The sequence below is a fragment of the Balaenoptera physalus genome (assembly GCF_965194825.1).
Source record: "Balaenoptera physalus genome assembly, chromosome: 1".
In the NCBI taxonomy this organism is placed as follows: domain Eukaryota; kingdom Metazoa; phylum Chordata; class Mammalia; order Artiodactyla; family Balaenopteridae; genus Balaenoptera; species Balaenoptera physalus.
Genome location: NC_138882.1, coordinates 171,287,511 through 171,431,245, shown reverse-complemented (window position 1 = coordinate 171,431,245; position 143,735 = coordinate 171,287,511). Strand labels below are relative to the sequence as shown.

General features: G+C 46.1%; 2 protein-coding genes, 2 long non-coding RNA genes and 2 pseudogenes across 8 annotated transcripts in view; 5 read left to right on the top strand and 1 right to left on the bottom strand.

Moving 5' to 3' along the window:
• SERINC2 (serine incorporator 2) overlaps window positions 1-21 on the top strand; it is a 15,976-nt gene extending 15,955 nt beyond the window's left edge. Inside the window, exon 10 of the mRNA XM_082411598.1 lies at window positions 1-21. This exon is cut by the window's left edge and continues 560 nt beyond it. The gene's annotated coding sequence lies outside the window, so the exon portion shown is untranslated.
• A 9,734-nt stretch (window positions 22-9,755) lies between these two features.
• LOC309658288 (voltage-dependent calcium channel gamma-like subunit pseudogene) lies at window positions 9,756-12,909 on the top strand (annotated as a pseudogene). Its single transcript has 2 exons — window positions 9,756-9,760; window positions 10,454-12,909. The product of its transcript is annotated as a voltage-dependent calcium channel gamma-like subunit pseudogene (transcript).
• A 17,831-nt stretch (window positions 12,910-30,740) lies between these two features.
• LOC309658208 (ornithine decarboxylase-like) lies at window positions 30,741-74,715 on the top strand (annotated as a pseudogene). The gene is made up of 15 exons: window positions 30,741-30,749; window positions 34,816-34,974; window positions 35,627-35,730; window positions 36,381-36,514; window positions 36,819-36,865; window positions 38,707-38,791; window positions 64,777-64,832; window positions 65,909-65,944; window positions 66,450-66,622; window positions 67,112-67,284; window positions 67,898-68,032; window positions 69,089-69,254; window positions 69,762-69,909; window positions 73,111-73,320; window positions 74,062-74,715. The product of its transcript is annotated as an ornithine decarboxylase-like (transcript).
• A 14,507-nt stretch (window positions 74,716-89,222) lies between these two features.
• LOC309637464 lies at window positions 89,223-92,308 on the top strand. Its single transcript, XR_014250559.1, has 2 exons — window positions 89,223-90,986; window positions 91,301-92,308. It is a non-coding gene; the product is annotated as an uncharacterized lncRNA (long non-coding RNA).
• A 1,820-nt stretch (window positions 92,309-94,128) lies between these two features.
• Window positions 94,129-100,400, bottom strand: LOC309637450. Its single transcript, XR_014250549.1, has 3 exons — window positions 100,267-100,400; window positions 99,523-99,622; window positions 94,129-94,961 (listed from the first exon to the last, which is right to left on the bottom strand). It is a non-coding gene; the product is annotated as an uncharacterized lncRNA (long non-coding RNA).
• Window positions 100,401-100,483: 83 nt separating this feature from the next.
• TINAGL1 (tubulointerstitial nephritis antigen like 1) lies at window positions 100,484-110,471 on the top strand. Of its 3 annotated transcripts, none has more exons than XM_082411436.1 (12): window positions 100,484-100,590; window positions 101,117-101,434; window positions 102,368-102,431; window positions 106,124-106,216; window positions 106,435-106,549; window positions 107,742-107,979; window positions 108,068-108,218; window positions 108,347-108,536; window positions 108,647-108,692; window positions 108,965-109,088; window positions 109,844-109,889; window positions 109,997-110,471. In XM_082411436.1, exons 2-12 carry the CDS (start codon window positions 101,125-101,127, stop codon window positions 110,135-110,137), a joined length of 1,518 nt encoding a protein of 505 aa, XP_082267562.1. In that variant the 5' UTR covers window positions 100,484-100,590; window positions 101,117-101,124; the 3' UTR covers window positions 110,138-110,471. The 3 variants fall into 3 exon arrangements, with proteins under 3 accessions (XP_082267562.1, XP_082267563.1, XP_082267564.1); XM_082411437.1 differs by having other exon boundaries at window positions 100,487-100,590; window positions 107,856-107,979; XM_082411438.1 differs by lacking the exon at window positions 101,117-101,434 and having other exon boundaries at window positions 100,505-100,590.
• The last annotated feature ends 33,264 nt before the right edge of the window (window positions 110,472-143,735 follow it).

Below are 143,735 nucleotides of genomic sequence, written 5' to 3'. Positions count from 1 at the left end.
TAAAGAAGCCGGTGTGTGTGCCTCCCGTGTCTGTGCCCCTCCCCCTCGGCACGGGCCCCATCCCATCTGGGCCCAGTGCAGGGGCTGGGAACAGAATGTCAGGGCAGAGGGGGCTGAAGGGCCAGACCATGAGGGGCCTTGAAGGTCAGACAGAGGGGTCCTGGCTCTGTCCTCTGGGTCGTGGAAAGCCTGCAGGCTGGGGCTATAGAGGAAGGAGGGGCTTTGGAAAAAGGGAGCCTGGGGGTCAGAAAAGGGGGCCCTGGAGCAGTGTCCATATGAGGGGTGATGAGGCCAGAGTCAGGGTGGAGAGGGGGCTCACGTGGGGTGGCTGAGAGGCTGGTCTTTGGGCCATCTTACCAGTGCCCATCCTGAGGTCCTGCCCACCTCTGACCTGCCTCTAGGGTCCTCCTGAGGAACTAGTCACCACCTTCCACTTCTCCCTGCTGTAGACATTGGCTGCTGCTCTGGGCCCCGGGGTGTGGTGGGGAAGAGCCTGTGCTCTAATGTCGGCCAAGCTGCCTGGATCCGCTGAACTGCAAGAGCCGTGGGGCTCCGGGCAAGGCCTCCCCTCTGGGCCCTGGCTCCTCATTCAGCAGATGGAAAAACGCCACCTGTACCCAGGCTGCTGTGGGGCTCAGGTGAAACAGGTTACCCATTTCTGAAGGTGCACAGCAATGTGCGGGGGACGGACAGGCTCCTGGCTGGGGCCTCCTGAGCCTGGTCTTGACGTTGTGATGTCCATCCCCAGGTCATAACAGAAATTGAGGTGACTGGGGTTTGTTGGGGGCCGGGATGCAGTGGCCAGGGACGCAGCCCACTTCTAAGGAGCTTTAGGGTCATGGGGGCAGCACAGGTGCACGGGTGCACCAAGGAGATGCCTGCCGCAGCCCCTGTCAGGACAGTGGGAGTCGGCCAGATCAGGGGGAGTGAAAACGCCCAAGGGACAGGACGCGGCATGTGAGCAAGAGAAGGAGAGCAGGGTGTTTGAGGACCAATGAGAAACGTTGGGTGGTTGCAGGGCAGAGAGCATGTGGGGGTCAGGAGGTGGTGAGCTTGGGAGAGATGGGCTGGGCCTGAGTCACACAGGCCCTTGAGGGCCATGGTGAGGAGACCAGATACTATCCTCAGGGTAGAGGGGAGCCATGGGGGGTTTCTGAGCAGGGGAGAGGCCGTGAAGTTGTGAGCTGACCATGGGGTGGTCCTGGAGGGTTTAGAGCAGAGTAGTGACGTGGTCAGATGGTTATTTTGGAAAAATCTTCCTGGATGAAGTGGAGGGTGCAGCAGCTAGAGGCGGGTATCAGGGCCCAGGGCGGAGTGGGTGGGGGCCTGGAGTCGGGCAGGGGCCGAGGAAGCCTTCTCTCACCCTGAGACAGATCTTGTGGATGCTTTTGTCCCCTGGTAGCTTTCAGCTGAAGGAGACCTCTCCACGGAGCAGCCTGAGCTTCCTCCCCGCAACACATGAGATTTCATTTCTTTCCTTATTTCACTTTAGGGAGAAAAAGCCCACTTTGTGCTCCCGATAACCTTTTTCAAAGGTTTGTAGAAGTGGGCACTTTTATCTTGCTTTTGTATCCTTGTTGCTCTGCAGTTTTTCAATTATTCATTCAACAAACATGTACTGAGCATGATTTGTGCCAGGGTCTGGGCTGGGGCAGGCCTGGCAGGGAAGGAGGCTGGAACCAGACTGAAGAGCCTGAATGCTGGCTAAGGAGTTTCAGGTCCCAGTTTGGCTCTGAGAAGCCACCTCTTATCCCCCAGGCAGGGAGCTCTCCCTCCGTGTTTCCTCAGCCCCTGTTCTCTCTGGCGAGACAGTGGTCACACTCCTGTACCTAGTGGCGATGGGGGTGTCAGGTGTGAGGCCTGACCCACTGCCCACCCAGGGGCTAGGAAGCCCACTCGGCCTGTTTGCTGTAACCCCCTCATCCCCTGCTGCCCAGCATCATGGCTTACACGCATCCTCCCTCCCCCATCTTTCCTCCATCACCTCCTTTCTCATTTGCTTCCTCTTTTCCTTCATATCCTCTTCTCTATCCCCTCTCTTCTCTCTCACTCTCCTTTGTCACCTCCCTTCCTTTGCCAGTCTGTGGGACAGGCTGTAGGACCCCAGCTTTTTTTGTCTGCCAGCGCTGACAGGCTGGGCTTCCCTGCTGGACTGCTAATGGGGAAGCGGCTGCCCTCATCCCCAAAGACCTGTGCTCTGTCCCTGGACACCTGCTGCCCGACACCTGCTTCCCAGCACCTGGGCTGTGGTCCCTGCATAGATACCACCAGCAGCCTCAGCCCAGCCTGCTCTGGAGCAACTTTGGACAAAGTTGTAGAACAAATATCTGGGCAGAGTGGGTGCAAGACCTGCAGATCATGTGTGGAAACAGGCAGTGTGGTGCGCTGGAAAGGGCTCTGGGCTCAGCTCCAGTTCTATTTCCATGGCTATCTCACCACTATCTCGTCACCTGAAGTTAAGGCAACTCAGTTGCTCTCTCTGGGCCTCAATTGCAGCTTCCGTAAAATGGCAATAGTAGCTGTTTTGTAAACCATAAAACATGGTGCTTTCATGAGACAAACACTGTGGTTAACCAGTAGACATTCCCAAGCCCCTTCTCCCTTTCCTGCCTCTGTCACAAAGGTGGGAAAAGTCAACTGTCACTTTGCAGCTTCCCTGAGAGTTAGAAGTGGGTACCTGAAAACATTCTAGCTAAGTAGACCCAAGTGGGGATGCTAAGGAGCAATTCTAGAAAAGTTTCTGATTTTCTTTTACAAGGCACTACTCATTCCCCCTTTTCCTATTTTAACACACATACGATGCCTGGAGCCACAGCAGCTATCTTGGGACAATGAGGCAACGAGCCTGAGGATGAGAAACCAACATGGTGAGGATTGTGGTACAAAAAAATGGAAGGAGTCTAAGTCCTTGATGCACTTTTGAGCTGCTGCATCAACCCTACTGTACCTGACTCCAGACTTCTGTTATGTGAGGAAAACAAACACCAATAGATTTAAGCCCCTATTAGTTGGGCATTAAGTTCCTTGCAGCTGAATGCATTTCTAAATGATATAACATGTGAGATGTTTAGTGATAATAAAAATAATAAACAGGAGAAACTTACCTCCATTCCTCAGGACTATGGGCTAGCAATAGTATAGCACCACCCATATATATGTGTATATTTATAAACAACTATTGTATATGTTTATACATACATACATATATGTTTAGTAGCAGGAGAAGTTGTGACCAGACAGTTTTGTGTTTTTTTTTCCTGCCCCTGCCCTGGACTTCAGCCCTGCTCCCATGATCTGACTAACTTGGCACCTCTGCTTTACTCCCCCTCTTTCCCATGGACACTATTATACTTTGTGATATTGTGATCAAATATATATCTGGTCTTTGCCCGTTTCTGGCACAGAGCTCCTAAAACCCTTGGAATTTCCTTAGTGATAAGAGTGAAAAAGTGGACAAGACAGTTTTTTGAGATATTAAATTTTCTATCCTCTGCCAAACACATGGGAGAAGAAGATTCTGGACCTCCTTGTCTTGGGGGAGGTCTGAGGAAGAGTGGGAAGCAGGAGAGAGAGGTTACCTGCAAAATATACTTGCCCTCCTGCCTTTGGTATCCAAAAGTCCAAGTTTGTTGAGCAGCTTCTGGGCAGTGGGGGAGTGGGTGGTGATGGGGGCAGCAGAGGCGCCTCCTGGATGGAGAGGAGAGAGCCCCAAAGGAACTTGATTAGGGATGGGGGGGTACTTCCCAGACCCCAAAGAAGTTCTCTGGACTGGAAGAGGAGGCTGAGGGCTGTGAGTTCTATGAGCAAAGATGGGGGCACCAGTTCCTGCTGAGCTGGGGGAGCCAGGCAGAGCCCGGGGAGCAGGTGAGACCTCAAAGGGTGGAAGCACAGTTCCCTGCCCTGCCCGAGCTGCCCACCACCTCCCCCCCCCATACCAGATCTTTCTTGCTCTGCCCACTGCCTTGCTGCTACATGCAACCCCAGGACTTTTGCACTATCCAGGAGGGGTCGTGTGTGTTGGGGAGGAAAATGAAAAATGGCTGAGGTTGAATTTCCCACCAGCCTGGCTGGATGGGGCTTTGCACAGAAAGAAAGTTGATACAGGGGGCTTCCCTGGTGGCGCAGTGGTTGCGAGTCTGCCTGCCAATGCAGGGGACATGGGTTCGAGCCCTGGTCTGGGAAGATCCCACATGCCGCGGAGCAACTGGGCCCATGAGCCACAACTACTGAGCCTGCGCATCTGGAGGCTGTGCTCCACAACAAGAGAGGCCGCGATAGTGAGAGACCTGCGCACCACAGTGAAGAGTGGCCCCTGCTCGCCGCAACTAGAGAAAGCCCTTGCACAGAAACGAAGACGCAACACAGCCAAAAATAAAGAAAAAAAAAAGTTGATATAAAACAAATGAACAGGGCTTCCCTGGTGGTGTGGTGGTTAAGAATCCGCCTGCCAGTGCAGGGGACCTGGGTTCGATCCCTGGTCCGGGAGGATCCCACATGCCACGGAGCAACTCAGCCCGTGCGCCCCAACGATTGAGCCTACGCTCTAGAGCCCGTGAGCCACAACTACTGAGCCTGCGAGCCACAACTACTGAGCCTGTGTGCCACAACTACTGAAGCCCACGCACCTAGAGCCTGTGCTCCGTAACAAGAGAAGCCACCGCAATGAGAAGCCTGTGCACCGCAACGAAGAGTAGCTCCCGCTCGCTGCAACTAGAGAAAGCCCACGTGCAGCAAAGAAGACCCAATGCAGCCAAAAAATAAAAAATATAAAAATAAAAATAAAAATAAAACAGATATTCTGTTTCTTGCACACCTGTGAATTGAACTTGTTACCCCCTTTAAAATAACTGTAGATATAGGCTGATTTATGACAACCCCCTCCCCCCAAAAAACAGTACAGGAGTGTGAAAAGCATTCATCTTTTTCATTTTTTCAAGCAGCAGCACAGGATTCTACTGAGTGAATATTCTATCATTAATTTAACTAATCCTCAGTTAACGGGCATCCACATTGTTTTTAGTGGTTTTTTGTTTGTTTGCTTTTGTCCTTCCTACTACCAGCCGCTGTGTTTATTCTGGCAGCTTGCTGAGCTGCAGGAAGAACGTGGACTCCAGAGCCAAGATCCTCTAGGTTCTTATCTCAGCTTTGCCCATGAGCTGCCCTTGCCTCTCTGGGTCTCGGTTTCCCCATCTGCAGAATGGGGATTGTACTAGCACCCACCCCATGGGATGTTGCCATGGTCAGTGAAAGCACATCTGTAAAGGGCCTGGCACCATGCTCGGCTCACCGTAGGAGACAAAGAAAGGGTGCCTCCTTCCTTTTTCTGGCTATCAGTCCTCGGGGACTGAGACAAAAGTCTAGGCCATTGAAAGAAATTAAAGATGATACCAACAGATGGAGAGATATACCATGTTCTTGGATTGGAAGAATTAATATTGTGAAAATGACTATACTACCCAAAGCAATCTACAGATTCAATGCAATCCCTATCAAATTACCAATGGCATTTTTTACGGAACTAGAACAAATCATCTTAAAATTTGTATGGAGACACAAAAGACCCCGAATAGCCAAAGCAGTCTTGAGGGAAAAAAACGGAGCTGGAGGAATCAGACTCCCTGACTTCAGACTATACTACAAAGCTACAGTAATCAAGACAATATGGTACTGGCACAAAAACAGAAACATAGATCAATGGAACAAGATAGAAAGCCCAGAGATAAACCCACGCACCTATGGTCAACTAATCTATGACAAAGGAGGCAAAGATATACAATGGAGAAAAGACAGCCTCTTCAATAAGTGGTGCTGGGAAAACTGGACAGCTACATGTAAAAGAATGAAATTAGAACACTCCCTAACACCATACACAAAAATAAACTCAAAATGGATTCGAGACCTAAATGTAAGACCAGACACTATAAAACTCTTAGAGGAAAACATAGGAAGAACACTCTTTGACATAAATCACAGCAAGATCTTTTTTGATCCACCTCCTAGAGTAATGGAAATAAAAACAAAAATAAACAAATGGGACCTAATGAATCTTCAAAGCTTTTGCACAGCAAAGGAAACCATAAACAAGATGAAAAGACAACTCTCAGAATGGGAGAAAATATTTGCAAATGAATCAACGGACAAAGGATTAATCTCCAAAATATATAAACAGCTCATGCAGCTCAATATTAAAGAAACAAACAACCCAATCCAAAAATGGGCAGAAGACCTAAATAGACATTTCTCCAAAGAAGACATACAGATGGCCAAGAAGCACATGAAAAGATGCTCAACATCACTAATTATTAGAGAAATGCAAATCAAAACTACAATGAGGTATCACCTCACACCAGTTAGAATGGGCATCATCAGAAAATCTACAAACAACAAATGCTGGAGAGGGTGTGAAGAAAAGGGAACCCTCTTGCACTGTTGGTGGGAATGTAAATTGATACAGCCACTATGAGAACAGTATGGAGGTTCCTTTAAAAACTAAAAATAGATTTACCATATGATCCAGCAATCCCACTACTGGGCGTATACCCAGAGAAAACCATAATTCAAAAAGACACATGCACCCCAATGTTCATTGCAGCACTATTTATAATAGCCAGGTCATGGAAGCAACCTAAATGCCCATCGACAGACGAATGGATAAAGAAGGTGTGGTACATATATACAATGGAATATTACTCAGCCATAAAAAAGAACGAAATTGAGTCATTTGTTGAGACGTGGATGGATCTAGAGACTGTCATACAGAGTGAAGTAAGTCAGAAAGAGAAAAACAAATATCGTATATTAACACATGTATGTGGAACCTAGAAAAATGGTACAGATGAGCCGGTTTGCAGGGCAAAAGTTGAGACACAGATGTAGAGAACAGACATATGGACACCAGGGGGGGAAACTGCGGTGGGGTGGGGATGGTGGTGTGCTGAATTGGGCGATTGGGATTGATATGTATACACTGATGTGTATAAAATTGATGACTAATAAGAACCTGCAATATAAAAAAACAAACAAACAAAACAACTAATACTAAACTTTCATTGGGTTATTTGTATGGAAATACGTTAATATAAATGTTTCAGACATTACATGAAATTTCTAAAGATCTTATATGTTCTGGTATAATGTTATAAGTCATAATTCTAGTTATTACTTTAAAATGTATATCTCAGAAATAACTAAATTTCCTTGTCAATTGCATTATTATGAACTTTCATCAAATCTTTAACTGTGGTCATTTTTAAGTCTTTTGTCATTTACAGACAGTTCTGGGTGTACTCTGATGCTTTTGCAAATATGTTCCTATAAAAGGGTTTCATCTTCAAGGAATTCATGGAAAAGACTCTGACAAGTACAGGTTTCTGGTAACTGATTGTACTGCTGAACTGAATGAATAAGCATTTTCAGAACTCTAATGAAAAACTGATGAACTCATAAAAGTGCTAACAAAAGATCAAGATGAAAAAAAAATTAATTACATGGGACTGAGTGAACTGATGTGGATGATTATAATTTTTGTGACTTTCTGTTTGAATTAAAAAAAAATCCCACAAGGACTCAGAGGCAAAGAATATACAAATCAATTTTCACTGCAAAGTAAAGGAGCTGTTACAGTGGAGGATTACTGGACTGAATGTCAATATTATGACATAGTATGAGTGTGTTTCATGTTTGGTAATTGCAATCATTGTTGCTTTTGTTGTGGTCATCCATTTACAATGCTTGGTGTCAGTCTATTTATCTCTTGTAAAAATAAAATACAGTGTGTGTGTGTGAAAAAAAAAAAAAAGAAAAAAGTCTAGGCCAAAAGATGCGGTCACCTTAGCCTTCCCTCTACCTCCAGGGACACCTGTCCTTTGCCTCTCTGGAGGAGGATGTGAGTGACAGGTGGCAGGAGGTAGGGAGAAAAATTATAACCGGAGCCAACATTTATTGGACAGTTCCTGTGTACCGAGCCTGGAGCAAGGAACTTCAACGCCAATAGCAAGTCTATTAGTGTACAGAGAAAGAAATTCATAAGAGAAAAAGAAGATGGAGACCTTGACTCCCCAATCTGCTGTGATCCCCAGTCTAAATTAGCCTTCCCATTTCTCTTAGTTTTCTTAAAAACTCTACACTTCTCTGCATACATAGCCTTTATTACGGTGTGTGATTATGTATCTATTTGTGTGATGATCACTGTATTGTCTGACTTCCCCTAAGGTCAATGAGGGTGAGAACCTACTCTCGTTGTTTATCATTTCCCTGGTGCTTAGAACAGAGCCTGATAAACAGAAAACGCTCAATAAGAGAAAGGTTAGTTGATTGACTGATCATCTGAATGAGTATTAGTTGATTCTGGAGTAGCCATGAGAAAGCCTAGGGGACAGAGAGTTTATAGCAGAGTAGGAAGGGCCAGAGCCCTGGGCTGGGGTCAAGAGGCCTGGGTTCTGGCACTGAATGTGCAGGGTCAGAGGAAAATTCCGAGGAATGGCTTTGAAGCTGAGACCAGCAAAATAGGTGGGAATTGGGTGGTTCAAAGAGCATAGGAAGACTGACCAGGGCAGAGGACTGCATGGCAGAGGCTCTGCAGTAAGAGGACAGGACCATCCAGGAGCTGAGGAGCTCGAGCATCATGGTGAGGGGTCAAGTGGTGGAGGTGGGGAGGTTCAGGCTATGGAGTTCAGAGGTCGCAGACTGCTGACCGGAATGCATGTCTGGTTTGGCCCTTGTTATATGTTTAAAACAACAAGAACCTCAACGAAGATTATGGTGCCTCGCTCTGGAGCACACCTTCCGTCTACCTCAGCTTCCCCTGCTCCTGCTCAGCATCCCCCTGCTGCTTCATCTTTTAAGTGACCTGCCTGACCATGAAGACATCTGAGTTGCAGCCTGATGCAGGGCCAGGTAGGCTGTGGACAGGGCACTGGGAAGGCCTGAGACCTGCCCACCCTCTTCTGAAATGCCTCTGGGGCTGCAGGCTTGGTCTGTCTTAGCCCTTCTCTGTTCTGTTTCCCAAAGGGTCCTGGGCTGGTGAGGTCCTGGCTTGTGAGGGTGGAAGGGCCCTTGTCGGGGGGTGGGTACCCTATGGTGGTCAGATCCTGAGCTGGAGTCCAGAAGGTTTGGATCCCATCCTGGCCCCTCCACTTGCTTCACCTCTCTGAGCCTCAGCTTCCTTGCCTGTGACAGTGGTGACAAGAGTCCCTACCCCAGAGGCTTAGGGTAGTTGTTTGACTTTGACTATGAGCAATTCAGGACAACCCACTCGCTTATTCATTTGTTCAGCACGCCAGGGTGTGAGAGTTTAGTCAACCGTACAGTTTAAAGACAACACAGGCCACAAGACCACCGTCACTTCTGACACCAATTGCAGGTTCAGGGGTTTCCAAAACTGCCCTTAAGTTTGATCGTTCACTAGAAGAACTCACAGAACTCAGTGAAAGCTATTCTACTCACAGTTACAGTTTATTACAGGGAAATGACAGAGTAAAACCAGCCAAGAGAAGACAGGAATAGAGTGGAGTCTGGGGACACATCAGCTGCTGAGCTTCCACTGTCCTGTCCACGTGAAGTCAGGGTGTGTTCATTTCCCTGCATCCATGAGCGACAATATGCACAGAGCACTGCCAACAAGGGCAGCTCACCTGAGCCTCTGGCATTCAGAGTTTTGATTGGGCCTCCACTGGGTAGGCATGATTGATTGATTTATTGATTGATGACTGATTGGTCAATGGATACTGTGTGACCCAAAACCCGCATCCTAAGTCATGCGGTTGGTCTTTCTGGTATGGCCAGCTCCCATCCTAAATCACATTGTTACTGAGCGGAGCTGTGTGAGGGAGCCGGGCAGGAGCACACGGCCAAGCCCCCGCACAGGATGACAGCCCTTGGTAGCGTGCAGAGTGATGCAAGGTGTTTGTTTGAAGAGCTGACCCCGGGACTTCCCTGGTGGCGCAGTGGTTAAGAGTCCGCCTGCCAATGCAGGGGACACGGGTTCGAGCCCTGGTCTGGGAAGATCCCACATGCCACGGAGCAACTAAGCCCGTGTGCCACTACTGAGCCTGCGCTCTAGAGCCCACGAGCCACAACTACTGAGCCCACGTGCCACAACTACTGAAGCCCGTGCACCTGGAGCCTGTGCTCCGCAACAAGAGAAGACACCGCAATGAGAATTCCGCACACCACCATGAAGAATAGCCCCGGCTCGCAGCAACTGGAGAAAGCCCGCATGCAGCAATGAAGACCCAACACAGCCAAAAATAAATAAACAAATAAAAATTAAAAAAAAAAAAAGAAAAAAAAAAAAAAAAAAAAAGAGCTTACCCCTTCCCACCCCTCTCCTCAGGCATGAGGCTCTGCAAAGGGAAGTCAGCACCCTGGCAGGACCACTGCCCTGTGGGTGAGCTTCCTTTAGTGGACGTATCGCACCAGCTCGCCTCATCTCCCGACTGGACGGTCCTTGAAGGCTTTGCCTGCAAGCCCAGAGGCTGCTGGCCCAAAGGAGGCCCCACCGGTCCTTCTCTGAATCCTTCATCCGGGCCCTCATCATCTTGTGTGCCCCTCTGTCTGTGGTCCTCTCCTCCATCTCCATCTGGGATGACCACTGGCTCCTGGCCGACAACTGCCTCTTCCGGCTGTGGTGCTTCTGCACCGCCTCCAACCAGACTGGGCTGCACTATCTCCAAGACCTGAGTCAGGCCCACATGCCCAGGCTGGCCTCAGGCATGGCCGTGGCCCACAGCGTGGCCACCTTGGCCGTGGGGGTTGCCATCTTGGCCCTGGAGCTCCTCATGGTGTCCCAGGTGTATGAGGACCCCCATTCATGCCGCGAGTGGGCCATGGGCCCCGCCCTCTTCCTTGTCCCGTTCATCCTCTCCTTCGGGGGCCTCCTGAGCTTCCTGATCCTTCTCAGGAACCAGGTCACGCTCATCGGCCTCACCCTGATGTTCTGGGGCAAGTTCATGGCCTCCTTCCTCTTTTTCCTGAACGCCATCAACAGCATCACCCACTTCAACAGCGTCACCCATCCGTGGGGCTTGCCTACAAAATTTTAGGCCCCCCTCTGAGAATATCGAATGCTGCCAGAAAGTGTGGTCAAGATGGCACTTTTCCAACGTGTGACATTAAAACTGCCACCTCTTAGCCTTTGGCTGGTTGGGCCAGTGGCCCTGGGGCCTTTGCAGCTGGTCCCACAACCCTGGGGTGCAGCTGGCTCGGTGCCACCAGCTGCACCGGCTTAGCCAAGTTATTAGGATGTTGATTTTACAAGAAGAAACATATTTTTAAGAAAAATCACATTGTTACTATCTGGCTAGTCCCAGACCCCCCCCAGGCAAACAAAGATTACCATCCAGAAGGTGAGAGCAAAGCTCAGACCTCTTTTTGGCAAGGTTAAGTTTCATTTTACTTTTCCAACTTCACTGAGATATAATTGACACATAACATTGTGTCGGTTCAAGGTGTATGTGTCGATCTGACACATTTATAAATTGTAAAATGATTACCACCATAGTATTAGCTACCACCTGCATCCCATCACATAGTTATCATTTCTTTTTTATGGTGAGAACACTTAAGATCTACTCTCTTAGTAACATTCAAGGATATGATAGAGTATTATTGGCTACAATTACCAAGCTGTGTATTAGATCCCCAAACTTGCTAATCTTATAACTGGGAGTTTGTACCCTTTGACCAATACCTCCCCACCCCCAGCCCCTGGTAACTGTTAAATTCTTTATTACATACAAGGTCAGCCTGGAAAAGAGGTGACTTCTGCATCTTAGAAGATCCAAGAAGAGCCACCTTGCCTATACGCACACTTATAGTCTGAGCAGCCTGGAGCCGGTAGGTTGACTTAGAATAAACAGAGCTACCACTTATTGAAGATTTCCTACGTGCACAGGCTCAACCGTTTCCGTGCATTATCTCACCTAACCTTCCCACCTTTTCCACAAGGAAGAAATATGCATGGCCTCATTTTATCTATAAGAAAACCAAGGCAAGGAGAGGTTTATCACTCACCCACCACACACAGCTGGTAAGGGGCTGAGTCTAGGATTTGGACACAGGTCTAGGTGACATCTAAGTCCACACTCTCTGCTACCTGCCTCTTATATTCTAAAATCACGGGGTTCGATTCAATTGTGAAAATTAATGAAAGAAGGGAAACCTCACTAAAATGGAGTTGGAAGCCAAAACGGGGAGCTCTCATAAGGGTACCTCTCCATCAATACCGATTCCCAATGGGAAGAGACATACCTTGCATCTCCAGCAGGAAATGAACTACTTTACTACCTGCAGCAGGAGGAAGAAAGATTTTCTCCTCCACTGAAAACAGCTGGGCCAATGAGAGACTGACACAACTCAGCCAATGAAAAGCCACTATTCTTTGAACTCCCAGTTTCCTCCAATGGACTTTTTGTTTATAACAGCCCCTCCCAACTTCCCCTTCTCTATAAAAGTTTCCTCTCCTTCCCTTTACCTGACTTGCCCGTGGTTTACCATAGTTGCAATTCTTTGCTGCTTCCCAATAAACCCATTTTGCTGGTAAAATAACTGACTGTTTTGTTGTTTCAGATTAACCAAATATATTGAGTTCAAATTCTGGGCTCAGCCACTTACGGGCTGTGTGACCTTGGTCAGGTCAGGGATCCTCTCTGAGTCTCAGTTTCCTTATTGACAGCAGTTAGAATGCCCCCTCAGTGCCCCCTCCCTCCCTTTGGCCTCCTGACTCTGTCGAGATTATTCACCTGACTCGCCCACAAGGCTAGGGACTGCTGGAGGGAAGAATCGCGACCTATGTGTTCATCCAGCTCCCACCGCCACCTGCCACGCTGCCTGGCTCAGAGGAGGCGTCTGTAAATGCTTGCTGTTATTGAAGTACATTGGAGCGTGCCCCGGAAAGACCAGACACGAATCCTGCTGGGAACCTGGTCGCACCTCAAGTGGAAAACACAGACCGTAACCCTCAGGGACCTGGCTGGCTTTAGGCCAATGTCTCGACTTGCAGTGTGGCCTTAGGCAAGGACATAACTCCTTTGGCTCTGCTTTTCCCATTAGTAAAATAAGGAAGTAGGACTAAACCATTGGACAGTTAAAGCCTGTTCTCCTATCTCGGCTGAAAGGCCCTCAGGACCTCTGGTCCGGGTCCTCACAGAGGAAATGTCTGTGACGGTCTTTTTGAGAATGCCTTCTTCTCTCTGGTCTTGATGGCCTGTTCCTCCTCCTACTGTGTCCCGTCACACACATGCACGCATGCATACATGCATACAAGGCACACACATGCAGACACACGGTGATGCATACAATGGACTGTCACTCAATATCCATCCACCCCTCCTCTCTGGACCTGCCTTAGTGCAGGAACTAGAAAGCTGAAAACACTTCTCAGACGCCCTTTCACTTAGAGCTAGAGTTCTGCATGCGACTTAGCTTCAGACAATTGGAGACACTTACATGACCTTTGGAAGGTGGAAGTGAGTTTCCGCAGACAAGCATTGTCTGCAGATGTTTGGTTTTTTTTCCTGTGGCCATTTCCAGCTTGTGGGCACCAGGTTCAGGTGGGGTGAGAGGTGGGGCTGGGCTGTGCAGATGCTGGTGGTGAGTCTGCTGGGAGTGCCCATCCACTGTGACAGGCAGTGGTGGCAGCCGGGGCTCCCTGATCCTGGTGGCTTCAGCACGGGTGGTGAGGGTCTGGAGTCAGGGGCAGCTCTCTTGAAATACTCAGGTCTCCTGATTGTTTATAATACATAACACTCTGTAATGGATTCCTTTCTGTTTAGCTAGAATACTTACTTTCTGTTCTCTGCACCTAAATCCTTCAAGTCTTAGCTCAGCTGTCCTGACCCCCAAGCTAGACCGAGTCCTCTGTTAGGTGCTTCCCATTCTCCAGTTACACCTGATATTCGACCAATGTCTATTCTCTCAGAGCCTGGACGAATTCACATCCTCTCATCAGATATTTAATGGGCATGTGTAGGCTCTGTTCTTGGTGCTGGAGATAACAGCCTTTCATAGTGTGAAAATTAATAAAGGAAACCTCACTGCAATGAAGTCCGGAGGCCAGAAGAGGAAGCTCTCAAAGTACCACTCCAGGTCAATTACAGACCCCAACAGAATGATATTCAACAGGGAAGAATCATCAGTTACAAGCCCCAACAGGAAAAGATGTACCTTGCATCTCCTACAAGAAATCAACTACCCTAGCAACTCAGTCAATGAGAAACCATCATCACCCTGAACTCTCACTTTTATCCAATGGACTTTGGTTCAAAACAACCCCTTCCAACTTCCTCCTTTATCTCTATAAGATAAAGTTCCTTTCCTTTGTTTGTTGGACTTGCCTGTGGTTTTTGCTGTGGCTTGCTTGTCTGGACTTGCAATGCTCTGCTCTTCCCAAATAAACCCACTTTTGCTGGTAAAATAGCTGACTGTTTTATTTTTAAAGTCAACAATGTGACAGCACAAAGTAGGGGCTCAGTAAATATTAAAGAAACACAAACAGTTCAGCAAGTTAATAAATCAGGTAATTTCAGATAATGAAAAGCATTATGAAAATAGAAAAGAGTAAAGGAATGGATGGATAGTTCGAAAGCTATCTTTCCAACTGTCTATACATTTCCTGAGCCAGGGTTAGGAAGGAGCTAGGGGAAGCCTCTTTGAGGGGGTGACATTTGAGCTGAGACCTGAAGGAGAAGAAGCCAGGCGTAGGAGGGTCTGGGGAAGAGAATTCCAAGCAAGTGTAGAGGCCCTGAGGTTAGAGGGAGCTTGGAGTGTTTGAGGAACAGCCGTCAGGACAGTGTGGCTGGAGCAGAGTGATTTGGGGCGGTGGTGGGGTGGGGAGGGAAAACATAGGCTGAGTCACATCAGTTAGGGCCTTGGAGGCCATGCTAAGGAGTTGAATTTTATTCTGAGTACAGTGAGAGGCTGTTAGAGGCCCTGAAGCAGGGACATGATGTGACTGGTTTATGTTTTATTATTTTTTTTAGATTTTGGTTTTTTTAAAGGAACTAATTTTTTTTTAATTTTAAATTTATTTATTTTTGGCTGTGTTGGGTCTCCGTTGCTGTGCGTGGGCTTTCTCTCTAGTTGCAGTGAGCGAGGGCTACTCTTCGTTGTGGTGTGTGGGCTTCTCATTGCGGTGGCTTCTCTTGTTGCAGAGCACGGGCTCTAAGAGGCGCGTGGGCTTCAGTAGTTGTGGCACGTGGCCTCAGTAGTTGTGGCTCGCGTGCTCTAGAGCGCAGGTTCAGTAGTTGTGGCGCACAGGCTCAGTTGCTCCGTGGCATGTGGGATCTTCCGGACCAGGGCTCAAACCCGTGTCTCCTGCATTGGCAGGTGGATTCTTATTTATTTATTTATTTATTTATTTATTTATTTGCTTCTACCTCTTAATTTTACACTTTATTTATTTATTTATTTATTTTTGGCTGTGTTGGGTCTTCGTTTCTGTGCGTGGGCTTTCTCTAGTTGCGGCGAGTGGGGGCCACTCTTCATCGCGGTACGCGGGCCTCTCACCGTCGCGGCCTCTCTTGTTGCGGAGCACAGGCTCCAGACGCACAGGCTCAATATTTGTGGCTCACGGGCCTAGTTGCTCTGCGGCATGTGGGATCTTCCCAGACCAGGGCTCGAACCCGTGTCCCCTGCATCGGCCGGCAGATTCTCAACCACTGCGCCACCAGGGAAGCCCTGGCAGGTGGATTCTTAACCACTGTGCCACCAGGGAAGTCCCTGGTTTATGTTTTAAAAGACAGTATGATGTCAGGGGGTAGGAGAAGGTCAGAGTGGGATCAGGGTGACCATTTGGGAGGTGACCATAGTAGACAGGGAAGGAGGTGACTGACTAGTGTGACAGCCCAGGAGATGGTGCAATGTGAGCTGAGCTGGGACATTTTTTGGAGGTAAAACCAGTAAAATTTGCTGATGGGTTAGACATGGGGGTGTGAATAAAAGAGAAGAATCAGGGATGAGCCCTGGCTTTTGGCCTGAGCAACTGGGTGAATGTTATCTATCGCAATGCGGACAACTGGAGTTGGATTCGGAGAGGAGAGGTCATCAGATTTCTGTTTGGGATGTTAGAACATCCAAGGGGAGCTACTGAGAGCCTGCATAGTTCAGGGGTTGAGAGCAAGGGCTCTGGAGCCAGACTGGCTGGGCTGGATTTCTGGCCTTTTAGTAACTGTATGGCCAAGTTACTTTAATCTACTTTAAACCAATGCCTTAATTTTATCATCTGTAAAATGAGAATAATTATGGTACTCATTTCATAGGATTAATGAGGATGAAATGAGTGAATTTATGTACAGCGCTTGGGACAAGTGTGCATTATATGTGTTGTTGTTATGATTATGATGAGGCCAAGCCAGCAGTTAGATATAAGAGTCTCGAGCTTAGGAGAGACGCCAGGGCTGAAGCCATTGACTTATAAAGGATACATGTACAATTACTTGACTGGATGATTCTTCCTGGGGGAGAATACAAAAAACTACATGGACATGCATGTTGTTGTATTCACCACTGTATCCCCAGTACCTCACACAGTCTGCATATAATAGGTGCTCAATGAACGTGTGTTGAGTGGGTACGTTTCCCTTGGCAGAAGGCTCCTCTAATGGCCAGACTGACCATGTCTGACCATGTCTGTCTCCCAGATGGAGTCCCCACCACCCTTGTGCCCTTTCACTGCTATATTCCCAGGGCTCAGCACGGGGCCTGGCACAATAAGCCCTCAATAAGTACTAGTAGTAGTTGGAAGAGTAAAAGGATACCTACAGGTGTGCCTAGCTCAGGGGTGAACACAGAGTAGGTCTGACCTTGGAACCTGTGCATGAACGTGACTGTTGGCACTTGGCAGCCGTGCCGGCCCATTCTGTGTTCTCACTGGGTTCCTGGGCTCTGAGCTCGGGAAGTAGATGTTCCAGACTCTTTTACGGGCAAGATTATGGGTACAGTTCAGAGTGTCCTGAAGAAACGTGCTCACATGACATTTAGAAGGTAGAAGAGGGTAGAATCCATCTTTCCTTCTTTGGCAGCCATGATAGATGTGTGGGCTTCTGCAGATGTAAGTTTTTACAGCAGCTGGATGATTCCATCCCCCATCCCCCTGCCCGTCTCCGGCCTCGGGACTGCAGGACAGCACTGACTGCAATGTGGGCCAGGATTTCCTATAGTTTCTCGACTCCAGGTGGCAGCAACAACATTCTAACTCTTCATATCTAGCTACACTGTGACTCTTGACCCTAGAAGCTGGTGGCATCTCCTGACTTTACCCCTGATACCTTCTTTGCAAACACCTAATTCCCTGTGTTAAATTCCTTCCTGCTTGAAATTCCTAGAGTGGCTTTTGTTTTCTTGATGGAACTCTGGTTGATACAGCAACCTTCAGGGAGGGACAGGGTTGTGTTGCAGAAAGAGCTGGGACTCTGGAGCCAGGCAAGACTGGATTTTCATCCAGGCTTGTCCACTTTTTTAGCCGTGTAAGCTTGGGCAAGTCACTTTGTCATCCTTTGCCTCAGTTTCTCCTTCTCTAAAATGGATATAAAATTAAGTAGTTAATAATCATCATTTATTAAGTATATAACATGAAACAAGCACTTTTCTAAAGGCTTTGAATATATTAACTCATTGCATGTTCCTTAATAATCCCATGGTCAGATTTTAGATATTTAAGACAAAATTTTAAAATTGAGGTAAATTAACAGGAAATTAACAATTTTAAGGTATACCCTCCAGTGTCATTTCATACATTCACAACGTTGTTCAAGCATCACCTTTACCTAGTTCCAGAATACTTTCATTTCCCCAAAAGGAAACCCCGTACCCATTAAGCAGTCACTCTTCATTCCCTCCTCCCCTCAGCCCTTGGCCACCACTAATCTGCTCTTTGTCTCTATGAATTTACCTATTCTGGACATTGCATATAAATGGAATATGCGACCTTTTGTGTCTGGCTTCTTTCACTTAGCGTAATGTTGTTGAGGTTCATCCATGTTGTAGCAGGTGTCAGTACTTCATTCCTTTTTACAGCTGAATGATATTCCAGGGTATGGATACACCACATTTTGTTTACGAATATTTGGGTCGTTTCCACTTTTTAACTATTATGAGTAATGTTGCTATGAGCATTCATGTACAAGTGTTTGTTTGAATACCTGTTTTCATATCTCTTGGGTATATACACACATAGAAGCAGGTGCTAAAATTGTGTGTTTGTGAATGTGTGGATGTCCCACCCTGATATGAGGCTACACCATGCCACTGGCTGCCCAGAGAGAGAGGGCAGAACACCATGGCCTCCTGTACCAACTCTCCTCTGGGCAGTAAGCCAGAATGTGCACTGGGTAAGTCTCTTCTCTGAGTTCAATCCCAAGATCTTAACTAGTGCCTGGAGACAGGCCAGCCTGAGCCATGACCTCATCTGATTGTACTGTTTATGCTTCTCTGAGAACTCTTAAGATCACTCACCACAGTCTGAGTAAGATGCCTCCACCCAGCTAAGAGTCTTTAGAACATTCAGTAACCAAGGCAGGACAACTGATCCACTCCCTAGTCGGTGCATAATGACTACAGGTGAATAAGGTGACTTTGGACACATTTCTTGAAGAAATGGAGACTCAGTTTCCTCTCCTGTACAATGGCAATAATAATGCCTTCTTCCTCCATTCACTCACTCACGCTGTTCATTCATTCATTCACCAACTATGTATTGTGCACCTATGCTGTGCCTGGCCTTGTTCCAGGCGCTGAGGACACAATGGTCAGCAGCAGGCATCGTGCCCACCATCCCGGGGCTGATAGTCCAGTGGAGGAGATGGACATAAACCCAATAGCCACACAAACACACGTGAAGTTGTAAATGTGTCAAGAGCTATGATGGAAAGGTAGCCAGAGCTAGGAGCTTCCATAGCAAGAAGATTCAACCTGCCTGGAAAGGGATGGATGGCTTCACTGAGGAAGTGCTACTTGAGCTGATGTCTGAAGCAGGAGTGTAGTGGTATCACGCGATCTTTTTTATTTTGGCCGCACCACGCGGCATGCGGGATCTTGGTTCCTCGACCAGGGATCGAACCTGGGCCCCCTGCAGTGGAAGCACAGAGTCCTAACCACTGGATGGCCAGGGAAGTCCCAGTATCACATGTTCTTAATTTACATTTCCCTGATGACCAGTGATGTTGGGCACTGTTTTATATGTTTACTGGACAGTTGAATATCCTTTTGTGTGTGTGCGTGTGCGTGTGTGTGTGAAGTGCTTATTTAACTTATTTCCCCCAGCTTTATTGAGGTATGATTGGCAAATGAAATTGTAATGTATTTAAAGTATACATCTGATAAAGTGATGGTTGATATACATATGGTACATTTGGTAATATATATCAGTACATTTGGTGAAGTGGTGATCTGATATACATATACACTGTAAAACTATTCCCACAATTAAGTTTTTGAACCCATTCATCACCTCATAGAGTTCCTTTTGGGGGGGGAGGGGGGGATGAGAATGCTTAAGAGCTGCTCTCTTAGCAAATTTCAAGTGTATAAGACAGTATTATTAACCATAGTCACCATGCCATACATGCCATACATTAGTGTACATTAGATCCTCAGAACTTATTCATCTTATAACTGAAAGTTTGTTCTTTTTGACCAGTCATTCCTAATTTCTCCTGTCCCCCAACCCCTAACAATCACCATTGTACTCTGTTTTTATGAGTTTGACTTTTTTATTTTTAGATTTTATATGTCAGTAATACCGTACCACACAATATTTGTCTTTTTCTGTCTGGCTTATTATACTTAACACAGTGACATCCAATTTTTTTCACATTGTTACAGATGGCAAGATATCCTTCTTTTTAAAGGCTGAATAATATTCCACTGTATATCTGTTGAACTCTATTGTCCATTTTTAAATTGGGTCATCTTGTAGACGCTTCTTGAGAAGTGCGTCCTTTTATTGACATACGTTTTGCAAATATATTTTGCAAATATCTTCACCAATCTCTGTCTTATCTTTTCACTCCCTTACTGTTGTCTTCTGATGAACAGTAGTTCTTAATTTTAATGGAATCTGATTTATTATTTTTTTCTTTTACGATGCTTATTTTGCCCTGCTTATGAAACTTTTGCCTCCCCCAAGGTCAGAAATATATTCTTTAATTTTTTCTTCTGGAAACTTTGTTGTGCTACTTTTCATAGTTAGGTCTATGCTCAAACTCATATGATCACTGCTATTATTTGTCTTATCAACCTTTACTCTTCCTTCAGAATCTAGTTCCATCACTGGCTTTTCTTTGGAACACTGTGACCGCTCTAGACTTATTTAAAATGCAGTTATATCACTGAACACATTGTGTTTCAATCAGGATTCAGTTGCATGCTGGCTAGTCTAAGCAGGAAGGAATTTTTCAAGGTGTTAAGTGGCTCACAGAATGATTGGGTGAGCTGAAGAAACAGGTTCCAGTTCGAATTTTCAAGAACAACTCCCAGAACTCGACAATCAAGAGCACGGCTCTAATTAGAAAGATTAGGTTCCAGAATCACATCACTGCCACAGCTAAGAAGCTGCTACTAATGTACCAAGCCATGCCTGCTACAATCCTTGGTAGCAGAATGAATGAGTGTCCAGTCTTATTCTTAATGTCTACTAAGCAAGGGAAACCACATCGTTACTAACTGTGCTTCAGAAAAACCAAATGTCTCCACAATTGTGTTGCTAGCAGAAATGGCAAAAGCAACGGGAAGATGGCCTCCATCTCGCTTCCATTTTCCTAAATCTGGTGTGAGTGAATCTGATTGCCCTTTACATAAATCCCCTGAGTCCTGGCTGCCAGGGGCCCTGGGAGAGCACACTGGAAGGAGGGTGCTGACCCAGTGTATCCATCACACACAGTATTGTGATACGCGTGCTCTTTTCTGTCTTTCTTACTGGAAGGGATGTGTTCCAGGAGGGCAGGGTTCTATTAACCTGCGTGTATGCCCAGTGACTAGGTATAGTGTAGGGGCTGGTTAAATGTTTGTTGTATGAATTAATTAAATGTGTTTCTGCTTATTGTCTGTATGTCATTTAGGATACTTTTAGTTATAGCCAACTGAACAGCCAATTCAAATTTGTTTAAAAAAAATAAAGAGAGTCTATTTGTTCATGTAATTAAGAAAGTCAGAAGTAGACTGGCAGCAGGTGAGGCTTGATCAAGCTGCCCAACAATGTCACCAAGGGCCTAATTTCTTGTCATCTCACTGATCTGATTTCTTTCTCCAATGTTGGTTTCATTTTTTTCTGTTCTCGTGGGTTTTATTTTCTAGTGAAGATGAACAGATGATTTTATTTTATTTTTATTTTTTTAAAGATGTATTTATTTATTTTTGGCAGTGTTGGATCTTAGTTGCGGTGCACGGGCTTCTCTCTAGTTGTGGCGTGTGGGTTTTCTCTCTCTAGTTGTGGAGTGCAGGCTCCAGGGCACGTGGGCTCTGTAGTTTGCAGCATGTGGGCTCTCTAGTTGAGGAGCTCGAGCTCAGTAGTTGTGGTGCGCGGGCTTAGTTGCCCCACAGCATGTGGAATCTTAGTTCCCTGACCAGGGATCGAGCCGGCACCCCCTGCATTGCAAGGTGGATTCTTTACTGCTGGACCACCAGGGAAGTCCCAGATGATTTTAAAATATGGACTATATAGTGTATTAAAAGCTGAGACATGCTCTGAATAATAAATAAAAGAGGAATAAAATAATAAATAATGAATCAAACTTAAAAAAAACAGGATTGGAGGGCGGGCCAGCCAGTGGTTCTTAACCTCTTCTGTGCCATGGGCCTCTGACAGTCTGGTGAAGCTTAAGGACTCCTTCTCAGAATGTTTTAAATGCACAAAATAAAATATATAAGACTACAAAGGTAACCAATTATATTAAAATAATGAATAAGCAAACTTATGATGGGGTAATATATGTATTTTTATAGATACTTAATATAATAAGATATTTTAAATACCAACAAGTCAAAGCTTTAATTTTATTTTAAAATGACACATCAACATGAGACAGTTGTTACCCAGTTTTAATAAGAACATTAAACAGTGAGGTGAACTTTGACTTACCTCCTTCCACTTGTTGATCAACAAACTATGTAGGGAAAGGAGCTTGGAAAGCAATTAACATACCTGGGTCACTGGTATGAGACCATGAGACATAACTGTTTGGTGGTTGAACATATGCTAGGCACAGAGTTGCCTAATATTGGCTGGCAATGTTGCAGAAGCATCGGATGAGAACATTTTGATCACATGTATTCAGCAGCAAATTTAATAATTACTCTAATTTAGAAGTAATAATGAACATAAATGATATTTTGAGAGGTTTGCAACACTGCAATGTGATATGAATATCTGTGATTTCCACTGGTGACAAAGACACAGGTACTGATCATGTGGCTGTGGTTTGCTACCTATATTTATAATGAAAGAAAATGATAAATTTCAGTGGGAGGCTGGTGAAAATAAAGATATAAGTACTTTCTTATATGGGTTCACGGACCTCCTGAATTCTATCTGTGGCCCCCAGGTCAAGCAGGTAAGTCATTCATTGCCACCCCACCCAGAGGTGAGATTAGTATTACCCAACTTCTAATGGTTGGAAAATTCTGATATGATAAGGAAGGTGGGGAATGGGTGCTGGGGAGGTCACAAAAGAGTGTCCACTGCATCTCTGTGGATCTTTCATGAATGTGTTATATTCAGTCCTGGTTTCCACATCCTGGGAATCCCTCCTCAGTCTTAGACAAACCAGTAAGGCTAATTTCTCTACTCATCCAGCTTTCTCTGTAATCTCTGTGCTTCCATGAGTTCATGAATTTGGCTTCATTTACCTGAACTTCGACTTAACCCAGGAGCCGTTTTGCATGGGAGAGTGGGTTAGTATCCAGAAAACTGTCTTCACGCTCTGTTTCAGTCCATTTGGGTTTTATTCTCTGGGTTTTATTCTCAGGGACTTGTAAGATCATTTCATCTGACCACACGCAACTCTCAGGTAGGTCATGAAGGAGTGAGAAGGTCCTCTCTTCCTTATAGAATATAAAACCAGGACAGCCCTGAGCTGTCAGAGAGCAGATGCAGACGCTTCCTTGCACACTTCAATGTTAGCAGAGGACCTGTCCATGCTGGGACCAAATCTCCGAGGCAAAGACCTCAGTTTCCTGATCTGAGAAATGGAATGATTGGGGGAGATCAGATATTCTTAGCCTGCAAAAGATCTTGATAAGAGAAGAAACGGATAATAACTTTCACTTGATTCTCAAAATGGTCTATGATCAAGAAAAGTTTAGATCCCTTGGATCAGATGGTTTCTAAAAGGCCTCCTGGACATTCCATCATCACCATTGCCATCACTAAGGTGACCAGCTGTCCTGATTTGCCTGGGTCTGAGAGATTTCCTGGGATTCAGGACTTTTGGTGCTGAAATCAGAACAGTCCTGGGCAAACTAGGGGATGGTTGGTTAACCTAAGCATCATCACCGTCACCGCCACCACCATCGATAGCATCCCCATTAGTACCCCACCGCCACCATCATCATTACCATCCTCATCACAATCACCCCCACTGTTACCATCTCCACCATTACCACCGCCATCATCCCCATCACCACCGTCACTATCATCACCATCACAGTCATTCTCATCTGTAATTTACTGGACTCTTACTGTGTGTGCGAAATGCTTTACATGCATGGTCTCATAAGTGCATTACAAAGCAGTAAGGTAAGGACTAAGTCTTAAGAATTCAGGCTTAGGAATGTGATAGTAATGAGCTCAAATCCCAGTTCTGTCACTTACCAGCTGCAAAATTTTGCAAGTCATTTACCCTCTTTGAGCATCATTTTTTTTTTCCATTCCTATTACTTTCCCCTCTCTCCTTGTTGTATATCTCTGTCTCTAGCACTGGATTTCAGGATGCTTGAGGGAAAGCAGTTTGTTTTATTCATTTTCTCTGTCATTCCACCTCACCCAAGAGACTGATATAGAATAAACATCTGTAAATAACAATAATTGTTATAATGGTAGCTAATACATATATTTTTTTGAGCACTTACTTTGTGCCGGGCTCTTTTCTAAGCACTTTACATGTATTAACTCATTTCCGATTTGGTTTATTACATTATATATAAACAAAAAAAAAATCAAAGAAAAATGGTGGGAAATGGAAATGCAAAATAATATGGTATGTTTTATTGTATAGAAATTAAATCTCCATAAAGCCAAATGAGAAACAAAAATATAAGATAGTAGAAATAAATACATGTTTGTCATTAATCACAATAAATGCAAATGAATTTAATTAACCAGAGTTCTCTGATAAGATTTTTTTATAAAGATACATCTATATGCTATTTGCAAGGGTCACACCTAAAACACAGTGACACAAAAGAAGAAAGTACAGGCAAATCTCAGAGATATTGCAGGTTTGGTTCCAACTACTGCAATAAAGTGAATATGCAGTAAAAAAGAGTTACACAAATTTTTGGTTTCCCAGTGCATTTGAAAGTTATGTTTATATTATACTGTAGTCTACTGTGTACAATAGCATTATGTCTAAAAAACAGTGTTCATACCTTAATTTAAAATACTTTATTGCTAAAAAGTGCTAACCATCAGTGACCAAATGCTGTTGGAAAATGGTGCCAATAGACTTGCTTGACTCGGGGTTGCCACAGACCTTCAATTTGTAAAAAAAATGCAAAATCTGTGAAGCACAATAAAGTAAAGCAAAATAAAATGAGGTATGCCTGTAAATTGGTGGAAAAGACATAATAGGCAGACACTAACCTAAAGAAAGCTGGTGTGTCAATATCAATACAAACAAGATAGATTTTAAGGCAAAAGTCTTTGTTAGGTATATAAGAGAATCATCATTTAATGATAAACAACTCACCAGGAAGTTATAATGAACCTAAAGCTCTATGGACCCGATAATGTAGCCTCAAATTATGCTAAAGTAAAAATTAACAGACTAGGAGAAATCTACAAATCTACAATTAAAATGGGATTTTTAGACATGCTTTTCCAATAAATGATGTATGAGACAGTAAAAAAGTAAAAATAGAGAAATTGGAATAATAAGTTCAACAACTAGTGGGGATAGAGGTTGGGAAATAGATTCCTTAAAAATTAGTCTTTAAGGCTAATGACATTTGTGTTGGTAAGATGGGGAGAAACAGGAACTCACATATTTCCAGCAAGAGTGTATATTGGAGCCATTATTTTGAAGGGAAATGTGGCAATATTGGGCAAGCTTGAAGATGAGAACAATGATTGAGCAATTCCATCAATAGATGTTTGCCCTAGAGAAACCTCACCCACATGCACAGGGAGACATGTACAAGGATGTTCATTGCAGCTCTGTCCATAATAGTAAAAAGTGCAAAAAATCTAATCAGCACTCTGTTAAGGATGGGTAAATAACCTGAGGTTTGTTCAGATAGTGGACTACCCTACAGTATTTGAAATAACTTAAGTAGAGCTACATAAACCAATAAGGATAACATAAAAACACACTGAAGACTGAAAAAAATCAAGTTGCAAAATGATATGATATGACATGATTTATGTTAGGTTTTTTGAAATGCACAAAATAATACCCTATATTGTTTGTGGATATATGCATATGCAGTAGAAGTACAAAAACATGCATGGTATTTTTTTAAAAAATTTATTACTTATTTATTTATTTTTGGCTGCGTTGGGTCTTCGTTGCTGTGTGTGGGCTTTCTCTAGTTGTGGTGAGCAGGGGCTACTCTTCGTTGTGGTGCATGGGCTTCTCATTGCAGTGGCTTCTCGTTGCAGAGCACGGGCTCTAGGCGTGTGGGTTTCAGTAGTTGTGGCACGCAGGCTCAGTAGTTGTGGTGCAGCGGTTTAGTTGTTCCGAGGCATGTGGGATCTTCCCGGACTAAGGATTGAACCCGTGTCCCCTGCATTGGCAGGTGGATTCTTAACCACTGCGCCATCAATTTGAAGATTTCCCTGTAAGGGATAAGGAAGAGGAATGGGGTTCTGGCCACGAGACCACTAACCCTAGCTCTAACTCTAACCAGGACTGGGTCTCGAGCCTGGTGGGGGTTGGGGGAATCCCTCCTCATCCTTGTTGTGTATTAGTTAGACTCCAAGATGACCCTTGCTCTGCTGTCCATCACGTGGGAATTTGGGCTTGTGATCTTGAGCAATTCCCAGGATCTCTCTGGACCTCGATTTTCTCATCTGTGAAATGAACTAAAGGTATTTTCCCTACAGGTGGACTCAATCTTGACCTTCACATTGTCAGAGGCTTGTCATGGGGAAGAGAATTTAGACTGATTTGTACTGTGTGATTTCAAAGAGCAGAGCTAAAGCAAGAAGTGGGAGGTCGAAATAAACTGCTATCAGTCAGAGTTGCTGTTCAAGAACTGAAAGGGAGTGAGCTCTATGTCTTCAGGAGTGTGCAAATAAAGTCAGCTAGATGAACATGTGGAAAGGAAGTTGCAGAGGGAATTCCTGGTCTGGGAGGAGAGGCTGATGTCCCAGGGACTGCCCCCACCCCTCCAAGGTCCTTGCTGGCTGAAAGCTTCCGTGATTCTAAGTTTCGATGATTATAAGAACCTGCCTACTTGACAGGTAACTTTTATTTACCCCTCTTTTGCAGATGGGGAAACCGAAGCTGAGAGAACACAAGTAACTTTTATAGGAAAGCCCCTACATGTGGCTTAAGATCCCCTGTCACTGTCACTGTCAAGTGACAATTTTCCCTCTGCAGGGGAAGCACATGGAATTAAAAGATTGTGAGTGGCTATTGCTGTTATGCATCTTTTGAAAGGTCTGCTGCACCTCTTCTGTGAAGTCAGTTGACGATCTATGATGGGGAGAATTATGTGGTCTCAAGGCCCTTTGCTGGAGATGTCTTTCTGCTGGATAAGGATGTGGTGGTGAAACATTCGCCCTCAACTCCCTCTGGTTTAGTCATCATGCTGGCTAAGTGCTCTGTTAGTGTCCCCGCTGCCTTCCAAGAGCTTGCACATCAGTGTCCCAGTTCAGGGACACAGGAGATCTGCGATGTCACCACAGGCCTGAACTTCTACTCTGAGTGAAACTCTGAGTGAAAGGGAGGTGGCCCTGTTCCCCCTCCCCCACCCAGTCACCTGGTTGCTGCAGCAGGGGTTTGGCTGTGGGTGGTGGGTAAGAACCTTTGTTGGCTTCTATGGCCACGTGGACTACACCAGCTCTGGGGGTTGGATGCTATCAGGTGACTGAAGACCCCCACCTTCAGACAAGAATAAGAAAATGTGGGTAGCAGTTTGCATTGTAATTAACCGGGACTAAAGTGTTCCTTGTAGCTCATGATTTTTGTTTCACTGGAACCAAAAAGAAAGTATAGTCTGTTACCGAGGGGGAGTTAGTCCTTATTTGTCTGATCCTAAAACATTTGGAATTGCATTTGCTGAATCTGGGATCCCAACAGATCTTGAACCATTGGGTGGGAAATCACCAAGCTCAGATTCTTGTTGGACGGACTTGATCAGTGGGGAATGGGGCTCCCCTGCCCCTTCCTGCTGCCACCAATAGCTGAAGCTGGTGGTGAGGAGTAAGAGCCCAGGAGTCAGTCTGAGACAGGAGGAGAGAGGTAGCATGAGAAGCTGCCCTCAGTAAGATCTTCTCTCTGCCCAGTGGCCCCAAATGGACCAGAGTTCTAGGTTTTTTTTTAATTGTGGTAAAATATGTATAACATAAAATTTACCACTTTAACCCTTGAGTGTACAATTCAATGTTATTAAGTACACTCACATTGTTGTGCAACCATCAACCCATCCACCTCCAGAACTTTTCTGTCATCCCAAACTGAAACTCTGTGCTGGTTAAACCATCACTCCCCATTCTCCAGTCCCTTTCATGCTGTCCCCGTCTAGCCCTTGGTAACCACTATTTTACTTGCTGTCTCTATGAACTTGACTAATCTAGGTACTTCCTATAAATTGAATCGTACAATATTTGTCCTTTTGTGTCTGGCTTATTTCACTGAGCAGAATGTCTTCAAGGTTCATCCATGTGTCAGTGCTTTATTCCTTTTTACAGGTGAATAATATTCCACTGCACGGATTATACCACATTTTGTCTATCCATTCATTTGTTGATGGACATATGCATTGATGGACTTTTGGCTATTGTGAATAATGCTGCTATGAGCATAGGTATACAAATATCTGAGTCCTGCTTTCAATTTTGTTTTGGATGTATACTTAGGAATTGCCAAATCATATGGTAATTCTGTGTTTAATTTTTTTTAGGAACTGCCATAATTTTTTACACAGTGGCTGCCCCATTTTACATCCCTGCCAGCAGTTGACAAGGGTTTCAGTTTCTCCACGTCCTCACCAACACTTGTTATTTTTTGTTTTTTTGGTAATAGCCATCCTAATGCGTGTGAAGTGGTATCTCTTTGAATGGACAGGGTATTTAAACTGTGAACAGGTACTTATCTTCCGTGAAAGTGCAGTAAACTTGGCTGCGGCCAGAGAACAATTGCCATGGGCACCTGGATGGGGAGTAAGGAGACTGGCGTAGTGAAACCCCTATCCTGGTTTTGGCCACCTGTCCAGTGAGTGGTTGATCATGGAGGGATGGAAAACCAACTCTGCACCTTGAAATCCCCTGATTGGTCAAACTATTTGTTATTGAACACAAGTTCATGTGCCTGATGCACAGCAAGGCCAAACAATACGGGAACAATGACGTTTGGAGCAGAGAAAGGTTTATTGCAGGGCCATGCAAAGAGAACAGGTGGCTCATGCCCCCCAAAAACCCAAACTCGTTAAAGGGTTTCAGCAAAGCATTTTTAAAGGCCAGGTGAGGGAGGGGCATCCCAGGGTATGTGATCAGCTCATGCTCTGATTGGTTGATGGTGACCAATCCTTAGGTGCCAGAAGGTCTGGGAACTATGTGCTCATGATCATCAAGTAGTTAATTTCTTCCATTTGGTGGTGGTTTTAGCATCTGAAAAACTCAGGAAATATGCATGAAATACTCTCTGGGTACTTCAGAGAGGAGCTACAGCAGAGGATATGGGGGAGGGGTCCATCCCAGAAAGGCCCCATAGGGTCCTGCTCAGTTACGTATTTACAGAGAGTCCTCCACAGGCCAGTGCAAAAAGATGTTGGGTCTAAAATGAAGTGGGGTTTTTTGTTTGTTTTTGTTTATTTGTTTTTTAGGTCTTGATTTGTCAAGAGAATTTTGAAAAATGCTGAAGATCTGGTCCATATCGTCCCTCATGTTACTATTCCCTGTGTATCTAGTGCATGGAGACTATTTGTGACACTAGGTGCCCTTGTCCTCCACCTTCTCTGGGGTTCCCCATAGCTCTCCCTCTCCTGTTCTGAACAGTTCAGCTCCCCCCCACACTTGCATCTACAGAGCAAAAGCCCTGCCATTACCCATGTTCAAGCATGCTTACCACTCCCACAAGTGACTTATCAATGCATCTTTTCCAACTACTCCAATGTGAGTTCCATGAAGGAGGAGACGTTGGTTTGTTCACTGCTGTATCCTCAATGCCTACACTGTCCCAGGCCCATAGTAAGTGCTTGATAAATATTTATTGAATGAATTGATTAATATATGAATGAATGAACAACGCATTGTACGTTCCTGAATAGTAATTGTGTAAATACCATGTTCTTAACCTTGTCACATTTCCGGTGGTATTTTAGTCCCCCTTAAAAATCAGCAGCTTCCTGACTGGTCAATCCCTGTGCAGTTCTGAGCACCTCCCACTGTCCTCTGTCAGCAAAGTGAAGTCTTCCAAAAGAGGTGTATATTGAGCTGGACAGTCTAGCTTAGGCTGCAGTAACAAACAACCTTCAAACCTCAGTACTTAAACAATAAGGTTGTTATTTCCTCAAACTATATATCCAGGAAGGGTTGGCTGGGGGCTCTGCTCTACACTGTCCTCACTCTGGGACCCAGGCTGGTGGAGTAGCCACCATCTACTGATTGCTCATATGGAAGAAAAGACGGCGATTCACACTGGCTCTTAAAGCTCCCTACTGGAAGTAAGGTATTGCTTTAGCTCACACTTCATTAGCTGAAGCAAGTCACATGGCCATACCTAACTTCAAGGGATGGGAGGCTGTGATAGACTGTATTATTGCCAAAATGTTTGCTGTCTCTCCCTGTAATCCTCTCCCCGCTGACATCAGGCTTAGCCATGGGACTTGTTTTAGCTACTGATTTTTAGTAGAAATGTGCCATGAGGGTCTGCTCCTTCAGCCTGAATCCTGGAATGATGGAACAGAGCCAGAGCTGACCCACAATGGGAGCATAAGATGAGTGAGGAACAAATCTTTATAGTTATGAACTTGTATGATTTGGGCATGTTTTGTTATTGTGGCATGACCTAGCTTAAATGGATTGATTCAGTGGGGAAGTGTAATTTTACCAATTACAAGAGAATTGTGAATAGCCGATGGATGGCTCTAATGACTACCACCCAGAGCCATTTGAGTTGGACGTTGGAGATGAACAGTAGCTTAGCAGGCTGCAGGGAAAGGGTTTCAGGCAGAAGGAAACTTCTGCAAAGGTTTGGAACAGAGAGGGATGTGATAAATGGGCTGGGTGGGACTGGGGAGTCTTCTGAGGTTGGTTGTGTGGTGGGAAGGGGGAGACTGGCAAGGACAGAAGGCCATTTTATTCCCCCAAGACTGGCTGTTTGCCCTGGTCTCCATCAGACCCAGATCTGAGGTCATCCTTCGAGATGACTTCTGTGAGTTCTGGAAGCCGTTTTGTTGGATGAGGTCCTGCTTCTCTCTGACCTTCAGGTTTCCATCTGTAAAACCAACATAATAATATTCACTTTGCAATGTTGTTGTGACTATTCAGTGACTATTTTAACTAGTAGTGGAAAAAGCCTGGGATCTGGAATCATACAAGACCCGTGGTTGAATCCGGCTCTGCCACTTACTGAGAACCTCAGGAATTTGTTGTTGTTGTTTTTTAAAAAAATTTTTAGGAATTTTTTTTAAACATCTGTGAGCCTCTGATTTCTCATCTGTAAAACAGAGATACACAACAGTGTAAATCAACTATACTCCAATAAAAATTAACTTTAAAAAATAGAGATGGTAATTATGCTTCATGGGGCTGTCATGAAGACTATAAGAAATAGTGAAACTATGCAATGCATAGTAGGAGTTCCATAAATATTCATTAACCCAACTGCAGGGCTCATAGAAATGTTGGGTCTGACTTACCTGTCTTTGATTCTAGACTTGCTACAAACCAGATGGTTTTTGATGTATTTAAGGCAAGAGAATGTGGGCTTCATGAAGCTTCATGACCTTTAACAGCACAGTTAAAGAAAATCTGAGGTATCTTGGCATTTAACCACATGGCCATCCCAGGGTCTAACAGGACCTAACCCCAGTTATTCACCAAGGTCACACCCTGCATTTCAATCCCATTCCGAGTCCATAGGATCAAACTATGAATGTTCCAGAAGAAATGTGCATATGATCAGGCAGGCTGTGCTGAGAGTCATGTACTCACCTGACCTCTGCACAAGCAAGTCCCAGCTCTCAGAGAAAGGTAGGGCTGTCAGAGCCATCTGTGGAGCACCTGCTTATACTAAACTGTGTACCAGCCTTTAGAGGCCAGGTTATGGCACAGAAACAGTCCTCAAATCCCAGTAACTTAAACCAACAGGGTTTAAGCTAAGATCTTGATTTGGTTGTCTCATACAATCCTCAAAATAGCCCTAGTGTCCTATCCTAATATTGTTTCCATTTTTTAGATGAGGACATAGAGGATCAAAAAGGTAAAATAATTTGAGCAGAGATGGAATTCAGATGAAGACCTTAAATTGTCTCATTATACTGCTTCTTGGGTTTTACGGTTGAGAGACTCAAGACCTGAGAGGGCAGACTTACTCAAGTCACACAGCCCTGTTAGCTGATCTCCATGTCAGCACCACATCACATGTCTCCTGATTCCTAGAAAGAATGAGTTCTGAGTTTATGAATGTACATAATTTATAAATCAGGTGCCATCAAATCTGAATGTTTACACTATGATCTCTTTGGTCACATCCAAGCTTAAAACATCATCCCCCCTCCCAAAGATATGATACATAATTGACTATATTTTAATGTATTTTATGGATTGTTTAAAAGCATATATTTGATGCTTTAAATCATTTCATGTTTATATCGGTTAGAAGTGAGATTCTAAATACATTTTATTTTCCAAATTGCTCACCTACTGTCCGAACACCATTTGTTGTACACAATTTTTTTTTTGTTTTTTTCGATGATTGGTGATTTTTTTTTTTAAGAATTTAAAAAAAATTTTTATTTATTTTTGGCTGCTTTGGGTCTTCGTTGCTGCACGTGGGCTTTCTCTAGTTGCAGTGAGTGGGTGCTACTCTTCGTTGCAGTGCGTGGGCTTCTCATTGCGGTGGCTCCTCTTGTTGTGGAGCATGGGCTCCAGTAGTTGCAGCACACGGGCTCAGTAGTTTTGGCACGAGGGCCCTAGAGCGGGCAGGCTTCAGTAGTTGTGGCACGCGGGCTCTGTAGTTGTGGTGCACAGGCTTAGTTGCTCCGTGGCATGTGGGACCTTCCTGGACCAGGGCTCAAACCCATGTCCCCTGCATTGGCAGGCGGATTCTTAACCACTGCACCACCAGGGAAGTCCCTGGTGATGTGTTAAATTCTTTTGTTCTGAGCTTTGTTTCTGGCCTGTCAGTTCTGTCCCATTGATTTTTATCTTCTTGATCCTGAACAGGTTGTAGAAGCAGACAGACTTTGATCTATATCCTAGATCTTAAGTGTCTTAGCTGTGACATCCTATATTTACTTATTCTACAAATATTCACTGAAGCAAATTCTGTGCCAAATCTTATACTAGGGTGCATCACTGGAGACCCAGAAATGCAGAAGATATGGTCCCTGTCTTCAAGCCATCATAATCTGGTGGGGGCAATTCATAGGGACAGAAACGCAAGCACAAATACCAACAGTAATAGTGAAGCACTTCATGTACATTATCTCACTTAATCCTCATCACTGCCACTTGAGGTCACTGCCCCTCATTTTTCAGAGGAGGGAACTGAGGCTCAGAGCTGTCAGATAATTTGCCCACAGCCCCACAGTTAGTGAGTAGTAAACCAGGGTGATTTCAAGCCCAGGAGATTAACACCTGTGCTATACCAGGTCACTTGGCAAACAGGAGGAAAGGAAGAATACTGTCCAAGTCACACAGCAGGTTATTTTCTGGGTAGAGACCCACTTCTTTGCCACCCAGACATAAGAGACTTGCCATCTCTGCCATCCTTGGGTCCTCCCCACCCTCCTGCCCAGGCAGGGCTGGCAGAAGAGAAGAGTCAGGGCAGGAGCCGGCTCCTTGATGAACTGCCTTCCTGGAACAGGCAAGGAGGCCCTGGTCACAGCACAGAGGTGGGGAGTAAGCCTGCAGCAAGTGTCAGCTGACAGTCCAGGGGCAAGGCAGCCCCAAAGTGGTGGCTTCATCCTGAAAAGGCCAGCAGGTCACAGAGATCTCAGCAGCTCACATGGAGAGGGAGGGTGCGGCCAGGGAGGAGGGACGTGACTGGACACTGAGTGACACAGATGGGCTCATTTTTCCATCTATCAGGGTGACTAAGACACTCTTTTTGCAACTCAACAACCTCTTCCATCAAGGGCTAAGCTCCCCCAAGAAAGTCAGAAGGACTTGCAGCCTCTTTCTGCCTTGGCCACATACCTCCCCCGAGGGCATAAATTACAGAAATAGCCACTGGCACCAATGAGGAGGAGAGAAGAAGGGAAAAAAATAGGCCATATCTCAAAACAGACTGACGTACAGGTCTCAGCTGAAGCCATTCATTCTTGGGATTGAGTCTCAACTGTGCTGCTTCCCAACGGTGAGAACTTGGGTGAGGTACACCTGCCCTCGGAGCCTCAGTGGCCACATCTGCGAAATGGGAATAATGTATACAGTACTTCTGCCCACACCACCCCCCGCCCCTGGCACAGTGCCTGGCACATGGTAGTTGCTTAATGAGCACATGTTGCATGAGTTCATACTTGTCTCCCTCTGGTTCAGTTGAGTAGGAGCTTCACAGGGTAGGGATTTTGGTTTGGACTGTTCACTGCTGTTTCCCCAGCACCCAAGCTAGAGCCTGGCACAGAGTAGGTGCTGGAGAAATCTTTGTTGAATGATTATAGAATAAGTAACCTAGAGCCTTCCCTGGCCCAACAGACTTCTCCTTCCTACTGAGGAGAGGGGCGTAAGTCGAAGGGAGTAGAGATAAGTGGTTAAAAGCAAAGCTCCCTGGACTTGGGAGACCTGGGCTCAGATTCTGTCTTTGTCATGTACTTGCTGTGTGACCTTGAGCCAGTGACTTCCTCTTTCTTTTTTTTATTTTTATTTTTAAAATTTTATTTATTTTTAGCTGCGGTGGGTCTTCGTTGCTGCGCGCGGCTTTTCTCTAGTTGCGGCAAGGGGGGCGGCTACTCTTTGTTGAGGTGCGCGGGCTTCTCATTGCTGTGGCTTCTCTTGTTGCGGAGCACAGGCTCTAGGCACACGGGCTCGGTAGTTGTGGCGCACGGGCTTAGTCGCTCCGTGGCAGGTGGGATCTTCCTGGACCAGAGATGGGAACCCGTGTCCCCTGCACTGGTAGGTGAATTCTTAACCATTGAGCCACCAGGGAAGTCCCTGACTTCCTCTTTCTGAGCCTTCATTTCTCCATCTTTAAGATGGGACTTAAGAGTTATTGTGAGGATTAGCTGAGATAACCCACTTCCCAGGCTTCCCTCCCTCTTTCCCTGTCCTGGCAGGACTGCCAAGACCCCTTCACGGTGGCCGACCTGGGCGTACTGGCCAGCTGCCAGGCCCTGCCGCGGGTCTCACCCTTCTTTGAGGTGAAGTGCAACAGTAGCCCCTGGGTGCTACGTGTCCTGGCCACCCTGGGCGCCAGCTTTGACTGTGCCAGCCAGGTGGGTCTGGGCCTGCTAAGGGTCAGACTGGATCAGCCAGGTAGGGGTTGAATCCCGCTGAGCTGCGGGTCATACATAAGCTTCCCCTTGTCCTGTTGAGCACTTTATGTGCCAAGCGCTGTGTGAAGGGCCTCACACGGATTTCTGTCCTTGATCCTCCCAACAGCTCTACAAGGTGGCCAGGGGTATCCCCCTTCATTTAAGGAGGAAACGGACTTAGGTGGATGACTGAGCCTGACCCAAAGGCTGTGCTCTTTCCTTACACTGGGGAGTAGAACGTTCTGGAGATTTCTTAGCAGAAGGGGGTTCACGGTGTTGAGGCAGGTTGGAGCAGGAGCTCAACTGGTGGGAATGATATCCCTGGAGATGGGGATATTTTACTAAGCCTCCCTCCTTCCCTTTCTGAGGATCCCTCAGCTAAGCAGGATTAGATGCACCAGCTGCCTACAGGCAGCCCCCCCTGATTTCTTCTCCCGTGGGACCACAGTTTACTGGAAAGGGGTTGGTTCTGAGCTAGAACTATCAGCATCTGGAACAGTGCCTGGCACATTGCAGGGACTCAGTTACGGGCACCTCATGGTCCCATCCAGGACTCTTGCCTGAAAGTGGGAACAAAGGAGTGGGTCACCAGTTGGGCTCTTGTCCATGCCAGGTGGAGCTGGAGCAGGTGCTGGGCCTGGGCATGGCCCCCTCGTGCATCATCTACGCCTACCCCTGCAAGGCTGTCCCCCACATCGAGTGGCCGCTTGCCATGAGGTGAAGCTCCTGGTCTTTGACATCGAGAAGAAACTCAGTGAGGTGGCCCAGGACCACCCGGGGCCTGGTGTGACCGGCAGGGGTGTGCAGGCAGCTGGGGTGAGGGTCAGGGGTTGGGGACAAAGGCAACATAATAAGCAAATTACCCAACATAGTACTTACCCAACAAACATTTGTCTAGGACAAATGAAGAGGAGGACCTGCAAGTCCCAGCCTGGTTTAAGGGGTCTGGCAGCTGGTGGTATCTGGGAGCTCTATTGCATTTGGACTGAGACAGCCCAGGTTCAAATCCCAGCTCGGGCACTTACCTGATATATGTATTGGGCAAGTCTCTGAACATTTCTAACACTCGGCTCCTTCATTTTCAAAATGGAGGCGTGTTGCCTGGCACACAGTAGGTGTACTATATCAACGTTGTTTCTGTTTTCTACACTCCCTTCCCTGGGTGTAAATGAGGAAGAGGTAAATGTATACACATGTGTGCTCTTGGGCTGGTGATGGATGTGGAGACTCGGTGGTATTGGACACCCTACCAGATCTGGGGGTCCTCTGGGTCTGGAAAGAGGGTGGGAAGCAGTGGTCTAGCCCCCCTGGCATCTCGGCTGAGTGCTCTTTCCTTGCCCTCCCCAATCACTGTGTCCCTTGCCCAGGTTGGTCCTCCAGCTGCAGACCGAAGACAACCAGACCACCGCCCCCCGAGCGCCAAGTCTGGGGCCAGCCTGGAGGTGTGTGGGCACCTGCCCGTGTCTGCCAGAGACCTGGGGTTGGCGGTGGCGGGAGTCGGGTGAGGGAGGCTGAAGACTCCAGAGCTGGGGGCGGGAGCCCTGGGGTCTAGTCCTGCCCTTGGCAAGCTGCAGCCTCTCTCTGGGCTTGTGGGACCTCATCTGTCAAAAGAGGAAGGATGGGATATGAAGGTTACTTAGGCCCTCCTGCTCCAAGGCCCTGGGGTTTGGGGTCTGGTCATGAAATGTCCCTGAGGAGAAGAGGAAACCAGGTGGCTGTGCCGCCGCTGGGGTGTGTGTGCGGGTGTGTGTCATGTGGACCCCCGGGTCTGGAGGTGAGTGCCCCCATGGTGCCTTCATCTGTAGGTCAGCCCGAGTGTGCAGTGAGCTCACAGCTGGGCCGGCACAGTCAGGTGTGTTTCCAGGTGTTGGTTTCTGCATTTGGTCCTGGTGGCTCTGTGTCTTATATATGCCAGTGCATCTCTCTCTGTGATTATCCACGGTCTTTGTGGCTTTATGGTTCAGAATGTATGAGGCCATAGGTTTCTGCACACATTTCTCCCGAGTCACACGCACAGACCGTGCTCAGCTTCCTCATGGGATCCGACCGCCAGACACCCCAGAGCTACATGCAGGCCGACGCTGACTGCCGGCACATGTTCAGGATGGGCTGCAGGGCTGGGCAAGACATGAGCCTCCTGGCTATCAAAGGGAGCTTCCCAGAGTGAAGGGTTTGGGGCCCAAGTTTGAGGAGGTGAGCGGGTGAGGGCCCTGTGGCTGGTACCTGTGCTCAGGGAGATCATAGTTTGTGCCCGGGCATGTGCATGAGTGTGGGTGTCTGTGTATATGTACACGTGTTTGTGTGTCCACCTCTCTTTGTGCCTCTGCGTGTACCAGGTGTGCATGTGTGCACATGCATGTCTTGGTTTGGTTCCGTCCAAAAGCAGACCCTGAGACAAAATCTTGGGTGCTGGTAGTTTCTTTGGGAGGCACCAATGAGGAAATCAGGAGAGTGAGATGGAAGGGAGGAAAGTCAAAAAAAGAAACGGTCAAGCTGGTTACCACTCTGGGCATCTGGACCAGCCCCACTGGGGATCATCTGCGGAACCAGAATCATCCACCAGATGATGGGGAGCTGGGGCCTTTGTCCATCAACTCCCGTCCCTCTTTGGTTGAAGTTGTGGGCAAGGGATGGTAATTCCCCCACACCCAAGCTGGTTTCTGATGATGCTGGAGAAAATCGTCGGGGAGAGAAGAAGGTGTGGGTATGTGTATATGTCTGTTTGTGTGTGTACATGTTTCCCTGTGTCCGTGTGTAGAAATGTGTATGTCTATTAAATAACTATTCTCAGTCTGTCCCATGATCCAGCAACCAGAACCATAATACCTGACCCAGTGGGGCCTCCGGGACCCTCCTGCAGATGAAGGTAGTTGTCCCTCCAAATAGGTTGATGCTCAGGCCATATTGTTTGTAAATATGTTGACTTACACTCCCAGCCAATGAACGTCTTAGTGTGTGCACCAATTTGCTTGTGTATATATGTGTGTCTGCATGGGTGTGTATGTAAGTGTTTCTGGGTGTCTCTGGACATGTGTCTTCGTGTGTGTATTTGCCCCTCCTCCCATCAAGCTCGCATGCTGGAAACAGAGGTGCTCTAAGAGCAGAGGTTACAAACAAGAGACCCCTGGGCTTGTTTGGCTCCCACAATAGTTACAAATTTTAGTTGCCAATATTTTTTTTAAAAAATAGACTCATTTCACAAATGCCTGAATTCCTCTGGCCCTTTCAAAAATTTGAGAGAGCTGATGATATAGAAGTACAGTCCATCTTGGCAACAAATAAATCAAATTTATAGCGCATGGCCAGTATCTGACGGATCTGTGGGACTGGGAGAGTAGCTGCCCTCTTTGTAGAGGCATTGACTCTCCAGTTTGCTATAAGACTTAACTGGCCCATTTTCTCATTTATGTTACCTGCTCGGCCCCTTAGGTAACTGAGTTTTCAACCTCTGCTTTATAGCAATAATTGGAGCCAACAGCCTCATACTTTACAGATGAGGAACTGAGGTCTCATGTGTGGGCAGGCCCGACTCTGTCAGGCTGAGCAGTGGAGGGATAAGTCCCAGCCAGTGCACACACCCGTGCCCCTCCGAGTGCTCCGATGGCTTCTGGGTGAGCCGGTGAAGGGGAACAGGCCAGACCTCGGTCTTTTCTGTCTTCAGTCCCTTTTTTCCCTTCCCCTGTGTCCCTGCAGGAGCTCTGCCCCGAGCTGCCCCTCTTCCCCTGCACCCTCTACAGAAATCTCCCCTGGACATATGGGGAGCAAAGGGTGGATTGCGGTAACGAGTGCCACCCAGAGAAGCTAGAGGAGCCCAACGACCCCACTCAAACAAGGTTATCTCATGGACGCATCGCAGAACATCAAATTCCCCATCTGCAAAGTATCTTGGTTCTGCCCAGTCAGACACTCAGGGGTATAAGTAGGCTCTGGGAAAATGTAAGTTAGATCAAGATGGAAGACATTTCCATGAGTTTTCTTTGCTTGGGGAGGATGGGCAGGTCTAAGTATGTGACTCATGGGTCTCCAGGCCTAATCAGCCTGTAACAGACCCTAAACAAGAAAACCTTTGCTTTTTATTCCATAGTAAGAAGTCTCCGTCACTTGAATCATGGGAAATTCTTTAAAAACAAAAAACACTAGGTTTTCATCCTCAAGAAAATACTGAAAATCCAGGAGAAGTGCTCATATGTTCCACAAAGCCATCCCGTGCTCTCTCTCCTGTGACATAATAAGAAATAGATATTTGGTCTCTCTCCCTAGTTTTCTAGCACAGCTCCTAAAACCCCTGGAATCTCTGAAGAGATGTGTCTTTTTGTATGCTAACGCAATGGCCTCAGGATTTAATCAATCATGCCTACATAATGAAGCCTCCAAAATCCCCTAACTGAAGGGGTTCAGAGAGCTTCCATAGGTGAACATGTGGAGGTGCTGGGAGGGTGGTGTGCCTGGACGGGGCATAGAAGCTCTGTGCCCCTTTCCGCATACCTTGCCCTATGCACCTCTTCCTTCTGGCTGTTCCTGAGTTATACTCTTGTATAACAAACTGTTAATCTAGTAAATAAACTGTTTTCTTGAGTTCTGTGTGTTGTTAGCAAAATATCAAACCCAAGGAGGGAGTTGTGGGAACCTCTGATTTCTGAGGTGCGTCAGAAGCACAGGTGACAACCTGGATTTTTTTTTTTTTTTAATAAATTTATTTATTTTATTTATTTATTTTTGACTGTGTTGGGTCTTCATTGCTGCTCATGGGCTTTCTCTAGTTGCAGTGAACGGGGGCTACTCTTCGTTGTGGCAGGCAGGTTTCTCATTGCAGTGGCTTCTCTTGTTGCGGAGCATGGGCTCTAGGCGCGCGGTCTTCAGTAGTTGTGGCATGTGGGCTCAGTAGTTGTGGCTCGCAGGCTCTAAAGCGTGGGCTCAGTAGTTGTGGCGCACGAGCTTAGTTGCTCCGCGGCATGTGGGATCTTCCCAGACCAGGGCTTGAACCTGTGTCCCCTGCATTGGCAGGCAGATTCTTAGCCACTGCGCCACCAGGGAAGTCCCACAACCTGGACTTTTGATTGGCATCTGCAGTGGAGAGGACAGTCTGGTGGGACTGAGCCCTTAACCTGTGGGATCTGACGCTTTCTCCAGGTAGATCGTGTCAGAATTGAGTTAGATTGTAGGACAGCCAGTTGGTGTCTGCAGAGAATTAGAAAATTGCTTGGTGTTGATGCTGAAAGCTCAGCCTCTGTGCACCAAATTGAATCTTGGAGACAGAGTTTTGGGTGAAGTAGAAAAGAATAGCTTTATTGCTTTGCCAGGCAAAGAGGGACACAGTGGGCTTGTGCCTCTTAAAATTGTGTGTCCCAACTTGGGAGGATTTGGAGTTTTATAGCAGTAGTTCAAGGGTGGGGTTGCTGACAAGATTAGGGTGTGTGCAGGGCCTGCACTCCTTTATTTATTCATTTTTACTTAATTTTAATTGGAGTATAGTTGCTTTACAGTGTTGTGTTGTTTCTACCGTACAGCAAAATGAATCACTTATACATATACATATATCCCCTATTTTGGGATTTCCTTCCCATTTATGTCACCATAGTGCGTTAAGTAGAGTTCCCTGTACTATACAGTATGCTCTCATTAGTTATCTATTTTATACATAGTACCAATAGTGTATATATGTCAATCCCAATCTCCCAATTCCTCCCACCTTTCCCCCTTGTCCCCTTGGTATCCATACATTTGTTCTCTACATCTGTGTCTCTATTGCTGTTTTGCAAATAAGATCATTTAATCTCATCTCAGGTGGTGGGTCTCCTAATCGTGATGGGCTTCTCTGGTCCCTTTAATCTGGCCTCAGGTGGTTTCTTGGCTGCGCCTCCTTTTATTAGCAACTGTTCAGAATCTGCCCTATTGCAACTCAGGGAAGGTCATGGAGGCTGGAGTCTTGCCTTCATATAAGAAATGGGGGACAAAAAGTCTTCCGTGCCCAGAAGCCCCACGGGGTCCTGCTCAGTTTCAGTGTGGAACACCCCCCCCCCATATATCTGGTTGCAGAAGTGTTCTGTGAATGTAGAGAGAAAAAGAGCGTGGCTTTCTTTCATCACCCCTCTTCAACTGGACCCCTGCAGCTCTGGGCTCAGCAGGAACACCCCTGAACCCACTTCTCTAACTGCCTCTTCCAGGCTGCTCCAGGCTGTTCTGGTTTCCTGCCTTCAGTCACTCTGAGCCTCCCCCCACCATCCCAGAGTGCAGCTCAGATCACAGCATGGTGCTTTACAGACCTTTTCTGAAAGTTTGATGATGAATGGAATTACTGTGTGGAGAAGAAAACTTATATTAGGTTTCTAGGCAAGGGGCTTGGTTTTTCTGGGCCTTAGTTTCCTCATCTATGAAATGAAGATAATGACAGTGCTTTCCTTATCAGATGGACATGAGGAATGAATGAAAACATGCACATAAAGCATGGTGAGCTGGGACTTCCCTTGGTGGTGCAGTGGTTAAGAATCTGCCTGCCAGTGCAGGCGACACGGGTTCGAGCCCTGGTCCGGGAATATCCCACATGCCGTGGAGCAACTAAGCCTGTGTGCCACAATTACTGAGTCCGTGTGCCACAACTACTGAGCCCACATGGCGCAACTACTGAAGCCCATGTGCCTAGAGCCCGTGTTCCGCAACAAGAGAAGCCACTGCAATGAGAAGCCCCCACACCGCAACAGAGTAGTCCCTGCTCACCGCAACTAGAGAAAGCCCGCACGCAGCAACGAAGACCCAACACAACCATAAATAAATAAATAAATAAATTTATTTTTTAAAAAAGCATGGTGAGCAGTCAATAAAATCACCTCATTACACGTGTATGTCATTGACAAGTACTTATTAAGCATCTATTGTGTGCTGGGTCTTGCTGAGTGATAAGACAGAGCAGTGACTAAGGCTCCCCTTTTCAAATTTATAGTCCATTTGAGAAGTGCATCAGTTGGGATCTTACAGGAAAACAGAAAGGACCCCAGGTATTTCAAACAGAGAGGGATTTAATTGAGGAAATTAGCTGAGAGAAGGTTGGAAGTGCAAAAAAAGGAAGATGTGTTACCCAGTGTCTTAATTCCCCCAGGAGCTGACCCAGGGACAAGGATTTGAGTGCATACAGTTAACTTGGGAGCTGCAGGGGACACTAGCAGGGGGGTGGGGAAGTGAGATAGGGAAAGGAAGGCAGCCAATAGGGGGCAAAACACATGGCTATCACAGTGGGTGATTAGTGCTCAATTCCACAGGCAACTCTGGGGTATAAAATACATGCCTCAGAGCCATCCCACGTGAGGAGCGAGGGAGCTGGACTATTTAACCCCAGCCCCCAAGAATCATTGTTTGAGGGCTCCTGGGAGAAGAGGTTAATTCTCCTGTCATTTCCGGCCTGCCTTGAGTGCAGGGCATGTATCTGCCCCCAGGAACAGGGATGGCAGAAACTGGCTGTTGAAGTGGGCAGGTACACTCTGAAACAGTAGTGAAATGGAGCAGAACCCTGTGGGCCCCACCCAGGTAAAATTCTTTTCGTGTCCCCCGTTTCTTATTTGCAGGAAATAGGCTTCATTCAACCTCCTTGACCTTCCCTGAGTTCCAAAGGCCAGATTCAAACAGTTTTTTAATCATGGAAGGGAGGGAATTCAGAAACAAAAGAGGAAGGTCAAGAAACAATAGTGCAGCCAAGAGGCAGGGTCCTAGTTACTCCTCAAGGAATATACATAAACAATACCTTTGAGTTCTTCTGCAGGAACTAAAGCCCCCACCCAGGTGGAGGATGGTAACTTCAGGCTGATCACAAGATTCCTGGAACACTCCCCTGTTACCTCACCATCAGCCAATCAGAAGAAAGTGGTAGACTCTGACCCCCTCCCCAAATGATTCTCCCTTGAAAAACTTTCATGACTGACCAGAATCTTTGGAGTTGGTTTTTGGACATGGGTCCACCTTCTCCCCAGGTTGCTGGCCTCCTGAATAAAGCAACCTTTCCTTTTCCAACCAATATTTGTCTCTCAAGTATTGGCTTTTGAGTGGTGAGCAGCCGAACCTGGGTTTGATAACAGTAGAGTCTCAGGGCAATGGGTAAAACCCTGCAGGCTCTGAAGAGATGAGGAACCACAGAAAGCCCCTACTGTCTGTGTAGGAGTCAGTGCTCATCTCAGCCCACAGTCCGATATTCTGCACTATTATGCGGCTGTTCTTAAGGCCACCACCCAGTAGAAAGCTGCACTTTCCTACCACTGCCACTTCCTGTCACTACAGGAAGTACTGCCAGGGACAAAATGGCTTCTACCTTCTTCCCGCTTTCTTCTCTGGCAGGAGTGCCTCCCATTGGCAGAATGCAGCTGAAACCCTGCTGGCAAGGGAATCTAGGAAATGCAGTCTGCAGGCTTCCAGGTGGCACAGAGAATACCAAAAGGCCCAGAAGGGCAAGTGTGGGGCTGAGTGTCAATGGACAGTGTGTGGTTTCTGTACAACGACAGAGAAGATCACCTGAAAACCCTTTCACACAAAACACCTAGATTTGCTGGACAATATGCAATCAACTTCCTTTTAGATGCATAGCTAAGCTCATGAGAAAGAGAAATCCTCAGGGGCCAAAAAGAAGGAGGAAACTAGACTCAGAACAGTAAGTGTGGAGCTGGTCTTGGGGCTGTCCTGGTGGTGACCGAGTGCCTTGGCTTTTAAAAGCCATCTGGGGATAAAATAGGAGAGGCCTGGGAAGAAGGAGATAGGTATTTGGATCTGAGACTTCCCACAGGAATCAAAAACCCTTGTAAAGCCACACTGTCAGTAAGAGGGTGGGCAAGACAAAAACCCAGCCTCAGCCCCTCACTGGCTTAGAAAGCTAACTTTGTTCACCTTGACTTTTGCTCTGAATTGGAAAGGAAAATAATTCTCCCTTGAGAATTCCCAACCACAGGCCAGACCTCCCAGGATTTAGGATTTGAACTCACGTTTTCTTTGTGGTCTGAGAAACCCCAAAGCTGAGAAATTAATCTCCAAAGTGATTTGTGGCTGGTAATATCCTAGGGATGCCTGGTAGAAGCAAGTAAAAGCTTCTCTGGACAGTCACACCCTCAACCCACAGAGAGAGATGAGCTCACAATCCCCGATTACAAAATGCACCATAAACAAACGATACCAAAACAGAAGGATCAACCCCACATAAATCATTAGAAAATAAAATTGGTAGAAATAAATCATTACATTTGAGCTGAGGGAGAAGCATGAAAAGTACAGGGTGTGATGGGAATAGACAAAAGTCTAGGGCCAGATGGCTTCACAGGTGAATTCTATCAAACATTTAGAGAAGAGTTAACACCTCTCCTTCTGAAACTATTCCAAAAAATTGCAGAGGAAGGAATACTGCCAAACTCATTCTATGAGGCCATCAACACCCTGATACCAAAATCAGACAAAGATACCACAAAAAAAGAAAATTACAGGCCAATGTCACTGATGAACATAGATCCAAAAATTCTCAACAAAATACTAGCAATTCGAATTCAACAATACATTAAAAGTATCATACACCATAATCAAGTGGGATTTATCCCAGGGATGCAATTTCAGTATCTGCAGATCAATCAGTGTGATACACCACATCAACAAATTGAAGAATAAAAACCATACGATAATCACAATAGATGCAGAAAAAGCTTTTGACAAGTTCAACATCCATTTATAATAAAAACTCTTCAGAAAGTGGGCACAGAGGGAACATACCTCAATATAATAAAGGCCATATATGACAAACCTACAGCTAACATCATACTCAATGGTGAAAAGCTGAAGGCATTTCCTCTGAGATCAGGAACAAGACAAGGATGTCCACTCTTGCCACTTTTATTCAACATAGTTTTGGAAGTCCTAGCCACGGCAATCAGAGAAGAAAAAGAAATAAAAGGAATCCAAATTGGAAAAGAAGAAGTAAAACTGTCACTGTTTGCAGATGACATGATACTATACATAGAAAATTCCAAAGATGCTACCAGAAAACTACTAGAGCTCACCAATGAATTTGGGAAAGTTGTAGGGTACAAAATTAATACACAGAAATCTGTTGCATTTCTATACACTAACAATGAAAGATCAGAAAGAGAAATTAAAGAAACAATCACATTTACTGCCACATGAAAAAGAATAAAATACCTAGGAATACACCTAAGGAGACAAAAGACTTGCGCTCCGAAAACTATAAGATGCTGATGAAAGAAATCCAAGATGACACAAACAGATGGAAAGATATACTATGTTCTTGGACTGGAAGAATCAATATTGTTAAAATGACTATACTACCCAAGGCAATCTACAGTTTCAATGTAATCCCTATCAAATTACCAATGGCATTTTTCACAGAACTAGATCAAAAAGATCTTAAAATTTGTATGGAGACACAAAAGATCCCAAATAGCCAAAGCAATCTTGAGAAAGAAAAACGGAACTGGAGGAATCATGCTCCCTGACCATGCTACAGTCATCAAAACAGTATGATACTGGCACAATAACAGAATTATAGATCAATGGAACAGGATAGAAAGCCCAGAAATAAACCCACGCACCTATGGTCAATTAATCTACCACAAAGGAGGCAAGACTATAAAATGGAGAAAAGACAGTCTCTTCAATAAATGGTGCTGGAAAAACTAACAGCTACATGTAAAAAAATGAAACTAGAACATTCTTTAACACAATACACAAAAATAAACTCAAAATAGATTAAAGACTTAAATGTAAGACTGGATACTATAAAACTCTTAGAGGAAAACATAGGCAGAACACTCTTCGACATAAATCGCAGCAATATTCTTTTCTATCCGTCTCCCAGAGTAATGGAAATAAAAACAAAAATAAACAAATGAGACCTAATTAAACTCAAAGCTTTTGCACAGCCAAGGAAATCACAAACAAAACAAAAAGACAACCCACAGAATAGGAGAAAATACTCACAAACGATATGACCAACAAGGTCTCCAAAATTTACAAACAGCTCATGCGGCTCAATATCCAAAAAACAAACCACCCAACAGAAAAAAATGGGTAAAATAAACATTTATCCAAAGAAGACATACAGATGGTCAAGAGGCACATGAAAAGATACTCAACATCACTAATTATTAGAGAAATGTAAATGAAAACTACAATGAGGTATCACCTCACACCAGTCAGAATGGCCATCATCAAAAAATCTACAAACAGTAAATGCTGGAGAGGGTGTGGAGAAAAGGGAACCTTCTTACATTGTTGGTGGGAATGTAAATTGGTACAGCCACTGTGGAGAACAGTATGGAGGTTCCTTAAGAAACTAAAAATACAGCTACCATATGATCCAGCAATCCCACTCCTGGGCATATATCCACAGAAAAACATGGTTCAAAAGGATACATGCACCCCAATGTTCATCGCAGCACTGTTTACAATAGCCAAGACACGGAAGCAACCTAAATGTCCAGCAACAGATGAATGGATAAAGAAGATGTGGTACATATATCCAGTGGAATATTACTCAGCCATAAAAAAGAATGAAATAATGCCATTTACAGCAACATGGATGGACCTGGAAAATATCATATTCAATACGAAGTGAAGTAAGCCAGACAGAGAAAGACAAATATCGTATGATATCCCTTATCTGCGAAATCTAAAAAAAAATGATACAAATGAACTTATTTACAAAACAGAAACAGACTCACAGACTTTGAGAATGAACTTATGGTTACCAGGGGGAAGGGTCAGAGGAGGGATAGATGGGGAGGTTGGGATTGACATGTATACACTGCTATATTTAAAACAGATAACCAACAAGGACCTACTGTAAAAAAGTAAATAAATAAAATAAATTAATTTAAAAAAAAACAAATGATACCAAAACAGAAGTATCAACCCCACATAAATCATTAGAAAATAAAATTGGTAGAAATAAATCATCACATTTGAGCTGAAGGAGAAGCGTGAGAAGTACAGGGTGTGATGGGAGGTACAGGTAAAATCCAGGCTTAGTCAGCATGCTGAGAGAAGGCGTTGCTCTGATGCTGGTGAGAGATGAGGGTCACCTGGGTCAGGGTGGTGGTGAGGGATGGGATGTGTGTCAGAATAGCGTGGTGAGCAGAGTGGAGGAAGAACATCTGGTATGCCCTGTGGGGAGAGTCCTGTAGATTCAAGTTCCCACCACCCTCCTTCCCCACCCCACGTTGTCCTTTGGCCTTTGCAGCCTCCAAGCCCTCCTTCCTTGTCCCTCCCCATTCAGTTATCTGAACAGTATCAGTTCAGTTATCATATGTTTACAATCATCATCTCCCTGGTACATCACAACGATCCTATAAATATTATTATATTTTAAATAAATAAATTTATTTATTTATTTTAGCTGCGTTGGGTCCTCGTTGCTGTGCGCAGGCTTTCTCTAGTTGCGGAGAGCAGGGGCTACTCTTGGTTGTGGTGCGCGGGCTTCTCATTGCGGTGGCTTCTCTTGCTGTGGCACAGGGGCTCTAGGCTCACAGGCTTCAGTAGTTGTGGCACGTGAGCTCAGTAGTTGTGGCGCATGGGCTGAGTTGCTCCGCGGCATGTGGGATCTTCCCAGAGCAGGGCTCGAACCTGTTTCCCCTGCATTAGCAGGCGGATTCTCAACCACTGTGCCACCAGGGAAGTCCCCTATAAATATTATTAATCTCCATGTATTAGAAGAGGAAACTGAGGCTCAGGAAGTTGGTGTCACTGCCCAAGATTTTTTTGAGAAGATGATATTTGAGCTGAGACCTGAAAGATGAGAAGCTACTCATGGGAAGGGCTGGAAAAAGCACTCGAGACAGAGGAGAGCCACTGCAAAGGCCCTGAGGTGTGGAGCAGTTTAGAATATTCTAGAAATAGGAAGGAAGTCTGTGAGGCTGGAGCTCACTACTCAGACCAGGGCTACCTGGCGTCTGACTCCCTCTTCAGGAATCGCCTCTCTGCTGGTGACTCTGACTTCTCTCTCCAGCTCTGGCCACACACTTGGTGACAGTCTGCACGCAGTCTCTCTGCAAGGGCCATCTCACATTTCCCTGGCCTCCCTCAGACCTGGGGACCAGCGCTCTCACTGTGGAGCCTGAGGCTCCCGCCCCCAATCCCCGGACTGGCCTCAAGGGGGCAGCGGTGTACAGAGAATGCCCAGGGTGAGGCTGCCAGCCCAGCCAAGGCCTTCTTCCTCAAGGGCTCTGCTTCCCGCTGCTTCCAGACCAGAAGCAGATTTATCACAAAGTAAATGAAACTTAAACCTCAAAGTCCTTCACTCTGTTAAGGCACTTCCAAGGCCCAGGAATGGGCTCACCACAATTTTGTACTAATAATTTTGCTTTTTTCCCCGTAAATCTTACAGAGGATCCCAATCTGTATAGCTTCAGATCCCACCAAACCTCTCAGGGCTCCAGGGGATTCAGGAGGAAAGTAAGGTCACTGGTCAACTGCAGTTGAGCCAGTGAGGGCCTGAGGGCTTCCTGGTGGGTTAGGACACTGGTCACAGCCAGTGCCAACCAGCCAACATCAGCCTTCGACCTCTAGGCCCCCACCCTGAGGGTCCCTCACAACCCTGATGTGGCTCTGCTCCCAGGGGGCTCTTGGTTCTTAGCAAGCCACTTCCTGCCTGGGCCTTGGTTTCCACTTCAAAGTACAGCCAGAATGAAGACATGAATGAGAGAGGTGGCCACCTCAGCTCCTGACGGCTTCTCAGTTCCTGGTTCTGCCTTTCCTGGGGTCTCTGAGATGCCTCAATTTCCTGCTAAGAAATCCCCTTTGAGTGACTGAGTGTGAAGGTGGTTTTCTTGTAACCCAAAGAACTAAGAAGGAGCAAAATGTCTGCTGTATCTTTTAGCAGATTTTTGCTGCTGCAGAATGCACTGAACAGAGCCAATGTGGGTTAGGCTGCCCAGCACTCAGACACTGGGAACATGCTGATTGCTCAGTGAGTGGCTCTTCTGAAACCAGGAGGAGGTTTGTCGACTGAAAAAAAAAAGGCCCAACCTCAAAGTTGAGGGTTAGGTTTTATTTGGTGGACATTCCGAGGACTTCAGGTCCCAGACACAGCACCTCAGATAACTCTGAGAAACTGTTTCGAAGAGGCAAGGCAGGGAGCCAGGATATATAGGAGTTTTTGCTACAAAGACCAGGTAGTCGGAACATCAAAATATTACTGTTTTTTTCTTTTTTTATAAATTTATTTATTTATTTATTTTTATTTTTGGCTGTGTTGGGTCTTTGTTTCTGTGCAAGGGCTTTCTCTAGTTGCGGTGAGCGGGGGCCACTCTTCATCGCGGTGCGCGGGCCTCTCACTATCGTGGCCTCTCTTGTTGCGGAGCACAGGCTCCAGACGCGCAGGCTCAGTAGTTGTGGCTCACGGGCTTAGGTGCTCTGCGGCATGTGGGATCTCCCCAGACCAGGGCTCGAACCCGTGTCCCCTGCATTGGCAGGTGGATTCTCAACCACTGCACCACCAGGGAAGCCCAAAATATTACTGTTAATAAAAGAAAACCAGACATCTCAGGTTAAGGAATTTAGAGCTTGTCTACATATGGGAAGAGGCAAGAGTCTGGGCTCACTGAAGTCATTTGATATGTACCTCAGGTATCTGGGGCCAGCATCCTGTGCTTTCTCATCCCAAGTCTCCTCTGGGTACACTGTTGGGGGTGGCTGCAGTAGTTGACAACTAGATGGCGGGCATTCTTTGTTTCTATCCTGAGTTCCCTCAGGGCTCACCATCGGGGCAGGTGTAATGTGATGGCTGGGTAGCTGCAACATCCTTTGTTTACTGATATGGCAGGCAATATTTTAGTTCACAGGCTGAAGAAAGTTGGAATGGTTGAAAGGATTTGCAAGTTTGGACTAATTTATTCCATTTGGATTTTGTTTGGGCCAGTCTGAGCTGGTTTTATCTGGTTAGACCCCATTTATTACAGGTTCATCAGGCAGAGGTGAGTCTTGGCCGGTTTGGACTAATTTTTGCCATTTGAACTGACTTAGGCTGGTTTGATCCAGCTGCTCATCCATCACATTGGCAAAAAATGTTCAAACTAAGAACCCTTGGGGAAGGATACAATTTGGCAACATCTATTTGCCAAAGCAATTTGGTAATAGTTATTAAAATTAAAATCACAGACATTTTTTGGTCTAGCAATACCACTCCTAGCATCTGTATCACAGAAATGAGAATGCAAGCATGGAAGGGTTTATGTACAAAACATTTTTGTTGGCAACATTGTTCATGATAACAAAACTGGAAACAAAATGTTCATCTAGGGAGGAAGAGTTAATAGCTAAATAAATTGTAGGACCTCCTTACCATGGAATAGAATGCAGCCATTAAAAACAATGAGTTAGAGCTAGATCTATTGATTTGGAAGGATTTTCATGCTGTTTTGTGAGAATAGTAAGACACAGATAAATGTATATTTTTAATATAATTTTTATTTTTATTAGACAAAAGGCCAAAACTGTATATATATGATTATATGAGCCTAAAAGTACTGTGGAAGGATACATACCACTTGGTTAAAGTAAATTACCTGGGGGGTGGGAGAGGAAGGAAGGAATGAGAAGAGGAGAGAGGGAGGGGGAGGGGAAAAAAAAGGCTGATTTAAAAAAGATGTTCATGATACAGAGTACACGCTGTTACTGTCCCAGCGATGGGATATTAAGTATACGGGTTTGTTAGACTTATAAACAGTGCATGTAAGGCTGGTCTGAAAACATTAAGGGTTTTCATTGGGGAAATGGACTTTCAAGTGGTTTTTACTTGCTTTCCTTTAACTTTCTGTATTATTTAAGTTGATCACCATAAGCAGGTACTATTTACATAAGCCAAAAAATAAAGAGCTATTTTTATTGTGGAAGAAAAAGGAAAAGAGATACCATAGTCTTCGAAGACTCTCTGCAAGGCTTTTTAAATCTCTGTTCCACAGCTGGGTGAGCAAGAGTTTGGAGGTCCAAGATCACACAACTGAAAGAGGTGGGGGGACTCAAGCCCAGGGTCCAACACTGAAGTCCAGACCACACCCACTCTCTGCCTTCTGCCTCCCAGCAATGTAAGTTCTGGAATCACACAAACCAGTGCCATTCGCAGCTGTCACAGCAGGCCGGTCATCGCTGTCTCTGAGCAAGGACCTGCCTCACATAATTTTGCCCAGTGAATTAATAGAACCACTGTGTCTCTCCATGGTCTGGATTCATGGCTGTGTCATTAAAATGTTCCTCCTTCCTGACCCTGGGCCCCGTCTGTCTGTGACCTGAGCCCTGTCGAGCTAAGTGGCCCTCGTGTGGAAGGTGTCTCCACAAACTGTTTCAGCCGGTTTCAGTCCAAACTGTTTCAAGACAGAGTGGTCTGGGGTTTATATCTTGTCTCCTCTGTGCTCACAGAGCTGATTTCATCTTGCTGTGTACAGGCAGATCGTGCAGGGGTCAGGCATCTGCTCTGTTCTTTCCAGAGTGTAAGCCAGGGATCCCTCCTGCTTCCTGATTTCTGAGGCAGCTCACGCTGTCTCTGAACACTCATTTCAGAGGCATCCGTTGACCTTCCAAACAGGGAGTGAGTGACAGGGAGAAGGCAGCAGAGCCAGGCCCTGCCCTTGGTCCTCTATGTGCGTTGGCTCAACAACCCTGAGAAGTGACATCTGTTAGTATACACATTTGACAGAAGGAACAGAGGCACAGGAAGGTCAAGTACTTACCCAGAGCAGCCCCAGAGCCGGCTCAAAGCTTGGGGGTCTGGCTGTAGGGTCCATGACCTTCACTACTACCTCTCTCCATAGTAGCTGCGGGACCATGGACAACTCATCTGAACTGTTGACCTTCAGTTTCCTCATCTATAAAGTAGAGATGAATACCCTGCCCTCCACCGCCCAGTGAGTGTGTACATCCTTGACTCAGCACATAGACTTGGGTCTCCTTGACCCAGTCCCCTTCGTTCCTCTCCACCTGAACCTGCACCCCAGGGCCTGGCTCAGAGTTGGAATATCTTGTGTTTGCTGATATTGCAGTATGCAGAAACACACCCCAGAAAGGCAAGGGCACAGAGGCACTAGCATCGGGCCTGGCTCCAAATGTGCATTGTATCCACGGTGTGTCTTGAATAAGTCATTTATTCACTTAACCTCAATTTCTTCATCTATGAAATGGGGCATTAACCTCCCCTCTGACACATTGGCTGTGTTCATGAAAGTACAGTAAGTCCCCTACATATGAACGAGTTACGTTCCGAGAGTGCATTTGTAAGTCCAATTTGTTTGTAAGTCAAACAAAGTTAGTCTAACTACCCAACTAACACAATTGGCTATATAGTACTGTACTGTAATAGGTTTATAATACTTCTCACACAAATAATACATAAAAAACAAACACAAAAAATAAACATTTTGGGACTTCCCTTGTGGCGCAGTGGTTATGAATCCGCCTGCCAGTGCAGGGGACACAGGTTCAATCCCTGGTCCAGGAAGATCCCACATGCCGCAGAGCAACTAAGCCCATGCGCCACAACTACTGAGCCCGTGCACCACAACTACTGATGCCTGTGCACCTACAGCCCGTGCTACACAACAAGAGAAGCCACCGCAGTGAGAAGTCCGAGCACCGCAACGAAGAGTAGCCCCCTCTCGCCGCAACTAGAGAAAGCCCGCACACGGCAACAAAGACCCAACACAGCCAAAAATAAGTAAATAAATTAATTAATTTAAAAAAATAAGCATTTTTAATCTCACAGTACAGTACCTTGAAAAGTGCAGTGGTACAGTACAACAGCTGGCATACAGGGGCTGGCATTGAGTGAACAGGCAAGAAGAGTTACTGACTGGAGGAGGGAGAGGAGGTGGGAGATGGTAGAGCTGAAGGATCGTCAGCAATAGGAGATGGAGGGCAAGCTGCAATTTCACTCGTGCCTGACGTCGATGGCACAGGTTCTGGTTCCTTGCTGGATTCAATTCTATCTACCCTCTTGAAAAACGATCCAGTGATGTCTGGGTAGTAGCTTTTTTTTTCTTGTCATAGATGACATGGTAGCACTGGATTGCATTCTGAACGGCTGCTGCAACCTTCGTGTACCGTCCTACGTTCAGGTGCTGTGCCTCAAAAACTAACAGTGCCTCCTCAAATAAAGAAAATCCCATTGCCATTTCCTGCATGGTGAATCTCTTTGGTTCTTCAGTTACATCTTCTTCCTCTTGTTTTTCTTCATCCTTTCTCTGGGCCTCCAATTCCATCAGGTCTTCATTAGTAAGCTCCTTGAGTTGCACAGCAACAGTACTGTACAGTGAAGTATACAAAAGCACAACCACTTGTAGAGGATGCACTCACGTGACAATGTACACCAGACACATGAACTAACTTACGTGACTGGACGTGTGAATGCATGTTCGATTCTTTGAAAGTTCCAAACTTGAAGGTACGTATACAGGAGATTTATTGTACCTATTTGCTGCTTATTGACATATGTAGGAACATGCCCCAGAAAAGCCAGATCAGAAGTCCTGCTTCAGGTGGGGCTGGGCGGGCAGTCTCTGCTGCCATGGGGCATCCTCAGGCAGGAGTCAGTGTGGGATGATTCCTCAGGGATGACTCTCTGTCCAGCCTACCTGCAGAGTCACCCGGGGAACTGAGTCACGGCACCAGGGAACTCAAGGGTCCTGCCCTGAGAGGTTCCTATCCTGCTGTCTGTCAAAGGAGCCCCAAATCTCACTCTGGACTGTGACACCTACTCTCTTTGTGACCTTGAGCAGGTTACATAACCTCCCAGGGAGGAAGGAAGAGGCCAGACCAATGGGAACTGGGGGCGTTTGGCCTAGGGAAGAGCTACCTTGGGTGACATGAGCCCTGTCTGCCAATGGCTGAAGGGCTGAGAGGGGGAAGGGGTTTGTGAGGAGAATGTAGCTCTTCAAGACATTTATTTTTTTTCAAAACTTTAACTTTTCAAAAATTTCAAATCTAAATGGTGCCTGGCACAAACTCCCGAGCACACCTCCCCTCTCTCTGGTTTTGCCCCCAGAGGCCATCACTTTGAACACTGTCAGGCATTTCTTCTGCTATTGACCTCAGTATTTCCAGATAACAAGCTTATGATGCTATTTCATGATTTAATGCGTTAAATATCATATACTTATTTTTTCATGAGGTTCTTCTATATCTCCTCACTTCTCTTCAGTCTTCCCAATATATTTTATCACAATTTTATTTAAATCAGTTACAAACACTTACTTTATTCTGACTATACAAAATATTGTTTATCATTTTATTGCCTATTATTTTTAAAACTATTGGGTATACCTAGAGTTTCTTTTTGGGTTAAACAGATCAAATGGGATCTCAGTAGTCTGAACACCTACTTTTGTCCTGCAGAGTCCACGGTCAACTGACCACACCAAAGATCCCCGCAGACCTAACCATTCTGATCCCACTGGTGGGACCCTGCTGTCCACGATGGTAACCATGTTGCCTCTGCGGCCAAGTGCTGTTACTTGACTTGTACTATCCTCCAGGACCTCATCTCATCTTTCCCTTTGAAATAAGAAAGTCCATTTCAATGGCAGAATTTCCATCCTTTATCTCTGGCTTAGAGAGTGATTTTCAAAGAAACTACTACTCCTTTTGCTGATGTGATTCTCAATGCATTTCTCAGTCCTTGGAGAAGGCATGTTCTCCTGAACCTCTACAGGAAACGTAGTTAAGTCGTGGATGAGCTGCTTGGATGCTCTCCTTAAATCTCTGGATTCCTTCCTCTGTATGAAACCAGGGAATTTATGGCACTCAACCTCACTTACCGCAGGCCACCGTAGAGTTCAGGTTTAGCTAATCAACCAAGCAGACCACTCCCGGAGGTTTGAGCGAGCACCTAGATGGTGACTGCAGGTAAGTGAACCGTATGGATGAACTGGTCTGATCTAAAGTTATGTTCCTCCCTTCTGGGTCTAACACCCTCAGGGTCCATTCCCACACAGATTCTACAGGGTTTTTTTGTTAATGTAAATTGATTAAACCTTTAGATTATTTTGGTATGGCAGTGTTCCCCTCTAGGGTTTGACATTACTGGGGTGCCCTTGGGGTGTGCTGTTAAAGAATTTGAAGCAATGAGGGGTGGGGGGGTGCATGAAGAGATTACGGTCACTTACAACCCTCCCGCAAGGTCATAACAGGGACCTTTAGAGAGTCAGAAACGGCTTCATAAGTGCCAGGAAAAGGGTTAACTGTGCTGACGAGGGAGGCTTGGCGTATTCTGTGGGTTTGAAGCACTTTGAGATATCGAAAGCTCCACGTACGTCTTTACTACAATTCTTAGGATGCATGCTTTCTAAGTCAATCCTTCAACTTTCATATGTCACCAGAGGCCTGATATAGCTATGAAAATTTGAATCTTAAGTGTACAGCTGAATGAATGTATATACAGACTATATACATGAATATATATGTATGTGTATATGCATCTATAAAAAGGTGAATATATATGCCGATGATCCCCAGCTTGTGAGGGTTCGACTTACAATTTTTTGACTTTATGGTGGTGTGAAAGTGGTACACATTCAGTAGAAACCATATTTCGGATTTTGAATTTTGATCTTTTCCTGGACTAGCATATTTGGCTCCATACTCTCTTGTGATGCTGAGCGTGGCAGCAACTGCAGCGACCGCAGCTGCCTCCCACAAGGTCACCAGGATAAACAGCTGAAACATTTACAACCATTCTGTACCCACACAACTATTCTGTTTTTCACTTTCAGTGCAGTTTTCAATACATTACATGACGTATTCAACACTTTATTATAAAATAGGCTTTGTGCTAGATGATTTTGCCCAACTGAAGGTTAATGTCAGTGTTCTGAGCATGTTTAAAGTAGGCTGGGCTAAGCTATGATGTTCAGTAGGTGAGTGTATTAGATGCATTTTCAACTTAAGATATTTTCAACTTGTAATGGGTTTATTGGGACATAACCCCTTGTTAATAGGGGAGGATCTGTAAGTATATTCTATATTACCACTGGTAGAACAAGATATAAGATATAGGACATTTCCAGGAATCCAGAAGGCTCTCTCACACTCCCTCCCTGCCAGTAGCCTCCTACCCAGAGGTAATGACTCTTCTGACTACTGTCAGAGTAGATTAATTTTACTTGTTTTTGAACTTCATATAAATAAAACCATGAAGTATGTATGTGTTGTTATTTTGGGTCTGCCTTTTTTTTTTTGCTCTACATATGTCTGTGAGATTCACTCATGGTTTTACAATTAGCATTAGTTTGTTCTTTTTCATTGCTGTGTAGTATTCCATGAGATATATATGAATTTATTTGTCAGTTCTATGATTGATTGACTTTTAGATTGCCAGTTTGGCGATATTATAAACTTGCTATGATTTTGTACATGTCTTTTGGTGGACATATTTCTGTTGAGTATTACTTATTTCTTTTGAGTGTATACTCAGAAATGGAATTGCTGAGTCACAGGATGGGTGTATGTTTAACTTTAGTAGACGTGTGTGTGTGTGCGTGCATGCGCGCACGTGAGGTAAGGCTATAAATTTAACTGATGTTGTGATATGGCAACTTGCATTCTCAAACTTTTATTTCCGTTATTGGCTCATTCATCTCTTCAGCAGCAAGAGATGAGAGATTCTTTACAGTTTAGTCATAGAAAGTTCCTGATTCTCTGGCCATGTCTTGTGCCAATAAATTATGCCTCTGAGCTTGCCATATTATTTCCCTAAATTCTCTAGGACAGGCAGAAGTTACTCCACCCCCAATACTGGTATTCCTTCTGCCTTTTGTGCCATTTTATGGCACTAGACATTTGGTCCCTAAAGCCTTACTTTCAACGGGAACTTCATTCCAGTTGACAACAGGCAACAATTTAATTAACTGCTTCACCACCACACACCATGGCGGTGGCTAGAGTCACTTTTGTAATACTAGCCAGTCCTCATTGCCTTCAGATCAACCTGATAGAGCCCAGGTCATGTTTTCACACATCCTGGCTGCAAGCGAACCTGGCAAAGTTGGCTTCTTGCTTCCACATTGGAGAGATGGGACTTCCAGGAAGGGTGTTCAGAGATGCCGGGCATCCACAAGACATGACAAATATCCACTATAGGGTCCATATTTAAGTTTTAAGACAAAAGATTTAAGGTCTCTGGTTTAGATGATCTCTAAGGCCCTTATCTTGCCAACATTATTATCATTATCTTTAACTATAGTTTAAGTACTTAACCAGTGTCATGAAGGCACTAAACTATGGGCTTTCCATGCATTACCTCATTTATTCTCCATGGTCTTATTAGGTAGATTTTATTATTATCCTGCCTCTCCCTGCCTTGGTTTCATTACCTATAAAATGCGGATAATAACTGTAACTACATCCGTAAGATTTTGTGAGTATTGAATGAGTTGATACCTGGCAGGGCGTGTGGTAGTAAGCACTCGATAAATAATTATACTATCTTCACCTCCCCCATCATCATCATCTCCATTGGGCACATTAAATTCTATGTGTTTAATCACTGAGTTATGCTGCCTTTTCCTTCCTGGGAACAGAGGCTCTGAGGTCAACAGAACTGGGTTCAAATTCCTGCTCTGTCTTACCAGCTGTATGACCCTGAGCAAATCTCTTCATCTTTTAGTCTAAATACAATGGGAATACTAAGTCCTCCTCTCTGGTCTCTGGTTGTCTACATATCCATCGTTCCCACAAAACTGGGGATAACTTGCGAAAAGAGAGCCTGTTTCCCCATCTTTCTGCTCTTCCCGGGACTGGCATAATTGTTGGATGTTGGTGAGTCATTCCAGCCATGTTTCAAAGAGACTCAGGACACAAGCCCGACCAGGCAGGCTGAGTGAGGTGGAGGCTCAGCTTGGAGAGGGGTCCTTGGTGCTGGGTGCCGTGTTAGTCATGATGTCTCTCTGATCAATCCTGCACTCATCCCCAAGCTAGGAGCCAACATATGGAACTTAGTCAAAGTCCCAGGGAAGACCTAGTGCTGACACATTCTGCTGTCTGTCATAGGAGCTCTGGGTAGACGGGCTGGTCCCCCAACTCACCATGTGATCTCTCAGCCTCTGTTACCTGTGGTGAATCTCTCTGGAACTTTGCTTCTGCACTGGGAAAACCACGAAGTTATACTAGATGGAAATCAGAGAAGGAGTTTTTGACCCAGAAAAGGACAGACTCAGTGACATATTGATACAAATTTCAGGTCACTGAAGGGGTTCTGTGGGGGCCTGAAAGGGAGGAGGCAGGACCTATAAGAGTCAACCAGGGGCTTCCCTGGTGGCGCAGTGGTTAAGAATCCGCCTGCCAATGCAGGGGACACGGGTTCAAGCCCTGGTCCGGGAAGATCCCACATGCCGCGGAGCAACTAAGCCTGTGCGCCACAGCTACTGAGCCTGTGCTCTAGAGCCTGCGAGCCACAATTACTGAGCCTCTGTGCTGCAACTACTGAAGCCCACGCGCCTAGAGCCCGTGATCCACAACAAGAGAAGCCACCGCAATGAGAAGCCCATGCACCACAACGAAGAGCAGCCCCTGCTCGCTGCAACTAGAGAAAGCCTGCACACAGCAACGAAGACCCAACACTGCCAAAAATAAAAAATAAAATAAAATAAAATAAAAAAGAGTCAACGAGGAAGAGATAGAGTTTAAAGAAAGACCTCGTCATCAATCAGAGCTGTTCAAGAATAGGGCTGGCTGCCTCAGGAAGTGGGGTGAGCTCCCTGTCCTGGGGGGTTGCAAGCAACCTAGTGGGATGATGACCTATTTAGGAAGTTGAAAAGAGGATTTATATACCGAGAGACAGGGAGGTTTGACCACATATCTTTTCAGGTCTAAGATGTTTGCTTCAGACATTCTGACAATCTAAGAGTGTGTGCATTTAAGAATCTAACTTGTAGGTGCTTCTTATCATACCCTTTCCATGGGTGAGAATCCTGACACTTAGAGTAGATAAATCGCTTTCTAGGTTTCTGGATTTGATTCAAACTCAGACTGGCAGGTTTGCAAGATCTATGTTCTGTCTGTTTCACCCAGGGCTGGACTGAGAGCCACTTTGTAGGTTAGTAATATTGTGGTGTCTCTTTAAGTGAATATTCTTTTTTTTTTTTTTTTTTAATGGTGCTACTATCTGATTTTTCTTACTTTTTATTTTAATAGATCTTTATTGGAGTATAATTGCTTCACAATACTGTATTAGTTTCTGTTGTACAACAAAGTGAATCAGCCATATGCATACATATATCCCCATCTCCCCTCCCTCTTGAGCCTCCCTCCCACCCTCCCTATTCCACCCCTCTAGGTCATCGCAAAGCTCTGAACTGATACCCCTGTGTTATGCTGCTGCTTCCCACTAGCTGACAATTCTACATTCGGTAGTGTATATATGTCAATGTTACTCTCACTTCGCCCCAGCTTCTCCCTCCCCACCCTGTGTCCTCAAGTCCATTCTCTATGTCTACATCTTTATTCCTGCCCTGCCACTAGGTTCATCAGTACCATTTTTTTAAGATTCCATATATGTGTGTTAGCATACAGTATTTGTTTTTCTCTTTCTGACTTACTTCACTCTGTATGACAGACTCTAGGTCCATCCACCTCATTACAAATAACTCAATTTCGTTTCTTTTTATGGCTGAGTAATATTCCATTGTATATATGTGCCACATCTTCTTTATCCATTCATCTGTCGATGGACATTTAGGTTGGTTCCATGTCCTGGCTATTGTAAATAGTGCTGCAATGAACATTGTGGTACATGTCTCTTTTTGAATTATGGTTTTCTCAGGGTATATGCCCAGTAGTGGGATTGCGGGGTCATATGGTAGTTCTATTTTTAGTTTTTTAAGGAGCCTCCATACTGTTCTCCATAGTGGTTGTATCAATTTACATTTCCACCAACAGTGCAGGAGGGTTCCTTTTTCACCACACCCTTTCCAGCATTTATTGTTTCTAGATTTTTTAATAATGGCCATTCTGACCAGTGTGAGGTGATACCTCATTGTAGTTTTGATTTGCATTTCTCTAATAATTAGTGATGTTGAGCATCTTTTCATGTGCCTCTTGGCCATCTGTATATCTTCTTTGGTGAAATGTCTATTTAGGTCTTCTGCTGATTTTTTAATTGAATTGTTTGTTTTTTTGATATTGAGCTACATGAGCTGTTTATATATTTTGGAGATTAATCTTTAGTCTGTTGTTTCATTTGCAAATATTTTCTCCCATTCTGAGGGTTGTCTTTTTGTCTTGTTTAGGGTTTCCTTTGCTGTGCAAAAGCTTTGAAGTTTCATTAGGTTCCATTTGTTTATTTTTGTTTTTGTTTCCATTACTCTAGGAGGTGGGTCAAAAAAGATCTTGCTGTGGTTTATGTCAAAGAGTGTTTTTCCTGTGTTTTCCTCTAAAAGTTTTATAGTGTCTGGTCTTACATTTAGGTCTTTAATCCATTTGGAGTTTATCTTTGTGTATGGTGTTAGGGAGTGTTCTAATTTCATTCTTTTACATGTAGCTGTCCAGTTTTCCCAGCACCACTTATTGAAGAGGCTATCTTTTCTCATTGTATGTTCTTGCCTCCTTTGTCAAAGATAAGGTGACCATATGTGCATGGGTTTATCTCTGGGCTTTCTATCCTGTACCATTGATCTATATTTCTGTTTTTGTGCCGGTACCATACTGTCTTGATTACTGTAGCTTTGTAGTATAGTTTGAAGTCGGGGAGCCTGATTCCTCCAGCTCCGTTTTTCTTTCTCAAGATTGTTTTGGCTCTTCAGGGTCTTTTGTGTTTCCATACAAATTGTAAAATTTTTTGTTCTAATTCTGTGAAGAATGCCATTGGTAGTTTGATAGGGATTACATTGAATCTGTAGATTGCTTTGGGTAGTTTACTCATTTTCACAATATTGATTCTTCCAATCCAAGAACATGGTATGAATATTCTTTTTTAAAATATATTTTGAGATATTCACATACCACACATTTCACCCATTTAAAGTGTTCAATTCTCTGTTGTTTTTTTTTTTGTATCTTCATGGTGTTGTGCAACCATTGCCACAGTCTAATGTTTAAATGTTTTTGTCACCCCAGAAAGAAATCCTGTATACATTAACAGTCTCTCCCCATATCTAAGAAACCATTGCCTAATCCAAGGTCATGAATATACTCCTATCTTGTCTTCTAAGAGTTTTATAGTTTTAGCTCTTATATTTGGGTCTTTCATCCATTTTGAGTTAACATTTACGTATGGTATGAAGTAGCAGTCCACTTCATTCTTTTACATGTGGATACCCCGTGGTTCCAGCATTAAATAAATGTTCCTTAAATATCTGTTTAGCATTCATTCAGAGGAAGTTGTACAGAGAGAGGGTAGAAGTATGGGCCTGCTGGTAACAGGAGGCCCTGCTGGTGACCCCACCTCTCCCTTCTGTCTTAAGCAATTCAGCTCTGCCCAAACTTGCAGCCTTTCTTGCAAAGCAAAAACCCTGCAGTTTACCACACCCACCCACTCCTGAAGCCAGGGTGATTATGAGAAGTGGTTACATGAGTGTCACCTCACCCTGTGTGACCTACCAAAGTTTGACTTCCAATCTCTTACTGAGTTTTGTGACACTCAGTTTTCTTCTCTGGCTCTTCTTCTCTCCCTTCATTTCCTGGGTGTTTTGGTGCCTCAGAAACTGAGCTGACCCACTCTTGAATTTAACCCTGAACAAATGATTCCTGTAAGCAAAAGAAAGCATGATTTGAACATGTGATGGAAGAGTGTTCCCAGCAAAGGGAACACACAAGCCAAGAAAGCAAGCACTGCAGCTCTGGAGAGAGAGCAGACATCACCAGGGTGGTGTATATAGCTGGCGAGGCTGGGAAATGGACAAGGAGCATCCCTCGGGGTTGTACATTTAGGAGGAAAGGGGAAGCTGGTACAGAACTGAAAGCCTCTCCATCTGCAAGTGTCTAGCTCGCCCGAGATCAGGTCTGGATTTGAGATCATCTTATTAGAAGGGTTCTTTGTATGCTGGATGCCACATTTTGCCCCCCCGCCCTCCCCATTTTCACATCTGTAATATCAGGCTAATACTTGACTTGTATTACACATCGACTTTGAAGCCCAGCAAATTCCCACCTCCTTTCTTGCACCACTACATTCCTTTCTACTCCTGGGGCCCAAGCTTGTTCCCACCTCTGAGCCTTTGCACCAGCAGTTACCTGGAATGCTCTGCCCAGTATTGGCCTGGCTGGCACCTTCTCACCCTCGAGGGCTCAGGTAAATGTCTCTACCTCTAAGAAGCCCCCAACCACCTGTGATCATCCTGGGTCTGCTTGCCCCCTCCCCATCCATTCTCTGTCCCTCCCTGACTCTGTCCCATCTTCCAGGGGGGCTGGCTTCCGGCAGGGCTCAGCCACTGGGGGGCACTGGCATGAGGCTGGGAGGCCACAGGAGAAACCAGGCTGTGTCTCCTCCACCTCTCTGTCCCAGGTAGATTCCTAGGCAGTGGCTGTGTCTCCGTGGTTCCAACTTCCACGAAGTGACCTCCGACTCCGGTTTGGGGAACCTCACTTTTCCCTTTGCCCCTCCAGTCCAGGCATGGGAGTAACTTCCTGCCAGGATCCAGGTTGCTTCACTGTTCCGTTTGGCCCTCAGCTGCTCCATCACCTGTGGAAACAATCCTCTGCATTAAATTGTCTCTGTTGTGAATAGCTGAAGTGATTTTATTTTGCTGCTTAAATCCTAACTGATCTCCCTCCAAGCTAAATTGTGTCCCCCAACTGTCTTCTTGAATTCAAGGGACACAGGGCCTTCCTCCTCAAGCTGCTCCAGGGGTAGGACTGAGGGCCCAGGTTCTGTATCCCTGAGATCCTCAGTACCTCCGCCACCCAGGTCTGGGCTGAGCAGCAGTCAAGAGAGGCCCAGGGACCACACAGGTGGGTCCAGCCTGAAGGAGGAGGGGCTGCCTGGGTTGGCGGAGGCAGTTGGGAGAGACAAGCAGGTGACAGAGTGAGCCCTGGCAGCCTGCATGGGAAGGTAGAGAGACAAGGAGACGAGGGGCCCAGGTCGGGGGTGGGAAGGGCGTGGGAGGAGGGGCATGTGGCCCAGCCCCATGGCCTGATGGGGTGCGACTGACTTTCCCATTTAGAGAGATTTTCAAAGAAATATTTAAACCCACAGAGAAAGGCAAGAATCTGCACATAAGGAGAGGCCAATACATCCTCCAGGGCAGTGGACCCGGAATCAGAACCCACCCAGGATCTGCAGTGTGTGGAGATGGACTGAAGACCAAGTCCACCACCAACTCGCCAGGGGAGTTCTGGCCCTTTTCTCCTTCTGGCCTCTAAGCTTTCCCATGTATAGGATGGGAGAAGCGGTTGAGAAGGAGCCTAGGTCCCTTCTGGTTCTGACGGGGCTCTGATGGTCACACATTAGCAGGAGTCTGAGCTTCACCCATGTACCTGTCACTGTGGGCAGACCAGGGGTAGGAGAGCTACCATGGCTTGGGGGGGAACAGTTTCCGGTTGGGCTCCTCTGCTTCGCGGGGATCTGGTCGGGGCCAGCTCTATCCATATGGATTTGCCTAGAGCCAAGAAGTTGGGGTCAGGCACATGGCCTCACAGGTCTCAGTGCAGGGCAAGGTGGCAGCTGTCCTCACCCCAGGCTGGCGACACCCCGCACGTTGGGTAGGCAACTCACCAGGAGCGTCTTGTCCACATTAATCCAGGTACTGAGCTCGTCCTGGTGCTGAGGTTGCAACCCCATGGGGGTCACCCATCCGACACAGATTCGCTTTGTCCAGGGTCCCACAAACATGTAGCTGGCTCTGGGTGGAATTTGCCTCATAAGCTGCTATGAAGACTCCATGATTGACCCACATAAAGTACTCAGCGTAATGTCTGACACTTATTTAGGGCTTAGTAATATTGGCCATTCTTGTTGCTATTATCATGATTACTGGTATATGCTGGCACTTGGCTAAACTCTTTTCATCTCATTTAATCCTCACGACCACCTGCTGGTTTATCCCCATCTTGAGGCCCCCAGAGGTGAGGTCATCTGCCCAAGAACTTACAGCATCTAAGAAGCAGAGCTAGAAGTCAGTTCCAGCTGAAGCAGTCTCGGGTGAGAGTAGGTGGGGGTCTCTGTAAAAGCCTGGACTTTACTATCTTGTTTCGAATCACAGATGGGATTAATGAGGCTCTAGAAGTTAAGGGATTTGTCCTGGTCCTGCAGCAAGTTCCTCCCTCCAATCCAGGCTCTACCTGTTGCCCCTTCCTAGATGTTTAAGCTCCCAGAGCCTAAGGGGGATGGGAGGCAGGGGGCATTGACCCCTGGTGGGAGGGAATAGGGTTGGAGGCCGCAAGTGAGCAGAAGACCAGGCAGGGCTGGCAGAAAAGAAGAGTCAGGGCAGGAGCTGGCTCCTTGCTGAACTGCCTTCCTGGAACAGCAAGGAGGCTCTGGTCACAGCACAGAGGCGGGGTGTGAGCCTGCAGGAAGTGACCGCTGACATCCTAGAGGGTGGGCGGACCCAAGGTGATGGCTTCAGCCTGGGAGGGACAAGAGGTCACAGAGACCTCAGCAGCCCACATGGAGAGGGAGGGTGGGCCCAGGGAGGAGGGACGTGACTGGACACTGAGTGATGCAGATAGGCTCACTTTTCTGGAAACACTTCCAGCGAGGTATTTAAATCTGCCGTGGAGGGCAGAGACGCAGCACCAGGAGAGCCCAGCTCTTGCTCTGAGGCAGTGGAACCGGCCCGTGATTAGAGTCTGAGGTCCTGATTCTACCCCCCCCAGGTCTGCTGAGTCTTCCGGAGACCTCTGGGCCCCTCAGTGTTTCCATCTGTGAAGTGGTAAGGGTGGACGCCGGTTCCCAAGGTCCCTCTACTCTGATTGTCTCGGATGTTCACTTATAATTGGAGTCTGACTTCACCTGTGATCCTGTCGTGTGGGTGACAAAGGAGGGTTAGTTCTCGGGGCCTGGGAGGTCTGGGCTGAGCAGGCAGAGCTGGCCGAGGTTTGGAGGGACAGCCTGGGGTGGTATTTGCCCTGGCCCCTGAGATCTGGGCTGAGTTCTGCTCTTCCTGTGGGATTTACCCGAAGCCCAGTTGCCACAGATCCTGGCCCCCTGGGTTGTGGCTGGGGAAGCAGGTCACAATAGGCACCAAGTGAGTCTGCGTGTGGCGTGGGGGGCATGCGTGCAGTCCCAGCTGCGGAAGCAGAAGGCCTCTGGCTGCAGGCCACCCTCACTTCGGTCTCAGGGAAGTGTGGCCAGCAGCAGGTCCAGTGGCGGCTCTAGGGAGCGCAGGTGCCAGGCCCAGCTCTGCCACTGACCATTTGGTGACCTCGATCAAGTCCCTTCGTCTCTCTGGGCCTCTCATTCCTGTGCGTAGAATGGGGACCTTGGACCTAGATCATCTCCTGGGCCCTGGCTCTGAGCCCTACAATCTGAAGATCCTGGATTCTGCACTTATCTTTTCTGGCCTCAGTTTTCTTATCTGTGAATGGGAACACGTGTGTGGAGGAGCCCGGAAGAGGATGCCAACCCTCTATTCTGTGTGCACAGCCTGTGTATCTGGCTTGGTCCCCCACCAGTTCTCTGAAGCAGGCTGGGCCGGGCCAGTGGCCCATTTTACAGATGGGAAAATTCACGAGGGCTCTGTGGAGTTCTTGTGGCTGAAGGGGAGGGCTGAGAAATTATGGCCTGGGAACTCTGGCTCCGGGGCCCTCAGGGAGCTGGGAGGAGGGAAGAGGCCCCATCCTCAGTGCAAACCCTTTCCAGGATGTCGGAACCGCGCCTGGCTGACGGCTTGGTTGGAGTGTCGGGGATGACCACCCCCATCGGGAACCCAAAGGAGAGTGAAGAAAGCCCTGGAAGCATGTGGCCAAAGGATCTCATCAATCTGGAGGCTGGGAAACTGCCTGGCAGGTGGTGCTGAAGAAGATCAGGGAGCTCTCCGATTAGGTAGGGAGGGAGGGGGAGGGGAGGAAAGAGGAGGGAAGGGAAAGGGGTAAGTAGGGAGGGAAGAGGGTGTCTCAGTCTCTACTCGGTGGGCAAGAAATAAGACTTTCTGTTTTACGGTCTTATGTCAGTCTCCTAGGTCTTATTCCAAGGCTCTGTTCTGCTGGGGATGATGGAATATTTCTGTCCCCTTCTAGCTCCCTCCCCACCCCACCGCTTGGAGTTTTACCCAGTGCCAAGCTGTCTGGTTGAGGGTTGGAGCTTTGATCTACAAAGATTGTTGCCCTCTTGTCCCCCTATTTTAAGAGTTAGAAGGCCTGGCGTCAAATCCTATCTTTGCCATGTACTTGCTCTGTGACCTTGAGCCAGTGACTTCCTCTTTCTGAGCCTTTGTTTCCCCATCTCTGAAATGGCAACAGCAATAGTACTTACTGCATAGAGTTGTTTTGAGGATTAGATGAGACAACCCACTAGCCAGCCTTCTCTTCCTCTTTCCCTGTGCTGGCAGGACTGCCGAGACCCCTTCATGGTGACTGACCTGGGCATGCTGGCCAGCGCCATCAGGTCTTCCGCCAGGCCCTGCCTCGGGTCTTACCCTTCTATGTGGTGAAGTGCAACAGCAGCCCCTGGGTGCTGCGTGTCCTGGCCACCCTGGGCACCGGCTTCGACTGTGCTAGCCAGGTGAGCCTGGGCCCAAGGCCAATTGTCTCATTCACGGGCCTGACACTTCCTGGGAAAAAAAGGCCAGTTGCCAGGGGTCCTGGAGTGGGGACTGCAGCACCTTGAACAGGGGATGACACTCATAGTCCTCAATTGTTTGGGAAGGAATAAATGAACGAACTATGGGTGTGGTCAACCTCCCACTGGTCCACGTGACTAAGGCAGACAGCCTGAGCGAGTTGAGTGGAAGCACAAGCTTGAAGCCACAGACCCCGCTCCTGTCCTGGCACAGCCATTTCACCTGAGCCTCAGTTCCTTCCTCTTGAAAATGGGGCCAACTATACTTTCCTTAGAAGAGTCTAGAAGCTTAAAGAGCACAATTTGTGCTCAGCGCACTGCATAGTAGGGGTTCAGTCAAGGCAGCCCCTTTTACTCATGCCCAGGTTTCCTGTCCCCAAAGAGTAAAGGGTAGTGAGGCAGCCCCCCCACTCTGGCTGTTACCCATGCCAGGTGGAGCTGGAGCAGGTGCTGGGTCAGGGCGTGGCCCCCTCTCGTATCATCTATGCCAACCCCTGCAAGCCTGTCTTGCACATCTAGTATGCTGCCCACCATGGGGTGCGGCTCCTGATCTTCAACAGTTAGGAGGAGCTAATCAAGGTGGCCCAGCACCACCCCGGGGCCAGGTGAGACCAGTGGAGGAGGGGCAGTGCAAACAGGTAGAGACAGGTGGAGCAAGGGACCTCAAGCCTGGGACCCCAGCAGATGGAGTTGGGCTGCAGGAACCAGATGAAGGTGGTCCCATACGGTGACTGGCACAGGCCCAAGCAGCAAAGTACAAGAATTTGGGTCAGTGGCCCGATGCCTTCCCTGGTGCACGTTGGTGCTAAATAAACATTGCCTGTGTCTGCATAGATACTAGGCAGAGCCTAGCATTAGGCGGTCTGGCATTAGGCGACATCATGGAAAAGGCACTTGTATTGGAGTCGGGGAGACCAGGGCTCACATTTCAGTTTCATTTGTCACATGTTGTGTGATCTTGGGAAAGTTATCTAACATCTCTGATCCTGTAACATGGAGACCTGTGGAAGGTGTATTTATAATTTTATCCTTTTCCTGCTTTTTCTTGCCTGGGCAGAAGTCTGTAAGTAGTGAGTGTGTTCACTCCTTGGGACTCCATGGCTGGACAGTCCAGAGGAACTAGGCAGGGGTGGGTGGGAAGCTGGAGGGAGGTTGGGTCGGGGGCCTCGGGGCTCATGTGCCTAAGAACCCCTGGCATCCTTTGCACCCCTCTCCCAGGCTGGTCCTCCGGCTGTGGACCCAGGACAGCGAGAGCATCTTGCCCCTGAGCGCCAAGTTTGGGGCCAGCCTGGAGGTGTGTGAACATATGCTGAAGTCTGCCAGAGACCTGGGGTTGGCGGTGGTTGGAACCAGGTGAGCGCACTGGCTTTCCCTGCCTGGGAGGCAGGAGTCCTGGTTTCCACTGTCGATCTCCAGCCTTTGGCTTATTGGACACCCTCCGGTCAGCTGAGGCCCCTCTGGACCTCGTGATGCTCCATCTGTCCTCAGCGAAGAACCCGGATCTTATCTGGGATTAGGGTGGGGCAAAGGAGGCACAGGCCCTGGGTGCAAAATTTAACGGGATGTTAAAACACTTAGTACTCTAGATAAATAACATTTTAATACAATATTTGAAAAAATAAAAAATAATGCAAAAAAAATTCATAATGAGGAAAATATCAAAATTTTAACTAAAGACAGGATTGGCATTTCTGATTTTTCCTTTTGCTTCAGGGTTCAATTACTATTACCAATCTTGTCTTTATTTACATTATTTATTTATTTAATATTTATTTATTCATTTAATATTTATGTATGTATGTATGTATGTATTTATTTTGGCTGCACCGGGTCTTTGTTGTGGCATGTGGGATCTTCGTTGCAGCATGCAGATCTTTAGCTGCAGCATGCGGGCTTCTTAGTTGCAGCATGCATGCAGGATCTAGTTCCCCGACCAGGGATCAAACCCAGACCCCCTGCTTTGGGAGCACCGAGTCTTACCCACTGGACCACCAGGGAAGTCCCTATTTACATTTTTAATGTTTTATTCATTAGCGATGTTTCTGAATCAATGTTGCTCTTTACAACGATCGCATTAAATGTTCTTTATCTTGATTCTTTAGTGTTGTGGCACCCCCTGGACTTTTGCACTGGCCTCACCCGGCCCAGCCCTGATTGGTTCCTCAGCCCGCCCTGCCCTCCGGCATGGGGATTCGGGGTTCTAAGCACATTCTTTCCAAGGTGGAAGAGAAAGGGAGCCCCTGCAATGAGGTACTGGGAGGGGCCTGCTAAGAGAGGTGACCACCACCCAGCCGTGAGTGCCCCAACTCAAGGATGACCATGTGTCGGTGTTTCTGACCCTGTCTCTCTTCCTACTGACCCTTGCTTTTTCACATGTGTTTCTCTACATGTCACTCGACATGTGTTCAGCTTCCACGTGGGCTCAAGATGCAAGACACCCCATAGCTTCACGCAGGCCATCACCAACTGCCGGTGCATGTTCGAGATGGGCTGCGGGGTCAGTCATGACATGAGTCTCCTGGACATCGGAGGCGGCTTCCCTGGAGAGAAGGGCTCTGACTCTAAGTTTGAGGAGGTGAGAGGGGAGGATGAGAGGGAGCCAGGTGTCCCAGCCTGGGTTTAGGCGACAGAGCGTGTGTGTTTGTGTATGGGGAGCTCGTGGAACTGTGAGTCGTATGCGTGTATGTAGCTGGGATTTGTCTGACTATACTTACACAGCCTGTGTGCATATATGAGCACGTGCATATCTGGCTCCATGTCTTTCTTTAGACATGTTAGTTGCTATCCCCAGTTAAGCTACAGTCGGGTAGAAGTTTGCTATCCCTGAGACCCAGGGAACATTTCATCTTCACTGACTGTGTATTAATTTAAATGGTTCCAAATTCAGACATCTCAGGGTGCTATGTGCTATGTGCCCTTGGACAAGTTACTTCCCCACTCTGGGCCACAGTTTCTACCTGTTTCCTCCCTAGTAAAATGGCACACAGCTCCCACACAGCTGTCAAGGGAATGAAGGGAGACGGTGCAGGTAAAGCTCCCACAGAGGGACTGGCCACATTAGGCTCTGGGTCTACCCCTGCAGATGGTGGGAGTGATCAACACCGCCCTGACCCAGGACTTTCCCTAGGGGAGAGGCGTCAAGGTCATCGCAGAGCACGGCCACTTCTACGCAGCATCTGTCTGCCTGATCGCTGTCAACATCATTTCCAGGAAGGCTGTGCTGGAGCCCGGTGGGTGGGCAGGGCATTATCCAGGTGTTCCCCGGCCCTCAGGGGAGAGGATGGGCAGGGAGTCTGGGCTCCGACCCTGGGCGGCTAATTAGCAGGAAACAAGCTTCAAATTGGGTCTAGGAATGAACCTGTTAGTATCACTGTTTTGTTGTTCTGAAATAGACTGGGAGGTGAGAACAAAGACAAAGGGTCTTCACTATTCCTAAGTAGCCAATGGATTTATATTGTGTTTATGGGGGTAAAGTTACAAAATACAGCCCATGAGGTTCACAGACACCATCGTGCTGGTGTGCACCTTAAATTCATCCAGCAGGCATTTTCTAACAGGTGCAAATTCTTATACCAAAAATATAGTGAGTAAATACAAATTCTTACAACAAATATAAGAAGGCACTCTCGTTGTTGTCATGGCCTGAAGGTTAAGGGTGACATCTATAGGGTAATGGTAAACCTTTGGCAGTTGAGGTCAACCACCACAGGAGAGTTTTTTGATTGTTATTTTTGCAGCAGGAGTGGGGTGGGTTTGCTTTTCTCACAGTGAGCTAACCAGAAACTCCATTTCATGATGAGATGGAGAATATGAATAGATGTCTCCCGCTGGCTTAGTGCTTTTATTCTCTGTGGCTTTATGATAACTGACATGTAAATATTTATAACCTGCTTTAATCTCCTCCCTTATCCTTTTTGACAAATGATTGGCCCACAGCTTTGTAATCCCAAAGGCACTTGTGTCAGCTCATTGCCATTTCTTCACAAAATGTCTCATTAAAGATTATTGTGATAGGAAGCATATGATTTCAAGCCATCATTTAACAAAAGTCTAAGTATTAGGGGCTTATTATTATTATTTTTAAAATTTATATCTTTATATGGTAAGGGGTAATTTGTGTGTGTGTGTGTGTGTTTTGGCCCACCCACGCGGCATGTGGGATCTTAGTTACCGGATCAGGGATTGAACCCGTGCCCCCTGCAGTGGAAGCGCGAGTCTTAACCGCTGATCCGCCAGGGAAGTCCCTAGGGGCCTGTTATTTTTATTTCCACAATAACAAGAGATGCCAATTATTAAGTATCTATTATGTGTGAAATACATATTTTCTCTCATTTCTGCTCCACAACCCTGTGAAGTAATTTGGGGGCATTCCCATTTTACAGGTAGAGATAGTGAGGCTCAGAGAGAGGAAGTAACTTGTCTGAGGCAGCACAGTTAGCTAGTGGTGCAGCTGGACCTGGGTCTGTCTGATTCAAACACTGGTGCACTTGGATTGGTACTACATGCCAAGCGGAGTTGGGCTCTTGACCTTAGGGATGTCTTGACTACCTCTTGTGACCAACTAGTTTAGGGACAACTGGGGCTGTGGCTACAGGAGATGGGATCAGTGATGGCAGCTAAGAAAGCAGGGAGGGGATGGTGGGAAGTACACCGGGGAGGGGGCATTGTGTTTCCCAATATTCAGAAAGATCTGGGCATATAAATGCCCAAATGTTATGAAATGCTCCAAATGTTAAAAGAAATCAGCACAAAATCCTGAGTTTAGATTCAAGAAAGCAATGTTCTAAGAACAGATGAAGAGTGGTTGTGAAGAAACCGGCTTGGTAGTAGGTCCTGTCCAAAGGATCTGGGGGTCATAGGTGACCACCAGCTCAATATGCATCAGGAGTATGATGGAGCTGGAGAGAAAGCTGCCACACGTTTATCTCGGTAACATCAATAGAGGCAGAATGTTTAGATGGAGGGAGGTGACAATTGTGCTGTATACCCTGTGCTTGTCAGAGTTGGGCACTGTTTTTGTTCTAATCAGGTTATGTAAGACATGGAAATAACTGTCATGAAGGAGAAGTTATTACTCACAAGTTTCCTCTGTAGAAACCAGAGGCATGGCAGGCCACACAGGGCCACAAGGGGAAGGACCGGAGTGGTTCAGCAGGCAGAAGGACAAAGGGGAAAGCCAGGCCAGAGCCTCTACTGTGGTTTTCAAGGATAGGAGTGGGTGAGGCAGGGTGAGCTGGATCGGCGGGTGTGGGACTGGCTAGTTTGAGCAATTTCAGCGGGTGGTGGGGGTAAGGACTGCCCTGGGGCCACTAGGCCAGAGGTAGCATCTCAAGTTCAGGGAGCTCCGTCTAGGAGGCGGTTTGCGGTATGGACGCTGGATTGGTTGGCTTGCACAGGAAAGGCGCTCTTGTAAGGCAGTCGTTTGCTATCTCTAGTAATTAACCAGCCCGGGGAGGAGCAGTCTCTCCATGGTCAGCAAGGCCCCAGATGCCAGAGCATCAAGAAAATGGGGGCTTCCCTGGTGGCGCAGTGGTTGAGAATCTGCCTGCCAATGCAGGGGACATGGGTTTGAGCCCTGGTCTGGGAGGATCCCACATGCCGCGGAGCAGCTGGGCCCATGAGCCACAATTACTAAGCCTGCGCGTCTGGAGCCTGTGCTCCGCAACGAGAGAGGCCGCGATAATGAGAGGCCCGCGCACCGCGATGAAGAGTGGCCCCCACTTGCCACAACTAGAGAAAGCCCTCGCACAGAAATGAAGACCCAACACAGCCAAAAATAAATAAGTAAGTAAGTAAGTAAGTAAATAAATAAATAAATAAAAGAAAATGGGGTTTCTACAGGCACCCCTTTGAGGAAGGAAATTGACAGATTAGCACATCACTGTGGAGCAACCATGATGGAATCATGTCAGGAAGAGGCCGTTTGCCCCCAGTTTTGACTCATGCAGCAGGGGCTCAGGGAACCTGGTCTAAGGTGAGGGCAGAGTACCTGAGACCTGCGACCTGGGGACAAATCCCAGACCTGCCACAATCTCCTGTGTGACTTCTGACGAGACTCAGTTTTCTCAACTGTAAACCAGGGCTCATTGTACCTACTCAGAGTGTAGTTACAAGTTAAATAGCTTAATACATGTAGAGAGCTTAGAACAATGCCTGGGCTATATGTCATGGTATGTTAGTTAGATTATTCTTATGAGGAGAGGAGGAGGAGGGGCAGCACTCCAACGCGGGGAGCAGAGGGGCAGTGGGAGAGCAGAGGACAGGCCCCAACCGTGCATGGGTTCAGAGAAGACTCCTGGAGCAGGGAACAGGGGTTATCCAGCGCCGGTCAGAGGGTCAGGCCTCCCCCAAGGGTGCTGGGCTCGGGTGTTGAGGGTCAGCGGTGAGACCTGGCTGAGCACAGCTCGGTCCTGCCATCTGCCCCCTCTCAGGAGGCTACTGGAAGCTGCTGTTCTATCTCAACAACAGCCACTACGGCACGTTCTGCATTTTCCCAGGGAGCCTGAACCCAGGATGCCCATTGTGGTGAAGGTAAGGAGAACTTTTTGTGGCTCTGGCACCTCCCAGACTCTGAGACCCCCTAGTCCAGCCCTCTTTGGGCAGGGCTCCCTGCTGCCAGGGGGAAAGGCGAAAGATCTCAGGTTATCGGTGGCTTGACAGATTGTCACACCTCGTGCATGTACCAGGATGTGTACGTGTGTCTACGTGTATTGGCAGGTGCACTTCTGTGTGTGTGCCTTTCTCTGTGTGGGCCTGTCGATTTACACCTGCGCAGGAAGGTGGGTGTCCAGGTCCATGGGTCTGTGGAGGGGTGTGTGTGCAGCTGTTTGGCTGTTTGTGTTTCCCTGTGCATTTCTCTGTGTCGCTATCATTGTGGTTCCAGAGTCCTTGAATCTTGGAGATGCAGGAGACTTAGGAAGTAGAGATTCTCAAACTTTGCTTCATATTAGAGTCATCTGGGAAACTTTAAAACACTCCTATGCCCAGATCATGCCACAGACCATTGATATCAGAACTTCTCATGGGTTGGGACCCTGACACGATCCTTTGTTAAAACTCCTCAGGCGTTTGCAGTGCAGCCAGGTTTGAGGCCCGGTATTTTGAGTGATTATTAAATAAAATCTTCCCACTTTATAAATGGGAATACTGAGGTCCCATCTGTGTCTGCACTTGTGAATTGGCAGGGCAGGAGTATGTCTCTAGAGCATAAGCTCCATGAGGGCAGGGTCAAGAACAGTGCCTGGCATGTAGGGACCACTCAGGAATTGGTCAGAGTGGGTGAATGACAGAGTCCTTACTGATATCTTCCCTCTGGTGCCCTGGGGGCATGCCCTGCAGGCTGGGGAGTGAAGGGGGGGCATCGTCCTTCTCTGATTCCACCCCCCCCCCACCATGTCCCTGCAGGACCTCCGCCCCAAGCTGCCCCTCTTCTCTTGCACCCTCTACAGCCCCATGTGCAATGCCTTTGACAAGCTCTTCTTGAAGGAGGTGCAGCTGCCCGAGCTGGACGTGGGCGACCGGCTGGTCTTCCCCTCCATGGGCGCCTACACGTCCGCCATGAGCTCCACCTTCAATGGCTTCCCTCTCCCCTCCATCTGCTGTGCCGTGGGACCCGAGCTCAGGTGTCTGGGGGAGGTGGAAAGGGGTTGGGCAGTGAGGGGCTCTCACCAGGATCTGAACTTGACAAGGGGAGCTGGTGGCTGAGCTCTGGGGGTCCCAGGCCCCGGAAATACCCTACTCCCCCAACTGGCCCCAGCAAAGCCCAAGATGTCTGGCTGACCTTTGACACTGGCCTCTGCCTGTGGGGTTGACCCTGTTACAGCCTCTCCACAGGTAAGTCCAAGGTAGACCACCTGGGCAGTTCTGACAGCCCTGATGCATAGATGCCTTTGTGGGCAGAATCAGGCAGCCCTGTGTCCCCAGATGACCCTCAGCCCCATGGCTGAGGTCCCCCCACCCCGCTCGGCTCTGACCGTCTGCAGCTGCCCCCCGGGTTCCCTCCTCAGGTGTCCCTTCCCCACCAGCTCCAGGCTCCCTCACAGCCCCACTCCAGGATCCCCTCTGGGCCCAACCTAGGGTTTGCCTCCTTAGGTAGTAGAGGGGGCCCTAGAACACCCCTTTACTGGCACATTCCTTCCACAGGAGCCTGCAGGAGACTGCACTGTAGGCTGAGACAAGGCCAGAATGGAGGGGCTTCAGACACCTCGGTGCGCCCACGTGGGGATGCTTGGGGGCAGGGATCTGGGGGGAGGAGTAGCGTGGAGGAAACAGAGGTTTGGGTGCCTCTGAAATGATGCAGCAACCTAAGGTTCAAAACTGTCTTCTCCCTAAGTGGGCCTGAAGCCTAGGTTAGCTCTTCCGGAAGGCTGATCCTGCCCTCCCTGCTCCTAAGCCCCTAGATCCTGGGGTGGGGCAGGGAGAGGAACCTGCGCTATTACAAGAGTGGCCCCTGGAGGCCATGCCCTGGAATGTGAGGCAACTTGCATTGACCAGCACCTTGCGACGCTTTGGTCCTTCCTTTCCTCCAGTTAGTGACCCCTGCGTTGTTCCAGAAAGGTTTACGTGAACCATAGGCACCCACCCTAGTGGAGAGAGCAGGGCCATTGGAGTCAGACAGGTCTGGAGGGAATCCAGGCTCCACCACATCCCGGCAGTGTGGTCAGAGCCTCAGTTTCCCCATCTGTGAAGTGAGGGTGAGATTAGCATTCCCCTTGCAGGGCTGTTGAGAGGATTAAGCCAGATAATGCAAATCCTCATTCAAGGTCAGTTCATGTTCACCTGCCTCTGGCTGCCCTGATCCTGGCCCTCGCCTGCTCAGAGACGACCCCTGCCCCCACGGTCTGGCCACCCTCAGGGAGCATGCACACAGCATCTGGCCACGCAGCTAATGGGCCATGTGGGTGCCTCAGACCTGACCTTGGCCTGAAGAAACGCCCAGGTTGGGAGGTTGGATGGACAAGGTGTGGATACAGCCAACTCCGAAACAGGGCAGATGCTACTACACGTCCCCTGGGCACACTAAAACTTTAAAAACAACAACATTTGGGGAGTTGTGAGCTCAAAAAGACAATGTATCCTACAGGGAAGGATGATGACAGAGGTAGGGGTCGGGACACATCGGGATGGCCAGTCACCTTGCTGCAGCGAGGGAAGGGGAGAGAGGGCCCCAGAGGCCAAAGTCACCCACCTCCTGTGTCCTGTGTCCTTTTTTAAGCTTCGCCTGATAAGACAAGACATTCTCTGATCTCCAGCTTCTGCAAAGGACCCTCCGCATCCACCAGAATCAGCCTTACCAACCTTGCTGCTGCCTCCCCAGCCCAGCCAAGACCAGAGGAATCTTCCGGTATCCTTGGGCTACAGAGATTTCTCCTCCAGACATCTGAGGAGAAGGGAAGGGTATCTGCACATGCCACCCAAGGAAGCCGGAGGGTTCAGACAGCCTTTGGATTATGTGTTATCCATTTGTCTCCTCCAAGAGCCTGAAAATTGGGAGTGGAAACGTCTACCCTTACCTCCCCAGAGATGTCTGGAAGTACAAATATGAGTGCGCTTTAGGGAAAAACTAAAGTTGTATTCAGATGCAAGAGACGTTGGTGGGTTTTGTGTTTTGCCCTCTGGGTGCTGTTCTGTGTCATTGCGGATATTCGTCCATCCGTCCACCCATCTGTCCATCAATCCACCCATCTATCCAGCCACCCATCTATCCGTCCACCCATCCATTCACCACTGATCCATCAATTGATGCATCCATCCATCCGTCCATCCATAAAATAAAATGCGAGGGCCTAGGCTGTGTCTGGCACAGGTGACACATGATGAACAAGATGGACAAAAATCCAAGCTCATGGAGCTAAACTTCCAGCTGGAAAAAGAGCATAAGCAAACACATAAATCAATGATAAAATGAAGTGGAAGCAATAGGTGCTGTGAAGAAAAATAAAACAAGCAAGGGGCCAGTGAGTGATAGAAGACAGTGCTATTTTAGGTAGAGGGGGGCCTGGGAGGCCTCTCTGAGGATGTAGCAGGTGAGCAGAGACCTGAAGGGACCGTGTGGTTAGCTGAGTCAGAGAGTTCCAGGCACTGGAAGCAGCAAGTCCAAAGCCAGGGATGGAGGGTGTTTCCCCAAAGGCAAGAAGCCCTGTGTGGGTGAGCAGAGTGAGTGAGGGGAGGTGTTGGGAAAAGAGGCAGGAGGAGGGTCAGGGGCTGATCTTGTCAAGCCTCAGATAAGTCAGGGATTTGACTTTGTTCTGAGGCAGGGGAAGGCGGGGAAGGGGGAGGGGGAGGCCCTGGCTGGTTTGAGCGGGTAAATGCGGTAAGAGGATGCAGAGAGAACTTGAGGGGCTCCTGCTGGTCCTGGGAAATGACGGTGGTCACAGTACGGGTGGTGAGAGGCGCCAGGTTCAGCACAGGCTGCAAAGGTCAAGTCGAGAGAATTTTCTGAGGGGTCAGATGTGGGGTAAGAGGCAAAGAAAAGAGTCAAGGACAACTCCAGGGCTTTGAGCTGAAGCTGCCAGTACACAAAGGGAGATGCAGGGGAGGAGAAACAGGTTAGGAGGGGTTAAAATGGAGAGTTCAGTTTTGGAAAGGTCAGGTTTGAGAAGCCTATTCAACCTCCAAATGGAGTCAGGTACAAGCGTTGGATTTCAGGGCAGAGGTCAGGACGGCAGATATGAACGTGGATGGGGCATGGTCCACACTGGATGGACTTTGCATTCCTGGGGCCGCCCAGCCCAGCCAGGAAGTGAGCATAGAGAGAGGACACAAGGCACGGGAACTGAGAGGAGAAACATTCCAAGAAGGTGGGAGCCCTCAGCTGTGTCAAATACTGCCCAGAAGTGGGTGAGGTGAGGGCTGAGAACAGCATCGGGAAAACGGAGGTCATTGGTGATTTTAACCAGCAGGTTTCAAAGCCAAGGAAGGTTGGTGGAAGTGGAGTCCAGAGAGGACGGTGGAGAGGGTGGGGAGTGGTCACCTCTTCCGGGGACTTAGTTGTGCTGTAAGGGGAACAAGAAATGAGAGGGTAGCTGGAAGAGGCGCCCCGTAGAGTCAAGGAGGGTTTGTTTTAAGATGAGAGGTATTATGGCTTGTTTGTAGGCTTACAGTGATGACCGACAGAGGGGAAGATAAGATGCAGAAGAGAGAAGCGACAGCGGCAGAGCAAAATCCTTGGGTGGGTGGAAGGGGCTGGCGTCCTGGGGGCGGGGGCTGGGGGAAGGTGCGCCCAGATGGGAGCTCGTGCCGCACCTCCGCGGGGACAGGCAGGTCGCTGGGAGAACGCAGAGCTCTCTACTGATTGTTTCTTTCTTAGCGGAGTAAGAAGCAAAATCATGGTGGAGAGCAAGGAGGCAGGAGAGGGTCCTGGTGTTTTTAGGAGAGGGCTGAGTGGAAACGTCACAACACGCGTGGAAGGGTGAATGGACCAATGAAATGGGTGGGATTGCCAGCACAGGTGCCCACTCGAGGTTTGTGGGGATCCATTTAGAATGAAGCCTGTCATCCGGTGTGTTTTGTCCTCAGCCACGTGGGCACCTGTGCTACGGGTGCGGGTGCAGAATGGGGGGTGGGGTGGGGAGGGGGAGGGGGAGACAGCTTGGAGAATGAGGTGCTCCTGGGGGTCTCTGCAGGTCCAGGCTCCACACGCAGTCCTCAGAGCCTTTTCCTGAGCGCACATGCTGTCCTTCCACAGCCTTTACCTGCTGGAGACTCATAATGACCCAGTGAGCTTATAATGCCCCCACGTTAGAGAAGCAAACCCTGCGGTCGCCTCGCCAGTAAGTGGCAGAGCTGGGATTTGACTTCAAACGTAGTTCAGTCTTCTCCCTTTAGGGCAGCAGGGGTATGCACACTGTGTTAAAGAAAGTCTTGCTTTCAGAGGCACATGAAAAGCTGCTCAACATCACTGTTAAGAGAAATGCAAATCAAAACTACAATGAGGTATCACCTCACACCGGTTAGAATGGGCATCATCAGAAAATCTACAAACAATAAGTGCTGGAGAGGGTGTGGAGAAAAGGGAACCCTCTTGCCCTGTTGGTGGGAATGTAAATTGATACAGCCACTATGGAAAACAGTATGGAGGTTCCTTAAATCTAAAAATAGTATTACCATATGATCCAGCAATCCCACTACTGGGCATATACCCAGAGAAAACTATAATTCAAAAAGATACATGCACCCCAATGTTCATTGCAGCACTATTTACAATAGCCAGGTTATGGAAGCAACCTAAATGTCCACTGACAGACGAGTGGATAAAGAAGATGTGGTACATATATACAATGGAGTATTACTCAGCCTTAAAAAGGAACGAAATTGGGTCATTAGTAGAGACATGGATGGACCTAGAGACTGTCATACAGAGTGAAGTAAGTCAGAAAGAGAAAAACAAATATCGTATATTAACACATATATGTGGAGTCTAGAAAAAGGGTACAGAAATAGAGACCCAGATGTAGAGAACAAACGTATGGACACCAAGGGGGGAAAGTGGTGGTGGGGGAATGAATTGGGAGTTTGGGATTGACATGTATACACTAATATGTATAAAATGGATGACTAATAAGAGCCTGCTGTATAAAAAAAAAAGAGAGAGAGAGAGAAGGAAAGTCTTGCTTTCACCCAGATGGTGAAAAAAACCAAGCTTGGCTGTTGGGAGGTTGAACTTCAGGTGTTCCGTGCAGTGGCCCAGGCTTTGTCATGGTTCAACCATAGTGACTTGCTGCCACCCACTGGCCACTATCAGTATTGCATCCAAGCAGAACCTGCGTCGCATTTGCTCAGCTAAGGATTGATTCAGTGTCTGGGTCCAAAAATGCCTTGTTGAAAAGGGCTGCAGAGGAGTTCTCTTCCCCCTTTGACAAATGAGGAGAGAGAAGTCCAGAAAGATGACTTTAAAAAGCCATCTGCACCCGACTACTCCATCCACTCAGTTGCTCATTCATTCAATAAATATTCATTGAACACCTCTGTGCCAGACACTGTTCTAGGCACTGGGATTCGGCAGAGATCATTGCTGTTGTAGAGCTGACATTCCATGGGGGCGGGGGGGGGGCGGGGAGGACAGGTACCAATCAGGTAAATAAACCAGATAATGCTAGATTGTGATGGGTGATGTGAAGGAATTAGAGTGACTGGAATTAGAGAGGGTGGTGGGAGGTGACATTTAGAGGAGAGACCAGATGACTGGGAGGGTTTGGGAAAGATGCTCCAGGAAGAGGGAACAGCACTGCAAAGGTTCTGAGGCTGTGAAAGGTGTGAACGGGTGGAGCCCACCAACACCCCAGCCCACAGCTGTCTCTGTAGAACGAGTAGAAGTGGGAGCAGAACTTTCTAGAAGGAGGGTCATGCCATTGACCGTCACTCAATCAGTCCACAGCGTTGATCAGCACCCATCTCACTCACACAGCTGACCACTGTCTCCTGGAAACTCTCTCTTCTCTTGGTTTGTATGATACCAACCTCTGGTGGTAGGAAAAGCTATGATTATTCTCCTGTGAAAATTAAAGCTTAACAATCAACATAGAGAAGTTTCCGGTTTGAAGGAAGCCACTGACATGACAAAAGCTAGAGCAGGAAATACTGGCATGTGGAGTCAAAGGTCAAGGTTGACATTTCTGGGCTCTGGGACAGGAGCATGTAGAGGAGAATTGGTGGAGATGTAATCAGTCTTGCTCGTAGCTGTTGCTGTGTTATAAGCGTGTGTTTGTGGACCTGTTTGCTGTTAATTTGTGAGCCATTCTTGCAAAGAAAATGAATATTTATAAGTTTATATATGTAATATGAGTAAGCTTTATTCAAATCCTATGAGTGGTGTTCCAAGAAATAATAAGTTTTAGAAGCAAAACAAGTCCCTAATTTGGTAATTTCACCATGTTACTCGAATACTACCCAATTATGTTAGCTGGTATTTTCCAGTGTTTGAATGTTTGCTCTAGGCTATAGTTCTCTGTAAAGCAAAATTGTTCATTACTAAAAAGAGGAAAGTCATATGAAGTAACATGTACCTAATACCCAACTTGGAGATGTTTAAACACACTCAATTCCACCAGCATCAGTGCAAAATGAAATCAGTTCCTCCACACCAGAAATATTTATCATAAAAACAGAAGATCAAGGGCAATTAATACTTTGTGTTTTAAATTTTCATTTTAAGACTTTTAAGTAGTAAGCATTTATGATATCACTCAATTTTTTAAATGACTTTTATTTGTCATTTACGTTAAGTTAATGTTTCCCCTTTTTAATTTTTAAAAATATTTTATTTATTTTTGGCTGCATTGGGTCTTCGTTGCTGTCCGTGGGCTTTCTCTAGTTGCAGTGAGCAGGGGCTACTGTTCGTTGTGGTGCGCGGGCTTCTCATTGCGGTGGCTTCTCTTGTTGCGGAGCACGGGCTCTAGGCGTGCGAGATCAGTAGTTGCAGCATGCAGGCCCTAAAGTGCGCAGGCTTCAGTAGTTGTGGTACGCGGACTCAGTAGTTGTAGCGCAGGGGCTTAGTTGCTCCACGGCATGTGGGATCTTCCTGGACCAGGGATCGAACCCGTGTTCCCTGCATTGGCAGGCGGATTCTTAACCACTGCGCCACCATGGAAGTCCCTAATTTTTTTTTAATGATCAAGTGTCTATACGAGGTAGAGGTCATTGTTACATGTTACTGAAATACAGTAGTCCCCCCTTATCCAAGGGCTATATGTTCCTAGACCCCCAGTGGATGCCTGAAATTGCGGAGAGTACTGAGCCCTGTATGTACTATGTTCTTCCCTATCCATACATACCTATGATAAAGTTTAATTTATAAAGTAGGCACAGTAGATTAACACCAACTAAACAGAACAATTATAATAACATACTGTAATGAAAGTTATGTGAATGTGGTCTCTCTTTCTCAAAATATCTTATTGCTCAAATTTCATGCCTTTTCCATCTTAACTAAGCACTTATCTTGCATTGTGGCCATAACTTTTGCACTTTGAGGTGTGACATCCAAACTAGCATGAATTTCTTTTTTCTTCTTCACAATTTCAGGGATAGAAAATTTATTCTTACCATAGATCTTAGCAACCTCAGCATTTTTTCGTTCCCTATAAGTTTAGGACTTCACTTAAAGGAAGGACTTTACGGCTTCTGTTTGGCATATCTGAATTGCCAGCATCCCTACTCTTGGGCTTTGTGGCCCTTATTAAGTAAAAAAAGGGTTATTTGAACACAAGCACCAAGATACCACTATAGTCAATCTGATAACTGATGGATACTGAATGACTCATGGGCAGGATTATACTGACAAAGGGATGATTCACGTTTCCTGTGGGATGGAGTGGGACAGCTAGAGATTTCATCATGCTACTCAGAATGGCGCTCAATTTAAAACTTATGAATTGTTTCTGGAATTTTCCATTTAATATTTTTGGACCATGGTTGACTGTGGGTAACTGAAACTGTGGAAAGCAAAACCATGGATATGTGGGGGTGGGGGGATTACTATATACCGTCCTGTCATATAATGGCTTGTAATAATAATAAACCATGCATCTATAATCCTGATTTTTTAAACAGAAAACCTCTGAAATGTTTAGTATAACCCTCTTACAGAAAAATTTTCACTGGTTTATTATTATGGTCAATCATTATTTTTCCAAAACCCATAAAGTGTTGGGGAAAATACAGAATAATGTATGATTTCAGGAATTCCTGAGAATTTCCTGGGATTCTGACATCTCATACCCAAATCCCAAAGAATATCTGTTGGGAATTTGGAAATGCTCTTTGAAGTTTTACCTCTGTAACATCTCTCGATTCTGCATCCCATCCCATCCCCAAGGCCACTGCTCTGATCGCCAGACCTTTGTCATCTCTTCCGACCTTGTGAGTCAGACTCCAGACTCCTCCAGCCCATCCTCCACGCTGCAGAGCGATCTTTCTAAGGCAAAAACTCAGCCTGTCATTCGGCTGTGAAATCCATCCCTGGACCCCCAATTCCTTCACCAATGTTTTTCAAAATGCATCTTGGGACAGTGGTTACATAAAAACATCTGGCAGTTTCTAATAAGTGGTGGTTTAGGTAGCTTCATTCAGAGATTCAGAATCTCTGGGAGTTGAAGCCTAAAAATCTGCATCCACATCTTCTGAATGATTTCTTTAAATCCTTTTTATGGTGAAATACAACATGAATACAGAAGCCACATAAAACAAAGGTACAGATTAGTGAACCATAATTAGGCAAACTCCCCTATAACCACCACCCCTGTCTGAAGGCAAATCCTTGCCCCCCACCCCAGAAACTCTCCGCATGCCCCCTCCCTAATAACCCCTTCCCACCTCCACCCCCAAGAGCAACCAGCAGCCTGACTTTCACTTTGCCTGTTTTTTGCTTATTTTAATGTCATTAAATTTTGTTTAATCCTTGGTTCTCTTTCCATCTTTTTTTTTTTCCTTCTTGTGATTCATTTGCTAATGAAACCAGATCATTTGTCTTACAGAGTTTCCCACAGTCATTGCTAATTGCATCCCCATGGTGAAGGTAGCATATTCCTCTCTTCTCTGAATTTCCTGTTAATTGGTAATTGGATCCAGAGACTTAATCAGATTCACATTTCTTTTTCTTTTTCTGACAAGCCTACTTTTATAGGTGATGTGTGTTCATCACCAGGGGCTCATGACTATGTTTTCACTTTCTCATCTTGTACATTTCCCACCCCAGATCTGAAATCAGCCCTGATATCTGGGGTAAATACCTAGGAGTAGAATTGCTAGTTTGTAAGGCAGAAAAATGTTTAACTTTCTAAGAAGCTGTTAGTCTTCTCAGGTGGTGTACTTATTTACACTCATATCAGCAATGTATGAAAACTCTAGTTGCTCTAAATCCTCACCAGGATTTAGTATGTGAATCTTATTTTAGCCATTCTAGTGGTATGGAATGTTATTTCACTGTGGATTCAGTTTGGAGTTTCCTAACAACCAATGCTGTCGAGCACCTTTTCATGTGCTTATTGGCCATTTGTAGATCTTTTGTGAAACGTGTTCTGCGTATATATTCTATATGTGTCAATTGAGTCAAACTGGTTAACTACTTTGTCTGAATCATCTATATACCTTTACTGATTTTTTTTGATTGAGTTTCTGAAAAAAGTGTGTTAAAATCTCCAGCTGTGGTGGTATGTTTGTCTATTTCTCTTTTAGTCTCAACAACTTTTGCTTTATGTATTTTTAAGCTGTGCTACTTGGTGCATACAAGTTTAGAATTATAACATCTTCCCGTTGAATTGGACTTTTATTGTTATAAAACATCTATCTTTATTTCTAGTAATAATTTCTGTCTTAAGCTTATTTTATCTGGTATTATTATAGTGACACTAGCTTTTTTTAAAGTAGTTTGAATGGTATACCTTTTTTCATCCTTTTGTTTCTGTTTTTATTTTTTTATTTTTTTTAAGATCCTTCTTTTTTTTTTTTTAATTTATTTATGGCTGTGTTGGGTCTTCGTTTCTGTGCGAGGGCCTTCTCTAGTTGTGGCGAGCGGGGGCCACTCCTCATCGCGGTGTTTTTATATTTTTAAAGTGTTTCTTATAAATGAATATAACTGGGCTTTAAAAAAATCCATTTTAATGATATCTGTCTTTTAGTCAGTTTGTTTAAACCATGTATATTTAATATAATTACTGATAGAGTTGGATTTGGGTCTACCATTTGCTATTTGTTTTTCTGTCTCATCTGTTCTTTGTTCATTTATTCACCCACTGTTTTCTTCTTTTGGATAATCAAGTCGTTTTTATTATTTCATTTTTTTCCTTTATTAGGTTCTAGTTATACATTTTTATAAAATTCTTTCAGTAGTTACTATAGAGATTTAAATATGCATCTTAGACCTATTACTGTATGTCTTAGTTAAGCTGCTATAACAAAATACCATAAACTGATTGGCTTAAACAACAGAAATTTATTTCTCACAGTTTGGGTGGCTGGAAAGTCCAAAATCAGGGCACCAGCATGATTGGGTTCTGGTGAGAGTCCTCTTCCTGGTTTGCAGACAGCTGTCTTCTTGCTGTGCCCTAGCATGGCAGAGAGAGGAAGCAAGCTCTCTTGCCCCTCTTTTTTTTCTTTTTTTAAATTAATTAATTAATTTTATTTATTTATTTTTGGCTGCGTTAGGTCTTTGTTGCTGCACGCAGGCTTTCTCTAGTTGCAGTGAGCAGGGGCTACTCTTCATTGCAGTGCGCAGGCTTCTCATTGCAGTGGCTTCTCTTGTTGCGGAGCATGGGCTCTAGGCACGCAGGCTTCAGTAGTTGTGACTCGTGGGCTCTAGAGTGCAGGCTCAGTAGTTTTGGTGCACAGGCTTCATTGCTCCGTGGCATGTGGGAACTTCCCGGACCAGGGCTCGAACCCGTGTCCCCTGCATTGGCAGGCGGATTCTTAACCACTGCACCACCAGGGAAGCCTGCCCCTCTTCTTATAAGGGCACTAATCCCATGAGGACTCTAATCTCATAACCTAATTAATTCCTAAAGGCCCCATCTCCAAATACCATCACCCTGGAGATTAGAGTTTCAGTGTATGAATGGGGGGTGGGGTGGGGAGGGAGAGACACAAACATTCAGTCCATATCACAGTATTACAGACTCACTGTAGTATTAAATTAATATGTTTACCACTGTTTTAACAATGTAAGAACCTTACAACAGTTCAGCTCCTTTCACTCCCTTCCACCTTTTGTGCTATTATACTTTATTTCTTTATTATATTTTACTTCTATATATGTTATAAACCCTACAAGACATTTCTATTATTGTTTTACTTGTCAACTTTTAATGTTTACCCACACATTTGTCCTTGCCAGTGCCCTGTATTACTCTCTGAAGGTCTGTGCTTTCATCTGGGATCATTTTACTTCAGCCTGAAGAATTTTCCTTTAATGTTTCCTGTGGTATAGGTTGGCCAGCAATAGATTTTCTCAACTTTTCTTTGTACAAAAATGTCTTTGTTTCACCTTAATTCTTAAAAGATTGTCCCTCCTCTGTATAGAATTCTAGATTAGCAGGGTTGGTTTTCTTGTTTTTTGGTTTTTGTTTTCATTTCTGACCTTTTAAAATGTCATTCCATTTTCTTCCGGATTTATAGTTTCTGTTGAAATGTAGGCATCAGTCTTATTACTGTTGCTTTAAAGATAATGTGTCTTCCTTTATCTAGCTGCTTTTAAGATTTTCTCTTTGTCTCAGTTTTCAGCTGTTGACAATGATATGTCTAAGTGTGGTTTTCTTTAGTGAAACCTGTTTGAGTTTTACTAAGCTTCTTGAATTTGTGGGTTGATATCTTTCAACAGTTTTGGAAAATTGTAAGTCATCTGAAGTAATCCTCAAATATTGCTTCTGTCCCAAATCTCTTTTCTCCCCTTCTGGGATTCTAATTACACAAATGTTAGAACTCATTATGCTCTGTTCCTGCTATATTTTTCTCTGTTTCAGCTTGGATATTTTCTGTTGAACTGTCTTCAAGTTTGTTAATCCTGTCTTTTGTCTTTCTGCTGTACCCTTTTGTTGTTATTGTCATTGTTGTTAAATATATCCAATAAGTCCTGGGACTTCCCTGGTGGCGCAGTGGTTAAGAATCCACCTGTCAGTGCAGGAGACATGGGTTCGATCCCTGGTCCAGGAAGATCCGCATGTCATGGAGCAACTAAGCCCTTGTGCCACAACTACTGAGCCTGTGCGCTAGAGCCCGTAAGCCACAACTACTGAAGCCACACACCACAACTACGGAAGCCCATGCGCCTAGAGCCCGTGCCCCGCAACAAGAGAAGCCACTGCAATGAGAAGCCCGTGCACCACAATGAAGAGCAGCCCCCACTCACCACCACTAGAGAAAGCCCGCGCACAGCAATGAAGACCCAACACAGCCAAAAATAAATTAAAAAATAAAAATAAAGTTTCCAATCCCATAGCATTAAAAGATATATATATAATATATATCTCCAATAAGTTCTTAATTTCAGGTGTTGTATTTGCCAGTTTTAGAATATTTGATTATTTTAAAAAATTTATTCCACTTCTCTATTGACAATCTCTATTTTATATCCACTTTGTCAATCTTTTTTTCTTCTATGTTCTTTATCATATTATCAGAGTTATTTTAAAGTTCTTGTCTGCTAACTCCAGCATGTGGATCATTGTGGTTCTGACACTATCTTCTATTTTTTTCTCTTGACTACCAGTCATGTTTTCCTGCCTCTTTGCATGTCTAGTAATCTCCAATACATGATATTGTTCAAATTGTAAATTATCCCAATGTGATAAGTGTGTAGTAGCATCTTATTGTGGTCTTAATTTGCATTTTTCTGATTACATGTAAGGTTGAGCACTTTTTCATATGTTTATCAATCATTTGGTTTTCCTCTTTTGTGGAGGGCCTGTTCAACTTATTATTTATACAGTGGTTCCCTCTATTCCTAATAGTACTTCTTTTTTATTGAAGTATAGTTGATTTACGATGTTGTGTTAGTTTCAGGTGTACATCACAGTGATTCAGATATATTCTTTTATATTCAGATATATTCTTTTATATTCAGATATATTTTTTTTCAGATTCTTTCCCCTTATTTGTTATTAAAAATATTGAGTATAGTTCCCTGTGCTATACAGTAGGTCTTTGTTGGTTATCTATTTTATATATAATAGTGTGTATATGTTAATCCCAACCTCCTAATTTATCCCTCCCCCACTTTCTCCTTTGGTAACCATAAGCTTATTTTCTATGTCTGTAGGTCTATTTCTGTCTTGTAAATAAGTTCATTTGTATTTTTTTTAGATTCATATATAAATTATATCATATGATATTTGTCTTTCTCTGTCTGGCTTACTTCACTTAGTATGATAATCTCTAGGTCCATCCATGTTGCTGTAAATGGCATTATTTCATTCTTTTTTATGGCTGAGTAATATTCCTTTGTATATATATATCACATCTTCTTTATCCATTCATCTGTCAATGGGCATTTATCTTGCTTCCATGTCTTGGCTATTGTAAATAGTGCTGCAATGAACATTGGACGCATGTATCCTTTCAAATTATAGTCTTCTCTGGATATATGCCCAGGAGTGGAATTGCAGGATCATACTCTATTTTTAGTTTTTTAAGGAACTTCCATAGTGTTCTCCATAGTGACTGTACCAATTTACATTCCCACCAATAGTGTAGGAGGGTTCCTTTTTCTCCATATCCTCTCCAGCATTTATTATTTGTAGACTTTTTGATGATGGCCATTCTGACTGGTATGAGGTGATACCTCATTATAGTTTTGATTTGCATTTCTCTAATAATTAGCAATATTGATCATCTTTTCATGTGCCTGTTGACCATCTGGATGTCTCCTTTGGAGAAATGTCTGTTTAGGTCTTCTGCCCATTTTTTGATTGGGTTGTTTGTTTTTTTGATATTGAGTTGTATCCTAATAGTACTTCTTGCCTTAAAGCCCACTCTGTCTGATGTTAATATGCATAGGTATTTGGTTAGTAACCTCACCCAGAGGGGACTTCTACTTCCTTTAACTGACTTGGGAATTATACTGTTTTTATTGTGTTAATGTTTATCCTAGAGGTTATAATCTACACACTTAACTTCTTCAAATGTAGAGTTAATCAACCCTCCCTCCAAAGAAGATTTTCACTTGCTTTTTCCAGGAGGCTGGAGGCACACAGTCTGGGGGCACGTCAATCTAAGTTCAAGACTTGAGTTTACAGACCATCCAACAGATATAAGCTGGGGCTGCAAGTCCATACTAGGGCTGGCTTCCTTCTGGAAGCATGGCTTTTGGGATTCCTGGCTTATTGTGGGGAAGGTTTTCTATACGATCATTCACTATGGACTCTAACTTTATCTGTGCCCCTTGCGCAGGGGAGTCAGCAAAACAACAGTTCCAATTGGCCAGAATCAGAAAAAATGACTTTCTTGCTTGGTTTGTCTGTCAAGGTTTCTGTTTTCCTTCCATTTTGTCCTGGTAATTCTGTACCCTCTGGTTACACCAGTTTACCAGCGTTTTTAGTTGTTTTCAATGGGAGAATTGATCTGAGTAACTTAGCCTGGCATTACCAGAAAAGAGAAGTCTACCAGACCCCAGACTCCATTTGACAGAGATGGAAACTGTGGATCAGTGGGGGGTGAGGCCACTTTCCCAGGGTCTCAGAACCAGTAAGAAGTGGCACCAGTCTGCAGACTGAGGACTGTCCTACACCAAGTCTGGTGATCTCTCCACTCATTCCCTGGCAGTACCCTCTTTGAGACTTGGTTTCTCCATATGTAATGAAGAAGTCAGACCAGACGGTCTTTGAGGGCCCACTGGACTCAGAACAGAATTTCATAGTTTTTCAATCCTCTGAGACCCACTCAGCCTCCTCCCCAACCTTCAGTTCTGGATTGGCTCTTCTTAGATCCGACCCCTGAGGTTAGTCACAGATAATTCCCAGATCAGCCACAAGGGGGCAGTGGTGTGCAGAGATCGCCCAGGTTCTGAGATGATGGCTGAGCCAAGGGCTTACTGGAGGTCTTTGCTTCTCACTGTCAGAGTAAAAGGGAAAATGATTTTACCTGGGATCCAAAGCCCCCTGTCCCTTCTGCTTCATTTCATTTGACAACCTCTGGCTGGTGCACGGAGATAATTCATCCCCTGCCTCTACCCTTGAGGACTTCATGGTCCACTAAATCCTTCTCTCCAGGCTAGATTTCAGGCTGATTTTTCCACCTCCCTGTTTTTGCTCCTGCCGTTCTCCTTCCCCCATCGCTGCCATTTCTCCTCATTCTTAACGCTCAGCTCAGATGCCAACTCCTCCCTGGAGCCTCCTAAACACTCCCATCAGAATCCCCCTCTCCCTTCCCTGTGCTCACAGCCCTGGCTCTGTATTTCGAATCCTGGTCTGGCCATGTGCTTGTCTCATTCCTCAGGCAGGGCAGTGTCCCCCTCAACTCTGGGCCCCCCGTGCCAGCCCAGGACAGCATGAGTGCTGGAGGGAAGGAGGTGGAAGGTCTGCTGGATGGGATTTCTGGCGGAGCTGCAGTGGATTGGAGCCCAGCACTGAGAGGGCTCCGCCGTGGAGGCTCATTTCTCTACCCCAAACCCCAAGCCTTTTCGGGATCCAGCTTTGCACTCACTGCTGAGGAAATGACAAGAAAAGCTTCTAGTTCCAAGAACGAGTGAATACATAATGAAACCATAAAAACAGCAGAAGAAAACATAGAAGGGTTTCTGATTAACTTTGGAGTTAGAAAGACCTTTCTATGACTCAAAACCAAAAGCCATTAACAAATAAGAAATATAAATGGCTTTTAAACTTTTGAAGAAATCCTCAGCCTTATTTGTAAGAAGATAACCACAGATTAAAAATACATTGAGGGCTTCCCTGGTGGTGCAGTGGTTAAGAATCCGCCTGCCAGGACAGGAATAAAGATGCAGACGTAGAGAATGGACTTGAGGACATGGGAAGGGGGAAGGGTAAGCTGGGACAAAGTGAGAGAGTGGCATGGACATATATACACTACCAAATGTAAAATAGATAGCTAGTGGGAAGCAGCCACATAGCACAGGGAGATCAGCTTAGTGCTTTGTGTCCACCTAGAGAGGTGGGATAGGGAGGGTGGGAGGGAGAAAAAAAAAAAAATCTGCCTGCCAATGCAGGCGACGTGGGTTCGAGCCCTGGTCCAGGAAGATCCCACATGCCGCAGAGCAACTAAGCCCGTGCACCACAACTACTGAGCCTGCGCTCTAGAGCTCACGAGCCACAACTACTGAGCCGCGTGCCACAACTACTGAAGCCCAGGCGCCTAGAGGCCATGCTCTAGAACAAGAGAAGCCACCGCAATGAGAAGCCCACGCACCGCAACGAAGAGTAGCCCCCGCTCACCGCAACTAGAGAAAGCCCGCACACAGCAACGAAGACCCAAAGCAGCCAAAATAAATAGACAAAATAAAATAAATTTTAAAAAATTATAAAAAAAAGAGCAATGTACTTAAAAAAAATACATTGAGATTCCATTTTCACCTATCAGCTTGGCAGAAATCCAGAAGTTTGATATCGTTCTTTAGGTGACACTGTGGAAAAGCAGGCATGCTCATCGTTGCTGGGGTAGGGGAGATCCCATGGGGGACCAGATGGCAATATCTATCCAATTTACAAATGCCCCTGTGTTAGACTGGATTGTAAGGTGACCCTCCTTGGCTTTCAACTTTGTGTGATCCTTTGCATGTGGGCAGAATCGGTAAATATGATGAAAATATGGACTCAATGATTATGTTCCATTATATGGCAAAAGAGATTTTGCAGATGTAAGTAAGGTCCCACCCAAATCAGTGGATTTTTTTTTAATTTTTTTAATTAATTAATTTATTCATTTTGGCTGTGCTGGGTCTTCGTTTCTGTGCGAGGGCTCTCTCCAGTTGCGGCGAGCGGGGGCCACTCCTCATTGTGGTGCGCGGGCCTCTCACCATCGCGGCCTCTCTTGTTGCGGAGCACAGGCTCCAGACGCGCAGGCTCAGTAATTGTGGCGCACGGGCCTAGCCGCTCCGTGGCACGTGGGATCTTCCCAGACCAGGGCTCGAACCCGTGGCCCCTGCACTGGCAGGCAGATTCCCAACCACTGCACCACCAGGGAAGCCCCAAATCAGTGGATTTTAAGGAAGAGAGATTACCCTGAGGGGGCTGGACCTGATCAGCTGAGCCCATTAAATGCAGAGAATTTTCTCCAGCTGGTCTCAGGAGAAGTCAGAGATTTGAAGCATGAGGAGATTTCATTGTGCCATTTGGAGGAAGCCACATGGTAGAGTATGTAGGTGTCCTCCAGAAGCTGAGGGAAGCCCTCAGCTGATCGCCAGCAAGAAACCAGAGACCACAAGGAAGCCAGCTCTACCAACGACAGGAGTGAGCTTGGAAATCGATTTTCCCCCTGAGGCTCCAGATGAGGACTAAGCCTCACCAACACCTTGATTCCATCCTGAGCAGAGAACCCAGCTACACCATGCAGGACTGACCTATAGACTCTCAGGGTGTTATTTTAAGCTGCTGAGTTTGTGATACTGTTATGCAGCCACAGAAAACAAATACAGTACCTTCAACCCAGCCATCCACTGCTGGGAATTAATTCTGCGACTATACCTTTAACATGTATTAAACAAAGTATGTACATGATTATTTATTGCAGCATTATCGTAATACCAAAAAGAAAAAGAAAAACTAGAAAGGACTCAAATGTCCATCAATAGGGAATTGGTTAAATGAATTATTTAAATCTACAATAGAATATTAGGCAGTGATATAAAAGAACAAGAAGCTCTATTGGCTGATTAAAATCTCTAAGATGTGTGGCTAGTGGGAAAAGGTACAGCACAGTACATATAGTTTGTTACGTTTTATGTAAAAAGGGCGTTATGAACATTTATTCATTTTTGTACATGCATAAAGCAACTCTGCAAGAAAACCTCAGATACTAATAAAAACTGGTGACCTGTAAGGGGTGGGGACAAGGAGTCAGAATAGGGCAAATGAGGCACATGCATCCGAGTGAGACTTTCTATTGTATGCTTTTTATACATTTTTTTGGAACAATGAGAATGTATTAATTAATGAAAAATCAAATTAAACTAATTGTTTAAAAAAAAAATGAGTCAATGGGGGAATTCCCTGGCTGCCCAGTGCTTAGGACTCCACACTCTCACTGCCGAGGGCCCAGGTTCAATCCCTGGTTGGGGAACTAAGATCCCACAAGCTGTGTGATGCGGCCAAAAAAAATAAAAATAAAGATAAAAATAAAATGAGTCAATGGGCGCTACCCCCCTAGTTTCTTTCTGGGCCTGAGCGTGCTCCCTTGTTTTTCCACCAAAAGTTGATTCTGGGGCATGTCCTCCACGGCACCCTTGACCTCTGGCATTCCATCCTCATTCTCCCTTCTGCCCTAGGGGAACTAGAGACACGGATTCAAATAGCTGTGTCTGAGCGCGTCATGTCTCTGGAACTCAGTTTTCCCATCTGTGAAATCGGGATGATAATACCTCCGAGGATTGTTGGGGGATTAAATGAGATAATCCATGTCAAGTGACCCACCTGTAGAAGGTGCTCCTGGCATTTGTGCTGGCTGGGATGGAGGAAAGGGCAGTCCTCGTGGAGGGAGTTTATCGAGCACATAGTAGGTGGACCACGAATGACAGTTCCCTCCATTTCCCTCTCACTCACTATGTGACCGTGGCCCAACTCCTCCCTCTGTCTAGTCTCCATTCCTTCAGTTGCAAGTGAGAAGTTTGGACTGAATGAGCTCTCGGTCTTGTGTATGAGTTTGGGGCCCTCGGTGACCATGGAGAGCTCTCTCTCATTTCAGATATGGGTTAGTGAGGCCCAGACGGAGCGACGACTTGTTCAATGTCACACAGCATGTCAGAGGCAGAGACAGGACAGGGACTGAAGGCCCCTGACTCCCACCCAGGCCCTTGACCTCTCTCTGCCCAAGCTCATCTGTGCCCGAGCAGCCACGTCAACACGTAGAGACTCTCCCCTGGGCCTCTCCTTATCTCCCCAGCTTCTGGTTGTTACTACAGAAGGGCTGCTGCCCACCCAGCCTTGAGTTTAGAGGCTCCAGCTCCCCTGCAGGCCCTGAGCCCCAGCCAGGTGTCTCCCCCAGCCCCTCCCCAGCACCTGCCCCCTCCAGCAGGAGACACAGAGTGCCACAAATGCCCTGGAGAGAGCACCCCTGGGGGGGCATGGAGCCAGTGAAGGGCCAGGGGAGCGCCTGTGACCACCGGAGTGAGCTGCCCCACAAAGGCCTCTAACTTTTGATCTCTCACCTGAGACTCCCAACCTCCCGAGGGTCTCCCTCCCCTCATCCTGCTGCTTACAGAGCTACTGGCCTCGAGGGAGCTACCTCCCCTCCCTGGGCCAAAGAGAGAGTGGCCTTGGGTTCTGACAACCTTCTAGATCTCCATGGATTCTGACTATATTTTTTGCCCCTGAGTTTCAGGAGATTCTTAGGGATCCTGGGTCAAGATATCCCATCTTCTGTCTAATTAACGTGAGGTTGGTTCCGAACATTTGAGGCTTGACCTAGGATAAGTAATTTGAGTGTTTCTTTCAGCAGATGTTGGTTGTGCTTCCGACAGGGAAATACGTCCTGGTCTCTCTTAGATGTGGACTTACTTCCATGGCCTCTGCCTATGCATCACTCTCACCCCTGGGAGATGTGTGGGGCTGTTTGTTACCGTCCAAACTGACACACACAGAGAACAGAGACCCTTCGCATGTGCAAACGCATGTACAGATTCCAGACCTGCTCTAATCCTATTTGACTGCTTTAATCTGGTTTTTGTACGGGTTGACCCAAGAGGTTTGAGCAGGTTTACATTAGTTTCAGCTAGTTTTAACTGGTTTGACTCACTATATGTAGGTGTAAGCACATTTGCATCTATTTGACTATTCTGAGCTCATTTGTGGCTGTTTTGATTTGGGTTATTTTAATAATAGCAGACACTCATATTGCACCTGTGATATGTCGGCACAGTCAATTCCAAGGGCTTTACGTTAAGTCCTATAATTCTTACAACTACTCTGCAGGTGGGGACGACTATTAGTGTCTTCATTTTACATGTGGATAAACTGAGGCACAGAGAGCTTCAGAAAACTGCCCCAGGTTTCCTGGTCCCTGAGAAGTGGAGCCGGGATTTGAACCTACTCCATCTGGCTGCTAAGTCTGTGCTCTGAACCTTGATGTTAGGCTGTATCACTGCCGATGAGTCTTTGACCACTTCTTGATAAGTCAATTCTGTCTGAGCCCGTTTGTTCTGCTTTTGCCAGTACAAGCTGCTTGGTGCTGGTTCCATCCGCAAACAGACTTGAATTTGGCCCATTCTGATTGACCCACAGATCTCAGGTCTCACAGAGCCTAGAAAGGGAAGACCACTATATTAGTTTCTTGGGGCTGCTGGAACAAACTGCCACAGATTTGACTGCTTAAAATGGAAATGTATTTTCTCATGGTCTGGAGGCCAGAAGTTCAAAATCAAGGTGTCAGCAGGGCCATTCTCTCTCTGGAGGCTCAAGGGGAGAATCTGCTTCTTGCCTCCTCCAGCTTTTGGTGGCTCCACGTGTTCCTTGGCTTGTGGCCGCATCACTCCAATCTCTGCATCCATAGTCACATGGCTTCGGCTTCCTCCTCTTCCTCTGTGTGTCTCTTATAAGGACATTTGTCAGTAGATTTAGCACACACCTCCAACTGCCCCCTCCCCAAGATATTCAGGATGATCTCATCTCAAGATCTTTATCTGCAGACTCTGTTTCCAAATAAGGTTACAGCCACAGGTTTTAGGAATTAAGACTTGGACATATCTTTTGGGGGGGCTCCATTCAACCTATTACAACCACTAGGGTCACATCACAGCATTTCCCCCTGAGAACCTAGTTCTTAAAAGTGACTCTTTCTATCAGATTGGGTTTTTACCCAACCTTTAGGGCTTTATTACTTTCTGCTTAGGGATTAAAAGGCAAAAGTGTTCAATGTGCTTGCAGCCACGGAAGAGCCTCTTGTACTTTTCAAGACCCATTTATTAATATTCCTGGCCGGGAAAATCAGGAATTCCTGGAAACACCAAGCAAGGTGTGGAAATGTTTCTGTAAATAGGCACCGGAAGACAGAACCCACTTTCTAAGATGTTTGCTGATGATAACACCAAACTTACTGTTCCCTGGGGAGCTCTCTTTAGTGAAAGTAATGCTGAATTGAAGGAGGGCAGATAATTAAGAGATGAGGGGGAGCCGTTAATCCCCCCAAAAATCTCTGCACTCCTGGCTGAGGGTTGAAAGAAGCTAGTCATTTAGATAAAGATAGAGATGAAGAAATGGTGTTGTTACTCAGCAAATAGACTTTGCAAGGAAGCAGCACTCGGGGCGCTTTGTACTCAACTGGCCCCAGCACCAATATACAGAAATATAACAGAAAGAGGAAAGCTCTGTTTCTCTTTTCTGCATTTCCCCACTTGCACCCATAGCTGACGACCATGAACACTACCGGCTGTGAGAGTCAACTTAGTCCTTGGATAGTTTTAGCATCTGCAGAGGCTTCAGGGATTGGGCTCAAGGTCCTGCTCTGCCCCTATCAGCTGTGTGACCTTGGGCAAGCCAGAAAGTCTTTCTGAGTCTCGACTTTCCCATCTGCCAATTGATTTAATAGGATTACCTGGGAAAAGGCCCGCGTTTGGCACTTGCCGTGTATGGCAGAAAACACACTAGCAAACAGACTGGCCGGCCAGGGTCATTACAAATTCATGGTCAGCAACTTCGAATGGTCACTCCGTACTGCCGGAAATCCTACTCTGTTTCTTTAGTGGGCTTGATTCTGATAACTATTTCACATTTAATCCTTGATCCTCCGTCCCCTCTTCTTTTCCTGTCTCACTTTGGCTGCAACTTGCTTCCACTCCATTGGCAAAACAGAAACCAGCAGAGGAGGTTCCCTCAGCTTTGCGTGGCTGAGTCTACAAATCCACCTCCTCTTCTTCTGCCTCTCAGACGATTGTCCCTGCTCCTATCAAAGGCCAGCTCTCTCCTCCTGTGCTCCGGGTCCCCTCCCTCTTACTTTAGCAAGGACTTTGATCCTGAGAAATCCCCTCTCTCTGTATCATCAGTTCCTCCCCAGCTCCTTGCCATCAGCATAGAGATACGATGTTATAGTATCCATATTTGGACAAAACTGTCCCTTCACCCTCCTTATTTCCTTCCAGCCAAAGCCCCATTTCTCAGCTTCCCTTTGCATTAAAATGTTCTAAAAAGTTGCCAGTGGTTGTTCTCTCTGGTTCATTGGCTCCTAATTGCAGTTCCACCCCTGCCAATCAGCTTCCATCCTGATTCTTCCACTGAGACTGCTCCGTCAAGGTTGCCCCGAGGTCCTTGCTGCCACATCTAGTGGACACGTCTCTGTCCTCAGCTTACTCGACCTTTCAGCAGCATTCCACACGGGCAGCTCCTCCTCCTAGGTCTTGAAGCACTCTCTTCCCTTGGCTTCCCGACAGCTCTCTCACCTGGACTCCCCTTTCCTCCCTGACCGCTCCTGCTCAGCCTACTGTACCCTCTCCTCCTCTCTGCCCAGCTCCTGATATAGGAGTGTCCCCAGGCTCTGTCCTCCCGCTTTTCCAGTCTGAGCTGGAAACCAGCCTAGGTCACACAGTCTCTGTGGGTCCAAGTGGTCCCCAGCCTCCCCAGGCTCCCGGAAGGGGAACAGCAGAGAATTTGGGACCATCCTCAACCCATCAGGGAGAAACCCGGAAGTCCTCCTCAGTTCCTCCCCTCTCTCACCCATCACCTCTGACCCTCCAGCAAGTCCACAATAGGTCCCCAACAAGCCTGCTTCTCATGATCCTCACGGCCCCCAGCCTCGTTCAGGCCTCAGCATTTCTAGCCTGGGTCACACCATCGCCTCCTACCTGGGCCCCCTGATTCTACTCTTACCTTGTAGTCATCTGTTCTCTACAGAGCAGGCAGAGTGGGTTTTTGCACGTGTGAATCGGATAATTTCACTGCCATGTTGAAATCTCTTTAGTGCTCAGAAGACAATTCAAACTCCTAACTACAGCCCACGCAGCCCACCTCCCAGCCTCATGTTGCTCCTCTGCCCGCCTCGTTCACTGTAGAGTGGCCACTCTGGGCTTCCTTCTGTGTCTCAAACAGACCAACTTGTGTCCGGCCTCAGGGCTGTTGCTCATGCTGGCCCGGCTTCCTGGAACACCCTCTAGGAAGGACTGCCTCCTTCTCATCCTTCAGCCTCAGCTCAAATGCCATCTCCTCTCTGAGACCCCCTTGACCATCACATGACTGCAGGTTCCCAAGCCATGTGCACGGCTTCATAACACTCAGCATCTAGCACAGAGCCTGGCACATAGTAAATGCTCAATAAATACTTGTGGAATGAATGAGAAAAATCAAACAGGAAAGCATTCCACGGCTCAGTACAACAGACTTCCACATGGCCCCGAATCTCATCTCCCACAAGCTCCAGCATGCTACGGCAGCGCAACACTTTACCACACAGCCCTGCGGGCAGTGCTTTGATAACACAGTCCAACAGGCCCCAGGAAGCCCGACATGTCACGACAGGGCCCAACACGGACAACATTAGGCCTGGCCTGGAACTCAGACTCAGCTCCAGGTATCACTGCTCCAAGCTCTGGATGTGTCCAGCTGACCACAGGGGCCCACAAGGGACCCCCAGCCCTAGCTGTGGTGCCATTTGGGACCCAAACATCTGAGCCCCCATGCCTCAGGTGGTGGGTAGTCGGCCGCAGACCTGGGTTGAGCAGAGTACAATGGGTCTTTGTCTTCCCAGGAGGCCCTGCTCAGCCTCCAGGGGAGAATGGTCCATTCTGAGCACCCAGAGCAGCTGGGGAAGGGGGAGGTGGAGGAGGGGTAGCATCTGGGTATAGAAGGGAAACCAAGGCCCCGAGAGAGGCAGTGTCTGCCCAGGGTCACAAGTGAGGGAGGTCAGAGTCACTGCGGAGCCCCAGGCCACCTGCCTCCCCGGAATCCAAAGGGCTCAGAGGGTAAGGCCTGCTGCTATCTCCTCACCTGTTGCTCTGCCCTAGGCCCTCGGACAAGAATAAAGACAGAGAATGAGTCACCAGGAAGGAGAGGGGCCATGGAAAAGGAAAGTGGGTTTCCAGCCCCTCCCCCAGAGCCCTGCCCTTTTCCTTTCCTCTTTGGCCAAGGAACCCAGTGAGTCACAAGATTCCACTGGGGCGGGCTCAGTGCCAAGCTCAGTAATGACGAGGGACCTTGGAGCCATGCTTTTGGCTCTGCTCTCTTTCCCTGCTCTGTGTTCCTGTCTCCTATGCATGGACAGACAGGCAGGCAAGGACAGGCAGATAACTAAAACCCGTGAACAGACACAAACAGACACCTACACAGACACACAGACTCCTAGCAAGACAGACACCTAGTAGCTAGGCAGACACAGACAGGGACAGTCACACAGCTATACACAGTGACACACAAGCCAACAAGCACACAAATACAGGCAAACAGTACACTGATGGACAAGACAGACAAGCCCATGACCACACAGAGGCAACATCCAGACAAATAGGCAGGCACATAACAGACAGGTAACAGAGAGACAAGCAGACTCACACACTCAAGCAGAAACACCTCACAGACTCAGATACACGTACAACACTGACAACATGGGTGGCCTACAGGGGGTGATTTGGGGCAAAGAACAGGCCAGACGCCCCTGGGCCAGGCCCGAGCCCCAGAACCACACTGAAACTGACTCATAAAAGTGGGTTCTCTGGGCATGAACTCTTCTGAAGGCAGCCTCCATCTCCTTCCCAATACGAGGGGCCCACCTTGCAGTAAGATGAATGGAGGTTAGACATGGAAAGGGACTTCCCGACCAGGAGGGTGTTGAGACCTGCAGTGGGTGACTAAGGGTGATGGGGGAAAGGAGTGGAGTGGTGGTAGGTAGGGAGCCTGCATTCTGGCTGTGTGCCCTTGGGCAACTCTGTCCTTCTGAGCCTCAAGTGTCTCGTCTAGGTTCTGTCCTCCGGGGTCCCTGCACGGAGCAGATGGCCAGCGCCTGTGAGTGTTCCCACCAACGCTGGGGCTCCAGGACATTACTCCTCCATCCTCCGCATGCGCACCCAGGGCAGGATTCCCTCATTGACTCCCTGCCCAGTATCCCCTGGCAGGGGGTAACCCAGTCAACCCAGTCACAGATGCCCGTTGTCCTGGTCCCTCCCCTCCCCCTGGGGCTGGCCAGCTGAGGATGCCCCAAGGCTGGGGGAGGGGTGCAGGGAGGTCAGAGAGAGGGCAAAGGGAATCCCCGATACTTGAAGCTTCCCTCACCTAGGGGCGGCTGAGAGGCTCAGGCCAGGGATGGGGGGATCTGTCCAGGTGGAGTCTCTTTCATCCTCCCGCTGTTAGAATCCTCTGGCCCGGACCCAAACTGTTGGAAGAGAGGGGATTGCGCAATGGGGAGGTAAAAGGTGATGGGCAGGCCTGGCGGGACAGAAGCCCCATTGTTTGGGGCCCAGGCCAGCCTGGGCAAAGGCAGGGTTTATAACCAGGGCAGGAAGCGGGGGGCTCTGCAGGGGGCACCAGCTGGCAGGGCTCTTCCTTTGGACCCTGGATGGGGGACAGGTGCCGAGCAGGCTGCCCCCTGGAGGGGTTGATAGAGGGAGCAGTGTTTGGCGAGGTGCCGGAACTGAGTGGGGAGGGAGGACCCAAAGAGGGGTCTCAGGGCAGGGAGGCAGCTCCCACACCACACCCACCCCACCCCCTCGGGAGGATGAGCAGCCCAAGGGTCCTAAATCCTCCTCCTCCAGATTCCAGTCATTCCTGGGAACGGAGGCGGCTTGGGGCGGCTCCAAGCCTCGGCGGGGGGGGGGGGGGGGGGGCACTGTGAAGAGGGGTGTGCATGGCTGTATTTATTACTGAGGGGTCACGGGGGGCTTAGAGATTTTTGCCGCCCACACTCTCCCCATCATTTCCCAAACTTAGGTCCCAAACTCGGAGCTCCGCTGCCCCCTATCTTCCCTTGTCCGCGCGAGCCCCTCAGCCCCACGGCGAAGCCCACTGGGCAGTCCTTACCAGTGTCACACCACAGTTGTTTCTGCTTCGGCTGGAGTTCCGCCCCTAAGGGAACGGCTTCCACCGGAGACCCAGCAAGGTCAGTCACGTGCTCACGGTCCCTCTCACTAGTCCAGTTTCGGAGTTACGGCGGGGCTCTTCCAGGTGCAAAAGAGCCGGGGCCCCTCCCTCCCGCCGCCGGGGCGGGGGCGGCGCGCAGGGCGGGGCGGTACAAAAAGCGATCCCGCCCCGCGTTCCTCACTTGACTTTGAGTGTCCGGCGGTCGCAGGAGCGGGAAGGCGGAGGCGAGTAGGGCAGCCGGGCTCAGCCCACACACCTCACCAGGTAGGGACGCTCCCCTGCTCAGAGGGGAGACGGTGTAGACAGAAGGAACAGAGAGCATGAGGGGCCAGGTGGAGGGACGAAGACAGGTGGCAGAGAGGGAGAGTGGAGGGGGGCAGAGGGGCACAGAGAGAGGGACACATGAGGGCACAAAGTCAGGGACCCCCATCAAGGACGGAGGCTGAGGGAAGCACAGCGATCCAGAACAGGAGGAGACCCCGGGTGCGAAGCATGGGTGTTGAGTGGGGAGCACCAAGAATAACACCATCCCCACCTCCTGTCCTTGAAGGTCCCCCGGCAGGTCAGGGAGGGGCTCCATTTCTTGCCTAAGCCCCTTCCCCCTGTAAGCCAGGGCACGTAAACTGTGGCTCCTCGCCCCTGTCCTGCCTGGGGACACAGGAATCAGGGTCCCTGATGGAACCCCTTGGACTCACAGCCCCAGGAAGCTGGGAGATCAGTCCCTGGGGTGCCAGGGAATCTCTGTTGCCCACCACTTCTGACCCCTGAACTCTGCCCTCCCTGGGCCCAGGAGGCATCATGTGGCGATGTCCACTGGGGCTGCTGCTGTTGCTGCTGCCGGCTGGCGAGTTGGCCCTGGGTGCCCAGCGGGGTCGTGGGCGCCGGGAGCTAGCACCGGCTCTGCACCTGCGGGGCATCCGGGATGCGGCTGGCCGGTACTGCCAGGAGCAGGACCTGTGCTGCCGCGGCCGCGCCGATGACTGCGCCCTGCCCTACCTGGGTGCTACCTGTTACTGTGATCTCTTCTGCAACCGCACCGTCTCCGACTGCTGCCCTGACTTCTGGGACTTCTGCCTCGGCGTGCCACCCCCCTTTCCCCCCATCCAAGGTGGGCACCAGACGGCCAGGGGTGGGTCGCTTCGTCAAGCCCAAACTCAGCAAGGCTCAGCAGCAAGGCTGATGCATTGACATTTCCAGGGGGAGGCTTTGTAGAATCTGGGAAAGAGACCCCGCCCCTCTCTCTGCGCTTCTGGGAAGTCCCCACTCTGGTCTAACTTGAATCTCTCCAGTAAGATGGAAAAAGAAGAGCCTCGGTCTGTGGGATTTTAAGTTGGCCCAGGAGGAGGGCAGCCTCCTGCCCTTTCTCCCAGTCCTGCCTGTCTCCATGTTCTGGACTTAGAAGGTGCTGGCCCCACCTGCTGACTCACCCTCAGACTGATAAAGCACACAGGGGTTGGTCAGCATCATCTTAACAATTCCTCTGCCTTTGCTCAGGATTCTCTACCCCTGAGATGGCTGGTCACACCTGGGAGGTGGGTTAAGTCTGTTCCTGCTCTCAGCTCTCACCACCATCCACTCGCCCTTATGCAAGAGGAGAGTCACTTGAATTCTCTCCCACAATTCCATGGGGCTGCGGGTGTGAGACTGCATACCTGGGCTGTCACTCCAAAGTGCTGTGTCATCTTAGGGGAGTCACTTACCTTCTCTGGGCTTTGGCTTCCCCATACTCCTCCCACTCCCCATCTCCAAACCCCAATTCATTTCAATGGCATAGGATCTAAGGAATGTTGTGGCTGGCATCCAAGCAAAGCAAGAGGGATCCGGGCTGGAGTCGCTGAAGAACTTCCCAAGTAGCAGTTGGTGTGTGACCCTGTAGGAGATGTCTTCAGTTATAGCTTGGCTTTAGTTTCAGTGAGGGCTGGTGTGTGTGAGTGTGTGTGTTTGGGAGGATTCGGGACACCTGACCTCTGAGGACCTGGCCATCTCAACCCATCGTCTCTGGTCTTGGCTCCACTTCTCTTTCTGACTTTCCTCCCACCAGGATGTATGCACAGGGGTCGCATCTATCCAGTCTTGGGAACCTACTGGGACAACTGTAACCGTTGGTGAGTGTTGGGGGCTTGCCTTGTGGGCTTTGTGGAACAGACTTGGTTCAAATCCTATCCCTGTCACTCCCTTGCTGGGGGCAAGGCCTTTCCCTTTTCTGAGCCTCAGTTTCCTCATCTGTAACGTGGGAATTTTTACACGGACCGTGTCAACTTCTATACCAGCATTCCAACAGCAGTCCCCAGGAGCAGTCAACCATGGATGCCCAGCTCCAGGTGCAGCCCCTCCTGCCTGGGGCTAGGCTACTGCCCCTCCCAACCTTTCTCCCTGTCACGGGAGAGTCCAAGAAGGGGGCGCCAGGAAGGAAACCTCTGACTGCAGCATCCGTTGCCCTGGACCGGATGAGGGTCAGGGATGGCTGAGCTGGCAGCCAGCCAGACTGCAGCAGGGCCTTCCCTGGAATGTGGCCCCTCCTCCTCCCCCAACCCTCCCCACCATTCCCAGTAGGAGAATGAAGGGGTTGGGGTGCCCCTCTACCCTAATCTGAGGCCTGAGATGGGAGGTGCGAAGCCTTGAATGCCTTAATGGAAATAATGGGGACCCTAAGACTTAGAGGAGGAGGCCCTGCACCCACTCCACCCCATGCCCTGGGACTGAGAGGGCCCCAGGGAGGAGGAAACTTTTTGGAATGCATTACGCATAAGCTGTTTCCATTGCCTCACTGGCGTGAGGGGTGCCTGGGTCACAGTGAGAGTGGGGACTCGTGCATTTTAGCGTGTGTCTGGGTGAGAGAGCGTGTGTGTGTGTGTGCACGCTTTGAGTGTGTGTGACCTGTGTGTGTGTTTCAAAAGATGGAGCGTGCTTGCATGATTCTGCTGCTACTGATAGGACGCCTCTGGACATGGAGGGGTTAACACTCTCTCTCGGTCCCTTCCCTAGGGCCTGGCCACCCAGGCCCCCTCTGGAATGCTGGGACCTGCTGCCACCAGTCCTGCCTAGACCTGCTTGGACAGCCCTGGGGGGCAAAGGGGGAGGTGGCAGGAAAGGACTGACCAAGCCACTGCCCTCCCAGGCCAGTTCTGGCTGTGTTCCCTGCACTTGACACCTGAGGGAGGGTGTGGGACAGTGTCTGTGGGCCTCCCAGGCTCTGTGAGCCCTCGAGGATGCTTTCCAGAGTCAGAGGGGGAAGGGAAGGATGAAAGCCTCCCTGAAAGTGCCCCCACAGCTCCTGGGGCTGGAGATCCCAGCCATACTGGGTCTTCGTCCCCTTGAGGCTCCTTAAAAGGCAACAAGGGAGGCGGGAGCCTTGGGCAGGCTTGAAAGGATGCAGTTTAGCATCTTGTCATAGCAGAGTTATGAGCTTGTAAAAGCACTGTAGAATTCATAGAATTCAACTGTTCAGTCGACACCTATTAGAGACCTACTATGTGCCAGGTGCTGTGCTGGGCCAAGGAGATGCAGCCAGAATGCGGCAGACAGTCCTTGTCCCTGCACTGGAGCCTCTAGTCTAATGGTGACACAAATAACAAACCTGTCATTACAACCTTACAGGTGTGATGGGGGGAAAAGAGGTTAATGGGGGACCCTAGTTTAGAGTGGGGTGGGGGCGAGGGAAGGCTACTCAGGAAGGGATATTTATGCAGATACCAGGGAGATGAGAGCATGAGTGGCCCAGGCCCAGGAGGAGGGAACATGGGGGAAAATGGCTTGTGGAACGGCCAGGAGGTGGGACCGAGCTCATTGCATCTGGAGCTGTGAAATGGGGAGAGAGGCCCCGAGGAGGGGCAGGCCACGTCCCATGGGTCTCATAAGCTGCGCCAAGGATTTTGCATTTTGCTCAAAGTGTCGTGCGCAGCCACTTAGGGAGCACACAGTCTGATTTGTGTTGTTCAAAGATCTCTCTGGCTTTAAGAGAGGGGTGTGTGTATTGGGCGGAGGGAATCACAACGAAGCAGGGAGCCTGGTTAGGAAGCCACTGCTGGGGTCCAGGTGAGAGGGGATAAGGGGCCAGAGTAGGGTGATGGTGGTGGAGGGGTGAGAGACAGGTGGATTCGGAGTCTTTCATGACCGGCTGATAGGGCAGGCTGGTGGTAAGTGGGTATGGGTGAGGGGCAGGCGGTAGGGGAGACACCACGGACCACACGGAGTTCTGGCTTGAACAACTGTGTAGATAAGGTGCCGTTTTCTGAGTTGAGGATGTTAAGGGAGGAACAGGTTTGGGGGAAGATAGTTGGGCCATTCTGAGATGCCTTTCACACACCCAGAGGAGCTGTCAGGAGGCCAGCTTGATATGAGTCTGAAACTCAAGGGGGTGGGGAGTTGGGGTTCCTGTAATGAGAACAATAATGGAAGATAACAATTCTTGAGCACATCACATGGGCCAGGCCCTGGGCTGAGTACTTTGCAAGCTTGCCTTTTAATCCCTGGAAGGTGGTACTATTATTATCCTCATTTTACAGACAACATTGAGGGAGAGTTTAAAATAACTTACCTAAGGTCACATGACTAGTCAGCTAGACTCTGAACCCTGGATTTAATTCAGAATCCATGCTCTTAATCACTTCACTGTACTGCCCCATTCATTCATTCATTCATTCATTCCACAAATATCTATTGGGTGGCTACTATGTGCTAGGTTTTGTTTTTAGGCACTGAAGGTATCAAACAATACCTGCCCTCAAGGACCTTAGATTCTGTGAGGAAACAGGTATAGACAATATAAATAACTAAAGATATAATACGTCAGATAGTGATGACAGGCTGAGGAGAAAAGAAGACAGGGAAGCAGGGTAGGAAGGGTGGAGGACGCTGAGATAGGGTGGCCAAGGCAGGCCGCCCTGAGAAGGTGACATTTGAATAAGGACTTAGAAGAAGTGAGAGGGGCCATGAGGATGTTGGAGGAAGAACAGCGCAAAGGCCCTGGGGCAGGAGCACAGCTGGTGTCAACAGTCGGGACCAGCCTGGCTGGGACCTCAGGCACCAGGACGGGGAAGAGGGGGTCAGAGAGGGGACAGGAGGACAGATCGTGCAGGGCCTTGTTGGCACTGGAAGGACTTTGGCTCTTATTCTTGATGTGAAGCCGGTGGCAGGTTTTGGGCAGGGGAATGGCATGATATGATTTGGGTTTAACAGGATCACTCGGGCAGCTGTGTTAAAAATATACCGAAGCGGGGGAGGGGGGCACAGGGCAGAATCGGAGAGAACAGTGAGGAGGCTACAGCATAATCCAAGTGAAAGGTGATTGGACCATGGTGGCTGCAGAAAAGAATGAGACGTGGTTTGGATTCTGGATGTGTTTTTAAGGTAGAGTCAACACGATTTGCCAGTGAATCGGGTTAGCATGTGAGAGAGAGTCAAGGGTGCCTCCTCCCAGGCTTTTGGCCTACGCTCCAGGAGAGGAATGGAGTGCCGTTTTCAAGGACTGTGGCAGGCGCAGGCCTGGGAGTAGGGGAGAACAGGAATTTGGTTTGGGATGTGCTGAGTGTGACCTGTTAGACACCCAGGAGGTGATGTGGTGTAGCAGTAAGATCCTTGAATCTGGAGTTTAGGGAGAGATCTGAGAAGCAGATGTAAACTTGAGAATCATAAATTTGAAATTGACATTTAAAGCCACCAGGCTGGATGGGATCATCTGGCGGTCCTCTCATAGGTGCTGATGCAGAATTTCAGGCCCGTGTTGACCTCTGAGGCCTCCTCCCTTCCGAGGATGCCCAGCACCACCTCACCTCTTCCTTCCCTCCTGTTCTTCCAGCACCTGCCAGGAGAAAGGGCAGTGGGAGTGTGACCAGGAGCCATGCCTGGTGGACGAAAACATGATCAAGGCCATCAACCAAGGCAACTATGGGTGAGAGGCCCTAAAAATGCCCCGAGTGGGCACACATGCACGTGCACACACATATACACATACGTTCTGCCCGAGATGCATGTCCTGCCAGGCGCACCCACACTCAGATCTTATTCATGTGTACATTTAGCTGGTAGGCATTCTCTCCCACCCACATGCGCATACCTCCAGGACCCCCAGCCTTGGCCGGTCTGTGAGCTCCATCCCCTCTCTTTCAGGTGGCGGGCTGGGAACCACAGTGCCTTCTGGGGCATGACCCTGGATGAGGGCATTCGCTACCGCCTGGGCACCATCCGCCCGTCTTCCTCCGTCACCAATATGAATGAGATTCATGTAAGTCCATCCCTGCCCACAATCCTGCCATCTCCTCTTGGCCTACGACCCCAGGGACCCTGGCACCCTGTGTCCTGCTTCTCCAAGGGCCTAGGCCTGTCCCCCACCAATAGGCTGTGTATCCCTGGACAAGGGACTCCCCTTCTCTGGGCCTTAGGTTTCTGCCTATAACAAGATACGCTGCACTGCAAGAACTGATGCTCAGATTCTGAGTTTTGTGGTCCCAGCATCTGACCCTCCCTAGCTTCTCCGGCCTCTCCGGCTTGGGAAAAATGTCATTGGTCCCAGTATGGCTGGGTTAGGGCCCTAAGGGCCAGGAGGTCACCTTGGTATTTTGGGAAGGGAGGGACAGACACTCCTCCAGCTTTGGCCAGAGAGCAGCAATTCTCGGAAACAAACACCATCTCAGCAGAACCCCCAGGGAGGAGGGGGTTTCTCCCTTCCCACCAGTGGGACCCTCCAGAGGAAGAAATGAGAACCAGACCCAGAACAGTCAAAGGGTGAGGAAGGGGAGCTTCAGCGGGACAGGGCTGGGTCACATGCCAGAGGCTCCTTCCATCAGTGGCCGGCAGGGAGGAGGCGGTGACTGGCCAGAGCGGCCCTCCCTGCAGAGGGAGCTCAGCTCAAGGCTGAGGTGACCAGACCCTGCCCCTGCCCTTACTCCCCTGGGCCTCCGGCTATTTTCTGCCTCCTGCTGTTTGCCTTGGCAGCCTGCCCAGTCACGGGACCTTACTGCTTCTTCCCTCCCCTGCCCTTTGGGGCCTGAAGCCCAAGGTCCTGGTGGGAAGAAGGATGTAGCAGATCAGAAGGTGCAGAGGAGGAAAGAGGCAGGGGTTGAGGATGGAAAGTGGCCCGACCACTTCCCTATTCCTGGCTTCAATTGCCTCACCTGTAAAACAGGACTAGTCACCCCCCACCTGACACTAGAGAGGCACTAAATGGTGCCGGGGTCTTCCTCTGGGTCACCGTGGAGGTTGCTGGACTCTCTCAGCAACAGAGGGCTCAAGATCAAACTGCAGAAGGCCCTGGACTCTTTTTTTTTTTTTAAACATCTTTATTGGAGTATAATTGCTTTACAGTGGTGTGTTAGTTTCTGCTGTATAACAAAGTGAATCAGCTATGCATATACATATATCCCCATATCTCTTCCCTTTTGCGTCTCCCTCCCACCCTCCCTATCCCACCCCTCTAGGTGGTCACAAAGCACCGAGGCCCTGGACTCTTGGGAGACCTCCAATGCCTAGGGTCCCTGAGGGGCAGTCTGGGGCAGAGGCAGGAGGCAGACAGAGTGACCTTTTCCTTGCAGACAGTGCTGAGCCCAGGGGAGGTGCTGCCCAGAGCCTTCGAGGCCTCTGAGAAGTGGCCCAACCTGATCCACGACCCTCTCGACCAGGGCAACTGTGCAGGCTCCTGGGCCTTCTCCACGGCAGGTATGTTCAACGGCAGGGGCTGGCCAGGTGGGAAAGGATGGCAAAGGCCTGAGCCCCCTGACAGCCCCTCTACCTCCCCTCCCACCAGCCGTGGCATCTGATCGAGTCTCAATCCATTCTCTGGGGCACATGGCACCTGTCCTGTCGCCCCAGAACCTGCTGTCTTGTGACACGCACAACCAGCAGGGTTGCCGCGGTGGGCGACTTGACGGTGCCTGGTGGTTCCTGCGCCGTCGAGGGTGAGCAGCAAGGGGGTAGGGAAGAGGGCATGAGGCGGGGGTCTTAGGAAGGGAAAGCCTGCAGGAAGGGCCTGGGCCAGGCTGCCCCATGCCCACTCTGTCCCCGCTCCCTCCTGCTGCCCCTGCAGGGTTGTGTCTGACCACTGCTACCCGTTCTCGGGCCATGGGTGGGACGAGGCTGGCTCCGCTCCCCGCTGCATGATGCACAGTCGGGCCATGGGTCGGGGCAAACGGCAGGCCACCGCCCGCTGCCCCAGTAGCTATGTCCATGCCAATGACATCTACCAGGTCACTCCTGCCTACCGCCTCGGCTCCAACGTAAGTCTGCACTTGGGTGAGGGGGCAAAGGCAGGAGAGCTGGAAGGTTGGCCAAAGGCTTGAGCCTTGCGCCTGATGGATACTCTTCTCCCCACCCCCTCACCCTTCAGGAGAAGGAGATCATGAAGGAGCTGATGGAGAATGGCCCTGTCCAAGGTAAATGCCCCTCATCCTGCCCCCTGATTCCAGAAGCTTGTGCCTGCTTGAGACGGGGCACAGAGACACAGGTGGTCCGTACAGCATTGAGCAGCAAGTCCACTAGGGCCAGGAGCGGGGGGACCATGTCCCTTCCCCAGGAGCAGCACCTGGAGGGGGCACTTAGAGTCTTGGTACCAGAGGCCCCGGGGCCTGGGCATGCATCTCCAGGCTTGGGTATCAGTGCCTGTGCTGATGGGCTGAGCCAGCCCCATTTTGACCTCTGCCCACAGCCCTCATGGAGGTGCACGAGGACTTCTTCCTGTACCAGAGCGGCATCTACAGCCATACACCAGTGAGCCTTGGGAGGCCGGAGCAATACCGCCATCATGGGACCCATTCGGTCAAGATCACAGGGTGAGGGGCTTGGTGGGCAGGGGGATTGGGGGCAGCAGGGCTTGCACTGGGGCCTCTGAGTCTGCCTTGAATCCTTACCACCTCTCTGCAAAGCTCCATTTCATAGGGGAGGAAACTGAGACTCAAAAAGAGGAGGTACTTGCCCTGGGTCACACCAAGAGTTAGGGGCCTTTTAAGGTGTTTTAGAACTCTTCCTTCCTTACACACTGGGAAAACTAACTCCAAATGAAATACAGACAAGGATTCAAGAGTTGCTCAACCTCTCCCCAGCTCAGCACCTGTCCCAGCTCTGCCTGACTCACTCCCCCAGCCCTCAGTTTCCCCAGCTGATATAAGAGGCAATGCTAGAGTCACTGATTTCAATAGTCCAACCAATGAAATGTACTTTGCACACACACCCCGCCCCCCACCCCCCATCCCCTGCCAGGTGAGGAGGGAGGGCAGGCAGATGTGTGAGGTCCCAGAGAGCTGGTCGCTGGGATGTGGATCCCTGGAGGGGGGGAGGCCCAGTTTCCCTCCTTTTCTGCTTCCCCCTCCAGTTGTCCCTTTGGGACCGTCCCCACACCGGGCACAGGTGCACAGAATTAGAGATGTGGAGACTGAGGGAGATGCAGAGAGGGACAGAGAGCTGCCCAAGTCCTGAGGGTGCACCCAAGTCACCAAAGGCAACAGGGGCCTGGGCAGGGAAGGCCGAGGGCGGGAGCTCCTGAAAGCAGGTGAATCAGCGCCCTTCCCCCTCCGGCTCTGCCCCGCAGGTGGGGGGAGGAGACGCTGCCCGACGGAAGGACGCTCAAGTACTGGGTGAGTCCCTGCGCCGCGTGCCCTGCGGCCGCTGTCACCTTCCCCCGGGCCTCCTGTCCTCCTCCCCCACTCCGATTCCCCTCCTCACGGCTCCTCCTCATTCCCAGACGGCGGCCAACTCGTGGGGCCCAGCCTGGGGAGAGAGGGGCCACTTCCGCATCGTGCGCGGCGCCAACGAGTGCGACATCGAGAGCTTCGTGCTGGGCGTCTGGGGCCGCGTGGGAATGGAGGACATGGGTCACCACTGAGGCCGCGGGCACCACGCCGGGAAGAGCCTCCTGTGGGGCAGCAGCCCCCGCCCCGCCCGCCCGACGGAGCTCCGGGCCCCAGGGGCCTAATCCTCGCGCGGGTTCCGCTGACGCAGCGCCCGGCTTGGGAGCCGAGGGCCGGCGAGGCTGGCGGAGCCCCCAGACCTCCCAGCGGGGGCTGGGCAGGGCCTGGCCGGGGAGGAGCAAGACCACCGAAGCCAGGACACCCCCTTCTCCGGCCCCACCACTCCACCCCACCCTTGTACTCTTATTCCTCAAAGATATTTATTTTTCTTTTCACTGTTTTAAAATAAAAACAAAGTATTAATAACTACGTATCGGGGCTTCCCTGGTGGCCCAGTGGTTAAGAGTCCGCCTGCCAATGCAGGGGACACGGGTTCGAGCCCTGGCCCTGGACGGGGAAGATCCCACATGCCGCAGAGCAACAAAGCCCATGAGCCACAACTACTGAGCCTGTGCTCCAGAGTCCGTGAACCACAACTACTGAAGCCTGCGTGCCTAGAGCCCGTGCTCCACAACAAGAGAAGCCACCACAATGAGAAGCCCGCGCACCGCAACTAAGAGTAACCCCCGCTCGCCGCAACTAGAGAAAGCCCGCGCGCAGCAACAAAGACCCAACGCAGGCAAAAATAAATAAATAAATTAAAAAACAGAAAAACAAAAAAAAAACTATGTATCTTGGAACTTCTGGGCATGGAAAACCAGGCCAGAGTTTGGGTGGCATATGGTTAGACAGCAGAAAGGACTGCCTGAGGTGGTGGGTTGGGGGGAGGTGGACCAGAAATCTTAGCCTCCATTCAGCCCTAATTGTCAGTGGCCCTGGACACTGACCCACTTGGAGGTGGGGCATGGATGGCATGGCCTTTGGCCTCTAGAGAGTCTTGGGCCCGTGGGAACCACCTCTCAGACGCTGAGTCAGCGTCGCCTGAGGCGGGGGAATCCAACCCACCAATCAGCAGAACTGGCGCCAGTGCCCAGCAGGCAAGGGGGGCACAGCCCCACAGAAGCTGGAGCCTCTGTCTCTGCAGATCAGCCTCTCCAAGCCACCCAGGCAAAGGGACCCCCCCTGCTTCCCCTACCCCTAGGCCAGGCTGGGCCTGCCTCTCTGAGCCCTCTCCCTCCCCCACCTCCCCATGCTCCCAGTGCCAGGAGAATTAAGTCCAGGCCTCGGCCTGGCATTCAAGGCCGTCAGGACCCACCCCACCAGCCTCCTCACCAGCTTCTTCACCCAGTGCCCAGGTAACTCCAGAGTCCTCACTGCTCACTAATGTCCAGTACACACACAGACCACTGGGCATTTGTACATGCTGCTCTCGGTCCAGATGCCCTTCCGTTCCACCCACCCCTGTCCCACTGCTGTTTCAAAGCCAACTCCAGGGTTTCTTCAATCAGACAGTACTGGTGGAGAGTAACTGATGTGCCAGGTGCTGTGCAAGGGACCCATGAGCCCCCAAACCACTCCAACCCCACTTAGCATGGCTTAGACACCCCCTCCCTGAGCTCATCTGCATCTTGCCCTTTCACCAGTATTTCACGTATCCTCCTTATGCTGGAAGTTCCTTGAGGGCAGCGAGTGGGTCTGGTTCATTGATGAGTCCTGGTACCCACACCTGTACACTGGATAAGGTGGTGTTACAGTTTGTGGAATGGTTGAATGAATATAACCCATTCTTTCCCCCCCATTCCCTTCTCAAGACTCCCTCCCCAGCCCACCCCTCTAGGCACCATGGTCAGTGTGAAGCCCTGCCTTTCCAGGAGCTCAGGGAGGCTGTGCCTGGTGATGGGGCCTCCATGGCAGGAATCCTCCTTGCCCCCACCCCCAGCTGACCGGGAAGGCAGGGGAGCCAGAGTCGCTGAGCAGAGGCAGCAGGGAGGTCTGTCCCCTGGCAGGCAGCCCCTCAGGGCCAGCCTTGTCCCCCGGGCCGCTTGGGCATCACCTGAAAGGAATGCGGGGTGACCGATAAGCCGCTGCCTTTGTTTCATTTCCTGTTTGCTAGGACGTCCCGAGCCGGCTCCCCTGGCCGGCCCGCCTGTCCCCAAGGAGCCAAGGCTGGCCGGGGGCCCTGGGGACAACGAAGGGAGGGGAGTCCTGAGCAGGGGTGACGGGGGCTGCCCAGTTACTACCCCCTCTGCGCCTTTGGCTGCCAGACGCGCCCACTGCTCCCATCCCGCTGGAAAAACCCCGGTCCAGGGGCGCGGCTGGAATTTTCTACAAGGACCTTTGGCGGAAGCAATGGGGGTTGGAAAAGGGAGGGGAACAGGGGCGCGGCCGGGTCTCCAGGCTCTTAGCTCTGCCAGCCCTGCTGGGAGGCCTGACCCTCTGGACCCAAGTGGGGTCGGCCCAGCTCTGTTCCTGGGCCAGGGGCCCCAGGCCCGCAAGGTCCGCCGTGGAGCGGGAGAGCGTGTGAATGGGGCTGAGGCGGGCTTAGTGGGTGCCTCGTCAGCCACCTCTGGTTCTCTCAGTGAGAACCAACACTCAATGAACATGTTGTTGGAAAGGGAGAGGCAGACCAAGGACCTCCAACCAGATTACTGCCCTTGAGTGGGTCCAGAAAGAAATCCTGGCACCCCAGCACCCTGCTCTGTGTCCTGAGGCTAGTCCCTCGCTCTCTCTGGGCCAAGGGCGTCCTTAGACAAACCTGAGTTTGAATCCCTACTCTGCTTGTTCTGCACTGGCTATGTAATCTTGACCTCTCAGAGCCTCTGTTTTTCTATCTTTAATGGGGATAATAGTACTCACCTCCTGGAGTTATTGGGAGGATTAAAAGAGACAAAGCATGCTAAGCATTTAGCACCATGCTTGGAACTTATTAAGGGCTCAATAAATGGTAACAGCTCCAATCTTCTAAAGGTGCGGGTGGACTTGATAATGTAAATGTTTTTCATAATGAGCTAAACATTTATTTAGTGCTTAGCCACAGCCTCCTGACAGCACGTTGTTCTGAGTGTTTTACATATATTATCTCATTTAATACTAAAAATAAGCCCCTATTTCCTTATTTTGCAGATAAGGAACAGAAGCATAGAAGAATCTGAAGGTTGGTTGAGGCAGGATTAAACCCAGGCTGTCTGACTTCTCATATTAATCAACTTTGTACTAATAGTGGTTGTTTGGTAGTGATAGTCCAATGTCTTTTTCCAAGTCCTTTCCCTGTTTGACAAACTCTTATTCATCCTTCAAAACCCAGCTCAAATGTCTCTCCTCTGGAAAGCCTTTCCTGATGTCCATCTTCTAGACCTCCAGGGACTCCAGCATACATCCCTGGCACAGACAACTTTTCCTCCCACAAAATGTTGGGGCAGGAGTTTTTTTCTTAGTCCCGTCCTTTCGTATGCACCAAATGTTCCGCTTGGGCATTCATTCTGGTCTCCCATGGAGCTCTGCAGGGTCCCGAGGCACCTGACTTTCGTTTCCCGAGAGCTGCTGAGTTACATCACTTCACTAGTGCTGATGCTTCACATCTTCCTGGTATCTTGCCAAACCCCATCCTTGCCAGGTGCCCATTAAGGGAAAGGAATCCATGCCTACTGAGTCTGCAGTGGGCCAGGCCTTGGGCTGAGCGCTTCACACACTTTAGCTCATTTGATCCTACAAACAACCCTGTGAAAAAGTATATCTTTAGAAACCAATGCCAACAAGTGAGGTGACCCTGGGAATCTAAGGGAGGGGTGAACTTCCAGATTGTGAGCAGGGCTAGTGGGCCCAGGCACAGCCAGAGCTAGGGATCCAAATCCTGCCAGGACTCACTCACATACTCTGTCTCTCTCTGCCCTGCCTCTCCCTCTCTAGACTAACTCTGCCATGAGGTAGGACATTTGACCAATGACAACTCCTGAGCCTCTCACATTTTCACAGCCATCTTCTCAGTTTTGACTCAAAACAGAACAGAACAGGGAAGGCTTCCGATTGGCCCAGCTCTAATCAGGTGTCCACCTGTGGGCCAAGCATCTATAGCCAAGGGACGGGATCATAGATGCCATGACTGCCCTGGCTGAACCAGTGTTTGGAGGAGAAGATCCTAAAGAAGGGGAAGACTGCTGTTCCAGGGGAAAGGAGGGATGCTGAACAGATGATGGAAACAGTCCATAATGGCTAGGGACTACTGTTACCACCATTGGACAGGTAAGGAGATAGAGGCTCAGGGAAGCATGGGATTGGTCAGGTCACTTAGCTGATAAGTGGTGCAGCTGGATACAGCCCACACTGCCTACCACTGAATTTGTAGATCAACCCAGAAAGATGACTTCGTGGGTCAGAGAATGAGACGTTCCTCCCCCAGCTTCTCCCTGATGACTCATTCCTGAACCCTGGGAGATAACTTTTCTAGAATCCCACCCATTTTGTGAAAATTCTGTGGCTCTGACACTAACACCCGAGGCAGTCTTCCCAAAGTAAAGCAAAGCTCGGTCTGAGCAGGCCTTCCAGGAGAGCATCCTTCTTCCTGCTCCAAGGGGAATAGCGCGGTCCCCACCGTGGGATGTGATGAGATGGTTTAACAGGAGCTGTTTGTTTTGAGAGCAGAGGTATGAGTGAATGAATGGGTGCACACAGGCAGGGCCCAGAAGCACGGTCAACGTTGGCAGCAGGGCCCCCTGCTGGCTGAATCTGCACCGCCCCCACCACAGCCCAGAGAAGCGAAGAGCAGGGACCTGGGAGACACCTGGAACTGAGCAGCAACCCGCATGCACATTTCTCAGACTCCCTGGGTGAGTCCTCATTACTGCTCCATGAAGCCTGGAGACCGGCAAGGAGACAAACAGAAAGGGGCAGAGCTGGGAATGCATCTCATTCTGTTGGACACCAGGGCCCCCCACTCTGCACCTCTCACCCAGATGTTGTGCCCCAGCCTGGCCAGGAGAGGGCTTTGAGGTTCCTGTGGCTGTCACCTGTGGCTCTGTCCTCCACTCAGGCTCCCCTGTCTCCCCCCAGCACACGCAACCTCCCTAGGAAAGCCTCTAATGCAGAGCCAGACAGACCCAGGCTCAAAGCCAGGCACCACTGGACTCCCCGAAGCTCACTTTCCACTCTGAACCTCAGTTTCCTAGTCTGTAAAATGGGAACAGTTATCTCTGCCATCTCTGTGTGGGAGCTGACCAAGATTGAACATTTCCCTAAGAATGAGGAAATGAGGGAAACAAGCTGGGCCCACGGAGAGTCAGACTGAAGAAACTGGTACCTAATGAATCAGAGCAGAGACGTGCAAAGTCACCTTAAAGGGCCAGGCTGACTCTGGGTCCTGTAGAAGCTGACAGTCCTAGGTGAAAGTACTGACCCATCTAAAGTAATAAAGTACCCTCAGACAAAGGTGAGTCCCCGTGATCCTGAGATACTGAGTTTGTCCAGGGAGAGGCTGCTCTGGCCATCAGACCAGTGGCCAAGCTGAGTCTGTGTTACGATGGACAAGGTGGGTGTTATTGATGGGCTTTGAGTAGTTCCTTCCCCCGAGGCAGGGTAGTGCTCTGGAGACCTGGACGTGGGGGCTTAGACTGGGGCCATTAACCCAGGGTCTCAGCCTCAAATGTCTTTGGGACTAGGCAGATACAAGGTGAGTCAGGAGTGTCGGAATAGGGAATAGCGGGGCCTGCGTCCAGCATGTATTGGAGAGTGCACACTTGCCTAAAGGCATTCAGAATCAATGACTTTTAAACACATGATGCCAGCCTGCATCACTCAGGGTCCCAACAGGAAATGGCGTGTTCTAATGAAAAGAACTTGGGCAGAGTTTATTTTCAAAAGGACTAATGACAAAGTAGGGCACAGGGGAGTCGCAAGAGCTCTGAGGCTAGCAATAGCATAGCTTTCATTCCCCTAGGCCACAGGGTCAAAGGGAGGGAGCGGTGACCAGGCTCTGATGGAGAGTTATGTAGAGCAGAGGTGACCTCACGGTGAAGGGGCAGGGGAATAAATACCTCAACCTCACTCTTTCCCCTCCCTCTCCTCTCCTGCTGGCTCCTCATTTACCAAACCCCACAGGAGCCGTGGCTGTGGACTTTCACATGGACAAGAAATAAAGTTCTATCTTATTTAAACCACTGTTTTTTAGGGTCTTTTGAAACAGCAATCTAGCCCTAACCAACACACACATAAAAGGAAACATCTGCCAAGAAGATATAATAATCATGAACTTATATGGATCATAAACTTATATTTATTTTGGTGAAACATATCAAGCAAATCTGTCAGAACCACAAGGAGAAAGGCAGGAATCTATAAACAAAGTGGGAATTTTTTTTTTCAAAGTGGGAAATTCTAATTAAGCTTTCTTAAAACCAGTGGATCAAATAGCAAAACATTAGTAAGGACACAGAAGTTAGGACAATGTAATTAAGAACTTCATCTGCTAGATAAACATAAACTTTACACCTCCTTACACACAGAATACCCATTGTTTTCAAGTTCACGTGGAACACTTTTAAAACTACCACATATATGGCCATAAAGGAAGTCTAAGATTTTTTTAAAGAATCAATTTCATTGGGGCTTCCCTGGTGGCTCAGTGGTTAAGAATCTGCCTGCCAATGCAGGGGACATGTGTTCGAGCCCTGGTCCGGGAAGATCCCACATGCCGCGGAACAACTAAGCCCACGTGCCACAACTACTGAGCCTGTGCTCTGGAGCCTGTGAGCCACAACTACGGAAGCCCACGCACCGCAGCGAAGAGTAGCCCCCGCTCACCGCAGCTAGAGAAAGCCCACACGCAGCAATGAAGACCCAACACAGCCAAAAATAAAAAAAAAATAAAAAAAAAAGAATCAATATCATTCAGTCATGTTCTCTAGCCCCAATATGATAAAATTAGAAACCAACAATAAAAAGTTGGCCAAGGAAATCCAATATGTTAAGTTAAAAACTCGTTTCTAAAAAAAAAAAACAAAAAACTCGTTTTAAATAATAACCTCTGTATGAGACAAGGAGAACATTATAATGAAAATTACAAGATATTTGAAACTGAATAACAAGTTAAAGTGGAACTTGGAGGAAAAATTATAGCCTTAAATGCATTTATTAAAAACAGGAAAGATTGGGACTTCCCTGGTGGTGCAGTGGCTTAGACTCCATGCTCCCAACGCAGGGGGCCTGGGTTCGATCCCTGGTCAGGGAACTAGATCCCACATGCATGCTGCAACTAAGAGTTTGTATGCCACAACTAAGGAGCACGTGAGCCGCAACTAAGGAGCTGGTGAGCCACAACTAAGGAGCCAGCAAGCCGCAACTAAGGAGGCCGGGAGTTGCAACTAAGGAGCCCACATGCTGCAACTAAGGAGCCCGCCTGCCACAACTAAGACCCGGTGCAACCAAATAAATAAATAAATATATTTTTTAAAAAAACAGGAAAGATTGGCAACAAATGAATTCAGCATCCAACTCAAGATTTTAGGAAGAGACAGTCAGAAAAACCAAAGAGAGTAGAAGAAAGGAAATAATAAAGGAGAAAATAATGATATGGAAAATAACAAAAAGTTGAACTAATTCTTTAAAAGTCAATAAAATAAATTATTAGCACAAAATACACAATATTGGGAACAAAAAGAAAGCTATGACCAGAGATGCAACCAAGGTTTTAAAAAAATCACTAAAAAACACCATGAGGACCTAGTGTTCTGGCAAGATATCAGATTAAGAAAATATGAAAAACTCAGGAAGTAAACCCAAAAGGATGGAATAGGTTACAAGAAGTGGGAGCAAAAAACCAAAAAAGATTAAATGTGGGAAATTCAAACAAGCATGGACTTTATAAAAATAATTTTAAAGGCTGACTTGGGGGATAAAATAAACAAGGTAGACTAAAAACTGGAAAACAATCAAATTATAGGCAGGAAGCTATGATCAGAGTTCAAAAGCATTCTAAGGTCCTTGATTGTTCTAGAAGAATTGATTAACTTTAGACTTTGTTAACTGAAGTATGCACGTTAAAATTTTAAGGATGACTAATGAAAGAACAGAAATAGAATGTATTCTAAACCAGCAGAGAGGAAACAAAGGGAATGCAGACGGTCCAATCAGTTCACCCCCAGGCAGGAAATGACAAATGGAAGAAGTAAAGGTAGTCAGTTTCCAAGATGGCCCCAGTGATCACTGCCTCCTGGGACCCATACCCTCATGTTATCCCCTCCCATAATGTGTAGGCTGGACTTAGTGACTAGTTTCTGTTCAATAGAATGTGGTAGAAGTGATGGTATGTCACTTCCAAGCAGGGCTGGCTTTCTGGGAGTACAGCCTGTGCTCTCACACAGAGTAACTTCCTCAGAAGGGCTCCATGCTCTGTTTAATGCTCTGCTCTCACTGACTTGAAATTCCTAACAATTTTTAAATAAGGGGCCTCCCAAATTTTGTAGCCAGTTTTGCTTCCAAGATCAGATTATAAAAAGGGTTACCAGATGTTATTCAGGAAGCCCAGTCAAATCTGAATTTTGAATAAGCATTTTGGTTGCTCTCTCTCTGAGCTATCTCTCTCACCTTTCTCACATCACTCACCCTGGGGAAGACATGTATAAGTTACCCTACGGAGAAGCCCATGTGGTGAGGAACTGAAGACTCCAGCCTCCAGCCATGTGAGTGAACTTGGAAGCTGATCCTCAACAGACCCTTCTGATGGCTGCATCCCTGGCTGACAGCTTGACTGCAACTTCTCAGAGAGCCTGAGGCAGAATCATCTAGCTACATGGCTCCCAGACTCCTGACCCCAAGAAACTGTGTGAGATAGTAAATGTTTGTTGTTTTGAGCTGCTCAGTTTTGGGGTAATTTGTTACAGAGCAATCGATAACAATTGATAATACTCATGGTAAATGGGAAACACAAAATAAGATATAGAAATAAAATTTTAAATGCTGACGATCACACTAAATGTAAATGAACTGATTTCATCATTGAGTAGATTATCAGTGTGAATGAAAACACACAATTCAGCTACATGCTGTTCATGAGAGATACACTTAAAACAAAAATATGGAAATATTGAAAGCAAAGATATGAAAAAATATACCCCAGGTATAACAGACACAGTCTATTTTCTGACCAACAGCATGCCCCAAATCTTTTGCTCTTTGCTGTACAATCCTGATTTTTTTTTTAAATTTTTTTATTTTTATTTTATTTATTTATTTATTTTTTTTTTTACTTTTTTACTGATTTTTTTTTAAGGCAGTAGTCAGAGATCTGTTGGTCCAGGAGGAGTGCCTTTACCCCAGGCCCAGTTTATTTCTTTTTTTTCTTTTTAAAAATTGAAGTAGGACTTCCCTGGTGGCACAGTGGTTAAGAATCCGCCTGCCAATGCAGGGGACCTGGGTTTGAGCCCTGGTCCAGGAAGATCCCACATGCCGTGGAGCAACTAAGCCCATGTGCCACAACTACTGAGCCTGTGCTCTAGAACCCGCGAGCTACAAGTACTGAGCCCGTGCACCACAGCTTCTGAAACCCATGCGCCTAGAGCCGGTGCTCTGCAACAAGAGAAGCCACCATAATGAGAAGTCCGTGCACCACAACGAAGAGCAGCCCCCGCTCGCCACAACTAGAGAAAGCCTGCTCACAGCAACGAAGACCCAACGCAGCCAAAAATAAATAAATAAATAAATTTATTTTTAAAAATTGAAGTATAGTTGATTTACAATGTCATGTTAGTTTCAGGTGTACAGCACAGTGATTCAGATAAATATATATGTATGTATATACATATATATACACACACACATATATATATATATATATATATATATATATATTCTTTCTCAGATTCTTTTCCTTTATAGGTTATTACAAAATATTGAGTATATTTCCCTGTGCTATACAGTACCCAGCTTATTTCTTGTAGTGTAAAAGTACCAGCTCCAAAAGATGAATCATGATTTGGTCTAAGCCAATCGTGGAATCTCATTTCTCTTGGTCAATGATTAGGGAAAATGTGCTCATGTGACCCAGTTCTGGGAAATGAGATGTATAAGGGAAATCTTCCGGGAAATGTTTCCTTCCTTTTCCCTTTCTCCTGCCTGGTACATGGACACAATATCTGAATGAGTAGCAGTCTTTTTGCCGTCTTGACATAACACATGTGAGCACAAAGGCTCACAAGCTAATGCTGATGAAGAAGAAATGCAGAGCCAGCCTGGGTACCTGATGGCATCACAGAGCAGCTAAAATAATGCCAACAAGAGTCTAACTCTGGAATTTTTGTTGTTTAAAGGAAATATACCCCAATGTGTTTCAGCCTTTGTAGTTGAGGTTTGTTATTTGCAGCTAAATGCATTCCTAACAGGCACATCAGATGAATAATAAGCCAAAGGAAACTGGTGTAGCTTTAGAAATATCAGATGAAATGCACTTTAAGTCAAAAGGCATGATTTTGAGGATGAGAGGATCATTACATAATGGTCAACAAAATGGTAAAATGTTACCAGGGAGATATAATTCTGAACTTCTTTGAATCTAACAGCATGGCCCTCAGATTATATTTTTCCTATAAAATGACAGATAGTAAATATTTTAGACTTTTCAGGTAATACAGTCTCTATCTCAACTTATCTTTGCAATAGTAATCAGAAAGCAACCATAGATAACACATAAGCAAAACAACATGGCTGTGCTCCAATAAAACCTTATTTATAAGAACAAGGAGTGGGCCAAATTTGGCCCACATACCATAGTTTGATACAAAACAAAACTTGAGACAATTTTGAAGAAAGATGGATGGATTCACAACCCTCCCAAGGATTTTATCTTTCCTTTCTCCATAGTTACTAAATCAAGCAGCCGTAAGATTAATAGATATGCAGAAAATTTGAATAGCATAATTAAGAAGCTTGTTCAAACAATCAGAAAATTGACATTCTTCTCATACAATAAGGGAAATTTTATAACAATTGATCACATATTAAATCATGAAGCAAGTCTGCCCATAGAGGGAAGAACTGATATTGTATAGGCCATCTTCTATGATTACAACAAAATGAAATGAGAAAACCATCACAAAAAGATAAACCTAAGTTTGAAAATTAAAATCATACCTCCAAATATTTAATAGGACAAAGAAAAAATACAAAATTAGGAATTGGCTGACAATGAAAGCATTACATTTTGAAATTTGAATGCAGCTAAATCAGTCCTTGAGAGGTATGCATATTCTTAAATACATTTATTAAGGACTGCACATTAGTAAAGATTTCATATTAATGAGCTGAGCATCCAACATAGGAAACTGGAAAAAAACCATAATAACATCCTTCTCAAATAGCAGAAAATAGTGACAGACTCTGGGAGGGCTCATGCCAAGGAGTACTTCCCAGAACTTCTGCTGCCAGTGTCCTTGTCCCCACGGTGAGCCACAGTCCCCCCCACCTCTGCAGGAGACCCCCCAACACTAGCAGACATTAGGTAATCATTCGTCTCTGATTGTGACACACATACTTCATGCATTTGTCACTGGTCTCTGGCATTTGAGGATGATGCTGCTAAGAATGGTTACCACCTACATGTGCAGTTGCAGCTACAAATTCTGAGCAGGGAGAGAAAAACCTCCAGGGGAATATTATTGAGAATTTTACATGATGGCAATCTATCAGGAAAGGCCAGTCCACGTTAAAGAGAATGAAAACTGAGAAGAATTGTTGGAAGTCACTTCACAAAGGTAAATTGCTGTGCACAGAGGAGAGAATTTGAAACCAAGAGCTCCTAGAAAGAAGAACATTCTAAATATACGCACAGCCATCTCACCCTCAGGAGTCAATACTGAGTTTGAAGTGATTGAAGAATTAGCCTTTATGAATAGCCTGCATGGAATAACCACAGATTCTCCAGAGGGCAGACAGCAGAAGCAAGAAGAACTACAATCCTGCAGCCTGTGGAACAAAAACCACATTCACAGAAAGATAGACAAGATGAAAAGGCAGAGGGCTATATACCAGATGAAGGAACAAGATAAAACCCCAGAAAAACAACTAAATGAAGTGGAGGTAGGCAACCTTCCAGAAAAAGAATTCAGAATAATGATAGTGAAGATGATCCAGGACCTCGGAAAAAGAATGGAGGCAAAGATCGAGAAGATGCAAGAAATGCTTAACAAAGACCTAGAAGAATTAAAGAACAAACAAACAGAGATGACCAATACAATAACTGAAATGAAAACTACACTAGAAGGAATAAATAGCAGAATAACTGAGGCAGAAGAACGAATAAGTGACCTGGAAGACAGAATGGTGGAATTCACTGCTGCGGAACAGAATAAAGAAAAAAGAATGAAAGGAAATGAAGACAGCCTAAGAGACCTCTGGGACAACATTAAACACAACAACATTCGCATTATAGGGGTCCCAGAAGGAGAAGAGAGAGAAAGGACCAGAGAAAATATTTGAAGAGATTATAGTTGAAAACTTCCCTAACATGAGAAAGGAAATAACCACCCAAGTCCAGGAAACGCAGCAAGTCCCATACAGGATAAACCCAAGGAGAAACATGCCGAGACACATAGTAGTCAATTTGGCAAAAATTAAAGGCAAAGAAAAATTATTGAAAGCAGCAAGGGAAAAAATGACAAATAACATACAAGGGAACTCCCATAAGGTTAACAGCTGACTTCTCAGCAGAAACTCTACAAGCCAGAAGGGAGTGGCATGATATACTTAAAGTGATGAAAGGGAAGAACCTATAACCAAGATTACTCTAACCAGCAAGGATCTCATTCAGACTCGATGGAGAAATCAAAAGCTTTACAGGCAAGCAAAAGCTACGAGAATTCAGCACCACCAAACCAGCTCTACAACAAATGCTAAAGGAACTTCTCTAAGTGGGAAACACAAGAGAAGAAAAGGACCTACAAAAACAAACCCAAAACAATTAAGAAAATGGTCAAAGGAATATACATATCGATAATTACCTTAAACGTGAATGGATTAAATGCTCCAACCAAAAGACACAGGCTTGCTGAATGGATACAAAAACAAGACCCATATATATGCTGTCTACAAGAGACCCACTTCAGACCTAGGGACACATACAGACTGAAAGTGAGGGGATGGAAAAAGATATTCCTTGGAAATGGAAATCAAAAGAAAGTTGGAGTAGCTATACTCATATCAGATAAAATAGACTTTAAAATAAAGAATGTTACAAGAGACAAGGAAGGACACTACATAATGATCAAGGGATCAATCCAAGAAGAAGATAGAACAATTATAAATATATATGCACCCAACATAGGAGCACCTCAATACATAAGGCAACTGCTAACAGCTATAAAAGAGGAAATCGACAGTAACACAATAATAGTGGGGGACTTTAACACCTCACTTACACCAATGGACAGATCATCCAAAATGAAAATAAATAAGGAAACAGAAGCTTTAAATGACACAATAGACCAGATAGATTTAATTGATATTTATAGAACATTACATCCAAAACCAGCAGATTACACTTTCTTCTCAAGTGTGCATGGAACATTCTCCAGGATAGATCACATCTTGGGTCACAAATCAAGCCTCAGTAAATTTAAGAAAATTGAAATCATATCAAGCATCTTTTCTGACCACAACACTATGAGATTAGAAATGAATTACAGGGAAAAAACATTAAAAACACAAACACATGGAGGCTAAACAATATGTTACTAAATAACCAAGAGATCACTGAAAAAATCAAAGAGGAAATCAAAAAATACCTAGAGACAAACGACAATGAAAACACGATGATCCAAAACCTATGGGATGCAGCAAAAGCAGTTCTAAGAGGGAAGTTTATAGCTATACAAGCCTACCTCAAGAAACAAGAAAAATCTCAAATAAACAATCTAACCTTACACCTAAAGGAACTAGAGAAAGAAGAACAAACAAAACCCAAAGTTAGCAAAAGGAAAGAAATCATAAAGATCAGAGCAGAAATAAATGAAATAGAAAGAAAGAAAACAATAGCAAAGATGAATAAAACTAAAAGCTGGTTCTTTGAGAAGATAAACAAAATTGATAAACCATTAGCCAGACTCATCAAGAAAAAGAGGGAGAGGACTCAAATCAATAAAATCAGAAATGAAAAAGGAGAAGTTACAACAGACACCGCAGAAATACAAAGCATCCTAAGAGACTACTACAAGCAACTCTATGCCAATAAAATGGACAACCTGGAAGAAATGGACAAATTCTTAGAAAGGTACAACCTTCCAAGACTGAATCAGGAAGAAACAGAAAATATGAACAGACCAATCACAAGTAATGAAATTGAAACTGTGATTAAAAATCTTCCAACAAACAGAAGTCCAGGACCAGATGGCTTCACAGGTGAATTCTATCAAACATTTAGAGAAGAGCTAACACCCATCCTTCTCAAACTCTTCCAAAAAATTGCAGAGGAAAGGACACTCCCAAACTCATTCTATGAGGCCACCATCACCCTGATACCAAAACCAGACAAAGATACTACAAAAAAAGAAAATTACAGACCAATATCACTGATGAATATAGATGCAAAAATCCTTGACAAAATACTAGCAAACAGAATCCAACAACAAATTAAAAGGATCATACACCACGATCAAGTGGGATTTATCCCAGGGATGCAAGGATTCTTCAATATATGCAAATCAATCAATGTGATACACCATATTAACAAACTGAAGAAGAAAAACCATATGATCATCTCAATAGATGCAGAAAAAGCTTTTGACAAAATTCAACAGCTATTTATGATAAAAACTCTCCAGAAAGTGGGCAGAGAGGGAACCTACCTCAACATAATAAAGGCCATATATGACAAACCCACAGCAAACATCATTTTCAATAGTGAAAAACTGAAAGCATTTCCTCTAAGATCAGGAATGAGGCAAGGATGTCCACTCTCACCACTATTATTCAACATAGTTTTGGAAGTCCTAACCACGACAATCAGACAAGAAAAAGAAATAAAAGGAATACAAATTGGAAAAGAAGAAGTAAAACTGTCACTGTTTGCAGATGACATGATACTATACATAGAGAATCCTAAAAATGCCACCAGAAAACTACTAGAGCTAATCAATGAATTTGGTAAAGTTGCAGGATACAAAATTAATGCACAGAAATCTCTTGCATTCCTATACACTAATGTTGAAAAATCTGAAAGAGAAATTATGGAAACACTCCCATTTACTATTGCAACAAAAAGAATAAAATATCTAGGAATAAACCTACCTAGGGAGACAAAAGACCTGTATGCAGAAAACTATAAGACACTGATGAAAGAAATTAAAGATGATACCAACAGATGGAGAGATATACCATGTTCTTGGAATGGAAGAATCAATATTGTGAAAATGACCATACTACCCAAAGCAATCTACAGATTCAATGCAATCCCTATCAAATTATCAATGGCATTTTTTACGGAACTAGAACAAATTATCTTAAAATTTGTATGGAGACACAAAAGACCCTGAATAGCCAAAGCAGTCTTGAAGGAAAAAAACGGAGCTGGAGGAATCAGACTCCCTGACTTCAGACTATACTACAAAGCTACAGTAATCAAGACAATATGGTACTGGCACAAAGACAGAAACATAGATCAATGGAACAAGATAGAAAGCCCAGAGATAAACCCACGCACCTATGGTCAACTAATCTATGACAAAGGAGGCAAAGATATACAATGGAGAAAAGACAGTCTCTTCAATAAGTGGTGCTGGGAAAACTGGACAGCTACATGTAAAAGAATGAAATTAGAACACTCCCTAACACCATACACAAAAATAAACTCAAAATGGATTAGAGATCTAAATGTAAGACTGGACACTATAAAACTCTTAGAGGAAAACATAGGAAGAACACTCTTTGACATAAATCACAGCAAGGTCTTTTTTGATCCACCTCCTAGAGTAATGGAAATAAAAACAAAAATTAAGAAATGGGGCCTAATGAAACTTCAAAGCTTTTGCACAGCAAAGGAAACCATAAACAAGACGAAAAGACAACCCTCAGAATGGGAGAAAATATTTGCAAACGAATCAACGGACAAAGGATTAATCTCCAAAATATATAAACAGCTCATGCAGCTCAATATTAAAGAAACAAACAACCCAATCCAAAAATGGGCAGAAGACCTAAATAGACATTTCTCCAAAGAAGACATACAGATGGCCAAGAAGCACATGAAAAGAAGCTCAACATCACTAATTATTAGAGAAATGCAAATCAAAACTACAATGAGGTATCACGTCACACCAGTTAGAATGGGCATCATCAGAAAATCTACAAACAACAAATGCTGGAGAGGGTGCGGAGAAAAGGGAACCCTCTTGCACTGTTGGTGGGAATGTAAATTGATACAGCCACTATGGAGAACAGTATGGAGGTTCCTTTAAAAACTAAAAATAAAATTACCATATGATCCAGCAATCCCACTACTGGGCATATACCCAGAGAAAACCATAATTCAAAAAGACACGTGCACCCCAATGTTCATTGCAGCACTATTTACAATAGCCAGGTCATGGAAGCAACCTAAATGCCCATCGACAGATGAATGGATCAAGAAGGTGTGGTACATATATACAATGGAATATTACTCAGCCATAAAAAGGAACGAAACTGAGTCATTTGTTGAGATGTGGATGGATCTAGAGACTGTCATACAGAGTGAAGTAAGTCAGAAAGAGAAAAACAAATATCGTATATTAACGCATGTATGTGGAACCAAAAAGAAATGATACAGATGAACCGGTTTGCAGGGCAGAAGTTGAGACACAGATGTAGAGAACAAACATATGGACACCAAGGGGGGAAAACCGTGGTGGGGTGGGGATGTTGGTGTGCTGAATTGGGCGATTGGGATTGACATTTATACACTGATGTGTATAAAATTGATGACTAATAAGAACCTGCTGTATAAACAAACAAACAAACAAACGAACAAAAAACAACTAATGCTAAACTTTCTTTGGGTTATTTGTCTGGAAGTATGTTAATATAAATGTTTCAGACATTACATGAAATTTCTAAAACTCTTATATGTTCTGGTATAATGTTATAAGCCATAATTCTAGTTATTACTTTAAAATGTATATCTCAGAAATAACTAAATTTCGTTGTCAATTGCATTATTATGAACTTTCATCAAATCTTTAACCGTGGTCATTTTTAAGTCTTTTGTCATTTACAGACAGTTCTGGGTGTATTCTGATGCTTTTACAAATATGTTCCTATAAAAGGGTTTCATCTTCAAGGAATTCATGGAAAAGACTGACAAGTACAGGTTTCTGGTAATTGACTATACTGCTGAACTGAATGAATAAGCATTTTCAGAACTCTAATGGAAAACTGATGAATTCATAAAAGTGCTAACAAAAGATCAAGATAAAAACAAATTAATTACAAGGGACTGAGTGAACTGATGAGGATGATTATAATTTTTGTGACTTTCTGTTTGAATAAAAAAAAAATCCCACAAGGACTCAGGGGCAAAAAATATACAAATCAATTTTCACTGCAAAGTAAAGGAGCTGTTACAGTGGAGGATTACTGGACTGAATGTCAATATTATGACATAGTATGAGTGTGTTTCGAGTTTGGTAATTGCAATCATTGTTGCTTTTGTTGTGGTCATCCATTTACAATGCTTGGTGTCAGTTTATCTCTTATAAAAATAAATTACAGTGTGTGAAAAAAAAAGTGATGTAAAAAAACTAATATAGCGTTATATGTCAATTATATTTCAATAAAAGAGCAAAGTAATAGTTATAAAAAAATAGCAGAAAATAGTAAAGATAAGAGAAAAATTGATAAAAAGAACAGAAACAAAGAAACAATACAGATCAATAAAACAAGAGTCTAATAAAATAGATTTCTAGCAAGACTGATTAAGAAAAAAGAGAGAAGGCCCAAATAAATAAGGAAAAGAGGGAATTAACTAGAGAAAGATTTTTTAAACCATAAGAAACAATTTTATGCAAATAAATTTGAAAATGTACATGTAATAGATAAGTGTCTATAAAATATAACATCAAAACTGACTTAAGAAGGGGAAATGAGAAATAAATGACAACATTAAAGAAATAGTTGTTTAGATTGTTCTGTTTTTCATCTTTTAAATCTCCCCTGGGTGTGTAGTTATCATATCTTTTTCATTCTTTTTTTTTTAATTTATTTTTAAGTTTTTAAATTTTTATTTGAGTATAGTTGCTTTACAATGTTGTGTTAGTTTCTGCTGCACAGCAAAGTGAATCAGCTATACATATACATATATCCCTTCTGTTTTGGATTTCCTTCCTATTTAGGTTAGGGTATTTACTCTTTCTGACTTCTTTCACTCAACATTCTGTGAGGTTCATCCATGTTGTTGCCTGTTACAACTGTGGTTTGTGTGTGATTTATTTGGGGGTGTAGCATCCCATTGTATGAATATACTACAACTTATTTATCCATTCAGCTGTTGATGAACATTTGGGTTGTTTCCAGCAATGTGTTTTTAAATTTCCAAACATGTGGGAATTGTTTACTGTTATCAATTCTTAACTTAATTGCATTTTGGTCAGAGAATATGGTGTGTATGACTGATTCTTGACAGTAAGACTTGCTTTACGGCTTGGTATGTGGTCAGTGTTTGTAAATGTTTCATGCATGCTTGGGAAGAATAAGTGCTGGGTGTTGGAGCTGCTTTGTGTCAATAAATCAAGCTTGTTACTTGTGTTGTTTAGATATTCCATATCCTTATTAAATTTTTTCCAGTTAGAAATATCAGTCAATAATGGAGAAAGGTGTTTTGAACTATCCCACTTCAAACTGTGTATTGTTGACTTACTATTATTACTAATGTATTTGACTTGTCTCCACCATTTTACCATTTGCTTTCTATTTGTCCCACTTTTGATCTGTTTTTTTGTTCTCCATTCTTATTTTTTTAAGAGTAGACTGAATTTCTGTTTTCTGCATCTTTACTCCCATTTAATGTTTTTGACACCATAGTTTACATCTTTTTGTTTCTCATATCCCTTAACTACTTATTGTGGATATAGATGGTTTTACTACTTTTGTCTGTTAACCTTCCTACTAGCTTTATTTTTTATTTGTTTTATTTTATTTTATTTTTTATTTTTGGCTGCGTTGGGTCTTTGTTGCTGTGTGCAGGCTTTCTATAGTTACAGCGAGCAGGGGCTACTCATCCTTGCAGTGTGCGGGCTTCTCATGCGGTGACTTCTTTTGTTGTGGAGCACGGGCTCTAGGCGTGTGGGCTTCAGTAGTTGTGGTGTGGAGGCTCTAGAGCGCAGGCTCAGTAGTTGTGGCGCACAGACTTAGTTGCTCCGCGGCATGTGGATCTTCCTGGACCAAGGATTGAACCCGTGTCCCCTCCTTTGGTAGGCAGATTCTTAGCCACTGCGCCACCAGGGAAGTCCCCCTACTAGCTTCAAAAATGGTTGGTCTACTACCTTTACTGTGTTTGCCTTTACCAATGAGATTTTTCCTTTTGTAATTTTCATATTTCTAATTGTGGTCTTTTCTTTTCCACTTAGAGAAGTCCCTTTAACATTTCTTGTAAAGCCGATTTCATGGTGCTGAACTCTTTTAGCTTTTGCTTGTCTATAAAACTCTTTAACTGTCTTTCAAATCTGAATGAAAGACTTTCTGGGTAGAATATTCTTGCTGTAGGTTTTTTCCTTTCATCACTTTAAATACATCACACCACTCTCTCTGGCTGGCAAAGTTTCACTAAAAAGTCATCTGATAGCCTTATGGGTGTTCCTGGTACATAACTCGTTGCTTTCCCCTTGCTGCTTTTGAGATTCTCTCTTTATCTTTAATTTTTGCCATTTTAATTACAATGTCTCTTGGTGTGGACCTCTTTCGGTTCATCTTGTTTGTGACTCTCTGTGCTTCCTGGACTTGGATGTCTGTTTCCTTTCCCAAGTTAGGGAAGCTTTCAGCTATTATTTCTTCAGATAAATTCTCTGCCCCTTTCTCTCTCTCTTCTCTTTCTGGGACCCTTATAATGCGAATGTTAGTATGCTTGATGTTGTCCCAGAGTTCTCTTAAACTAGCCTCATTTTTAGAAAATTTTTTTCCTTTTCTCCATTCAGTTTGGGTGATTCCCACTACTTTGTCTTCCAGTGTGCTGATCTGTTCCTCTGTATCATCTAATCTACTATTGATTCCTTCTAGTGTATTTTTCATTTCAGTTATTGTATTCTTCAGCTCCGCTTGGTTCTTCTTTATATTATCTAGCTCTTTGTTAAACTTCTCACAATGTTCATCCATTCTTCTCCCGAATTCATTGAGCATCTCTATGATCATTACCTTGAACCCTCTTTTGGGTAGATTGCTTATCTCCCCTTTGCTTAGCTCTTCTGGTGATTTATCTTGTTCCTTCATTTGTAGCATATTCTTCTGTTGCCTCATTTTTGCCTAATTCTCTATTTTTCTTTCTTTCTTTTCTTTTCCTCTTTTTTTTTTTCTTCTTTTCTTTTTCTTTTTTTTTTTTTGGCCATGCTGTGCGGCATGTAGGATCTTAGTTCCAGGGATCGAACCCGTGCCCCCTGCAGTGGAAGCACAGGGTCTTAACCACTGGACCACCAGGGAAGTCCCTCTATTTTTATTTCTATGTATTGGGTAGGTCAATTACATTTCCTGATCTTGGAGAAATGCCTTCATGTAGGAGACATCTTATGTGGCTCAGCAGCACACCCCCCTCCGGTCACTCAAGCTATGTGCTCTAGTGGTGCCCCCTACGAGGGCTACATGGGCTCTTCTGTTGTGGTGGGACTGACTACTGTAGGCACACTTGTAGGTGAGGCTGGCCCCTGGACCAGCTGGCTGTCAGGCTCTGCCTTGTGTGGAGGCTGCTGGCCCACTGGTGGGCAGGACTGGGTCCTGGTGCTAATGAGCTAGAGAGAGGATTCCAAAATGGTGCTTGCCAGCACCAGTGTCCTGGTGGTAAAACAAGCTCCCCACAACGACTGCTGCCAGTGTCTGTGTCCTCAGGGGGAGTCCCAGCTGCCTCCTGTCTCTCCAGGAGGCTCTCCAAGATCAGCAAGTGGGTCTGATCCAGGCTCCTTTCAAATTCCTGCCTCTGTGCTGGGTCTTGAGCCTGTGAGATTTTGTGTGCACCCTTTAAGGGTGAAATCTCTGTTTCCTATAGCCCTCCGGCTCTCCTGGACACAAGCCCTACTGGCCTTTAAAGCCAGATGTTCTGGGGGCTCGTCTTCCCAGTGGGAACCCTGGGCAAGGGGGCCCGATCTGGGGCTTGGAGCCCTTGCTCCTCGGGGAGAACCTCTGCAATTGTGATTATCCTCCTGTTTGTGGGTCGCCTAACTGGGAGGTGTGGGTCTTGACTGTACCTCGTGTCCACCCCTCCTACAAGTCTCTCTGTGGTTCCTTATTTATATCTTTAGTTGTGGAAAATCTTTTCTGCTAGTCTTCAGGTTGTTCTCATCGACAGTTGCTCTGTACATAGTTGTAATTTTGGTGTGCCTGTGGCAGGAAGTGAGCTCAGCGTCTTTCTACTCCACCGTCTTGGCCACACCCTGAGTTTCTGTTTCCTTACTCTACTTTTCCTGTCTACTGGCTTGAAAATTAACTCTTATTCCTTTGAAATCATTGACTCTATTCTTAGAGTGCTTATTTTAAAAATTTTACATTGCACACTTAACAAAGCCTGAATTTAATATTCCAGCTCACTTTCCAAACAATACAAGAACCTTGGCATACTCTAACTGCAATGGCTGTCCCCTTCTACCTTGCAAGCAAGTTTCATTTCAGTCTGTCCTTTTTTTTTTTAGCCCACAAATTTGCCATCATGCTCGTTATATTATAAAACATTTGTTTAGATTTATCTACATGTTTATCATTTTCTTTTCTCAACAATCCTCCTTGTATTTCAGGTTTGTCTTCTTCCATCATTTTTCTTCTTTCTAAAGTACATACTTAGGGAATTCCCTGGTTGTCCAGTGGTTAGGGCTCGGCACTTTCACTGTCGTGCACCCGGGTTCAATCTCTGGTCAGGGAACTAAGATCCCACAAGCCATGCGGCCCCCCCCAAAAAAAGTACACACTTAGACATTCTTTTAGTGTAGGCCTGTTGGTGGCGATTTTTTTAATATTTATTTTGAGATAATTGTATCTGGGAACTAGGGAGAGCCGCTGACCTGAAATGACTTTAACACACTTCCAGGGTCCCTGTTCAAGCTGGAATCTCAGACTCAGGTCTCCCCACTTGCTACTGGCCCCATCTGTGCTCCTGACTGTGGTGCTGAATAGGCATTCACCTTTACATATCACCCCTCCCTAAATGTGTACCCGTCATAGATATGCGTTCAGGTCACAATTTTGTTTTGTTTCATCTCCTTAGGGATTTCACTTGCTGGGTTATAAAATAACAAGTTATTGGGTTTTGTTTGTTTGTTTGTTTGCAGCATCTGGTTCTTTTGGAGTAGGAAGGCCTTTCAGAGTACCTAGTCCACCATACTGCCAGAAGTAGATGTCCTATTTTTTTTTTTTGAAGTATAATTACTTTACAAATGTTGTGTTAGTCTCTGCTGTACAACAAAGTGAATCAGCCGTATGTATATATCTATCCCCTCCCTCTTGGACCTCCCTCCCATTCCCCCCATCCCTCCATCTAGGTCATAACAGAGCACCAAGCTGAGCTCCCTGTGCTAAACCACAGGTTCCCACTAGCTGTCTATTTTACACATGGTAGTATATTTATGTCAAAGCTAATCTCCCAATTCATCCCACCCTCCCCTTCTCCCCCTGTCCACACTTCTGTTCTCTACATCTGCATCTTTTTTTTTTTTTTTTTTTTAAAGGACTTTATTCTTTTTTTTTTTTTTTTTTTTTTTAATTTTTATTTATTTATTTATGGCTGTGTTGGGTCTTCGTTTCTGTGCAAGGGCTTTCTCTAGTTGTGGCAAGCGGGGGCCACTCTTCATCACAGTGCGCGGGCCTCTCACTATCGCAGCCTCTCTTGTTGCGGAGCACAGGCTCCAGACGCGCAGGCTCAGTAGTTGTGGCTCACGGGCCTAGGTGCTCCGCGGCATGTGGGATCTTCCCAGACCAGGGCTCGAACCCGTGTCCCCTGCATTGGCAGGCAGATTATCAACCGCTGCGCCACCAGGGAAGCCCTACATCTGCATCTTTATTCCTGCCCTGGAAATAGGTTCGTCTGTACTATTTTTCTAGATTCCACATATATGCATTAATATACGATATTTGTTTTTCTCTTTCTGACTTACTTCACTCTGTATGACAGACTCTAGGTCCAAACACATCTTTACAAATGACCCAATTTCATTCCTTTTTATGGCTGAGTAATACCCCATTGTATATATACACCACGTCTTCTTTATCCATTCATCTGTCAATGGACATTTAGGTTGTTTCCATGACCTGGCTATTGTAAATAGTGCTGCAATGAACATTGGGGTACATATGTCTTTTTGAATTATGGTTTTCTCAGGGTATATGCCCAGTAGTGGGATTGCTGGGTCGTATGGTAGTTCTATTTTTAGTTTTTAAAGGAACCTCCATACTGTTCTCCACAGTGGCTATATCAATTTACATTCCCCCAACAGTGCAAGAGGGTTCCCTTTTCTCCACACCCTCTCCAGCATTTATTGTTTGTAGATTTTTTGATGATGGCCATTCTGATCAGTGTGAGGTGATACCTCATTGTAGTTTTTATTTGCCTTTCTCTAATAATTAGTGATGTTGAGCACTTTTTCATGTGCCACTTGGCCATTTATATGTCTTCTTTGGAAAAGCGTCTATTTAGGTCTTCTGCCCATTTTTTGATTGGATTGTTTGTTTTTTCAATATTGAGCAGCATGAGCTGTTCATATATTTTGGAGATTAATCCTTTGTCCGTTACTTCATTTACGAATATTTTCTCCCATTCTGAGGGTTGTCTTTTCATCTTGTTTATGGTTTCCTTTGCTGTGCAAAAGCTTTTAAGTTTAATTAGGTCCCGCTTGTTTATTTTTGTTTTTATTTTCATTACTCTATGGGGTGGGTCAAAAAAGATCTTGCTGTGATTTATGTCAAAGAGTGTTCTTCCTATGTTTTCCTCTAAGAGTTTTATAGTGTCTGGTCTTACATTTAGGTCTTTAACCCATTTTGAGTTTATTTTTGTGTATGGTGTTAGGTAGTGTTCTGATTTCATTCTTATACATGTAGCTGTCCAGTTTTCCCAGCACCACTTATCGAAGAGGCTAAATCTCCTGCATTCCTATACACTAACAGCAAAAGATCAGAAAGAGAAATTAAGGAAACAATCCCATTTACCACTGCACCAAGAAGAATAAAATACCTAGGAATAAACCTACCTAAGAAGGCAAAAGACGTGTACACAGAAAACTATAAAACACTGATGAAAGAAATCAAAGAAGACACAAACAGATGGAGAGATATACCATGTTCTTGGATTGGAAGAATCAATATTGTGAAAATGACTATATTACCCAAAGCAATCTACAGATTCAATGCCTTCCCTATCAAATTACCAATGGCATTTTTCACAGAATTAGAACAAAAATTTTACAACTTGTATGGAAACACAAAAACCCCGAATAGCCAAAGCAATCTTGAGAAAGAAAAACGGAGCTGGAGGAATCAGGCTCCCTGACTTCAGACTATACTACAAAGCTACAGTAATCAAGACAGTTTGGTACTGGCACAAAAAGAGAAATATAGATCAATGGTACAGGATAGAAAGCCCAGCGATAAACCCACGCACCTATGGTCACCTAATCTATGACAAAGGAGGCAAGAATATACAATGCCCTTTCCATTTGAGTTTTTATAATTTTGCTCCTCTTCTTTGTATCCTTGAACAGTTGATAGTATTGTTTTGCTTATTTTTAAACCTCATATAAAGTTATCACATGGTACATATCATTCTGCCTTTTATGTTCAGTATTACAGGTGAGATTTGTCCAAGTTAACACACAGCACCTCCCTTAGATTCAGGCCCTCCTCTAGGGGTTAAAGTGTCAAGGATCACCCAGGAGCCTTCCCTCGCCCTTCTAAACCACGTCTGGGTACCCAGGATCCTGGAATTCCCTTGCTCCAGGGGCCCAGAACCTGTTTCCAAGGCCAGAGCAGTCATTTCACTAGTTTTTCTCCTGAGGTTGACCATGAGGCCATGTACCCCCTAATCCTAAGAGGTGTCCAGGGTGATTGTTTTGAGGGGATGGGTTTGGTGGACAGAGTTTAGACAAATTGACTGATGTGTGAGGTTCTGCACTGTGTGGGATGGAGCCCAGAGTGAGAACAGAAGAGGCATGGGGCCTGAGCCTCCAGATTATTCTTGCCCTTGGCCTCATAAATGTTAGGGGCAGGCCTGTCAATAAATACATATATAGATTTTTCAGTGCATTCATCTTTATCTTTTTTTTTTAGCTCTAACATGATTTAGTTATGCACTATTCTATTGTTTTTAATTTTTCACTACACACAGCATTGTAATGAACATTCTTATACTTGTCAAGAGTTAGAATTTATTTCCAGAAGTGAATTGCTAGGTTAGAGGGTACGCACATGTTGAACTTTACTAGATTTTGCCATATTGTTTTTCAAAGTGGTTAAAATTTAAACCCTCTTTAGCATTAACAGGACTGCCCATTGTTCCACATGCTCACCAACACAATATATTCAGCCTGAAAACGTTGCCAATCTTCACATTACCAATTTGAGATATAAAATTATATCACATTGTTGCTTTAATTTGTATTCCAAAAATTTCAAGTAAGGTTATAAACATTTTATATATTTGTATGGTTTGCCTCTTTATATCCTTTACTCACTTTTCTTATGAGTTGTTTATAATCTTTTATTGATCTGTAGTTCTTTATGTAACATGGATACTAATGCTTTGTTGTATGAACCATATATATATATATATATATATATATATATATATATATATATACACATATATATACACACATCTTCTCCCAGCCATGTGTCTTGGCTTTTAATTTTGTTTATATTTTTACTATACAATACTTTGGAGTTTGAATGTAGTCAAATCTATCTGTATTTTCTCGTTTATGCTTCTTGTAGCTTGAAATCTTTACATCATGACATCTAGAAAAGATTTTCATTTAAAAGTTTAAAATTTTGGGGCTTCCCTGGTGGCGCAGTGGTTGAGAATCTGCCTGCCAATGCAAGGGACACAGGTTCGAGCCCTGGCCGGGGACGATCCCACATGCTGCGGAGCAACTAAGCTTGTGCTCCACAACTACTGAGCCTGAGCTCTAGAGCCCACAAGCCACAACTACTGAGCCCACATGCCACAGCTACTGAAGCTCGCACGCCTAGATCCTGTGCTCCGCAACAAGAGAAGCCACGACAATGAGAAGCCCGCGCACTGCAACGAAGAGTAGCCCCCGCTCACCGCAACTAGAGAAAGCCTGCGCACAGCCACAAAGACCCAACACAGCCAAAAATAAATTAAAAAAAAAAAAAAAATTAAAAAAATTTTTTTCACATTTAGTATCCCTCTGCATTGACTTTGGTAACCAGAATGATAGGAGGGTGCAAGTCTCTTTTTTTCCACATGGAAAACCAAATTCCCACCATTTATTGTAGGGAACTGGTTTAAATATTATCTCTAACATATGTTGAACCTCCAATCTTCATGACTCTGCCTCTGAGCTCTCATTTCTGCCCCATTTATTTATTTGTACATCATTCTGCCAATCTTTCCTTGTCTTAACTACTTTAGTTGTATAATAAGTCTTGTTATCTGGAGTGTCATTCTCCTCACCTTGTTCATTTTCTTCAAATTTGCCTTTGCTACTCTTGGCTGTTGTTTCATATGACTTCAGGATAAGCTTGACATGTTTCTGAAAGCATTTTTTTTCTGAAAACATTAATTTTAAAAACATTTTATTTAACCCTTTGAAACTGAAATAGATTTATAGATTAATTTGAGGAGAACTGACATGTTTACTGTTGAGTCTTTCCTTCTACAAGCAAGTTATACTCTCTATTTATCTATGTCTCTTGAATGATCACCAATCAAGTTTTCTAATTTTCTCCGTAAAAATCTTGCACATATCTTAGATTTATTCCTAAGCACTTAAGAGTTTTATTTGCTTTTATGAATGGTATCTTTTATAAATAGCATTTTCTGTATGTTGCAAGTATTTAGAAATGAGATGGCAGAACTGCCAAGAATGTGAAGGGCCTGGGATTTCGCCCTACTCAGACCCTTAGCTACCACTGTGTCCTGGATGCTGGCAGAAGACGTGAGTCTCCTGGGTCAGAGACAGAGGACTTTGTTCCTTGTGGCTCAGCAAGCAGCATTAGCTTCATGTTTAAGTCAGTGGTCCTACTTGCCTTCAAAGTCCCACAAGGATGCAGCTCATGCAATGATTGTGTTTGCATAATTGCTGAGGACCCCTGAGCTGAGGGGACCCAAATGTCTGATCTTTGCTGCAAAGGGAGACATTATCTTCATTACACTGGACAGTAAGCAAATCTGCTTCTGTTCCGGAGGGAGACACTTACTCTGTATTCCAAAGATGGTTGACATACAAACATTCTTAAAGAGATTGTCAAGAAAAAGACCAAAGAAAGGGCAGTTAGTGCCTCTGTTTGCAAGTCATCCAGGAATGCAACAGACCCGTGGAAAATTGCCTCTCAATGTGAATTCTCTCAAGTGTTTTAAGAATTTGTCTATAGGATCTCTTAGATTTTCTGGGTAGACAATCACATGACCTACAAATATATAATGACTATTTTGTTTCTTCCTTTTCAATGGTTTATACCATTTATTTACTGTTTCTTTTTCTTATTGCATAAGCTAAGAAATCCGGTACGGCTCTGAAGAGAAAGAGGGATAGTGAACATCCTTTTTAGGTTTCTGACTTTAAAGGGAATGCTTTTTAAGTTTTTATCATTAAGTGGTATGTTTACTGCAGGTTTTAGAAAGATCCTTTATTATGCATCATGTTAAGGAAGTCCCCTCCTATTCCTAGTTTGCCAAGAATTTTAATAAATTGCTTAATTTTATCAAATGCTTTTTCTCCATCTGTTTTACATGATCATAGGATTTTTGTGTCTGTTAACCTGTTAATACTGTGACTTAAAATGACAATTTTCAAATGTTGAAATATTCTTGCATCCCTGGAATAAAACCAACTTGGTCATTATGTTTTTTAAAATATATTGCTGTATTTAGTTTGATAATATTGTGCTTAGGGTATTTACATCTATATCCATCATTGAGACTGACCTAAGACCTTCCTGTCTCAAACTGTCCTTGCCTGGGTTGAGTATCAAGGTTCTTCTAGACACATAAAACGTAGTGGGTTGTTTTTTCTCTCTTTTTTTAAATTTTTTGAACAATTGGTATACGTTATGGACTCTCTGCTCTCTGAATATGTACCTGAGCCCAAGATACTTGACTGTCATAGTCACATGCCACTAAGAGTAAAAGGGAGAGAAAGAACTGAGACTCTGAGACCACGACATGGGAAATTGGGGTCAAACCATCTATTCACCAGGTAATGACGGCTGTGATGGGGGTTCAGTTAGCAGATCCCTCAACTCACACCCTAAGCTGAGGCCTCCCACTTTACATCATCAACAATAAAAGTGATCTTTTGTCTCCCATAATTACTCTTTTACTTTATCCCCCAGCATGTCAGAATCAGGCCAAGGAGGAGAGGAACTCTTTAAAGGAGCCCCACTTGGAGACCCAAACTGGCAGGCACACAGAGAAGGCTCAGGCAATTGATTAGAAGGTAATCAACATGGTAATTAAAGAAATATTTCCTAAAGTATGGTACATGCACCACTGCTGTGGATGATATTTAGTGGTAAATAAATAAACCTCTGTTATCTTTTTTTAATTTTTATTTTTATTTATTGAAGTATAGTTGATTTACAATGTTGTGTTAGTTTCTGGTACGCAGCAAAGTGATTCAGTTTATATATATACATATATATGTATATGTGTGTATATATATATATGTATATTCTTTTCCACTATGTAAACCTCTGTTATCTTAAGAGTTATGTGTTTATTTTCATATAGATTAGAAGATATCACTGTATAATTACAAACAATAAGAGATATAACTATAACATCACACTTGCAATTTTACAGGCATAGTGTAGAACTAGGACAGTCAATTTAAAGAAAAATAATACCATAAATAAATAATAATGAAGATAGTAAGAAGATATGGCAAAAAATGAGATGGTGGTATGCGAATAACCAAAGTTTGGAAAATATTCAAGTAAAGGCCTGTTTAGTAAACAACGAGCCAGTGTCAGCCACCAGCTCTCCCCTGCAAATGCACTCACATCAGGAACATACAGGGAGAGCGACAGATTAAAAAGTGAGAGAGAAAGAAGACATACAGATGGCCAACAGGCACATGAAAAGATGCTCAACAATGTTAATCATCAAAGAAATGCAAATTAAAACCACAATGAGATATTACCTCACACCTTTTAGAATGGCTATCATCAAAAAGACCACAAATAACAAATGTTGGTGAGGATGTGGAGAAAACAGAACCCTTGTACACTGTTGGTGGGAATGTAAATTGGTGCAGTCACTGTGGAAGACAGTATGGTGATTGCTCAAAAAACTAAAAATAGAACTACCATGTGATCCAGCAATTCCACTCCTGGGTATAGATCTGAAAATAATGAAAACACTGATTTGAAAAGATACATGCACCCCAATGCTCATAGCAGCATTATTTATAATTGCCAAGATACGGAAGCAACCTAAGTGTCCATCAACAGATGAATGGATAAAGAAGATGTGGTATATATATACAATGGAATATTACTCAGCCATAAAAAAGAATGAAATTTTTCCATTTGCAACAACATGAATGGATTTGAAGGGTATTATGCTTAGTGAAATAAGTCAGACAGAGTAAGACAAAAACTGTACAATATCACTTATATGTGGAATCTAAAAAATAAAACAAACTAATGAATATAACAAAAAGGAAACAGACTCACATATATAAAGAACAGACTAGTGGTTATCAGTGGGGAGAGGGAAGGGAGGAGGGGCAATATAGGGGTAGGGGATTAAGAGGTACAAACTACTATGTATAAAATAAATAAGCTACAAAGATATATTGTACAACAGAGGGAACATAGCCAATATTTTATAATAACTATAAATGGAATATAACCTTTAAAAATTGTGAATCACTATGTTGTACACCTGTAACTTTTAATACTGTACATCGACTATATCTCAGTTTTTAATAAGTAAAAATTTTTTAAAAAAGGAAAAAATGACTCTTATTCAGAGTATCGGGGTCTAGAGTAAATCCCTTCTTATTTGGCCCAGGGTGGGAACCCGGTGTCTAATTTCCTGTCTGCCCCCCTTCCACATGCCCTAAAGTGAAGTCTGCTGGTTGACCTCCCCGTTCAGTAAGCATAGGACAAATTAAAGACATTTTCAGACACAAAAAGATTCAGATAGCTTTTCTCCCAGGTACCCCTTTTTAAAATTTTATTTGGGGGCTTCCCTGGTGGAGCAGTGGTTGAGAGTCTGCCTGCCAATGCAGGGGACACGGGTTCGAGCCCTGGTCTGGGAAGATCCCACATGCCGCAGAGCAACTGGGCCCGTGAGCCACAATTACTGAGCCTGCGCGTCTGGAGCCTGTGCTCCGCAACAAGAGAGGCCGCGATAGTGAGAGGCCCGCGCACCGCGATGAAGAGTGGCCCTCACTTGCCACAGCTAGAGAAAGCCCTCGCACAGAAATGAAGACCCAACACAGCCATAAATAAATAAAAATAAATAAATTTTTAAAAACCTGTTATTTGAAGATATACTCCAGCAAAACAGAGACAAAACCCAAGAAAGAGAGAGCTAATAGATTCATGAAAAAGTGGAATTAACCCAGGAGTGCAATGAATAGAAATACCAGAGGTCCATAAAACCATCAGTCAAAATGAGAACAGGAAGTCAGAGGGTTTGGAGAAGAATGTCCTTAAGAAGAAAATGGGCTTCATTCAACAAATAATGTAATTAAGAAGCTGGAAGATTTTAATGACCTGATTAAAAAGGCATATGTTTCTTTTCACGAGAAGAGAAGAGAAAAGCAGTTAAAAACTCTGGGAGAACAAAAAGTTGTGTAAGAAAGTCATGGCCCAAACGTGAAGCAAATTAAAATATAACATACTTTGAGTATCTGAAGGAATGTAGAAAAATACATTTGAACTTGGAGCCTGGAGCATTTCTTCTTCAAGAGCATTTAAACCATAAGATTATAGCTCCTTCTGTATAGGTCCCAGGATGCTAGTTAGCTCTGCAGAGAATAATGTTTACATAATCATAATATTTTTTAAAAACACCTTATTGATTTTTCAATTTTTGAAGCTCAGAGATAGACAACACACAAAAACAGAGCATTTTAATTATGGGTACAGGACCAGAGGCAAGTGTAATGGTTTAGCAAGAAGAGGGAGGAAAAGAGTGATCAAGGATGTCTCATCTTACACAGCCAAGAGTCAAGAGATATTGCATAAAATTAAGAACACAAAAAAGAGGAGCTGGAAAATGAGTAGCTATCCAAACTCTGGGGGGAAAGTACCTTTGTTAAACTTCTCGTCTTTCAAAGTAGGACACTGTTAACTCCTCAATAGCCACCTTCCCTCCTTCCTTTAGTCCTAGAACCCCTACATTTCAGCCAGACGCATGACTACTCAGAAAAATTATATCCCTCAGCTTCCCTTGCAGCTACATGTGACCAGGTGACCAAATTCAGGCCAACTGGATGTAACAGAAGTGATAGGCCTCTCTACTAGCTGGAATACGGATGAGACTGGCCATCTCTGACCCAAGCCAAGAATTTTTCCATTAATAATACTAGCTAACACTTATGTGTAGGCTACGTGTCAGACACTTTTCTAAGTGCTTTGAATGTATTAACTCATTTAACCTAATGAGAATGTGTATTTCCTGTTGCTGCTGTAAAAAATTACAGCAGTGTTGCTCTAGAGCCCACAGGCCACAAATACTGAGCCCACACACCGCAACTACTGGAGCCTGTGCTCCTAGAGCTCATGCTCTGCAACAAGAGAAGCCACTACAATGAGAAGCCCGCATATCGCAATGAAGAGTAGCCCCCGCTCGCTGCAACGAGAAAGCCCGCGTGCAGCAACAAAGACCCGATGAAGCCAAAAATAAATTTTTAAAAAATTAAAAAACAAACAAGAAAACAGGTATTAAAAAAAAATACAGCAGTGATTTAAAACAGAACTCTTATAGTTCTGGAGGTCAGAAGTCTAAAAGCAATGTGTCAGCTGGGCTCCTTCCATCTGGAGACTTAGGGAGGAATCCATTTCCTTGCCTTTTCAGCTCCGAGTGGCCACCTGCAATTCCTTGGTTCGTGATCCCTTCATCATATCACTACAGTCTCTTGCTTCCATCACTGCATCTCCTATTACTACTTTGATTTCCTGCCTCCCTCTTAGAAGGACCCTTGTGATTACATTGGGCCAACCCAGGCAACTCAGGATAATATCTCAAGATTCTTAACATAATCACTTCTGCAAAGCCCTTTTTTGCCATATAAGGTAACACTCACAGTTTCTACGGGTTAGGATGTAGACATCTTTGGGGGAACGTTATTCTCCCTACCTTAGACTGGAACTATATTATCCCCATTTAACAGATGAAGAAATTCAAGCACAGAGAAGTTAAGTAGTATGTCCACGGTCACACAGCTCATAAGCAGCAGACCCATGATTTAAACCCAGACAGTCTGGCACAAGAACCTGTGCTCAAAACTGGGATACTTTTCTGTCCTGGCAGAATTCTGGGTTTCTGATGATTGTAGGGTCACCTTGCCAGCCCTGGATAGCCTGCAGAGAAAAGTCAATGTCCATCTTTCTAAGGCACTGTCATTTGGGGAATCTTTGTTATAGTAACTATATTCTTATACAGGAATCGATAGCTACTCTACATAATTAAAAATAACGATTTTATTTTATTCTGAGTGGTTTGAATCTTTTACAAGGAAAACATACTCTTTATTCATTTCAAATGTGTTTCAGTTGGAGGGTATGGCTGCCAATCAGCCCACATCATACCCTCACTCACACCGTTCAGGGACTCCACTGCCTCTGGGACGGAGTCCAAGCTCCTCAGCCTAGACTGAAAGCGAGCCCTTCACCCATCTTTCTGTTTCTCGTTGGTTCTCTTCCTGGGATCACCCTCAGGCCAAACTAGCGTTTACTGTGACCCCAGAACATACCTTTGGCCATGCCCACCCCTCATGCTGTCCCCTCTGCCTGGCATCCTGCCCCTTCTTCCTCTCTCACTCCTGCCCAGCATGTCTCACTCAAAACCCACCTGTGAACTCCTATTCATCCTTCAAGACCCAGCCCCTAGTTGCCTCTGGAACGTTTTTGCTTATCTTGGTTTTTCTGTGTCATGTTTAAGATTTTCCTCAAATGTCTGGTGATCCAGGTCATAGTTAACTTGCTCCTCACCCCCAGTCTGCACACACACACACACACACACACACACACACTCACTCACACCCCTCCCAGGAAGATCAGGCATCTCCTTCTTTTGCTTCTCCTTGTATGTTCCTGTGTTGAAATAACCACACCAGCACACATTTCTTATGATCATTGTTTATT

Excerpts from the sequence above, each read along its gene's own strand:
- TINAGL1 (XM_082411436.1), top strand. The coding sequence starts at position 101,125 with ATGTGGCGATGTCCACTGGGGCTGCTGCTGTTGCTGCTGCCGGCTGGC. Across the intron at positions 108,693-108,964 it reads GGAGAATGGCCCTGTCCAAG|CCCTCATGGAGGTGCACGAG; the intron begins GTAAATGCCCCT and ends CTCTGCCCACAG. Across the intron at positions 109,089-109,843 it reads CATTCGGTCAAGATCACAGG|GTGGGGGGAGGAGACGCTGC; the intron begins GTGAGGGGCTTG and ends TCTGCCCCGCAG.